Below are 135,682 nucleotides of genomic sequence, written 5' to 3' on the forward strand. Positions count from 1 at the left end.
CCAAGATCGTGCCACTGCACTCCAGCCTGGATGACAGAGTGAGACTGTCTCAAAAAAAAAAAAAAAAAAAAGAATAGGACATTGTGCACATCTCACTGAAGCCTTCCTCGAACTCCTCCCCAGTCTCCTGCCTCCGCCTCCACCCAGGGTGACCACTGTCCTGAATTTGGAATTCCTCACTCCTACACCTGTCTTGATACTTTTTTCTTTTTTTGAGACAGAGTTTCGCTCTTGTTGCCCAGGCTGGAGTGCAATGGCACCATCTCAGCTCAGTGCAACCTCCGCCTCCCGGGTTCAAGCAATTCTCCTGCCTTGGCCTCCTGAGTAGCTGGGATTACAGACATGCACCACCATGCCTGGCTAATTTTGTATTTTTAGTAGAGATGGGGTTTCTCCATGTTGGTCAGGCTGGTCTCGAACTCCCAATCCTAGGTGATCCACCTGCCTCGGCCTCCCAAAGTGCTAGGATTACAGGCGTCAGCCACTGCACCTGGCGCTATCTTGATACTTTTACATAGATGCACATCCCTGAACAATATACAGCATTTGTACATAGGTTTGTTTTTTTTGTTTGGTTTTGTTTTGAGACAGGTCTATGTTGCCCAGGTTGCACTGCAGTGGCGTAATCATATACATGGTTTTGTGTGTATGTGTGTGTGTGTGTGTGTGTGTATATACGTATATACACATATATACGTATATATACACATGCGTGTGTGTATATACACACACATACGTGTGATGTGTGTGTATATACACACATACGTGTGTGTATGTGTATATACACACATACGTGTGATGTGTGTGTATATACACACATACGTGTGATGTGTGTATGTGTATACACACATACGTGTGATGTGTGTGTATATACACACATACGTGTGTGTATGTGTATATACACACATACGTGTGTGTATGTGTATATACACACATACGTGTGATGTGTGTGTATATACACACATACGTGTGATGTGTGTGTATATACACACATACGTGTGTGTATGTATAGATACACATATGTGTGTATAGACACACACGTGTGTGTGTATAGATACACGTGTGTGTATAGATACACACATATGTGTGTGTGTAGATACACACATATGTGTGTGTATATGTATATATACACATATATATGTGTGTATATGTATATATACACATATATATGTGTGTGTATATGTATATATACACATATATATATGTGTGTGTGTATATGTATATATACACATATATATGTGTGTGTGTATATGTATATATACACATATATATACAACCCGCCTCAGCCTCCCAAAGTGCTGGGATTACAGGCATGAGCCACCATGCCCGGCCACACTGCAACTTCTGTGTCTGCTCTTAAGTGGTGGGTGTCCAAGCTGTCTCCAGCTGCAGTCATTACAATGCTGCCCTGCCGGAGACTGCTTGTACCTGCCACTTTGGCCCATGTGCTGGAGTTGGTCAAGGTTTATAACCAGGAATTTTTTTTTTTTTTTTGAGATGGAGTCTCACCCTGTTGCCCAGGCTGGAGTGCAGTGGTGCAAACTTGGCTTACTGCAACCTCTGCCTCCTGGGTTCAACCCTATATACATATATATATATAGGATTTCACTATGTTGCCCAGACTGGTCTTGAACTTCTGGACTCAAATGATCCTCTCACCTTGACCTCTCAAAGTGCTGGGATTACAGGCATGAGCCACCACGCCCTGCCCCATGTACGTGTTTTTAACTTTACATGCATGACTTGCTTTGGGTATTTTGTTTGCTGTGTGTGACATCACCACAATCTGTTGGTGATATCCATCAGTGGTGATGGGCCTGGCTGCAGTTCGTTCATTTTTTTTCTTCTTTTTTTTTTTGAGACAGAGTCTCTATCACCCAGGCTGGAGTGCAGTGGCACAATCTCAGCTCACTGCAACCTTCACCTCCCAGGTTTAAGCGATTCTTCTGCCTCAGTCACCCAAGTAGCTAGGATTACAGGCGTGCACCATCACGTCCAGCTAATTTTTGTAATTTTAGTAGAGACGGGGTTTCGCCATGTTAGCCAGGCTGGTCTCGAACTCCTGACCTCAGGTGATCCGCCCGCCTCGGCCTCCCAAATCGCTGGGATTACAGGCGTGAACCACTGTGCCTGGCCCGCAGTTCTCTCATTTTATCAGCTGCTGAGCAGCTGTCATCTGACTGCACTGCGATTTCTTTTTTCTTCTTTTTTTTTTTTTTTTGAGATGGAGGTTCCCTCTTGACACCAGGCTGGAGTGCAAAGGCACAGTCTTGGCTCACTACAACCTCCGCCTCCCAGGTTCAAGCAATTCTCCTGCCTCAGCCTTCCGAGTACCTGGGACTACAGGCTCTCGCCACCATGCCCAGCTAATTTTTGTATTTTTAGTAGAGACCGGGTTTCACTATGTTGGCCAGGCTGGTCTTGAACTCCTGACCTCAGGTGATCCACCCACCTTGACCTCCCAAAGTGCTAGGATTACAGGCATGAGCCACCATGCCTGGCCACACTGTGACTTCTCTGTCTGCTCTTAAGTGGTGGGTGTCTAAGCTGTCTCCAGCTGCAGTCATTACAATGCTGCCCTGCCGGAGACTGCTTGTACCTACCACTTTGGCCCATGTGCTGGAGTTGGCAAAGGTTTATAACCAGGAATTGTTTTTTTTTTGAGAGAGTCTCACCCTGTCGCCCAGGCTGGAGTGCAGTGGTGCAATCTTGGCTCACTGCAACCTCCGCCTCCTGGGTTCAAGCGATTCTCCTGCCTCAGCCACCCGAGTAGCTGGGATTACAGGCACTTGCCACCAAGCCCAGCTAATTTTTGTATTTTTAGTAGAGTCAGGGTTTCACCATGTTGGCCAAACTCCTGACCTCAGGTGATCTGCCCACTTGGCCTCCCAAAGTGCTGGGATTACAGGCGTGAACCACTGAGCCTGGCCTGGAGTTGGTGAAGGTTTACACCCAGGAGTTTGTTAGGTAAAGGGAGACACACGGCTTCAGCTTCACCAGATGTTGCTAGATTGGTTACACTAATAGCCCTTGTTGGTCAACTGTTCTTCGTCTATCAGCCCAGGCACAAAGGTACCTCTGCTCATGTCTATTTCTTCCAAAGAAAAGGATTTAACTCCACGTGTTGATGGCCAGACTGTCCAATCCCCTTCCCAGACTCTCCCACCATCTTCTCCACCTGTGCCTCTTCTGAGCTTCCCCATTCAGGGCAGTCAGCACTTTATACAATAATCAGAATGAGGACGGGCATGGTGGCTTACGCCTGCAATCTCAACACTTTGAGAGGTCGAGGTGGGCAGATCACTTTAGGTCAGGAGTTTGAGACCAGCCTGGCCAACATGGTGAAGCCCTGTCTCTACTAAAAATACAAAGATTAGCCAGGTGTGGTGGCTACTTGGGAGGCTGAGGCAGGAGAATTACTTGAACCCAGGAGACGGAGGTTGCAGTGAGCCAAGATCGTGCCACTGCACTCCAAACTGGGCGACAAAGCGAGACTCCATCTCAACAACAAAAAAAAGATTGTTTCTGGCCGGGCACGGCGGCTCACACCTGGAATCCCAGCCCTTTTGGAGGCCAAGGCAAGCAGATTGCTTGAGCTCAGGAGTTCGAGACCAGCCTGGGCAACATGGTGAGACTCCGCCTCTACAGAAAATACAATTAGGTGGGCATGGTGGTGCATGCCTGTAGTCCCCACTGCTTGGGCTGAGGTGGAAGGATCACTTGAGCCTGAGAGGCGGAAGTTGCTATGAGCCGAGATTGTGCCACTGCACTTCAGCCTGGGCCACAGAATGAGACTGTGTCTCAAAATAATAATAATAATAATAATAATAATAATAATAATAATAATAATTCCAGGTACTTGGGAGGCTGAGGCAGGAGAATCATTTGAACCCAGGAGACGGAGGTTGCAGTGAGCCGAGATCGCGTCACTGCACTCCAGCCTGGGCGACAAGAGCAAAACTCCGTCTCAAGAAAATCATCATCATCATCATCAGAATGAGGAGGCTGCCAGTCAGAGCAGCAGTGACCCGATGGAACCGACAGCCACAGATCTAATCCCAGGTGTAGCTCTTCAGCTGTGTGCCCTTGGGCAAGTCATTTCACCTCTCTGAGCCTGTGTTTCCTCTCCTGCATAATGGGGACACTAAACTGTAACTGACAACAGAGGGGTTATGACGACTGCATGTAATGAGCATGGCAATGCAATGGGCGCTCCCTGGGGAGTCACTGTCACACACATGCACCACTGCACCTGGCTGACCTGGAACGGAGCCGCTGTTATTACCTTTGGAGTCCACAGAGAACCACCACCAACTTTTCATCACAAAACAACTTTGGCCGTAGTGACAGATACCCCAAGTAAAGCTGGTTGAAGAAAAACTGCCATTTATTGGCCCACGCAACGCTTCAGGTATGTCCAGATCCAGGAGTCTTTTTTTTTTTTAGACAGAGTCTTGCTCTGTCACTCAGGCTGGAGTGCAGTGGCATGATCTTGGCTCACTGCAACCTCCACTTCCCAGGTTCAAGCAATTCTCCTTCCTCAGCCTCCTGAGTAGCTGGGATTACAGGCGCGTGCCACCACACCTGGCTAATTTTTGTAATTTTAGTAAAGACAAGGTTCACCATGTTGTCCAGGCTGGTCTTGAGCTCCTGACCTCAGGTGATCCACCCGCCTCGGCCTCCCAAATGCTGAGATTACGGGCGGGAGCCACCACACCCAGACCAGTTCCAGGAATTCTAATGACACCATTAGAAAGCTGGCTCTGTGCCTCTCTGGGCCACTCTCTCCTCCACGTTGGCTTCATTCCTAGGCAGGCTCTCCAAGTGGTGGCTCCAGGCCTGCATCCGTCCAGCTTAATCACTGCCCTGAACAGATGGAGCTTCTCCTGCCCAGCACTTCCCGCCTGGATCCCAGGGCTGCTCCTCACTGGCCCAGGCCGGGTGACATGCCCATACCTGAGCCAATCGTGATGGGCAGGGAAAGGATGGTGACCTTGGCTCAGGTCTGGGTCATGTGTTCAACAATCTCCAGGCCAGATGAGATCATTCACCTTAAATCCCAGGGAGACACTGAGTGCAGTGGCTCATGCCTGTGATCCTAGCACTTTGGGAGGCCAAGGCAGGAGGATCACTTGAGCTCAGGAGTTCAAGACTAGCCTGGGCAACACAGTGAGACCACCATCTCTACAAAAAATAAAACATTAGCCGGGCATGGTGGCGTGTGTCTGTAGTCTCAGCTACTCAGGAAGCTGAGCTGAGAGGGTCACTTGACCCCAGGAGTTCAAGGCTGCACTGAGGCATGATTGCACTACCGCATTCCAGCCTGGGCGACAGAGTGAGACCTCATTTCCAAAAAAGAAAAAACAGGCTGGGCGCGGTGGCTCACACCTGTAATCCCAACGCTTTGGGAGGTCGAGGCAGGTGGGATCACCTGAGGTCAGGAGTTTGAGACCAGCCCGGCCAACATGGCGAAACCCATCTCTACTAAAAATACAAAAATTAGCCAGGTGTGGTAGTGGGGGCCTGTAATCCCAGCTACTCAGGAGGCTGAGGCAGGAGAATTGTTTGAACTCAGGAGGCAGAGGTTGCAGTGAGCCAAGATCGCGCCACTGCACTCCAGCCTGGGTGACAGAGGGAGATCCCATCTCAAAAAAAAAAAAAAAAAAAAGGAAAAAGAAAAAACAAACACACAATCTCTAAAACTACATGGAATGAGATTGGGAAAGGAGTGAATCGGAGAGGAAAGCCAAGGTGAAATTCCCAAAATGAGGGGAAATGGATCCTGGCCAAGTAAAGGCAATAGATGCTCACCATGCCCTTGCTCCTCAGGATGAGGTTCACAGAACAGCAACGTCAGAATCACACAGGAGCGGCTCAGAAATGCAAAGTCTCAGGCCACGTCCTAGGCGAACTGAGTCAGAATACGCCCCACAGCAAAGTCTGCCGGTGAGTCACCTACCCATCAAAGTCTCAAAAGTGCTGTGCTGCATATTAACTTTTTCAGTTGCTTAGACAATTTTTTAAGTTCTGTTTTATTGAGAACCACAAAAGGTAAGAACTAAGAGAGTCCTCCCAGGTCATCAGGTCCCATCCCTTGGTCTAAGGATAGCGAAACCATTGTCACAGCCAGCAGCTGCCGTGTCCTGGGACTGTCTCATGGGGCGATGTCTCCTGAGCCCCAGCAGTGCCAGCCCAGGTCAGAAGGCTTCATTCAGAAGGGGGGTGTCCCAGCCACTGTCTGCTGTCACTCATAGCACCTGGCTGAGTCCCCATGGAGGATGGAGACCCACAGATACACACACACACAGACATCTCCAAATCTCTGACTCAGACTCGCACACAGGCACACACAGACGCACGCTCAACACAGACACACGCAGGCCTTTATTCTATTACACAGAGTAGAGCTGGGGCCAAGGCAGGTCATTCTCAGGCTGCGTCAGAAGGTGCAGAGCGTTCGGGGGACACAGGCCGAACCCCAAAGTGATAATAAGTTACGGGGGGATTTCTCAGTCTGTTGTCAGGCTGGAGCAAGGGCAGGACGCCATGTGAGGACCCCAGAGCCACATCCAGCTGCCCAGCTCAGCTGTCCCAGGCAAGCCTGGTTCCAGGACAGACTCGGCCTCCACTGAAACACACCAGGGCAGGGAGGGATACGGATCAGGAGGCTGACGGGGGTCAGCAGGTACCCAGAGACAGAGGGACAAGCCAGAGGTAGGGTTGGGCAAGGAGGTCCTGGAGGGAGGGAGTAGAGCCTGTGGGCCCAGGGCAGGGTGGGGACAGGGCAGGCCTCTCACCAGGCCCTCAGTTCAGCTCTTGCAGATTCTCGTAATCTGGAGCCCCCTCTTCCTCTACTTCCTCTGCCTCCTGGGAACTCAGGGCGGCTGTAGGGGAGGGGAGGTTGGTCTCCAGCTTGCCAGCTATCCCCCCAAGCCCAAGGCAGCTACCCCAGCTCCTGCCCCTCCCGCAGTACACACCAGGCTCAGTCTTAGCCGCTCCAGGATGCAGTTCCTGGGACACATTCACATACTCCCGGCTGCCATCTGTGGGGACAGATCAGAAGGAGGGGCAGCCACACAAAGGGGTCAGGAGGGTGAGAGAGAAAGGGGACGCCCAGAAAGAGGGGGCAGAGGATGTGGGCAGCCCCAGGGTGGGATCTGGTCACACTGAGAGCATGGTGGGGCGGCAGGGTGCAGGGGCAGGCGCCAACAAGCACTGGTCACTCACCCAGAGACGCTTCTGCGCTCTCCCCGCTCTCCGGAACGTTCACGTAATCATCAATGGACTCCACTGTGGAAAAGCCAGCCCCACCTCAGCACTGTGACCAGAGACCCTTGGCCACAGGTTCCCAGAGAACCCCCAACCTCAGCCATGCAGCGCTCCCCAACGGTAGACCCCAGAGGCTCCCCACACAGCCACCCCCATTAGCGCCACAGAATGAAGAGAGGGGACTCTAGGCTGGCAAGGATGGTGTTGGTGATGGTGACGGTGGCCTGGACAAGGGCAAGGGCCGTGGAGAGGGAGGGAGGAGGTCCACTTGACCGGGACTGAGGAGAGCTCACAAAGGGTCAGGCCCCAGCACAGCCCCTAGGCTGGGGAGCAGGGACGGAGTGCAGCTCGGAACAGTGGGAGTTTGGTGGCGTGTGTGGAAGGGACATGACACACTCGGCCCAGCAGGCACCTCCTCCTCCCTGACCCCCATCCCCGCCCGCCCCCTGCCAGCCACTGCCTGTGTCTCACTCCCATGTCGGCCCTTCATGGTGCCTGTCACCATCCATGTTATTTGGGGGTTTTTTTTGTTTTGTTTTTGTTTTTGTTTTTTTTTGAGACGGAGTCTTGCTCTGTCACCCAGGCTGGAGTGCAGTGGCCCGATCTCGGCTCACTGCAAGCTCCGCCTCCCGGGTTCACGCCATTCTCCTGCCTCAGCCTCTCCGAGTAGCTGGGACTACAGGCGCCCGCCACCACGCCCGGCTAATTTTTTGTATTTTTAGTAGAGACGGGGTTTCACTGTGGTCTCGATCTCCTGACCTCGTGATCCGCCCGCCTCGGCCTCCCAAAGTGCTGGGATTATAAGCGTGAGCCACCGTGCCCGGCCATTTGGGGTTTTTTTATTTTTGTTTTTCTTGAGACAGGGTCTCGCTCTGTTACCCAGGCTGGAGTGCAGTGGCGCAATCTCAGCTCACCGCAACCTTGACCTCCTGGGCTCAGATGATCTTCCCACCTCAGCTCCTACCAGGCCAGGCTAAATTTTGGAATTTTTGTAGAGATAGGGTCTCCCTATGCTGCCCAGGATGGTCTTGAACTCCTGGGTTCAAGTGACCCACCCGCCTCAGCCTCCCAAAGTGCTGGGATCACAGGCATCAACTATCACGCCTGGTTATTTGGTTCTTTTATTTTATTTATTTACTTTTGAGATGGAGTCTCCCTCTGTCGCCCAGAGGGCTAGAGGGCAGTGGCATGATCTTGGCCCACTGCAACCTCTGCCTCCCAGTTCAACCCTCCTGCCTCAGCCTCCTGAGTAGCTGGGATTACAGGTGCCCGCCACCATGCCCTGCTAAATTTGGTATTTTTAGTAGAGACTGGGTTTCACCATGTTGGTCAGGTCAGTCTCGAACTCCTGACCTCAGGTAATCCACCCACCTCGGCCTCCCAAAGTGCTGGGATTACAGGCGTGAGCCACCGTGCCCAGCCTGTTTGGTTCTCTTATGTGTTTCTTGTTTGTTTTTGAAGACTGGCTGGTTCAATCCCAGCTCCAGCACTAACCAACCACATAACCTCAGCCAAGGGACCTTACCTCTCTGTGCCTCAGTTTTCTCCTCTGTAAAATAGGGCCTGTCACACAGCAGTGCTGTTAAACAGATAAACTCTGTATCACACAAAGGGAACAACTGGAGCACAGGAGGGCGCGGGCAGGCCCAGGAGCCCCAGGGCAGTGAGGTTAGTGAGTGAACTCATGTCAGACTCAGCAAGGCTTGCAGGAGGCCCTCGGTGAATCTTAGCTATTTTATCTTTTTTTTTTTTTTAACACAAGGTCTCACTCTGTCACCCAGGCCGGAGTGCAGTGGCATGATCTCGTCTCACTGCAACTTCCGCCTGCCGGGCTCAGATGATCCGCCCATTTCAGCCTCCTGAGCAGCAGGGACTACAGGCATGCGCCACCAGGCTTGGCCAATTTTTTTTTTTTTTTTTTTTTTTTTTGTAAAGATGAGGTTTCGCCATGTTGCTCAGGCTGGTCTTGAGCTCCTGGGCTCAAGCAATCCTCCCGCCTCGGCCTCCCAAAGTGCTAGGATTACAGGAGTGAGCCTCCATGCCCAGGCAGCTATTTTATCAGGACAGTCTGCCTCCTTAACTGTTACATCCATAGCATTAGCCCAGCAGAGGCACGTAGTAAATGCTGAATGAACGAATGAGTGAATGAATGAATGAATGAAAAGAAGTACTTGGATAGACAGTCTGGAGCTCAGGAAAGAGCAAACTAGGAATTTGGATGGCAAACAAAGCCAGGGTATAGAAGTGATACCCCAGGACAGGTATATACAGAGAGAGCAAAGCAACAGAAAACTAAAGAATCCCAGACATTGAGGAAAAGCCCAGAGGATGTGACCAGGCAGGATGAGACCATAAGGAAGGGAAAAGCAGCTCAAAGGAAACAGGGCAGTGCAGGAAGCAGAAGAAAACTGACAAACACACATGGACACACAAGACAGCCTCTAATTAACATCCTTAGAGATGTACAAGATGGTATTGCCTCCATGAAACAAGAAGAGGAGGCTATAAAAAAAGAACAGTCAGAGAACAAGAAAGAGCTTCTGGATAGGAGAAATAAAATTGCAGTGGAAGGGTTGAAGAATACAGACAAGGAAATCTCCCAGATGATAAAAGGAAAGGATACAGAGATAGGAAAGAAGAGTGAGAAAGTTAAGAAAATCAGAAGAACAGGGCCGGGCATGGTGGCTCATGCCTATAATCCCAGCACTTTGGGAGGCCAAGGTGGGAGGATCACTTGAGCCCAGGAGTTTAAGGCCAACCTGGGCAACATAGCGAGACCATCTCTACAAAAAAAATTTTTTAAAAAGCTAGGTGTGGTGGCATGAGCCTGTGGTCTCAGCTACTTGGGAGGCTGAGGCCGAGTAGCCTAATTGGGAGGATCACTGAAGCCCAGGAGTTCAAGGCTGCAGTGAGCTACAATGGCACCACTGCACTCCAGCCTATCCCTAAAAAAATTAAAAAATAAAAACAAATGCCTGACTCACTGGAGAAGGCACTGTCTCGGATGCCAGGTGTGCTGAGTGCAGGAGCTGATGGGGCAGCAGTGCTAGCGGCCGGGGTGCTGTCGGGAAGCACCACTCTGAAAGGAAGTGAAAAGGGCCGGTGAGCGAGGGGGGACGCATAGCCTCAGCCCTCACCTCCCACTTCCCACATCCCACCTGGCCACTCACAGGTAGCCTGGGTTGTGATAGTCGTCCTCATCCTCATCCTCATCCGCATCCTCACAGGCTGGTTCTGGGGGTAACGACACAGGAGTCAGCCTAGCCCAGGACGGACCCCAGCCTCCCCACCCAGCCTGGGCACCTCAGATCCCAGACGCACCCTCGTTCTCGTAGCTCGCCACACTGTTGGCTTCAAAGAGAGGGTGAGAGGGAAACTGAGTCAGCTCACGCCAGGCCTATCTTCTTCCCAGCCCGGCCGCCTGAACCCTTCCCCACACTTACCACCATCAGAATCCCGCCGGGAAGATGGCGTCCGGTGGGAGCCCCCGAGGGGCTGCGGGGATCTTCTGAGAGTCAAAGGTCAGGGGTCATGCCTGAGGTGGGGCTCAGGGGGCAACAGCAGTTGCAAAAGGGAAAGGGGCCCCCAATCCAAAAAAGTGAAGGGGTGGAGAGTGGAGTTTGGAGGGGCAGGGGCTGAGCAGCTACTCACGGGATGGGGAGCAGGTCTGGCTGGCTCAGGGGTAGGTAGGAAGTGGCAGGCGGGTAGGCAGGTGGCCAGGGGGCAACCGTGTCTGAGGACACAGAACCAAGTTGAAAGAAGGACTCCAGACGTCATCAAAGCCTCAAAGAACAGACTAAGCTCCTGAAAGCCCCACACCCTGGACAGGCCTTGGGGAGCCATCTCTCCTCTCCCAGCTCAGGTCAAGGCCATGTGGGCAGCCCCAGGGTGGCAGGGGAAGGCTGAAGGTTCACGCTCACTCCCACACCAGGGGACCCTCTCCCTGGCACCCAAGGTAGGGGACCCTCCTTGTACTCACGAGGCCGTTTGATCTGGATGCCCCTTGGATACAAACTGGTAAAGGAGACACAGCTTGGGGATGGGGCTAGGAGAAGCCCCAGCCCTGCCCTGCCATGGGGTGTGGAGGGAGACCCAGTGCGGCCGGGGCAGACTCACCTATCTGAGGATGCGCTGTCGTAGGAGCCTGGGAAAGAGAGGGCTGGTGAGGCAGGAACAGGGGGTGCTTAGGGCAGAAGGTGCTGGGATCCAGGGACTCTCAGAGGCACTGGGATCAGGACGGAGGCAGGGACAGAGCCGGGACAGACACAGGGGCTGGGAGTGGATGAGGATCCCGTCGGTGTCCCTGGGCCCTGGGCACCCCCACCAGTTTCCCACTCACCTGGCAGTCTGTGGCAGTGCACACACAGTGCCATCAACATGGCCAGGATGGGCAGCAGCAGGAGCCCCAGCACGCAGGGGACCAGGATGGCCTCCTCCATCTGCAGGGGAGCTCAGAGCAGGCCGGCTGTACCCCCAGGCCCCTCAAGGGCAGAGCCAAGGCCAGACGAAGATGGGGTGAGGACCGGGTGAGGACTGGGCCCGGCAGGGGGCAGGGGGCAGGTAGGCACCAGGTGGCGGGGGAGCCCGGGAGGAGGCAGCTGTGCCCTCCCCGGGGCTCCCGGGATGGGTCCCCTCTTTTACTGGGCTGAGTGGGCGTCCAGCTGGCTGTGGAAAGTCCCTGCTCCCAGGGTGGTCAGACCAGGGCCTGGGCTGAAGTCGGGGGATCCAGTCACCCCTGCGTCCCAGCCCTACCTGCCCCTCCTCAGCGCCCGCCTCTCCCTGTGCCCGCCCTCCCGCCTGCCTGTGGCAGGAAGCTGTGGTGAGCACCAGGCGAGGGCAGGAAATCATCGAGCTCTCAGCCGGCTGCACCCGCCCCCTTCCCACCCCACCCCACCAGTGGGGAGGGGGCAGGAGGAGGCCCGGGAGCCACCCCAGGCACTCACCAAGGGTCTGCTGGCCCCCCCAGATGGGGACAGCCACCTGCCAGCTGGCAGCCGCGGCCTCCGTATCCAGGACCCGGGGAGGCAGCAAGCAGGGAGGCCCTGACAGTGAGAATTCTGGGGTACAAAGGGCAGTGCCCACTCCCACCTCAGCCAGGCCTGTGAGGCAAGGGACAGGCTCCAGGGAAGCAGGGGCATGACTCACAGTCATACTCAGCCAGCTCACTCGGAGGAGAGCAGTCCCCCATCTCAGTCACCTAGCCCAGAAGGGCAGAGACTCACCCAGAGCCCCAAGGAATGACCCACAGTCTTCAGGAGCCCTGGGGTGATGACAGCCCTGGGGTGCAAGATCAGAGGCCACCCAGAGAAAGACAAGAGCAGGCACCTGGGGTCTGGATACAAATTTTATTCCGTTACAAATAGCACCGAGCCCTTGGGGCTGCCCCTGTGGAGAGGGATCCCGCTCCTGGACCCCCACTTCCTCCCCTGAGCTACCCATGTAGTGTCTGGGAGCTGGGACACGGCCCAGGGTCCCTCTGGAAGCTGGGCCAGGCCAAGGAGTTAGGCCCAGGCCCTTCGTGGGGTGGGCCCAGGGCCAGCTGTAGCAGATGTGCAGGCAGGTGAGCAGTGGCCTCTCAGATGAGCACGCTGGCCACGGGCACGCGGGTGGAGCGGCCCCGCTGGGGCACCACAATCCGGTCGTCTGTGGAACCTGCTTCGTGCAGCAGGCCTGCAGGGGGAGGGTCAGAGCCAGCGTGAGCTGGATGGACAGATAGACAAAGCCAGAGAAGGGCAAACAGGCAGCGGGAAATGGATGGGGCAGCCATAGAGCCACCCGAGGGGTGGATGCAGACAGACTGGAGGCCAAACAAAGGGAGGGCTGTGGACTGAGCTGCCAGGTGCACAGGAGTGGGCAGACAGATGGACAGACAGACAGGCAGATCAAGAAGCTGGGCCAGGCACAGCTCCTAACTGACCCTGCACGTGCAGCTGCGCCCGTCGGCGGTCGCCCTCAATGAAGATGGCGGTGCCCAGGAAGGCTGCCCCGCCCAGTGCCCCGACAAATGCGCAGAGCATGAGCGAGAACTGCAGAGCCCGGAACTCGGACAAGAAGGAGGGGGGCCAGTTCCGGCGCAGGCGGTCAGAGATCTGCAGGGAGAGGAGACAGGAAAGCCAGGGGAGTCAGCCTCACGGATGAGCCAGGGAGGGCACGCCCCTGAGCTCCAGGGAGAAAGACAAGTGGAGCCCAGGAAAGAGAAGGAGATTTGAGCTAGATTTGGTGGCTCACGCCTATCATCCCAGCTACTCAGGAGGCTGAGGTGGGAGGATCGCTTGAGCCCAGGAGGTTGAGGCTGCAGTGAGCCATGATCGTGCCACTACACTGCAGCCTGGGCAACAGAGTGAGGTCTTGTTTCAGGAAGAAAAGAAAAAAGAAAAGAAAGGAGGAGTTTGGATCACCAGGGTGAGGTCCCTGGCCTTACTGGTAGAAATATTCAAAGACAAAATCTTTCTCCTCCAGTTGACAATGGAAGGTGAGAAGTGCCCAGCGCACAGGACACAGACACTTCACTAGGGCCAGGCCTTCTGATCCAGCCCAGGCTCAGGACACCAGCCAGGTCTGGAAATGTAAGTTCCCCCACCCCATGCCAGCCAGGAAATAATGCTCACCAGGCCAATGAGGTAGGGGCTCCCAGCGTCGCCCAGCAGGTGGGACAGCACGATCTGGAAGGCCTCAGCGGTGGAGCGTCGGGTAGGGATCACCACGTACTGTGGAGGAGTTGGTGGAGCTCAGTGGGTGCTCTGGGCTCCAGGGGGCAGGAGGCAGGGGGCCAGGAGACCACCGTCCGTCTAGGCCGGGGTCAGAGGTGTGCCTGGGGTTGAGGTCGCAGGGCAGGCCGGGGGTCTGCTACAGATGTTATTTATTGTAGAAGGTAGGTTGAGGCTGGGCTTTGAGGGGTAAAGGCAACACTCCTGACCCCAACTCTGCTCTCATCAGCCTCTGCGCTGACCCTGGAGCTGCCCAGCCACTCACCAGCAGAATGTCGGCCACAACGGCCCAGTTCATGGACAGGAGGGTCTCTCCAATGAAGATGAAAATCTGGGGGAAGAGAGGGTGGGGGGTTCATGACAGTAAGGGCAAACACATGGAAGGTTGACCATGTTCCCAGCTCATCTATTAACTAATTTAATCCTCACCACACACCGGTGAGACAGGTGCTACTAATATTCCCATTTTACACATGATGAAACTAAGCACAGAGAGGTTAAGTTACTTGTCCAATGTCACACAGCTGTAGAGCCAGACCTGTGATTCAAAACCAGGCATTCCATCTCGAGTGGCCATTACGCTGACTGCTCCTCCACCCTGGACCCACACCATCCCCCTTGACACCTGCTGGCTACTCACATAAGTGGCCACGATGCTACCACGGGCGCAGGCAAGGGACAGGAAGAGGAAGGGTGCAGAGCCCAGGAGGCCAGCGGCACAGACCAGGGGATCAGCCCGGGGGTTGGAGTGGCGGAGCCGGCGGCTGATCTCCACGCCCAGGCCCACACCCAGGACTCCAGTCAGGCAGGTGATGAGTCCAAAGATGAGACTAGGGGTGAGGGAAGGGAATGGGGGTTTGTCCCTGTGCCTGCCAAGGCCCCTACGCTGTCCATCCTAGCCACCCTCACAACCAAGGTCCCTACAGACACAGCACCCCATGGTTCACACAGTCCTGAATGGCAGACATCATCCCATCACTTATTTCCTAGACCAGGAAACGGAGATTCCAGGAGAGCAGGCAGCTTGTGAGGTCAGGAGTCAAACTCCTGCCTGGGTCTGAGCCACAGATGCTTTTCACTCCAGCCCTGCCACCCGCAGGCCCCCCGGCATAGCCCCATCTGGGCACCTGTCAGAGGAAGAGCAGGAGTCTCCGGGAAGGCAGGGTGGGGTCTCCCCGAGGACCACGCGGGAACGCAGCAGGAATGCCGGAGCCCACAGAGCCAGGGAGCCCGTGACAAAGGCCACAGCAGTGAAGCCCAGGGAAGACAGGACGAAACTAGGACTGCAGATAGTTGGGAGGGAGAGAGTAAGACCCCACAGAGGTGTCGAGGCAGGAGGGGACCTCTCTTCTCCCTTCCTGGCTTATTTTGGTAAGGTCACAACACCAGGTGCAGAGGTGGTTCTGGCTCCCAGGATCTGGGCCTGTAATTCAAGCAGCTGCCACAAGGGGGCAGTAGCGACCGAATTCCTGGCCTTGGGGTGTGGCCAGGAACAGGAACATCCCCATTTAAACCTCAAACCAGACGCCAGGGGGGCCTCAGATGGTGGTGTAGGGTGGGAATAAACTCACTTTCTTGCCAGAGCCCTCAGATCTGCCCACCATGAGGTGGGGTTCAGGGGTGGCAAATCTGAGTGGCGCTCCACGGCTCCCCTTGGCGGCTCCCGCACTACCAGGAACAGCAGCAGAACGGCCACCACTCCTAGACCTGGTGTCACCTGGGAGACAGAGGGCTTCAGGATAGGCACAGGCAGAAACACACTCAAGCCCTGGGCTGGAGGAGAGTGTGGGGTACAGATAACTCCAGCCTGAGACCTAAAATACCCAGTTAACTGCCTGCTCCAAGAAGCCGAACCTGCAATTTGGGGGAAGGGGGCTGCCACTAGGGTCCACCCTATTTTTGCAAGCCTAGCTTTGCTTCCTCTTTGGTACTTTTCTTTTGGGAAACCAGTACCCCTAGTTCTCTCAATCCACTTGGTTTAAATAGGATCCTAGGCTTGGCCAAAAAGAGGACTGTTAACCACCCCAGCCTCGGTGACGGGTTCCGCAGAGGGCACATGATGCACGTTCATCTAGTCAGACACTATCCTAGAAACATGGCCCCAGGGTCCAAGGTGCCAGTGTTGCTAAATGGAAAGATAATCATCTGGAGTTCTCACGTCCTTAAGAATGATGTTAACACAGAGGAAAGTAAAGCTCAGAAGAGAAGGGCAGTGTGGGAGCCCTGGATCCAGCTTTACCTGACTGAAGCTCACCTGGGACTTTCAGGAAGAAAGCCAAGACAGCCCCTTTAGGGGGCTTACGGTTTTGTTTTGTTTTTTTCGAGACGGAGTCTCGCTCTGTCACCCAGTCTGGAGTGCAGTGGTGCGATCTCGGCTCACTGCAACCTCCACCTACCGGGTTCACGCCATTCTCCTGCCTCAGCCTCCCAAGTAGCTGGGCCTACAGGCGCCTGCCACCACGCCCGGCTAATTTTTTTTGTATTTTTAGTAGAGACGGGGTTTCACCGTGTTAGCCAGGACGGTCTCGATCTCCTGACCTTGTGATCCACCCGCCTTGGCCTCCCAAAGTGCTGGGATTACAGGCGTGAGCCACCGCGCCCGGCCTCTAGGGGGTTTACAGTTTTACAATGGGCTTCTGTCACCTCCGCGCAAGAATTCTGTCTAGCACATGGCTTCCAGGTGAGGGCAGCCAGCCTCCTGCAGTCTCCGCAGAATGAGTGCTGCCCCAAAAAAGGGGTATTTGGAGCCAGGCACATAGCTCACACCCATAAGCCCAGCATTTTAGAAGGCCGAGGCAAGAGGATTGCTTGAGGCCAGGAGTTCAAGACCAACCTGGGCAACATACAAAGACCCTGTCTCTACAAAAAAAAAAATTTTTTTTTTTTTTTTTGTGCAATGGCACGATCTCTGCTCACTGCAACCTCTGCCTCCCGGGTTCAAGCGATTCTCCTGCCTCAGCCTCCCGAGTAGCTGGGATTACAGGCATGCGTCACCATGCCCGGCTAATTATGTATTTTTAGTAGAGACAGGGTTTCACCATGTTGGTCAAGCTGGCCTCAAACTCCTGACCTCAGGTGATCCGCCCACCTCAGCCTCCCAAAGTGCTGGGATTATAGGTGCGAGCCATCATGCCTGGCAAAATTTTTTTTTTTTTTTTTTGAGACAGTGTCTCGCACTGTCGCCCAGGCTAGAGTGCAGTGGCGCAATCTCAGCTTGCTGCAATCTCCGCCTACTGGGTTCAAGTGATTCTCCTGCCTCAGCCCCCTGAGTAGCTGGGATTACAGGCATGCACCACCACGCCCAGCTAATTTTTGTATTTTTAGTAGAGACAGGGTTTCACCATGTTGGCCAGGCTCGTCTTGAATTCCCGACCTCAAGTGATCCACCTGCCTCAGCCTCCCAAAATGCTGGGATACTGGTGTTAGCCACCACACCCAGCCTACAAAAAGAAAAAGTTTTTTTAATTAGCTAGGCATGGTGGCGGGCACCTATAGTCCCAGCTACTTGGGAGGCTGAGGTGGGAGGATCACTTGAGCTCAGGAGTTCGAGGCTACAGTGAGCTATGATTGCGCCACTGCACTGCAGCCTGGGTGACACAACAGTACCCTGTCTCTTGAAAGAAAAATGGGTGGTGGGAAGGGGTCCAGAGGTAGGAAATAGGGATCAGTGAGAATGTCGCTGACCTACCCCCAGGCCAAGACCAGACTCACCCTCAGAGCCCAGTGCCAGTCTCCAGCCATATCCTTCACTTTGGAGCCTGCAATGTAGCCCAGACCACTGTGGGAGGGAGAGAGGGGAAAAAGGGGGGACAGACAGTCAGTCCAGTCCCCCACGCCAGGCCCTTCTGCCTTCCCCCAGGCCTCAGGCCCACTCACCTGCCCACCGGAATGGCAAAGTAGAAGATGCTGAGCATCCGGCTCCGCTGGTCGGCCACAAAGAGGTCGGCAATGAGAGTGGGCGCAATGGTGGAATAACTGGCCTCCCCGACCCCCACCAGGCCCCGGGTCAGGAGGAGCAGCCAGAAATGCTGGGGAGAGAGACCGGGGAGAGGTGGCACCCCAGCCTGCAGCCAGCCTCCGGGCTACCTCACCAGCCCGCTCCCAAGAGGCAGCAGGGATGGCGGGAGATGCCTAGGTTTTAGAATCACACAGACCCGAGCTTGCATCCTGGCTCCACCACTTACTAGCTGCGATTTGGGGAAAATAACTTAACCTCTCTGAGCCTCAGTTTCCTCATCTGCAAAAGGAGGATAACAACAACTTTTCACAGAGCTATTGCAAGGACTAGACAATAAAAGGTCTAAATAAGACAACTCTTGCTTGCCTGGTAGGGGAAAGTTTTTTAATTTTTTTTTTTTTTAATGAATAATGACCTTAGATGGGAGTTTATGTGTCTACCAAAGACACCTGAAGCTAAGGACGGGTACAGTCACCCAAGGAAAGTACGTAGGTCCTGGGGCTGAGGACAGAGTTCTGGGGTGGAGTGAGAACAGATGGAGGAGGCTTCAAAGGAACAAGGAAGCAACAACCAGGGAGGCAGGAGGAAAACCAGAAGAGTGTGGCATCGCAAAGGTAGGAGAGAGTTTCAGGAAGGAAGAGTGGGTCAACAGTGCCAGAGGCTCCTAGCATGAACAGGACCAGGAAGTTGGAGCTGTGTTTAGCAACCAGGAGGCCACTGTTGACTTTGGCAAGAGCAGGGTCCATGGAGTGGTGGGAGCAGAAGTCAGCGGCAGCGCTCGAGGGGTGAGCAGGCATGAGGAAGTGCAGGCAGAGTGACGGCATCTCTCTGGCTGCTCTTTTACCCACACTGGCGCCACGCTCTTGGGGCCCCTCAGGAAGTCTGATCAGGAATGAGAGGAGGGAGAGAGGGCAGGGGAAGAGGGAATGATGGACAGAGAATGCTCTGGAAGAAAAGGGGAGAGGATGGGGTGGGGCAGGTTAACACAGGCAAGGAGGGGTATAAAATGGCATGGACCAGGGAAACTGCAGGAGTCCCTGAGGCCCAGTCTGCCATGGCTCCAAGGAGCAGCAGCAGAGACTGACAGGGAGGGGGTGTGGGCAGAAACGGGAGCCAGCCTGGGGCCTCACCTCTCCGGGGATGAAGGATGACCCCAGTGTCACCAGGGACCAGAAGGCAATGCCCCCGCACATGAGATACTTCCGATTGTACCTGTCACCCAGGTAGCCAAACACAGGTGCCAACACCATGTAACTGGAGATGAACACTAGGGGGAAGCAGAGAGTCACAGCTCAGCCCAGGTACCGTTACCTCCCACTCCCACCCCAGCTGGAACCACTAAAGCACAAGAGATGCCTGCCTTCTCCTCACAGAATTCACAACACCCCCACATCCCAGCCTGAAGCCCATCAGACCTTCCTGCCAGGCGGATGGTCCATCTCCATCTTGAATACCTTTCCAGATTTCCCATTGTATAATGGATGGTCCCACTACTTGTCAATTCCTTCCACCTAGCCAAAACAAGCTCCAAACTCCATACATACCATGGCTCACAATGCCCCTGTCCGATCTAGCCCCTGCCAACCTCTCCACACTCATGGCCAGCCTTTTTCCCTTCCTCTGTCTGCATCCCAATGGCCCAATTGTCAAGGCCAATACCACTAGGGGTTTAGGCACCTGCTGTCTCCTCTATCAAGGACATTCCCTCCTTTCCCCCCTGAAACTTCACAGAGCATAGTTCCTTCAGATACTTGCCCAGGGCCAAGGGTCAAGCATGCTGCCCAGGTGAGCACACATCCAGTCCCTGACTCTCACATTTACTATTTTCTCTTTTTTCTTTTTTTTTTTTTTTTTAGACGAAGTCTCACTCTGTTGCCAGGTTGGAGTGCTGTGGTGCGATCTCAGCTCACTGCAACCTCCGCCTCCCAGGTTCAAGCGATTCTCCTGCCTCAGCCTCCCAAGCAGCTGGGACTACAGGGGCGTGCCACCATGCCCAGCTAATTTTTGTATTTTTAGTAGAGATGGGGTTTCACCATGTTAGCCAGGATGCTCTCAATCTCCTGATCTCGTGATCCACCCGCCTTGGCCTCCCAAAGTGCTGGGATTACAGGTGTGAGCCACAGTGCCTGGACTGTTTTCTGTTACATAACACTTATCCCTATGGGAAAACTGTCCCACTTTAGTTTAGGGTTTTACTGACTGTTGCTCCTTCATGCATAGCATACTATCAGCTCCCAAGGCAAGGTCCTTGCCTGTATTGGCCATGACTGTGTTTCTTTCACTCACTTAACACACAGCCTAGTGCAAAACAGGTGCTCAATAAGCATGTGAAGAGAGTGAATAAATGCAGCTGCCTAGAAAGAGCTGCTGCTCTAACTCAACAACTCTTCAGAGGTTTGAAGACCTTGCCCTACGATCCCATTCTCATTGCTCCAGACTTTGCCTCAAATACCTCCAGTTCCTCATTGGCCTGGAGTAGAGAAAAGAACACTGCAAGACCTGGTTTCAAATTCCCGTTCTGCCTCCAACTGGTGGTGTGACCCTGGGCAAGTCTTAACTCTTCTCCAAGCCTCAGTTTCTTTATAAGCTATAGATATCACTACCTACTTCCTCTATAAAATAGGAACAATAACACCTATTTTTGGCTGATAGAAGGATTAGAAGACAAGGGGCATAAAAGTTCTTAGCAAAGTCCTACAGGTGTAATCATCACTTCCTCCAGGCCTGGCACACAATGAGTACTCAGAAATGGTTGAGAAATGAATGAAGGAGGGAAGGAAGAAAAAGGGCTTCGCTCTAGCTTTGCCTCTCCCACAAGTCCCAAAGTTGTGAACAAGTAAAACACACCTCTCCCCATTCCAGACACCCTCTCCTACCTTTATTTATTTATTTATTTATGAGACGGAGTCTCGCTCTGTCACCCAGTCTGGAGTGCAGTGGTGCGATCTTGGCTCACTGCAACCTCTGCCTCCCGGGTTCAAGTAATTCTCATGCCTCAGCCTCCCAAGTACCTGGGATTATAGGCGCCCGCCAACACGCCTGGCTAATTTTTGTATTTTTAGTACAGATGGGGTTTCGTCATGTTGACCAGGCTGGTCTTGAACTCCTAACTTCAAGTGATCCACTCATCTTGGCCTCCCAAAGTGCTGGGACTACAGGCGTGAGTCACCACACCCAACCCTCCTGCCATTATTTACTGGGTGTCTACCATGTGCCAAACACTGCACTAGGCCCTTCACAGGCAATCTTTTAGTTAATCTTCACATCAGTCCTAAGAGATGATTCGTGTTATTACTTATTCCATCTTATAGACAAGGAAAATGAGGCTTAGAGAGGTTGAGTGCCTTGCCTACCATCACACAATAAGTGGAAGAGCTGAGATTTAAACCCAGGTCTGTCTTCACCTGGATGAAGTTATACTTAGTTATACTAAACTGACTCCCTCCTTAAATGTTGTGTCCCGCTGACCCCCGAGCGACATCAGGGCCATCACCTCCCCTAACTGGCCACAAAACCTCCATTAATGAGCCCCCAGACAGGCCAGCGCGTGGCCCCAGTTGGGACAGAACAGAAAGAGGAGCGGCTGTGTGACCAGGAGGGGTCCCCACTCACCGGTCTGGATGAGCCCAGAGCTACTGTCCCCGATGTTGAAGAACTGCTCGATGTCGGGAAGGACGCCTGAGAAGGAGAAAATTCAGGATGGTCCGGCAAAGCAGCGCCACCCTCGGGACCCTGGCTCCCCTCTCCGAGACTATCTTCCTCCCAAAAGTGAGTCCCTACCAGCCACGGTGAAGCGGTCCATGTAGTTCAGGAGATTGATGTAGCACAGCACCGCCACTATGAGAGCCGAACGGCCGGGAGACAAGCCGGTGATGCGCTGCAGCCCCTCCTGGTCCGGGACCTCAGGCTCCTCGGACTTCGGGTTCCCCGTGGACCCTGGCAACCCCGGGGTGCCAGGCACTGGCCCGTCGTCCGGGTCATCCGCCTGGCTGAGGAAGGGCGCGGTGTCGGACCCGGCCATGGTCCCGGGGGGCCGCGCCCGCCCGCGCTCCGGTCCCACCGACGATCCCACCTACGAGGGGAGGAGGCTGGAGAAAGGAGGATGGACCGAACCTAGGCAAGGGAAGTGCGCCCGGAGACGGGGAGCTTGCCCCGAAGCACAGAGCACGACTGAGAAGGGACCCGGGCCCTGTCACGCCTCCCCGTCTCAGTAGACACACAGCGCGGAGCGGACGTGCGGAATACACGTGATGTCGAGGACAGGAGCGGGCTGAAGAAGGCACGATCCCACGCGGAGGCCACCCCTCACCCGGGGTAGGAGCCCGCTGCACTTGCTGTCTCTCAGCCCGGGCGCTGCACCACAGCAGCCGCCATGTTGCTTAAAGCCGGTCATGTGACGCAGGAGCCAGGGTGGAGGGGGGGGGTCCCCCGCGGGCAAGCCCTCGACACGTGACCTGCCACCTGACTACGGAAGCCTCTTGGGCGTTCCGCCCGGGCTCACACGTCATGTGACGGCCGGCCAGTCGCCGGAGTAACCAGGAACTTTCCCAGACCCTGCGGTCCCTGGAGCGTCAAAAAGGGCGTCCCGGTGACTAGGTGGAGTTGCCTGCCCTTCCGAATCTCAGCTGTCTTATCTGGAACCCCCACGTGGCAGACTCCAGCTTCATCAAACGGGATAATGGGGTCTCAAAAGGTTTTGGAAGTAGTAGATACCTCTAAAAGCCAAGGAGCAGCCCTAGTTCTCGGGAACCATCATCCTCTCTTCCTCCCAGGGTCTGGTTGGCGGCTTTTTACTCTCAGTAAAGGATGGTTGGATGGATGGATGGATGGATAGATGGATGGATGGAGCTTGAGCAGCGCGATGGATGGAGGGATGGAGGGACGGAGGGATGGACGGACCGACGGATGGAGCTTGAGCAACGCCCCGCCCTTTGTTGAGATTCCCCAACCCTGCTAGCCTTGTAAACTCCTGAGCCTTCACCGTGGACACTTAAATACCTATTAAAGGAAGCGTCTCCACCCGCCGCTCCTGGAGCACTTTTTTCCTCACTCCAATCGGGATTGGAGCCCTTGCGCCCTCCGGTGGGCTTTTGTAGGGCAGGCAGGGGCTCCTAGCCTAAGGAGACTCCCATCTGCCGGACTGGGGTCAAAGGGATAACTTGGAGTGGTTTTTAAGTGGCACCCTATAATCTCCAAGCTACATCTAATAAAGCACTCTAAGTAAAATTAGTACAGTTCTGTGCAAATACAGTTTCAAGACCCACCTTTCAACCAGCCCTTGAAGGCCCTCTACTGAAATTCTGGAATCTCGTGGGGAGAGCATCCCCCCACCCCAAAACGCCTTGTTAGAAACTATTTCGAGTCCGAATACCCATAATTGGCTTTGACCCCCCCATATTAGGTGCCTCGTGTTTCAGAACCTTAAGCTTGGTTTCCCCTGGCGAACAGGAACTTCAGGTTGCAGCCATTTAATTCCGTCAACAAAATATTATTGAACATGTATGTGGCTGGCATTTTACCAGGTTTCAGGGAAAGGCAGAATTACTCCCTTCCCTCGTGGAGCTTATCCAGAGAGTGATATGCATTGTAAATTGCACCTGTGAAGTGAAAAGGCAAGCCATAGGTTGAATGAAAATATTTACAAAGCATCTATCTGCCAAAGGACTTGTATCCATGTAAAGAACTCTTTTTTTTTTCTTTTCTTTTCTTTTTTTTTGGAGACAGACGCTTGCTCTGTCACCCAGGCCGGAGCTGGAGTGTAGTGGCGGGATCTCGGCTCACTACAACCTCCACCTCCGGGGTCCAAGCAATTCTTGTGCCTCAGCCTCCCAAGTAGCTGGGATAACAGGCATGTGCCACCACGCCCGGCTAATTTTTTGTATTTTTGGTAGAGATGGGGTTTCAGCAGGTTGGCCAGGCTGGTCTTGAACTCCTGACCTCAAGTGATCTGCCCGCCTCAGCCTCCCACTGTGCTGGGATTACAGGGGTGAGCCTCCATGCCCAGTGTCATTTTAATTTTTATGTTTGTAGAGATGAGTTCTCGCTATGTTGTCCAGGCTAGTCTGGAACTCCTGAACTCAAGCAGTCCTCCCACCTCATCCTCCCAAAATGCTAGGACTACAGGTGTGAGTCACTGCACCCAGCTCTTTTGTCCATTTTAAAAATTGTGTTTTTGGCCAGGCACAGTGGCTCATGCCTGTAATCCTAGCACTTTGGGAAGCTGAGGTGGGAGGATCACTTCAGCCCAGGAGTTCAAGATCAGCCTGGGCAACAAAGCAAGGCTCATCTCTACAAAAAAATTAAATAAATAAACGTTAAATATACACTTCCCACATGACCCAGCAATTCCACTCCTAGGTAACCACCAATGAGAAATGAAAATGTGTCCAAACAAAAACCTGTATATGAATGTTCATAAACGCATTATTCATAATAGCCCAAAAATGAAAAGAATACACATGTCCATCAACAGGGGCATAATCTATTCATACAATGGGGAATAGCTTAGCAATAAAAAGGAATGAACTGTCAGAGACATTCGGACCAGAGTGACTCCATCTTGAGTGAGGGCTAGGAAAATAAGGCTGGGACTTGCTGGACTGAATTACAGAAAGTAAGGCATTCCTAGACTCGACATGTTTATGGTTAAGGAAACAATAACGTTTACTAGGCTGGGCGCGGTGGCTCACGCCTGTAATCCCAACACTTTGGGAGGGCGAGGCGGGTGGATCACGAGGTCAAGAGTTCAAGACCAGCCTGGCCAAGATGGTGAAACCCCATCTCTCCTAAAAACACACACAAAAAATTAGCCAGACGCGGTGGTGGGCGTCTGTAATCCCAGCTACTCGGGAGGTTGAAGCAGAGAATTGCTTGAACCCAGGGGGCAGAGGCTGCAGTGAGCCGAGATCATGCCACTGCACTCCAGCCTGGGCAACCGTGTGAGACACTGTCTCAAAAAAAAAAAAAAAAAAAAATTAGCCGGGCATGGTAGCACACACCTCTAATCCCAACTACTCAGGAGGCTGAGGCAGAAGAATCACTTGAACCTGGGAGGCGGAGGTTGCAGTGAGCCGAGAGAGCACCACTGCACTCCAGCCCGGGCAACAAGAGCAAAACTCCATCTCAAATAATAATAATAATATAATAATGTTTACTAAACAGACCCAGACTTGGGAGTGTCCAGATATCCCAATATATGGAGAACAAAGCATTCCTAATTTTGCTTTAAAGATAACAATATTGATTCTTGCTAAATATAGTAATTAAGAAAATTAGCCGGGTGCAGTGGCTCATGCCTGTAATCCCAGCACTTTGGGAGGTCAAGGCAGGCGGATCACAAGGTCAGGAGTTCAAGGCCAGCCTGGCCAACATGGTGAAACCCCGTCTCTACTAAAAATACAAAAATTAGCTGGGCATGGTGGCGTATTCCTATAATCCCAGCTACTCAGGAGGCTGAAGCAGGAGAATTGCTTGAATCGGAACCCAGGAGGCGGAGGTTGCAGTGAGCCAAGATCGCGCCACAGCACTCCAGCCTGGGCGACAGAGCAAGACTCCATCTCAAAAAAAAAAAAAAATCCTTTATCACAAACCCTTGTAGCAGAGCACATCTCCCCATATATATGAGTCTTGTACATAAGGTGGATGCCTTCCTCCTCTTACTTTCAGGAATGTCCTACTCTGTCTATGGAGTAGCTGTACTTTCACCAGTTTACTTTTTTTTTTTTTTTTTGAGACGGAGTCTCACTCTGTAGCCCAGGCTGGAGTGCAATGGCATGATCTCAGCTCACTGTAACCTCTGCCTCCCGGTTCAAGTGAGTCTCCTCCCTCAGCCTCCCAAGTAGCTGACATTATAGTCCCCCACCATCTCGCCCAGCTAATTTTTGTATTTTTAGTAAAGACAGGGTTTTGCCATGTTGGCCAGGCTGGTCTTGAACTCCTGACCTCAGGTGATCCGCCCACCTCGGCCTCCCAAAGTGCTAGGATTACAGGTGTGAGCCACTGCGCCCGGCCCAGTTTACTTTCTTAATAAACTTGCTTTTACTTCACACTGCAGACTCGCCCTGAATTCTTTCTTGCGCGAGATCCAAGAACCTTCACTTGGGGTCTGGATCGGGACCCCTGTCCTGTAACAGAACTACTGATACAAACTCAGAAACATTGTGTTAAGTGAAAGAAGCCAGACACAAAACACTGCATACTGTGTTATTCCATTTATATGAACATCCAGAGAAGGCAAAAGTAAGGTGACAGAAAGCAGATTAGTGGTTGCCTGGAGTCATGGGCAAGAGAAGGAAACTTTTGCATCTACCAAAACTCACTGAAGGCCAGGCATGGTGGCTCACGCCTGTAATTCCAGTGCTTAGGGAGGCTGAAATGGGAAGATTGTTTGAGGCCAGGAGTTTGAAGCTGCAGTGAGCTATGATTGTGCCACTGCACTCCAGCCTGGGTGACAGAGCAAGACCCTGTCTCTGCATAAATAATTTTTTGAAAAAATTCACTTAACTGTATGCTTAAAATGAGTCAATGTTTAGTCATATTAATTAAACTACAATAGGCCGGGAGTGGTGGTTCACGCCTGTAATCCCAGCACTTTGGCAGGAGGATCACTTGAGTTCAGGAGTTCGAGACCAGCCTGGCGAACATGGGGAAACCCTGTCTCTACTAAAAATACAAAGATTAGCCAGGCGTGGTGGTGAACACCTGTAATCCTAACTACTTGGGAGGCTGAGGCAGGAGAATCGCTTGAATCCCACTGCAGAGGTTGCAGTGAGCCAAGATCGCACCACTGCACTCCAGCCTGGACAACAGACTGAGACCCCGTCTCAAAAAAAAAAAAAGAAAGAAAGAAAATATCATTCTGGCTGCAGCATGGAAGATGGATTTGAGAGGCCAGAGGGGAAACAGCCACCTGTGAAGCGGCTGTGGCACTAGCCTAGGCTGCAGGCAGTGGTGGCTTGGCCTAGGACAGCATGGAGAGGGGCAGAGGCAGCTGATTTGGGAGGGAGCTGGGGATATTAAGTTGAATGGGTGATGCAGTGGGTGTGGGGGATGAAAAGGGATCAAGAGTGAAGCTTTTCTGGCTCATGCAGAGATGGATGGTGCTGGGATTCTTTGAGACAGGAGTTTAATCATTCAAGAAACATTTGTTAGGATACTACTCTGTCAAGGTATCAGACACCAAGCAAGAGACTTTTTTGAGACGGGGTCTTGCTCTGCTGCCCAGGCTGGTGTGCAGTGGCACAATCACAGCTCACTGCAGCCTCGAAATCCTGGTCTCAAGCAATCCTCCCGCCTCAGCCTCCTGAGTAGCTGGGACTACAGGCATGCACCACATGCTTGGGTAATTTTTTTATGTTTGTAGAGATGGGGTCTCGCTAGATTGCCCAGGCTGGTCTGGAACTCCTGGCCTCAAGTGATCCTCCCACCTCAGCCCCCTGAAGTGCTGGGATTACAGGCATGAGCCACTGTGTCCCAGCTAAGAGATTTTTAAGAAGAGTTTCTTTTCGGCCGGGCGCAGTGGCTCACGCTTGTAATCCCAGCACTTTGGGAGGCTGGGGCGGGCAGATCACGAGGTGAGGAGATCGAGACCACGGTGAAACCCCGTCTCTACTAAAAGTACAAAAAAATTAGCCTGGCGTGGTGGCGGGCGCCTGTAGTCCCAGCTACTCCGAGAGGCTGAGGCAGGAGAATGGCGTGAACCCGGGAGGCGGAGCTTGCAGTTAGCTGAGATTGCGCCACTGCACTCCAGCCTGGGTGACAGAGCGAGACTCCGTCTCGAAAAAAAAAAAAAGAAGAGTGTATTTTCAAGGAGCTTAGTGTCCCATAGGGGAGTAAAACCTGGACGCATGGATGGATGTACCAAGCCAGACTCCAAGCAGAGGTGGGACGCACAAAAGACGATGTGACCAGTCCTATGAGGAGCCTTATGGAGGAACTGACCCTGAGTTGGAGGGGGTGACGGGGTAGGGAGGTGGGAGACAGTAAAGGCATAGAGAAAAAAGGCAAAATGGTATGTTGCTACTTCAAGTGTGATCAGCTGCATCGCATCACTTCGGACCTTGCTGGAAATGCAGCATCTCACACCCCACCCAAGCTGCTGATCCAGCATCTGCACACTAACAAGGTCCCCAGACAACCTGTGTGCACACTGACAAGAGAGAGTCTCTGGTCTCCTTGAGAATTTTGAGCCATACATCAGACCCACCTGCATCTACACCGGGCTGTGCAATGGGAGGCCCTGTGGTCTAGAGCAGGTTCATTCATCTTTCTAAGCTTCTGTTTTTCTTTTCTTTTTTTTTTTCCAGACAGCGTCTCACTCTCTCGCCCAGGCTGGAGTGCAGTGGCACGATCTCAGCTCACTGCAACCTCTGCCTCCCGGGTTCAAGCGATTATCCTGCCTCAGCCTCCCAAGTAGCTGGGACTACAGGCATGCGTCACCATACCTGGTTATTTTTTTTTTTTTCTTTTTGTAGATAGGGTCTCACCATTTTGGCCAGGGTGGTCTCAAACTTCTGACCTCAAATGATCCATCCGCTTAGGCCTCCCAAAGTGCTGGGATTTCAGGCGTGAGCCACTGTGCCCAGCCCTAAGTTTCTGTTTTTCTTCTGTAAAATGGGAATAAGAACACCTACCTCACAGGATTGCTCTGAGGATGAATGAGGTTATGAAAAGAGCCAAGGTTGGTATGTGGCACTGAGTAAAGGCGCATTAAAGTTTCAAGGGGTCTGTAATCAGTAGAGTTTGAGGAAGATTATCCAGAGCCAGCTGCAGTGGTTCATGCCTGTAATCCCAGCACTTTGGGAGGCCAAGGCAGGAAAATTGCTTGAGGCCAGGAGTTCCAGACCAGCTTGGGAAACCTAGGGAAGATTCCATCTCTACACAAAAATTTAACAATTAGCAGGTGTGTTGTCATTCACCTGTAGTCCCAGCTACTCAGGAGACTGAGGGGAGGATTGCTTGAGTCCACAAGATCGAGGCTGCAGTGAGCTATGATAGCACCACTACACTCCAGCCTGGGTGACAGAGAAGACCCTATCTCAAGAAAACAAAACAAGGCTGGGAACGATGGCTCACACCTATAATCCCAGCACTCTGGGAGGCAGAGGCAGGCAGACTGCTTGAGCTCAGCAGTTCAAGATCAGCCTGGGCAACATAGTGAGATCCCACCTCTACAAAAGATACAAAAAAATTAGGTGGGCATGCTGGCATGCACTTGTGGTCCCAGCTAATCAGGAGGCTGAGGTGGGAGGATCACTTGAGCCTGGGCGGCAGAGGTTGCAGTGAGCCAAGATCACACCACTGCACTCCAGCCTGGGTGATAGAACAAGACCCTATTAAAAAAAAAAAAAAAGAGAGAAAGAAAAAAAAGATCCCCCTAGATATTCTTTTAGACATGTGAAAGGATGAACAATCTCATCATCTCATCATAAAAGATAAAGAAATGCAGTCTTTCCCATACCCTTCCCAGATTAAGTCAGGGGAAGGTATGAGGAAACTGGAACCTTCCAGCACTTGCTAGGGGACATGTAAAAAGGTACAGGCACTTTGGTTAGCAATCTGACAGTATTCAAGAATTAGTGACCAATGATTCCACTCTCAGATGGAAGCCCCCAAGAAAAATCCCACACAGGTACCCCGAAGGGAACACTACATTGCTTGCAATAGCAACATCCTGGAATTTGAACTGGGTTTGGTTGTAAGTGATAGAAACCCTAAAATAAGTGATTTAAAGAGGGGCAGCAGTCCCTCTTTCATGTGAAAGCCGAGGTCAGCACTGCCAGGCCAATGAGGTGCTACATGGATGCTGTGATCCAGGCACCTTCTCTCACCATCCTGGCCCATGTGGCTTCTGTTCCAGAGGTCACCTCAAGTCAGTAGGGCTGCTCTACTTCCAGTAAGCAGGCAGGAGGCAAGCGAAAGAGGGGACAAGCTGCCCACTATGCACACTTCTGGGAAGTGATACCCCATTCCACTTAAACGCCAGGAGCCTGTATTGGCACTTGGCTACATCTAGCTACAATGGAAGCCAGGAAGTACTGTCTTAATTTTTTTTTTTTTTTTTTGAGACAGGGTCTTGATTGTTGCCCAGGCTGGAGTGGGTTGGCACAACCATAGCTCATTGCAACCTCAACCTCCTGGGTTCAAGCGATCCTCCCGTCAGCCTCCCAGTGTGCTAGGTAGGATTCCAGGTGTGCGCCCCCACGCCTGGCCACTGTTTTTATTCTGAGTGTCTCTGTGCCTCGCTAAAAACCATGGGTTCTAGCACCACAGAAGGAGGAAGAATGGATGTGAAGGAATAACAGTCTCTGTCACAAGGATCTTAGTGGGAGTCACATGAGGGCCACAAAGACAAAAATCCTCCAGTATACACAAGTTGAACATATTGCCATTTATTCTGTTGAGGTTAAACATATAATTTAAACATATTCAAACTTATTAATGGACATTTAAAAAGCTGAAAAAGTGAAGAGCTGTACCATGTCGTGGATTATTTTAATGTCATAAAATTCAAAGGAATGCCACATTTCAATAAAACATTTTAAGAAGTTGACATACTTTTGTTAAAATCATGCGAATATCAGAGAAAGGTTAATGGCTTTTTTTTTTTTTAGTAGACATTACGGAGAAAACTGGCTTATTATATCACAAAAAGTGAAACTTGTATCTCATATACAAAGGTATATTTCACTGAACTTTTTTTTTTTTTTGAGACAGAGTTTCACTCTTGTCGCCCAGGCTGAAGTGCAATGGCGCGATCTTGGCTCACTGCAACCTCTGCCTCCTGGGTTCAAGTGATTCTCCTGCCTCAGCCTCCCGAAGTAACTGGGATTACAGGCGCCTGCCACCACACCTAGCTAATTTTTTTTTTTTTTTTTTTTTTGTATTTTCATTAGAGACAAGGTTTCAGTCTTGAATTCCTGACCTCCGGTGATCCACCTGCCTCAGCCTCCCAAAGTGGGGACTATAGACGTGAGAAACCATGCCCGGCCAATTTCTCTCCTTATTATTATTTTTTTTTAAGAGACAAGGTCTCGCTGTGTTGCCCAGGCTGGTCTCAAACTCCTGGGCTCAAGCAATCCTCCTGCCTTGGCCTCCTGAGTACAAAAGTGCATCTCAAATAGTTTTAAAATGATGTGCAATATTTGGCAACCAGTACAGCCCAGCATCAACCAATCAGAGTGTCTGACTGTTGAGAACAGATGCAGCCAAGGTGCCACCCCTGTGTGTACCAGCTGGACTTCAGCACTGTGTAGTGTTCACAATATGAAAGGAAAAGCTGAACAGCTAACAGGAGATGTAAAATATCTTCACAACTCTATTAAATAAGCAATCAAAAAGCAACCAACTGCAGAACAAGATAATTCATACTGTCTACATTAAAATTAAATTTTTTTTTTTTTTTTTTTGAGACAGAGTCTGTCACTCAGGCTGAAGTACAGTGGTGCTGTCTCGGCTCACTGCAGCCTCCACCTCCCGGGTTCAAGTTATTCTCCTGCCTCTGCCTCCCGAATAACTGGGATTACAAGCATGCGCCACTGCACCCAGCTAATTTTTGTATTTTTAGTAGAGATGGGATTTCACCAAGTTGGTCAGGGTGGTCTTGAACACTTGGCCTCAAGTGATCCACCCACCTCAGCCACCAAAAGTGCTGGGATTACAGATGTGAGCTATCACGCCTAGCCAAAATTAAGAATTTCTGTTCAGTGAAGGATACCCCTAGATACAAAGAAAATTTCAATTTTTTCCCCTTTAAATTTTTTTTTTTTTTTGAGACGGAGCCTTGCTCTGTCGCCAGGCTGGAGTGCAGCGGCAGAACCTTGGCTCACTGCAATCTCCACCTCCTGGGTTTAAGCGATTCCCCTGCCTCAGCCTCCAGAGTAGCTGGGACTACAGGTGTGAGCCACCATGCCCAGCTAATTTTTTGTATTTTAGTAGAGACGGGGTTTCACCATGTTGGCCAGGAGGGTCTCAATCTCCTGCCCTCGTGATCCGCCCGCCTTGGCCTCCCAAAGCCCCCTTTTTAATTTTTTTTGTAGAGACGAGGTCTCGCTATGTTGCCCAGGCTGGTCTCGAACTCCTGGGCTGAAGCGATCCTTCCACCTCGGCCTCCCAAACTGCTGGGATTACCAGTGAACCTCCATACCCAGCCCAGATATGCATTCTTGGAATTATTTGCAATTGCCCAGGAATGTACAAGCAACTCCTGAGAATAAACCAAAAAAGATAAGAAACTCCATAAGAAAATGGGCAATGCACAGGAAGGGAAACCAGAAAGGCTAAGTGAAAAAATTCCCCAAATTAATGCTGATCAGATGAATGTATATTAAAGCACAGCACCACTATCTACCCATCAGACTGGCAAAATTTAGATAGTCTGGCAATACAAGTGCTGGCAAGGATAAGGAGAAAAGGGCGGCCTCAAGTAGGAGGGTCAGTCACCGTTCTGAAGAAAATCTGGAAAACCATAGAGAAACTGACCTCTATGACCTATAAGCCCATCCTGGGTACATATGCCACACAAGCACAGAAGGGAACACACGAAAGGATGTTTATCATGGCCTGTATCCGGTGCCAAGGGGTCAGGGACACCCAGGTGTCCCCCACTTTAGGCAATGTGTGTAAACTGCAATTGACATTGTGGAGTGCCGCATAGCAGGTCAAAGCAATACTGCATTTCTAGAAGAGTCAACAGGGCTAGATCTTAGCACACATTGAGTGAAAACGGCATAAGACCTATTGCACAATAGCACTATGTACAGTAAAAGCACATATTCACACATGAAACGTGGTATTTTACAAATACATTCATATTCAAAGATGTGGGTGCTTATGGGAGAGGATGGTGTAAAGAAAGGGAAAAAAGCCATAAAACCAGAGAATCTTTGCATGGGACTGTATTCCTGAGATCCCAAACCAAAGGGATGAATGTGCTATTATGCCTTAAATGTGTGCACCAGGAAATGTAAACTAGAAAGGGTGGCTCTGAAGGGTCCTCGGGTGAGGAAGACCCCCAGGGCTGAGAATCCACCACCTTCATCCTTCAAAAGAGTACCCCAGTTGTCTGCTTACGCTTCAGCCAGCATGTGTGAGCTTGGTCATTTCCTGCAAGCCAGGCAACCACACCAGTGTATAAGCCTCAAGCAAATGTCACTCCCAAGCCCCAAATGGGACTAAGGCCTCTGCTGGGCTAGGCGTGGTGTAAATCCCAGGCCTGGAAGCTGCTACCCAACCCTCATTTGTTTCAACTCACTTTCAATATGTGCATAGTTTCATAGAGCAGACATTTCCATGAGGGAAAGAGGATGATGGTGAAACGGGAGGGGTGAGGGGACATCTCCATGTCACAGAGGCTGCAAAACTCAGCATGACTTGTGGACGGAGCCACAGGCCACCCAGGGCAACAACACCCACATAACTCACCAAGTGGTTAACGGCTCTAAACCAGGGTCAACAGGAGAAGGGACAAAAGTCACTCCTTGATTTTGCTGCAGCTTAAAGATAAGTTCTACCTCAGCTTATGCTAGCCCTTATGGGGCAAAAAAGGGAAAGTCATTCTCCCCAAGTCCAGGCTGGGCCATCAAACAGGGAGTGGGGTATCAGCCCCAGACCTCAATGAGGTCCCCAGATTCCATGCCCAGGTCAGCTGGCAGCTCCCTGCCTGAAAGCTTTGTCCCATCAAAGAAGAAGGAGAGCTTCCGTCCCGACAGTCCCATGGCCTCCTCATAGTGGGACATGAGGGTCTTTAGAGGGGAATCCTGGATGGAGAGAAATGAAAATGGACGTCAGAACATGAAAGGGGGCGGGGATCCTGTAGGGATAGACAGGGAACTTGGGACAGGGAGGATGGAGGCAGGGGCGGAAACAATAAAGTCAGGGCCCCATGCAGGGAAAGGAGAGAGGACAAAGAAGCCAGCCCAGCCAGGCTCCTCTCTGGGAGCTGGGACGAATCCTGTCATCCCTCTGGGCTCCAAGTTGCTCAGATAGAGGACGGGGGCCACGAGCCCAAGGCTTAGGGGTGTAGGCTCTGAGTCAGGCAAGTCCTCCTAGCCTCGGCCTCCTCCCCTGTGAAACGGAAGTGTGTACCAATGACTAAGAGAGCCCAGATTCTAGAGTGAGGATGAGCCGAGCTAGAGGCCAGGCTCTCCTACCTATTAGATGTGTGACCTCAGAAAAATGTTACAGGTTATGTTCCCCGGAGAAGACACCTTGTGGTCTTAACCCCTGGTAAGTGTGAATGTGATGTGATTTGGAGATGGGGCCTTTGCAGATGCAATTAAGTTGAGGTTGTACTGGATTAGGACAAGTGCTAATGCTGTGGGACTGGTAGACAGCTCACTGCAACCTCTGCCTCCAAGGTTCAAGCAATTCTCCTGCCTCAGCCTCCTGAGTAGCTGCAACTACATGCACACGCCACCACACCCAGCTAAGTTTTTGTATTTTTGGTAGAGAGAGTTTCTCTATGTTGCCCAAGCTGGTCTCAAGCTTCCTGAGTTCAGATAATCCACCCACTTTGGCCTCCCAAAGTGCTGGGATGACAGGAGTGAGCCCCCGCACCCAGCCTGGGACTGGTATGCTTATGAAACAGACATAGAAACAGACATGAGGGGAGAGCACGCGTGATGAGAGGGAGAATGGAGTGCACCTGCAAGCCAAGAATGCCAAGGACTGTGGGCAGCCAGCAGGAGCCAGGAGGAAACAGGGCAGGTTCCATGAAGAGACCCTGAGGGACTGCGTGATGTTGTCAAATATATATTTGGTCTTTGTATGTTTCCTGGTATAAAATTCCTAAAATCCTTGGGAAAGAGTTAAGTATCTTTTTGCATGCTAATGAGTTGGCTGGTGGCTGGCAGCCCCTAGAGAGCTTCAGGAATGGTGCTGGTCACTAGAAAGACCAAGGTAGGATAAAAGGGTTGGGACTTTTTCCCCACCCCTCAACCTCCAAGAAGGAGGGAGAGAGTGAAGGTTGAGTTACCACCAATAGCCCATGGTTTAATCAGTCATGCCTATATAACAAAGCTTCCATAAAAATCCAGAGGACAGGCTTTGGAGAACTTCCCAATAGTTGAACATGTGGTGATTCCTGGAGAATGGTGCCCAGGGAAGGTATGGAAGCTCTGCGCCCTTTTCCAATGCCGTGCCCTACGCATCTCTTCATCTGTATCCTTTGTAACATCCTTTATAATAAACCAGTAAATGCAAGTAAGTGTCTCCCTGAGTTCTGTAAGCTGCTTTAGCAAATTAAACCCAAGGAGGGGGCCAGGTGCAGTGGCTCATGCCTGTAATCCCAACACTCTGGGAGGCCAAGGTGGGAAGATCGGTTGAGCCCAGGAGTTTGAGTCCAGCCTGGGCAACATAGTGAGACCCCGTCTACACAAAAAAATTAAAAAATTAGCCAAGGGTAGTGGCACACACCTGTAGTCCCAGCTACTCAGGAGGCTGAGGTGGAAGGATCGCTTGAGCCCAGGAGTTTGAGGCTGTGGTAAGCCAAGATCACACCAGTGCACCCCAGCCCAGGCAACAGAGCAAGACCCTGTCTCTCTTTTTTTTTTTTTTTGAGACAAAGTCTAGCTCTGTTGCCCAGGCTGGAGTGCAGTGGCTCGATCTTGGCTCACTGCAACCTCCACCTCCCGGGTTCAAGTGATTCTTCTGCCTCAGCCTCCTGAGTAGCTGGGACTATAGGTGCACGCCACCATGCCCGGCTAATTTTTTGTATTTTTAGTAGAGACAGGGTTTCACCATGTTGACCAGACTGGTCTTGAACTCCTGACCTCGTGATCCGCCCGCCTCAGCCTCCCAAAGTGCTGGGATTACAGGTGTGAGCCACCATGTCCGGCCCTGTCTCTTGTTTTTTTTCAAAAAAAAAAAAAAAAAGAAAAAAGAAAATCCTGAGTTTGTTTTTTCCCCCATATCTTCAGAGCCCCTGGCTCTGCTAACACCTTGATTTCAGACTTCTACCCTCCAGAACAATGAGAGAATAAATTTATGTTGTTTTAAGCCACCCAATTTGTGGTACTTTGTTACAACAGCCAAAATACAAAAGTGGGGTGCTGCCGGAATAAATGGTTAAATGTAACAGTGGCTTTGAAATTGGATCAGGGCTAGAAGAATTTTTTTTTTTAGATAGAGTCTTGCTGTCTCCCAGGCTGGAGTGCAGTAGCCCAATCTTGGCTCACTGCAGTCTCAATCTCCTAGGCACAAGCGATCCTCACACCTCACCCTCCTGGGTAGCTGGAACTATAGGCATGCACCAGCATGCTGGGCTAATTTTTGTATTTTTTGTAGAGGCAGGGTTTCACTATGTTGCCCGGGCTGGTCTTGAATTCCTGAGCTCAAGCAATCTGTCCATGTTGGCCTCTCAAAGTGTTAGGATTACAGATGTGAGGCACCGCGCCTGGCCGAAGCTGGAAGAATTTTGAGGTGTATGTTAGAAAAAACCTAGACTGCCTTGAAGAGACTGCTGGTAGAAATATGGACATTAAAGGGAATGTCCCTGCAGGCTCACAAAGAGGAAAGGTGCAGAGAAATCTCCTATCATCTTAAGAGGATGCATATATTGTTATGAACAGAAGGCTGCTAGAAATATGAATAATAAAGGTGTTTCTGGTGAGGTCTCTGGAGGAAATGAAGAATGTGTTATTGGTAACTGGAATAAAAGTTTCCAATAAAGGTGGTGCAATCATGGCTCACTACAACCTTGATCTCCCAGGCTCAAGCAATCCTCCTGCCTCAGCCGCCTGGGGAGCTAGGACTACAGGTGCTGGGATTACAAGTGTGAGCCACTGCACCTGGCCCAATTTCTCCCTTTTGAAATGGGAATGTCTATCCTATGTCTGTCCCATCACTGTATTTTAGAAGCAAATAACTTATTTTCTAGATTTCACGGGTCCACAGAAGAGAGAGAGAGGAATTTTGTCCCAGAATGGACCATACCAAGTCTCATCCAAAACTGATTTAATGATTTAGAAAATAAGATTGGGACTTCTTGAGTTGATTATATTTAAATGAGATTTTGGGCTTAAGAGTTGATGTTGGGATGGGTTAAGACTTGTAGGGATATTGGAATGGGATGTATATATTTTGCAGATGGCAAGGCCAAGAATTTGGTGGGGGCTAGAGAACAGTGTGTTAAGGGTTGAACTGTATTCCCCTGAAAAGGTACTTTGTGGTCCTAACCCCTAGTAAATGTGAATGTAACCTTATTTGAAAGTAGGAACTTTGCAGATATAATCAAGTTGAGATGAGGTTGTGCTTGGTTAGGGTGGGGCTAGCCCAACATGACCTATGTCTTTCCAAGAAGAGAGACGAACACAGACAGAGACACATGGAGAACACCATGTGATCACAGAGGGAGAGACTGGAGTGACACAGCTGCAAGCAAAGGAACTCTGGCCACCAGCAGAAGCTAGAAAGAGGTAAGGAAGGTTTCCACTCAGATTCTCAGACAGAACCAGGCCCTGCCAACACCTTCAATTCAGACTTCTAGCCTCCAGAAGTGTAAGGGAATAGGTTTCTATTGTTTTAAGCCACCCAATTTGTGTATTTCGTTACAGTAGACTTAAGAAATGAATGCAGCAGGCCAGGCATGGTGGCTCACACCTGTAATCCCAACACTTTGGGAGGCCAAGGTGGGTGGCTCACTTGAGGTCAGGAGTTCGAGATCAGCCTGGCCAGCATGGTGAGATCCTGTCTCTACTAAAAATACAAAAATTAGCCCAGCATGTGCACCTGTAATCCCAGCTACATGGGAGGCTGAGAAAGGAGAATCACTTGAAACTTGGAAGGCAGAGGCTGCATTGAGCCAAGATCATGCCAGACTCCAGCCTGGGCGACAGGGCGAGTCTCCATCTCAAAAAAAAAAAAAAAAAAAAAATGACTGCACCAAGTTGCTTATTCCACCTCTCTAGAACTCAGTCTTCTTATTGCCAAATGAGGATAACAACAGTGCTTTGTGGCCCACATCAGATTGTTGTGAAATTATCGCTTCTCGGCCTTTTGGCTAAGATCAAGTGCAGATTGTTGTGAAATTAAATAAGATCCTGAATGAGAGGAAATTATCCTCGGCACGGGGACTGGCACTTAGCCGTGTGGCCTTCATTGTTATTTTGGTGGGTTTTATTGATTACCATCTAAGGGTCCTTTCTGTTTTAATCAGAAGGAGTCAGGAGACCGAGGGGGCACCCAGACTAGGGCAGAGGGTACCAGTAGAAGCGGGGAGGGAAGTTGAACGATGGGTTTTCCCACTACCTAGGATGGCTGGGAACCCAAGAACATGGAGGGCAGTGTCTCCTGCAAGTCAAGATTAGGGGAATCCATCCTCCATTAACTGACAAGAGAGACAAGAGGCAGCAGAGGACAGGGTGAGGGGCGTGAAGAGCCATCTCTCCCACTCACTCGAGACAGTGAGACTTCCAGTGTCTGGTGTTTCTCCTTTCCCTGCACCCGGAGCTGGAGCTGTTGGGACGTCTCTGTGGCCTCTGGAGAACTTGCTAGTACCACACAGTCTGTGGGAGGCAGAATCAGGAAGCCAGGGCTAAGTGGGGGCTTGGAAGCAGGGCCCGTGCTGAACCTCTCCCCATATCCCCTTCCCCTGGCAAATGCCTCAAGGCTCCACCTCCCTGCCTTCCTCTCACCAATGATGTCAGCCACTCCAAGCTTTAGGGTCCTGGGAGTGGCAGTAGGTGATAGCTCTGTCTCTCCAAAAAGCAAAAGGATCCTGCTTGGGGACACCCCAAGGTGGGTGGCCATGTGGTCCACCACACTCTGCAGGGGCTCCGACTAGGGATGGGGACAACAAGCAAAAGAGGTCTTCCTGCCTTGAAATCCATGCCCTCAGCCACACCACCCAAACACAAGCTCTGGCCTTAGCTACTTGTTAAGCTCCTCAGCTGTGAGTTTCATCATATTTACCTGGTAAGGTATAGAATAAAATCGTGTCAGCAAGGGGTACAGGTGAGTAACACAAAGATATAGCAGCCATGGGTTAGAACAAAGAAAGGGGTGGTGGGGATTGCAGCAAACTGGAACTCACATGCCACCTAGACAGGCTAGCTGTTATGCAGCTCCAGTTGATTGGCACTGTGTGGGAACGTGGGCCAGTGTGACATCTTCCTATATTTTTCTTTTTTTTTTTTTTTTTTGAGACGGAGTTTTGCTCTTGTTAATCAGGCTGGAGTATAGTGGCGCAATCTCAGCTCATTGCAACCTCCACCTCCTGGGTTCAAGTGATTCTCCTGCCAGGCTGGTCTCGAACTCTTGAATTCAGGTGATCCACTTGCCTCGGCCTCCCAAAGTACAGGGATTACAGGTGTGAGCCACCGTACCTGGCCACATCTTCCTATTTTTTAAGAGAAGCCAGAAATCTGGACCTTTTTTTTTTTCTTTCTTTGTATTTTTAGTAGAGGCGGGCTTCACCATATTGGCCAGGCTGGTCTTGAACTCCTGATCTCAAGTGAGATCTGAGGCACAGTCTCGCTCTTTCACCCAGGCTGGAGGGCAGTGGCATGATCTTTGCTCACTGCAACCTCCGCCCCCTGGGTTCACGTGATTCTCCTGCCTCAGCCTCCGAGTTGCTGGAATTACAGGCGCCCACCACCATGCCCAGCTAATTTTTATATTTTTAGTAGAGATGGGGTTTCACCATGTTGGCCAGGCTGGTCTCGAACTCCTGACCTCAGGTGATCTGCCTGCCTTGGACTCCCAAGTGCTGGGATTACAGGCGTGAGGCACTGCACCTGGCCAGAAATCTGGACCTTTGTATGAAATCACCCATCACAAAGGTGACAACAAACTCGTATATTTTTAAAGCATTTGGTCAGGCATGGCAGCTCACACCTATAATCCCAGCATTTTGAGAGGCCAAGGCGGGAGGCTTGCTTGAGGTCAGGAGTTTAAGATCAGCCTGAGCAGCAAAGCAAGATCCCATCTCCATTTTTTTTTTTTTTTTAAGAGACAGGGTCTTGCTCTGTCACCCAGGCTGCAGTGCAGTGGCCCAATCACAGCTCACTGCAGCCCCCAACTCCTGGACTCAGAAGATCCTCCTGCATCAGCCTCCCAAGTCACTAGGACTACAAGTGTGCGCCACCATGCCTGGTTAATTTTTTTTATTTTTAGTAGAGACAAGGTCTCACTATTTTGCCCAGGCTGGTCTTGAACTCCTGGCCTCAAGTGATCCTCTCACCTCAGCCTCCCAAAGTGCTGGGATTACATGAGTGAGCCACTATGCCTGGCCCCCATCTCTATGTTTAAAAAATAAAATAGGCCAGGCACAGTGCCTCATGCCTGTAATCCCAACACTTTAGGAAGCGGAGACAGGGGATCACTTGAGATCAGGAGTTCAAGACCAGCCTGGCCAATATGGTGAAGCCCTGCCTCTACTAAAAATACAAAACTTAGTCGGGCATGGTGGCGGGCACCTGTAGTCCAAGCTACTCAGGAGGCTGAGGTGGGAGAATCGCTTGAACCTGGCAGGCGGAGGTTTCAGTGAGCAGAGATCGTGCCACTGCACTCCAGCCTAGGCGACAGAGTGAGACTCCGTCTCAAAAAATAAAAATAATAAAAAATAATAAAATAAAATAAAATAAGTCTATAGGGCAAAGAAAGCAGACACACTGCTGAAAAAGCCATGGGCTGCCAGTTTGCAGCCTCTGCCTTAGTTGCTTGACTGATGCACTGTGCATCAGTAACGGTAATGTCTGTTATCATTCCTGGTGTTGAAACAGGGTCATCCCTACAAAAATATCAGGCTTCGCCCAGAAGCTGGCAGAGCTCAGGGTGACTGAGTGACATCTGTTGTGTCCAGGGCAGTGAGAGCAAGCCCAAGAGGGAAGCCCAGGTTCCTAGGAAGGTAAGAGAGACTACCAAAAAGCTTCTTAGAAGACAGGATGCTTCACACCTGGAATCCCAGCACTTTGGGAGGTCAATGAGGGACGATCACTTGAGCCCAGGAGTTTGGAACCAGCCTGGACACAGTGAGACCACTTTTTGAAGGAAAAAAAAAAAAGACACAGGATGCTTATGAGGAGCCTTAAAGAATGGGTAGAAAGTTTTCCAGAAAGAGAGGGGAGCGTTGGGAAAATGCAGACAGAGGAAACAAAAAGTTTGGAGGCAGGACAGACTGAAAAGAATGATGGGCAGCTCCAGAGAGCACGATGGGAAAAGGATGACAGTCCCTTCTGCCAGGACACCCCTGCTGGGCACCACCATCTCTTCAGAAGCAGCTCCTGGGTCCTTCTCCCATGGGCCTCAGGCACTCACCATTCTGAGGGGCAATCTGACCAGGTCAGCCCGGCAACGGATTTTGAGTGGGAAGAGTCGGGGGGTCTCTGGGAGGGTGGGCCCTTCCACCAAGACCACTTCATCCTCTTGGCCCTGTTGCTCCTGGCCCTGAGGTGGCTTGGGGCTCAGACAGGAACGGAGATCCTGGAGGCGCTTGTTCACCTCACTGCAGTGCAGACAGGACTCTGGGTCAACTGGAGTCAGCCACCCTCCCGGATTGCCCTCTTCCATCCCAGCCAGAGCCCCTGCGCTTGGCACCTTAACTTCTTGAGTGCCCGAGTATGCTTTCTGCTTTTGGTCCTTGGTGAAGGTGGGGACAGAGGAGAGTTGTCCAGATCCCTGTAGAAGCAAGAGACGGCAGGATGGAGGCAATGGAGAGAGCCTGGCCCCACAAATCCTAGAAACCACATCCTTGGACAATCAAGCATAGTCGGACGCAATGGCTCACACCTGTAATCCCAGCACTTTTGGAGGCTGAGCCAGGAGGATCGCTTGAGCCCAGGAGTCCAAGACCAAGCTGGGCCAGATGGGGAGATCCTATTTCTTTTTTTTTTTTTTTTTTTTGAGACGGAGTCTTGCTCTGTCGCCCAGGCTGGAGTGCAGTGGCGCAATCTTGGCTCACTGCAAGCTTCGCCTCCCGGGTTCATGCCATTCTCCTGCCTCAGCCTCTCCGAGTAGCTGGGACTACAGATGCCCGCCACCACGCCCGGCTAATTTTTTGTATTTTTTTAGTAGAGACGGGGTTTCACCGTGGTCTCGATCTCCTGACCTCGTGATCCGCCCGCCTCGGCCTCCCAAAGTGCTGGGATTACAAGCGTGAGCCACCGCGCCCGGCCGCCTATTTCTACATAATTAGCCAGGCATAGTGAAACACAGCTGTAGTCCCAGCTACTCAGGAGGCTGAGGTGGGAGGGTCGCTTGAACCCAGGAATTTGAGGCTGCAGTTAGCTATAATCATGCCACTGCACTCCAGCCTGGGCAACGGAGTGAGGCCCTATCTCCAAAAAATGTAAAAATACATTTAAAAAAAAAAAAAGAGGAAGCAGCTTCCGATAACCCCCGTTTTCCACTGGAAGGCAGGGGTAGGGGAGAGGGAAAGCCTGAGGCATCATTTTTATATTTACATGACCTGAATATTAGGGAAGAAAATGCCTCATTTTTGAGATCGTCACTTCCCAGGAAAATGTCCAATAATATCCGACAGACGGCAAGCACTTATCATATGTCCCATGTTGCCCAGGCTGGTCTTGAACTCTTGGGCTCAAGTGATTCACTCCCCTTGGCCTCCCAAAGTGCTAGGATTACAGGCAAGAGCCATTGTGCCCGGCCAAGTGTTAACTCTTGATTGACTCAGCAATTCACTGACACAAGTGCCACTATTTTTTTTTTTTTTTTTTTTGAGACAGAGTCTCGCTCTGTCGCCCAGGCTGGAGTGCAGTGGCGCAATCTCGGCTCACTGCAAGCTCCGCATCCCGGGTTCACGCCATTCTCCTGCCTCAGCCTCTCCGAGTAGCTGGGACTACAGGCGCCCGCCACCACGCCCGGCTAATTTTTTGTATTTTTAGTAGAGACGGGGTTTCACTGTGGTCTCGATCTCCTGACCTCGTGATCCGCCCGCCTCGGCCTCCCAAAGTGCTGGGATTACAAGCGTGAGCCACCGCGCCCGGCCACAAGTGCCACTATTATCCCCAGGTTTGGGGGGATTTTTTTGTCTGTTTGCTCTTTAGAGACAGGGTCTCACTCTGTCACCCAGGCTGGAGTATAGTGGCACAATCATGGCTCACTGCAGCCTCTAACTCCTGGGATCAAGCGATTTTCCCACCTCAGCCTTCTGAGCAGCTGGGATTACAGGCGTGCGCCACCACGCCAGGCTAATTTTTTTTTATTTTTTGTAGAGACAGGGTCTCTCTACGTTTCCCAGGCTATAAAACGGGGTTTTATAGATGAAGAAAGAGAAGCACAGAGAGGACAGGGAAGCTAGATTGGAGCCATACCTTAAGCTCACATTACTAGTGTCTCAGAATCCACTCCCAAGGGTGATCCTGAAGGGTTCACTGTCACCCCCCGGGGTAAGCCACCTCTTTTCCCAAGCGCTTCATTCCCCACATGAACCTCAACAGTCCTTCTATCCCTTCTTCTTACCTTTTCAGGAGCCACCCAAGAGTCCTGCTTGCCTCCGCTTACCCCTCCAACTCACTTCCTGCTCCCAGGGCCCAAGGACCTTGGCCTGACTCACAGAAACTCTGTCTTTTTCTTCTCTTCTTTATCCTTAGTCCTCAGCTTTGTCTTCCAGGGAGAGCCTGGTGATGGGAAGCCCTCATGGTAGAGACCACTCGAATCTGCCAGCTCCGCCTCTGGGGGCAGAGGAAGAGAAGGTAGAAGGGGGTTATCCAAGGGAGGCCAGCGAAGGCCAAGAAGAAACAAGTCAGAGGCTTCAAGAAGGTCCCAGGAAAGGAGACCACAGAGCCCCTGGCACACACAGGGCCACACGATAATATTGGGAAAGGGGGCAGGGGATGAGACTGCTATTTAGTACAAAGATAGCTCATATTAACTTAAAATTAACTTAAATTTCTCATGAAAGGAAACCAGGTATTATTTTCTATAATATAGAAATTTCTTTCTATTTGCCTGCTGTCAATAAAAGATCATCACAAACCACGAAAATAAATACTGTGAAAATTAAAAAATGATAAGAAACCCTAGATCAGTGGCTCTCAACCAGGGACAATTTTGCCTCCGAGGGGACATATAGCAATGTCTAGAGACAATATTGGTTATCAAAATGTGGAAGGCAAGGGGACTGAGGTATAATACTTCCCAGGGATGGAAGTCAGGATGCCGCTAAACTTTCTACAACGTACAGGGCAGTTTCCAACACCAAAGAATTTTCCAGTCCAAAAAATGCCAGTAACACTGAAGTCATGAAATCCTGTCCTGACTAACTATGGCAGCTGCAAGAGGCCTGTGAGTCTGCATTTCTTTTTTTTTTTTTTTTTTTTTTTGAGACCAGGTCCTGCAGTGTCACCCAGGTTGGAGTGCAGTGGCATGATCATGGCTCACTGCAGCCTCGACTTCCTGGGCTCAGGTGTTTCTCCCACCTCAGCCTCCTGAGTAGCTAGGACTACAAGTACACATCACCATGCCTGGTTAATTTTTTATTTTTCTGTAGAAACAGGGTCTTATCATGTCGCGCAGGCTGGACTCAAACTCTTGGGCTCAAGCAGTCCTCCCATCTCAGCCTCCCAAAGTGCTGGGATTACAGCACTTTGAACCACTGTGCCCAGCTGATCCTGTATTTCTAGCAAGCTTCCAAGGGATGCCATATATGGCTGGGCCCACGTTTTGAGTATCAGGGACAGAGGTACCTTTTACACAGCACTTCTATGTCCTAGGTACTGTCCTAAAGCATATACCTAGCCAAAAGGCAGCTCTCTCTATATTCCCTTTCGTTAATTCTCACCAAAATCTGCACCAAAATGGAATCTACTATTATCCCCACTTTGATAATGAGGAAATTGAAGCACTGAGAAATTAAGAAACTCGCCCAGGCCGGGCGTGGTGGCTCACTCCTGTAATCCCAGCACTTTGGGAGGCCAAGGCAGACAGATCACCTAAGTCCAGGAGTTCGAGATCAGCCTGGCCAACATGATGAAACCCCATCTCTACTAAAAATACAAAAAAGCCAGACATGGTGGCGGGCGCCTGTAATCCCTGCTACTCGGGAGGCTGAGGCAGGAGAATGGCTTGAAACTGGGAGATGGAGGTTGCAGTGAGCTAAGATTGCGCCACTACACTCCAGCCTGGGTGACAGAGTGAGACTCTGTCTCAAAAAAAAAAAAAAAAAAAAAAGAAAGAAAAGAAAAAAGAAACTCGCCTAAGGTCACACAGCTATTAAGAGATAGAGCTGAGGCCAGGCACAGTGGCTCACGCCTATAATCCCAGCACTTTGAGAGGCCAAGATGGGCGGATCACCTGAGGTCAGGAGTTCAAGACCAGCCAGGCCAACATGGTGAAACCCCATTTCTATTAAAAATACAAAAAATTAGCCAGGCGTGGTGGGAATTAGTCAGCTACTGGGAAGGCTGAGGCAAGAGAATCGCTTGAACCCAGGAGGCGGAGGTTGCAGTGAGCCAAGATCGCGCCATTGCACTCCAACTTGGGCAACAAGAGAGAAACTCTGTCTCAAAAAAAAAAAAAAAAAAAAAAGAAAGAGAACTGAGATTCAAACCCAGGCCAGATGGCTCCTGTTTGCTTTTAATCACCCCACCATACTCCCTCATGATACAAGAGTCTCGGTCCAAGGTCTCCATTTGCCCACTGGATTATTTCCTTATTAGACTTGATTCCTATTCCCCGCCCTTGAGTTGTTTGCAAAAAATGCATCAATCGGGGAGGACAAAGACAGGGCATCCCTGATAAGACTCAGAGAACACACCCTGCTGGCTCCAGTGTTCCCAAAGAACTTGCTGCAGATGTAACAAGATGTCACAGATTCTCAACATCTCACCGCCTCCTGACCCGCCCAGGACTACAGAATCAGCATCTCTTCAGGTGGCACCAGAAATGTATACATTAATACATTCTATGCTTGTTAACAATCCAGCTCCTGTGGCTGGGATGCAGGAGTCCCCTCTCCCACGCTCTTCCCTTGAGCCTCAGGAGACAACTGACTGCAGGAATATAACCCCAGGAAGTCTCCTAAGAGAAGCCAGCGCTGCGTGCCTCTCCCTGGAGGCCCTCCCTTACCTTCCTCATCCCCTGGAGGGTAGAGTTTCAGGAGGGATAGGTCATCTGGGATAAGGCGAAGGCTGCTTTTAACCTGCAAAGACAAGAAGGCAGAGGGGTCAGGCCCAAGTCCTCCCCCTACCGAAAGAAAAAATTGGGGGTGATTCTTCCCTGACACCCAGCTCCCAAATCCTCCCTAAGATCGTGAACACCTTGGCCCTCTTCTGGCAACCTGGAAGTCCAGCTTCCCCAGGATTCAGAATGGAAGTACCCTTCACCCTTTCCTCCATCTGCCTAAGGCACTCTGAAGATGTATGTTTCCTTGTCCTTTTTAACTAGGTTACTAGCCGCCCCTCTACCCCTGACTCTTAGGGACTCTCAGTCCCCTAGCTCACACGACCATCGGGGGACTCCAGCCTCCTGGAGCTGCCCAGTCTTCTCTGAACCCGCATGGACCCCAACTCCCAATACCGCAGCTCCCTGGCTTCATTTGCCATGGGCCCCAACCTCAAAATCCAAAGGCGCCAGGTCCTCCCAGTCCCTCTCCAAAACCTCAGGAACCCCAGCTCTTCAGCCTCCCTGTGCCCCCAAGACTCTAGCTCCTAGGAATCCTAAACTTCCAACGCATCCCACCCTCCTTCACCACCCAGGTCTGCAGAAAAGTCCCGGAGCCCTGCCTCTTCCTGCCTCCAACACCCTAGCGCCCCAGGACCAGCCCCAGAACCCCAGCCTCAACACCCCTATACCGCTACCCTCCCCGAACGCCGGCCACTCCCTGGAGGCCAAGCCCTTGGCCCTTCCGCCCGTCCCCTCCCCGGGACCGGGCGCACCTTCCCCGAGTACACCGGAACCAGCGGCGCCTCCCCCGGATCCAGCACCAGCCGCCGCCGCCGCCTGACCGGCTCCCGCGGGGGTCCTGCGGGCCGCCCGTCCTCCCCTTCGCTGTCACTGTCGCTGTTATCCCGGGACGCGACCGGCCCCGGGGGCTCCGGGGTCACAACCTCAACCTCGTCCGCGGCATCGCGAGCGGTGGCGACCTCCAGAATTTCCTCATCGCTGTCGCTGACCAAGTCCACAGACACCACGTCCAGCGTGCCCCGGGATGGAGACCGCTGGGCCCGAGGACGCCGGCTCCGACCGCCCCAGCCGCCCCGACCCCCTCGGCCGGCACCGCTACCTCGGGACGAGCGGCCCCGCTTCCCCACAGGCTCCGCCATGGCACACGTTCCTCCACAACACACGCCCGCCTCCTCTCGCCTCGCCCCGCCCCCTTCAGCGACTTTCGCCTTGCATTGGACAAACAGCCTGCTCGTCATCACCTCTTCGCGCCCCACGAGCGGGATCCGCCTTCCCGCCTTTTCATTGGTCTCTGTAACCGCTCATCATGCACCCATCTCTGAAACCAAGGCGCCGAGATTCCAATCACTTCGGCGCAATCACCCTAGCTTTCGATTCAGTCGGCCTCACCCATTGGCTGGGCCTCCTCTCCACAGACGAGCCTCTTCCGGACCCGCCCATCCAAGACAACCGTCTTCCGGCTTGGTTAGTGGCAGGGCATCCTGGGAAATGTAGTCCTCGAGCGGTAAAGTTTCCGGGAGGAGGAAGGCGGGCCTGGAATTCCTTGTAGAAACCGCGGATTTAACCAGGCGCGGTGCCTCACGCCTGTAATCCTGGCACTTTGAGAGGCTGAGGCGGGCAGATTGGTTGAGCTCAGGAGTTTGAGACCAGCCTGGCCAATGTGGCGAAACCGCGTCTCTACTAAGAATGCAAAAATTACCGGGGCGTGGTGGCACCCCTCTGTGGTCCCAACTACTCAGGAGGCTGAGGTGGGAGTTTCTCTGGAGCCGGGAGGCGGAGATCGCACCACTGCACCCCAGCCTGGGTGACAGGGCCAGACCCTGTCTCAAAAATGCTTTAAAGAAATAATAAGATTGGGCCGGGCGCGGTGGCTCACGCTTGTAATCCCAGCACTTTGGGAGGCCGAGGCGGGCGGATCACGAGGTGAGGAGATCGAGACCACAGTGAAACCCCGTCTCTACTAAAAATACAAAAAAATTAGCCGGGCGTGGTGGCGGGCGCCTGTAGTCCCAGCTACTCGGAGAGGCTGAGGCAGGAGAATGGCGTGAACCCGGGAGGCAGAGCTTGCAGTGAGCCAAGATTACGCCACTGCACTCCAGCCTGGGTGACAGAGCGAGACTCCGTCTCAAAAAAAAAAAAAGAAAGAAAGAAATAATAAGATTGGCCGGGCGCGGTGGCTCATGCCCGGCCGGTAATCTCAGCACTTTGGGAGGCCGAGGCGGCCGGATCACTGAGGTCAGGAGTTCAAGACCAGCCTGGCCAACATGGTGAAACCCCGTCTCTACTAAAAATACAAAAATTAGGCGGGCGTGGTGGCGTGCGCCTGTAATCCCAGCTACTCGGGAGGCTGAGGCAGGAGAATTGCATGAGCCCGGGAGGCAGAGGTTGCAGTGAGCCAGATCCTGCCGCTGCACTCCAGCCTGGCCGACAGACTGAGACTCTCTCTCAAAAAAAAAGAAGAAAGAAAGAAAGAGAAATAATAAGGCTGGGCGCGGTGGCTCACGCCTATAATCCAGCACTTTGGGAGGCCGAGGCGGGCAGATCACCTGAGGTCAGGAGTTCGAGACCAGCCTGACCAACATGATAAACCCCATCTCTACTAAAATACAAAAATTAGATGGGCATGGTGGGGGGGCGCCTGTAATCTCAGCTACTCCAGAGGCTGAGGCAGGAGAATCGCTTGAACCCAGGAGGCAGAGGTTGCACTGAGCCAAGATTGTACCACTGCACTCCAGCCTGGGCAACAGAGTGAGACTCCATCTCAAAAACAAAACTTATGTATTTGTTTATTTTTAAATTTTATTTTATTCATTTATTTAATTTTATTTATTTATTTATTTTGAGATGGAGTTTCACTCTTGTTGCCCAGGCTGGAGTGCAATGGCTCGATCTCGGTTCACTGCAACCTTTGCCTCCCAGATTCAAGCAATTCTCGTGCCTCGGTCTCCCAAGTGGCTGGGATTGATTACAGGCGTGCACCACCATGCCCAGCTAATTTTGTATTTTTAGTGGAGATGGGGTCTCACCATGTTGATCAGGCTGGTCTTGAACTCCTGACCTCAGGTGATCCACCCCCCACCTCCCTTGGCCTCCCAAAGTGCTGGGATTACAGGCGTGAGCCACTGCGCCCGACTATTTATTTTATTTTTTTCTTTTTCTTGAGACAGAGTTTCACTGTGTCGCCCAGGCTGGAGTGCAATGGTGCGATCTCAGCTCATTGCAACCTCCATCTTCAGGGTTCAAATGATTCTCTTGCCTCAGCTTCCCGAGTAGCTGGGATTACTGGTGCCTGCCACCTCGCCCAGCTAATTTTTGTATTTTTAGTAGAGACGGGGTTTCGCCATGTTGCCCAGGCTGGTCTTGAACTCCTAACCTCAAGTGATCCACCTGCCTCGGCCTCCCAAAGTGTGGGGATTACAGGTGTAAGCCATAGCACCCAGCCTGGCATATGTAAATCTTCATGATGGCTACATAAGTCACTTGCCAGTCTCCGAATTCAGGAATTCAAGGACCTGGGAGCCCAGACGAAATGCCGTCATCAAGACAGTTAGCTCTCCTGTCTCCCATTTCCCCTAGGAGGGAAAAGCTTGGCTTTAGTCTTGCTCCAAGATGCAGGCTACCTCCTCTCCTAAAGATACGAAAAGTGTGTGTCTACCCACCCCTACCATACAAGCCAACTTGATAACACAGGTGGTCACCCCACTTACCATCATAAAGTTAGACTGGGGCCAGGCATGGTGGCTCACGCCTGTAATCCCAGCACTTTGGGAGGCCGAGGCGGGTGGATCACTTGAGGTCAGGAGTTCGAGACCAGCCTGGCCAACATGGTGAAACCCCATCTCTACAAAAATACAAAAAAAAAAAATTAACTGGGCATGGTGGTGCGCGCCTGTATTCCCAGCTACTTGGGAGGCTGAGGCAGGAGGATCACTTGAACCCAGGAGGCGGAGGTTGCAGTGACCCGAGATCGAGCCATTGCCCTCCAACCTGGGCGACAGAGCCAGACTCTGTTGCAAAAGAAAAAAAAAAAAAAAAAAGCCAGGCACGGTGGCTCACACCTGTAATCCCAGCACTTTGGGAGGCCAAGGCGGGCAGATCACAAGGTCCAGAGATTGAGACCATCCTGGCTAACACAGTGAAACCCCGTCTCTACTAAAAAATACAAAAAAGTAGCCGGGCATGGTGGTGGGCGCCTGTAGTCCCAGCTACTCAGGAGGCTGAGGCAGGAGAATGGCATGAACCCAGGAGGCGGAGGTTGCAGTGAGCCAAGATCGCGCCACTGCACTCCAGCCTGGGCAACAGAGCAAGACTCCATCTCAAAAAAAAAGGCTGAACTACGTTTGACTAAAGGTGTTGTCAAGTCCTCTTACATGAGGACTAGTCATTGTTTATCTTGAAAACATGATATTGCAACCACCCCTATAAACTTGAGGAGAAGGGAGAGGGAGAAATGAAAAGAAACCAAGTTTGCGGTGCGCTCAGCATTGATCTCAGGGCAGCTGCTCCCTGACCTGCTTCCCCAAAGCCATCTGGTGCCTGTTGCCCCACAGTCACGTAGCCCCTGTCACAAGATTATAGTTCCCCCTAACTGCTCTTGAATCACAGCTTGGACATTACATTAGGCGTTCCCTTTGAGATATTCCCTCAGGTCTTGATGGAACTACTGACTCAGCTGACCTGAAGGACCTCACAAGGAGCTGACTGCCCCCAAAATGCAGCTTCTACACCCTGACGATTTCATCCCCCTTCCCAACCAATTAATGACCCCAATTTTCCAGCCCATTACCCCCCACAAACCCCTTAAAAGCCCCAGACTAGAACTCCTTGGAGAGAGATTTGAGGGTCTCCTCCCATCACCTTGCTCGGCACCCTGCGATCATTAAACTCTCTCTGCTGCGTCCCCACTGTCTCAGAGTCACAGAGCTGTAACTGTACAGTGGGCATATGAACCTGCAGCTCCTGTAACAATATGGAATTTGAAAATTTATCTTGAAAACAGGATAATGGTTTATACCTGCTTGGCTGTAACGAAGGATGAGATATTTCTTTTTGCCTTTGAAATCTTTTAGCAGATTGCCAGTGATGTGCATCACATTCTAACTTAATGCTTATTCAAGCCGGGTGCAGTGGCTCACGCCTGTAATCCCAGTACTTCAGGAGGCTGAGGCGGTTGGATCGCCTGAGGTCAGGAGTTCGAGACCAGCCTGGCCAATAAGGTGGTGTATTTTTCTACTAAAAATACAAAAAATTAGCCAGGCATTGTGGTGGGCACCTGTAATCCCGGCTACTCCGGAGCCTGAGGCAGGAGGATCACTTGAACCCGGGAGGCGGAGGTTCCAGTGAGCTGAGATCGTGCCATTGCACTCCAGCCTGGGCAACAAGAGTGAAACTCCATGTCAAAAAAGAAAGAAACATTATGCTTATTCAATAATAAAACTAGCCCAGGCACGGTGGCTTATGCCTGTAATCCCAGCACTGGGAGCCTGAGGTGGGAGGATCACTTGAGGTCTAGGGTTCAAGGCCAGCCTGGGCAATATAGCAAGACCCTGTCTCTACAAAAAGTAATAATAATTAGTGGGTGTGGTGATGCACACCTGTAGTCCTAGCTACTTGGGAGGCTGATTGAGCCCAGGAGTTCAAGGCTGCAGTGAGCTATGATCTCACCACTGCACTCTAGCCTGGGCAACAGAGCAAGACCCTCTCTCTAAAAATAAATAAATACGTACAATTTAAGGCCAGGCACAGTGGTTCATGTCTGTAATCCCAGCAATTTGGGAGGCCAAGGTGGGAGGATCACTTCAGGCTGAGCGTTAAGATCCGCCTGGGCAATATAGTAAAACCCCCAACTCTATGGAAAATAATAATACATTTTAAAACTTTTTTTTTTTTTTTGAGTTGGAGTTTCACCCTTGTTGCCCAGGCTGGAGTGCAGTGGCGCAATCTTGGATCACTGCAACCTCCACCTCCTGGGTTCAAGCGATTCTCCTGCCTCAGCCTCCTGAGTAGCTGGGATTACAGACATGCAACAACCACGCCTGGCTAACTTTTTGTACTTTTAGTAGAGATGGAGTTTCTCCATGTTGGTCAGGCTGGTCTCGAACTCCCGACCTCAGGTGATCCGCCCGCCTCAGCCTCCCAAAGTGCTGGGATTACAGGCGTGAGCCATCGCGCCCAGCCCACTTTACAACTTTTTAAACAAAAATAAGAATAAAACTGTTTTCCGTCTCTACTACCTTTGTGGAGAAGTTTGTTGGGTTGAGATATTTTGTTTCTTAATTATATTTCCTGAACACACTCGCCAACACCTCCTACCAACAATATTGTGCACCTCAGAGACTACACGCCCTCCACACATCCACAGCGTTGGCAACTCCTGCACAACATATATCCCAACACAACACAAACACGCCCCTTCAACACTTCACTCTTCCCACTTTGCCTCCAACCGTATAACCCCCTGCCTCCTCACACTTACGTCCTACGCCACATGTCGCGCAGGATACTCACACGGCACACACCCTAATACCACATGCTGCTCACACACCCACGGTGCTCACAAAACTCGCGCCTCATACATTCACGCAGAACGGCATGTCGACCTCTGCCCTAGTCCTATCCCATACGCCTCCATCCCAACCGCGGCACCGATGTCCCCTCCAGGCGCCCCCAGCTGGACCAGCATGCATTTCCCTTCCCCGTGCAGACTCGGCCAAGGTCAAGACTGCAGGCGCACAACAGCCAGCAGGTGGAGCTGTTTTCCAGGAAACGGAGGCTCCTGGACTCCACCGACTTCCCAGCCCCAGGAGGCCTTCAGCCTCTCTCTGTAGCCAGGCTGCAGGCCAGCCTTGGGCGCTCCCGGGAAGCCACTGCAAACCACAAGCAGGAGGTGGCCCTGAGAATCTAAAATTTTCAAGTCTCCTTTCCCCAAACCTTGCTCAAGAGCTGAAAGTGCACCTGTAAGTCCCAGCTACTAGGAACGCTGAGATGGGAAGATTGCTTGAGTCCAGGAGCTCAAGGCTAGCCTGGGCAAACATAGCGAGACCTCATCTCTATTTTTTGTTTTTGTTTTTGTTTGAGACGGAGTCTCGCTCTGTTGCCAGGCTGGAGTGCAGTGGCGCGATCTCGGCTCACTGCAACCTCTGCCTCCTGGGTTCAAGCGATTCTCCTGCCTCAGCCTCTCAAGTAGCTGGGACTACAGGCGTGTGCCACCAAGCCCAGCCAATTTTTGTATTTTTAGTAGAAGCGGGGTTTCACCATGTTGGCCAGGATGGTCTCGATCTCTTGACCTCGTGATCCACCTCCTTCAGCCTCCAAAAGTTCTGAGATTACAGGTGTGAGCCACCGTGCCCAGCCGAGACCTCATCTCTTAAAATATATATATATTTTGGCCAGGTGCAGTGGCTCACGACTGTAATCCTAGCCCTTTGGGAGGCCAAGGTGGGAGGATCACTTGAGGCCAGGAGCTCGAGACCAGCCTGGGCAACATGGCAAAACCCCTTCTCTACCAAAAAATACAGAAGTTAGCCAGCCGGGTGTGGTGGTGCATGCCTATAGTCCCAGCTACTAGGGAGGCTGAGGAGGGAGAATTACTTGAATCCAGGAGTTCAAAGTTACGGTGGGCTATGATTGTGCCATTACCCTCTAACTTGGCCTAGCCTAGCCTAGTGAGACTCTGTCTCAAAAAAAAAAAAAAAAAAAAAAGATGTCAAATAATAAGAGCTCATGTCTGAGTCCTTGCTAAGCCACTGTTGTATGTTTTACATGTCATTTAAGACTCATTGATAATGTCCTCATTTTCTGAATTACTATTTCATGGTCTATTTTACACACCAGGAAACTGCAGTTCAGAGAGCTTAAGTCATGTAGCTGGAAAGGGGTGGAGCCAGGATTCACATAAACCCAGCTAGTCTGGGCCAGGCACAGTGGCTCATGCCTGTAAACCCACCACTTTGGGAGGCTGAGGCAGGCAAATCATCTGAGGTCAGGCATTCAAGACGAGCCTGGCCAACATGATGAAACCCCGTCTCTACTAAAAATACAAACAAACAAAAAAAATCTAGCTGGGCATGGTGGTGCGTGCCTGTAGTCCCAGCTACTCAGGAGGCTGAGGCAGGAGAATTGCTTGAACCTGGGAAGTGGAGGTTGCAGTGAGCCAAGATTGCACCACTGCACTCCAACCTGGGTGACAGAGCCAGACTCCATAAAAAAAAAAAACAGCTAGTCTGATTCCAGGGCACTTGGTGGGAGGCAGCACACCTCTGTTCCAACCTCAACTTCCTGGGAGACTCCCCAAAGTGGCAGAGCCCACAAGGGTGTCTCCTTCCTCTGCACCCCGAATGCATAAAGCACCCATCACAGCACTTCCCACAGCCCTTCATTCACTCCTCCTCCTCCTTCCCCACTCATTCCCTGACCCTTCTCATACCCCAGCTGGGGAGCAGGGGCACAGAGATGACTTGGACATGGATCCGATCCCAGCAAGACAGGATGTGTTCTTTTTGTTTTCTATTTTTTGAGACAGAGTCTTGTTCTGTCACCCAAGCTAGAGTGCAATGGCGCGACCTCGGCTCACTGCAACTTCCGCCTCCTGGGTTCGAGCAATTCTCATGCCTCAGCCTCCCAAGTAGCTGGGACTACAGGCACAAGCCACCATGCCTGGCTAATTTTTGTATTTTTAGTAGAGATGGGGTTTCACCATGTTGGCCAGGCTGATCTCGAACTCCTGACCTCATGATCCACCCGCCTCAGCCTCCCAAAGGGCTGGAATCACAGGTGTGAGCTACCAAGCCTGGCCAGCAGGATATTTTCACCAGGAGTCACAGGCTCAGGTGCTTCAGACAGGCAGGACACCAAGATGAATGAAGCAGGCTGAGAGAAAGGTAATAGGGAACGGCAAGGATTACAGCCATGTGAGAGCTTATTTTAGCTGAAGCTTAAGGTAGGGGATTATGGCAATGCGAACAGCTGGTGGGGAGCAGATAAATGCTGCACTAGATGATCTGGATTTTTTTTTGGAATCTCAGAGACTTGTGTTCAAGATGCAAGCATAAAGAAGTACTAGAGGTTTGTATTCCAAATGCATGCATACACTAAGCAAAATATAATGAGGAGTGCAGCTTTTTTCTTTTCTTTTTTTAATAGGTAGCTAAGCTCAAAAGGAAGACAGAATCTTCTTGGTTCCAGAATAAGGAGGAAAATCAAAGCCACAGTGGTGGGGGCAGTGGGGACGGTGAAGTCAAGCAGCCTATGGGAATGCAGGAATCTCCTACAATTGGCATTTTAACACCCACATGGGGGCTGGGCAAGGTGGCTCACGCCTGTCATCCCAGCACTTTGGGAGGCCAAGGCGGGTAGATCAGGAGGTCAGGAGTTCAAGACCAGCCTGGCCAACATAGTGAAACACCTCCCCCGCCAACCGTCTCTACTAAAAATATAAAAAATTAGCTGGGCATGGTGGCAGGCACCTGTAATCCAAGCTACTCGGGAGGCCGAGGCAGGAGAATCGCTTTAACCCAGGAGGCAGAAGTTGCAGTGAGCCAAGATCACACCATTACACTCCAGCCTGGGCTATAATCCCAGCACTTTGGGCTTTGGGAGGCTGAGGCGGGTGGATCACTTGAGGCCAAGAGTTCGAGACCAGCCTGACCAACATGGAGAAACCCCATCTCTACTAAAAATACAAAAATTAGCCGGTATAGTGGCACCTGCCTGTAATCCCAGCTACTCAGGAGGCTGAGGCAGGAGAATCGCTTGAACCCAGGAGGCGGAGATTGCAGTGAGCCGAGATCGCACCACTGCACTACAGCCTGGGCAACAGAGCAAGACTTCGCCTCAAAAAAAAAAAAAAAAAAAATCCATCCCCAGGCCCTGGCACACAATGTAGAAGCGAGCCACCTGAGAGTGGATAGAAAAAGCCATCCAGGCACTCAGAACCCCAAGGCTGACCAAAGTATAGGCTTGGAGTTAGCCCAAACCTCCGGTGCAGAAACCTGTTCTGAGGAACTCATAAATAAAATGGTCAGAATCTTGTGCAGCCTGTAAGACTCTGACAGGAGCCAAAGCAAGCCAGCCCCAGGGGTTGTTAGTGGGGCCCCAGGAACCCATGAGGCTGTCACAGGCAGGAGAAACACAAAGAAGTCAAAGACACCTTCTGTGAAATCAAAGAAACCTTCCATGGGGACTTCCATTCTCATGGCTCATGGGGTCACCACGGAAGGTTTTTGCTGTTGTTTTTGTTTTGAGACGGAGTCTCGCTCTGCCCCCCAGGCTGGAGTGCAGTGGTGCCATCTCGGCTCACTGCAACCTCTGCCTCCCGGATTCAAACAATTCTCCTGCCTCAGCCTTCCGAGGAGCTGTAATTACAGGCGCCCGCCACCACGCCCGGCTCATTTTTGTATTTTTAATAGAGAGGAGGTTTCACCATGTTGGCCAGGCTGGTCTCAAACTCCTGACCTCAGTTGATCCCACCCGCCTTGGCCTCCAAAACGGCTGGGATTACAGACATAAGCCACCATGCCCTGCCTCCATGGAAGGTTTCTTTGACTTCTTTTACATGCCATGTAAAGGTAATAGTAACTACAGCATGCCTCCGCCTTAATGGGATTTTATAGCTGAGGCAATGGAGGGTCAGGTTAAGTTGCCTAAAGTCAGTTAGCAATTGAAGTATTTAATTTATCTGTGCCCCAATCTCCTGAGCTGTAAAATAATAATAATTTTTAGTGTATTTTCCTCGTAGGACAGTGGTAAAGATAAAATAAGTTGCCACCTGGAGAATGGTACAATGCCTGGCACATCGTAGTAATGTTAATACAGATGAAAGAAGTTTTAGGGGCTGGGTGCCTGTAATCCCAGCACCCTGGGAGGCCAAGGCAGGCAGATCACTTGAGACCAGGAGTTGCAGTGAGCTATGATCGAGCCACTGCACTCCAGTCTGGGTGACAGAACAAGACTCGATGTCAAAAAAAAAAAAAAAAAAAAGGCCAGGCGCAGTGGCTCACGCCTGTAATCCCAATACTTTGGGAGGCTGAGGTGGGCGGATCACCTGAGGTCAGGAGTTCGACACCAGCCTGGCCAACATGGTGAAACCCCGTCTCTACTAAATATACAAAAATTAGCCGAGTGTGGTTGCACGTGCCTATAATCCCAGCTACTCAGGAGGCAGAGGCAGGAGAATTGCTTGAACAGGGAAGAGAGAGGTTGCAGTGAGCCGAGACGGTGCCACTGCACTCCAGCCTGGGTGACAGAGCGAGACTCCGTCTCAAAAAAAAAAAAAAAAAAAAAAAGATGAAGTAAGTTTTACATGCTCAGATATAAGGAAGAAATTTCTACAACAAAAACAGGGTGGGAGGCCGAGGTAGAAGGCTGTTAACTGGGGGCCAGGAGATAGAGACCAGCCTGGCCAACATGGAGAAACTCCATCTCTACTAAAAATACAAAAATCAGCCAGGTGTGGTGGCACAGGCCTGTAATCCCAGCTACTTGGGAGGCTGAGGCAGGAGAATCGCTTGAACCCAGGAGGCAGAGGTTGCAGTGAGCCAAGATGGCACCACCCACTCCAGCTTGGGTGACAGAGTGAGACCCTGTCTCAAAAAAAAAAAGAAAGAAAGAAAAGAAATGGTGAAAATAATATTAATAGTATACCTACCTCGTAGGGTCGTAACGATAAAATGAATGAATATACACAAACATACATAACATGTCCATAAAATATACATAAAATATTTGAATACAATCCTGGCACATAATAAGTGTTTACTATCTTTGTGAAGTTATTGTAAGGATAAAATTTGCTCATTGATATTAGTGCTTAGAACATAGTAAGGTCGGGCACTGTGGCTCACGCCTGTAATCCCAGAACTTTGGGAGGCTGAGGCAGGTGGATCACCTGAGGTCAGGAGTTTGAGACCAGCCTGGCCAGCACGGGGAAACCCCGTCTCTACTAAAAATACAAAATTAGCCGGGTGTGGTAGTGGGCGTCTGTAATCTCAGCACTTTGGGAGGCCAAGGTTAGTAGGATCACTGGAGCCCAGGCATTCAAGACCAGCCTGGGCAGCATGGCAAGACCTCATCTCTACAAAAAGTAAAAAATGAGCTGTGGCCGGGTGCGGTGGCTTACGCCTGTAATCCCAGCACTTTGGGAGGCCGAGGCGGGTGGATCATGAGGTCAGGCGTTCAAGACCAGCCTGGCCAACATAGTGAAACCCCATCTCTACTAAAAATACAAAAAATTAGCTGGGCATGGTGGCGGGCACCTGTAATCCCAGCTACTCGGGAGGCTGAGGTGGGAGAAACTCTTGAGCCTGGGAGGTCGAGGCTGCCGTGAGCCATGATTGCACCACTGCACTCCAGCCTGTGCAACAAAGTGAGAGCCTGTCTCAAAAACAAAAAAAAAAGAGTATAGTAGATGCTCAATAAATAAGTACTCAATGACAATGAATAGCGTCTTCTAACTAGACTGCTAATTCCTGGGCTGTTTTTTCTCCACTGGCACCCAGCACGCAACTGCTGAATTAATGATAATTGGGTAGCTGGATGGTGGGAGGGGGCTGATCGTGAGGGATCCGTGGGTACTGGGCAAAAGAGGGCAGTAGGTGAAGGCTAGGCCATGGAAGGGGAAAGGCCCTTTGTTTTATTTTTATCTTTATTTTTTGTTGAGACGGAGTCTTGCTCTGTCGCCCAGGCTGAAGTGTAATGGCACCATCTCCGCTCACTGCAACCTCTGCCTCCCAGGTTCAAGTGATTCTCCAACCTCAACCTCCCGAGTAGCTGGGACTACAGGCTCGCTACCACACCCGGCTAATTTTTGTATTTTTAGTAGAGATGGGGTTTCACCAGGTTGCCCAGGCTGGTCTCGAACTCCTGACCTCAAATGATCCACCTGCTTGGCCTCCTAAAGTGCTGGGATTACAAGTGTGGGCCACCGCATGGGGAAAAGGCCCTTTGTATGCAGAAGGCAGCCCTCCCTCTTCCATTGGATTCAAGACGCCTTTCTTTCCCTTCCCACACAATGGCACTACTTCATAGGATTGGAAGAGCTCATTGAGTTTATTTAAGGAATACAAAAGGGACTGGAAGTATCACTGGCATGTATACAAACACACACACATATACACACATGCACACATCCTAAGCAACATTGCTCCAGAGGTTGGCATCATATGCTCGAGGTCTTCAGATTTCAGAGTCAGGCGTGGATCTTGGGGACTTGAGGAGATCCAGGCTATGCAGAAGAAACGGTGATGGGGAGGGGTCCGGCAGCCCTCCCCCTGCCCACCAGGCCCTAGGAACCCTGTTCCCTCTCCCTCCCTGAGAGCCAGCAGCCACTGCCATCCGTGCCTATCTCCCTCCCTCCCCCCTTTCCCTAGGGGCAGTCCCAGCTCACCTGGGATCACCTGGTGCTCCAGGTGCCTATACGGCCCCCTCCTCCCCAGGCTGGGTCTGGCCCATCGGGATTATCCATGTTCTCATAAGAGTCTGCATCTGGATAGGACCAGGGAGGAGGAGAACACAGGTGGCACTGGAAGTAGGCTGGAAGGCAAAGTCAGCCCAGGGGAAAGCAGGGGACAGCGGCAGAAGCACCCACCTTCCTCATGATTGGGTCCAGGCTGGCCCCGAATGGAGCGGAGCTGGGGGGCTGCATACAGGATTCCTCTCATATCCTCATAGGACTGGGACCCTGCTTGGGCGGGGGATGGAGAATTGGAGGCTAGGGCACAGGAAGTACAGCCTACGGTAAGGAGGAAGACTGAGGGGCAGAGGAAGGTGAGGGGCATCACCCCTGCTGTGCTGGGAAGGGGTGATTCAGTCAGCATTGGGTTTGGGGCCCCAGTTAGCTGTAAGGTCAGGGTTAGATATGGGTTAGCTTATGGCTAGGGAAGAGGTCAAGAACAGAACTGGGCCGGGCGTGGTGGCTCATGCCTGTAATTCCAGCACTTTGGGAGGCCGAGGGGGGCAGATCACTACAGGCCAGGAGTTTGAGACAAGTCTGGCCAACATGGCGAAAACCTGTCTCTACTAAAAATACAAAAATTAGCCAGGTGTGGTGGCAAACATCTATAATCCCAGCTACTCAGGAGGCTGAGGCATAAGAATCGCTTGAACCTAGGAGGCAGAGGCGGCAACTGCACTCCAGCCTGGGCGACAGAGCGAGACTCCGTCTCAAGAAAAAAAAAAAAAGAAAGAAAAAGAAAAAACTGGAGGGAGTGAGAGTCATGAAGAAGCTGCAGAGTAAGCTGGGGTCCAAGTTGAGGTCTCCACTGGGGCTGAGGTGAGGTGGAGGTCAAGTCCAGGCTGATACTGCATTGGGATCGGTGTTGATATTCAGTTAGGGAGGGGGTAAATATTGGGGGTCAGGATGGGGGATGGGGCTCAGTGTTGAGGTGAGAGGAGTCACAGGATTGGGTTCAGGTTTGGGGTCAGGGTCAGGTCAAAGTTGGATCTGGTGTCACAGCTGAGGCCAGGTCACCCAAGCTGGGCAAGGCAGTCTGATCTAAAGCATCTCTCACCCAGGGAGGTTGCTTCCTGGCTGGGGTCCCAGGCTGACCCATGAGGACTCAGGAAGTCTGGAAAGGGAAAAGGGAGGTTACCATTCCTCCTGGCCTCCAGGTGTGCTCCACCTCCCCCCTGGACTGTTGCCAACCTCACACACACCCATTGTCCTGGCAACCGGCTGGGTCAGCTCTTCATCCTCGTTCTCGTAAGACTCAGCTGTGGCAGAAGAGAGAGAACTCCAGGGACCCCTTCTAGGGGTGTCACAGTGCTGCAATTACACCTAAGTCTCTGAGGTCCCACAAAGGCCCCAAGTTACCGCTGGAGAAGGAGTCTTCGTCCTCAGGACCCAGGGGCTCGTCCTCAGGGTTCTCGTAGCCACTGCCATCTGGTGGAGAAGGAGGGGTGTCCATGGGAGTCCACAGGCCACCGCAGAGAGGTGGGGGGCCAGGGGGAGGGCAGCCTTACCCTGGGAGAGCTGTTCCTGCCCACGGTTGGAGTCATTCTCATAGAACTCGGAGCCCTCCTCACTGTCAGGCTCCTCATAGCCCTCCCCTTCCTCTTCTTCTGGGCCTGGGGGTTTGGGGATGGGGATGGGGAACCGAGTCATGCCCCCTCTCCTCCAGGCCCCAGTCCACTATTCGGGCCACAGACCGCTGCAACCCCCTCCATGTGGGGAACGACCCTTCCCTCTCCCAGTCATTCACCGACTCCCGGCGGGCTCCGGGACCCCACGGCTCCATCCGCCTGGAGGTCGCTGCTCGGGTTTCCATAAGACGCGGCGGTGCCCCCCAGGCCTGCGGCCCAACGCTGGGCGCGTCCTGGCGAGAGGGGCGTTGTAAGACGGGGTCAGAAGAGATTGGGGCGGTCAAGGCTAAGGGTCCGCGCGGCGGGGCACGAGAAGAGGATGTTTTGGGCTCTGCGAATGGACTCTGGGTCTAGGAACCCGGCCTTGAACCCTGGGGCGGGATCCAAATCTAGGGCCGAGGCCTTCAGTTCTGGGGCGAGGTTCTGCTCTTGATCACGACTTCAGGCTCTGGGTCCTGGGGGCGTGGCTTTGAGCCTTGGAGGCGGGGCCTGGCTCTAGAGGCGGGGCTCATAGCTGGGCGGGACTCCCCGCCCCGGGGGCGGAGTTCCGAGCTCCAGAAGGCTTGGCGCACAGCGGATTGGAGGGATGAGGACAGTGGGGGTGGAGCCCCGGGTCTGGGGCGGAGCTATGGGCTGGAGGGGCGGTGCCTCTTACCGAGGCCTGAGGTGGGTGTGGGGAGAGATAGCACGTTCCCGTACTGGTTCTGGGGCCCGCTTCCTGGGGGAGGCGTCACTTTGAAGAACCTGGCGGGAGAAGAGGAAGTGCACGGTGAGGGCCGACTTGGAAGGGAATGGCGGACCCACTCAAGATTCTGTCCAGGCCTTCACAGGTTAAACGTGATCACTTGTGCTGGGACAGCCAATAGAGGAGTCTGAGATGGTCATTTCCAAGGAGGTCTTCACAGAGGAGGTAGCTTTGGAGCTGGGCTTTGAGGTTGGGCAGTATTTGAAACAGTAGAGACGGAGCAAAGAACCCCTGGGCAGAGGAAACAGTAAGTGCAAGGCATAAAGTGAAGGTGGAGGGTGTTACCGCGGGGTGCACTGGTTGCATTACCTCCTGGTGGGGTCAGTCATTCGCTTTCTTTTCCTCCTCAGGACCAGGGCTGGTGGGAGTTAAAGGGAGTGATCAGAGGAGGGGCTGCTTGGCAGGGTGAGGATTTGTGGGGCGAGGTGCTGGGGAGGTCACTTGGTTCAACGGAGGAGACAGGAGTTCAAATTGCAAGGCGGACGGGCGCGGTGGCTCGTGCCTGTAATCCCAGCACTTTGGGAGGCCGAGGCGGGCGGATCATTTGAGGTCAAGAGTTCGAGGCCAGCCTGGCCAACATGGTGAAACCTCGTCTCCACTAAAAATATAAAAATTAGCCGGATGTGGTGGTGGGCGCCTGTAATCCTAGCTTATAGGGAGGCTGAGGCAGGAGAATCGCTTGAACCCCGGAGGCGGAGGTTGCAGTGAGCCGAGATCGTGCCATTGCACTCCAACATGGGCAAGAGAACAAAAACTCCATCTCAAAAAAAAAAAAATTTTTTTTTTGAGGGAGCCAGGCACGGTGGCTCACGCCTGTAATCCCAGTACTTTGGGAGGCCAAGGCTGGCAAATTGCCTGAGCTCAGGAGTTCGAGACCAGCGTGGGCAACATGCAAAACTCTGTCTGTACTAAAAATATAAAAAAATTGGCCGGGTGTGGTGGCACACACTTGTAGTCTCAGCTACTCGGGAGGCTGAGGCACAAGGATCACTTGAGCCTGGAAGGCAGAGGTTACAGTGAGCTCAGATTGTGCCACTGCACTCCAGGTGGGGTGACAGAATGAGACCCTGTCTCAAAAAAAAAAAAAAAATTGCAAGAGGCTTGGGAAGTTTGAGGGAGGCTAGAGGAAGACTGGGGAGAACAGGATTCTGGGGTCTTGAAGGGAGGGATGGGAGGAAAGAAAGATGGTTGTCAGACTGGCCAGAGCCAGCTTATCCTGGGGAAGAGGGAGTAGGGTTTGGACAGACCCACTGGGGACATGACTCACCTCTTTGAAGATGAAGAATGCCCACAAGGGAACACAAGCAGAAGATCAGATAAGCCAAAGTCACAGCTGAGACCTTCCAGCCACCAGTCCTCAGCAGCCAGTGCCATAGTACTAGGGGGAAGGGGCTATGAGATGAGGACCCCAGGCTGGCATCTTACGTCCCAATCCCGAGATCTCAAGGAACCGCAAGTCTGGGGCACGGAGGCAAGACACAGACTCGGCCGGGCGTGGTGGTTCACGCCTGTAATCCCAGCACTTTGGGAGGCAAAGGCGGGTGGATCACCTGAGGTCAGGAGTTCGAGACCAGCCTGGCCAACATGGTGAAACCCCATCTCTACTAAAAATTCAAAAAAATTAGCTGGGCATGGTGGTGGGCGCCTGTAATCCCAGCTACTTGGGAGGCTGAGGCAGGAGAATCGCTTGAACCCGGAAGACGGAGGTTGCAGTAAGCCGAGATCACTGCACTCCAGCCTGGGCAACCACAGCAAAACTCTGTCTCAAGAAAAAAAAAAAAGGCCGGGCGCGGTGGCTCACGCTTGTAATCCCAGCACTTTGGGAGGCTGAGGCGGGCGGATCACGAGGTCAGGAGATCGAGATCACGGTGAAACCCCGTCTCTACTAAAAATACAAAAAAATTAGCCGGGCGTGGTGGCGGGCGCCTGTAGTCCCAGCTACTCGGAGAGGCTGAGGCAGGAGAATGGCGTGAACCCAGGAGGCGGAGTTTGCAGTGAGCCGAGATTGTGCCACTGCACTCCAGCCTGGGTGACAGAGCGAGACTCCATCTCAAAAAAAAAGAAAAAAAAAAAGACACAGACTCAAAGTCCCAAGCTGTGAGAAAGGCTCTCCTCTCTCTAAGGAGCCATGTCCCAGGAGGTCAGGGATTGTCACAGAGCCTGGCACAGGACATGGGGCAGTGTCTTTTGAGCAAATCATGGACAAACCATGGCTGTACTCAGAGGCAATGTGTGGATTGAGGGGAGCATAATGATCAGTTTCCTGCTGCAATTAAGGATAGTCACGGTCAAAGTGAAGGGCAGAGTTGAGTTTGCAAGGTTACAGTTGGGATCCAGCACATTGCTTGGATCAAGTTTGGAGTGAAAGTTGGGGTTGGGTTTGTGAATTGCAGTTAGGATAGCATGATAGGATTGCATGAAGGAGAGAGAATTGGCAGAACACTGTGACCAGTTTGTTGGACGGGGTGAGGAAAAGGAAGGATGCCCAGGTTCTTAGCCTGGGCGAAGGAGCAGGTGGTGGTGCCCTCTGCTTACACTGGGCCACCCAGAAGACTAAACTTCGGGAAGACATTGAGTTTGATTTTGTATCTGTTGAGCCTGAGGTGTCCATGGGATATCAAATGGCACAGGAGATGGCTGAGTATGGAGCCTAGAATAGAGTCACCAAGGCATGGTGACCCAAGAAGCCACTGGGAATCAAGGTCAAATGGGAAAGTGTGCAGACAGGGATGAGAAGAGGGCCCAGGGCTCCAAGAGTGAGGATTTGGGGAGGAAGGAAGACTCCACCCAAGCTGGTGGGCAGGCGCAAGCAATGGTAGGTGAAGACCCAGAAAAGTAGTGTCTTGGAAGCGAGGGAAGAAAGACTTGAAGTTTAGGCCAGGTGCGGTGGCTCACGCCTGTAATTCCAGTACTTTGGGAGGCCAAGGCAGGCAGATCACCCGAAGTCAGGAGTTCAAGACCAGCCTGGTCCAACATGGAGAAACCCCATCTCTACTAAAAATACAAAAATTAGGCCTGGCCCGGCCCTGTGGCTCATGCCTGTAATCTCAGCACTTTGGGAGGCCGAGGCGGGTGGATCATGAAGTCAGGAGTTTCAGACCAGCCTGGCCAACATAATGAAACCCCATCTCTACTAAAAATACAAAAAAATTAGCCAGGCGTGGTGGCGGGTGCCTGTAATCCCAGCTACTCAGGAGGCTGAGGCAGGAGAATCACTTGAACCTAGAAGACGGAGGTTGCAGTGAGCTGAGATCTCGCCACTGCACTCCAGCCCAGGTGACAGTGCAAGACTCCGTCTCCAAAAAAAAAAAAAATTAGCCAGGTGTGGTGGTGGGCACCTGTAATCCCAGCTACTCAGGAGGCTGAGGCAGGAGAATCGCTTGAACCTAGGAGGCGGAGGTTGCAGTGAGCCAAGACGAGATGGCACCACTGCACTCCAGCCTAGGCGACAGAGTGAGACTCCGTCAAAAAAAAAGGAAGACTTGGAGTCAATGTTTTGTGTGGAAGTTGGGGTTTGGGGTGAGGCTGGAAGTAGCCCTCAGGTTGGGGGAATCTAAGATTGACTGGCTGCCACTTCTTCCCAGTACCCCCACACAGATGCCTCCCAGTTGAGAGAAACTCTACCTGGCCGAGCAGTGATCTCCAGGTGGAATGACATGGTCAGGTTGCCACGGTGACAATAATACTTTCCAGCGTCTTGAGCTGTGGCCCGGGGCAACAACAGATCCGTCTCCATTACCCACATATCTCTGGCAGGGTGATCATCCTTCAGCTCTAGGCTCAGCAATGAGGACTTAGGCCACTTGGGGTGCACATGGGTCCAAGAGAGGGGGCCCCTGGACACAGAGTCAGGGGGTACCCCACAGGACAGCCAGAGTGTGGAGCCAGGGGCCATGGTGAGGTCTGGGACAGGGAGAGATAAGACGAGGAAAGCCTGATCCTCAGGGTTTCACCTCTTCAGTTTCCCCTCCCCTCCATCTCTGGACCCCCGCTTCCCGGGATCTCCCCAATCATCACCTTACCCTGGCTGAGGCTCTGGTTCAGGCTGTCCCTCGGTGGGCCACACGGAGGCTCTCCCTCCCAGACCTTAGGACGGTCTTTGGCCCACACATACAGCTGGGGGTTCATGAGCTTCCCGGAAGGGGAGCTGGGGCCCTCTGAGGACCTGTTCTTCAGGCCACAGCCCAGGCCACCTAGGTCCGAAACATTCCAGCGGAACAGCTCCCCTGGGAAGAGACCCAGAACCAAATGCAGAGACACCCAGGAGAGGGAGAGAGATAGAGACTCAAAGACAGAGATAAATAGAGACAAAGACCCGCAGAGAGAGAGAAGACAGTGAGAGGTAGAGGGACAGGAAGCAGCTCATGCTGAAGCCACAAAGCCCCAGGGGTCTGCCCACCTAGCTCCGAGTTTTGCCCTCAATCCCTCCAGCCCCTCTCTCCAGCTCCATTGCGGCCGTGGACCTCTTCTGTCCATGGTGGCCTCCCTTCTCTCCTCCTGCCCCTGCCCCAGCCCGGCCCTCACCGCTGCCCTCCACATTGACTGTCCAGCCAGGCTGCCAGGCCTTCTCAGAGGGGGGCCCTGGCTGGCACAGGTAGAAGCCTCCCATCTGGTGAGAGACGTTGAAGATGAAAAGCCAGATGGCCAGGGGCCTCATGTGGATTCCCAGGCCTGGCAGCCCCAGGCTGAGATTTAAGAAGGGTTTAAGCGGGGACTCCCGACACCAGGTCAGCTGCTGAGTGGGGCCATCTGAGGTCCTCTTGAGGCACTGCAGCACAGCATTATCTCCCTCTGTGGAGAGAGAGGGAGAGAGGTGTGGGCATGGGGGTGGGGGGCACCTCCAAGCCCCCCTCACTCTTCACACCGGGTTATAGAGCAGAGGACTCCAAAAGCTGGGAGTGGAGGAGCCGGCAGAGTCCTTCCAACCCCTCCCTGAATTTTACAAATAAGAAAATGGAGGCTCAGAGAGGGTAAGTTACTCAGCCAAGGACACCCAGCCACAACTCAAGTTTCCAGCCTCAATCCCTTCCCTTTCTGCCCTTTGGACATACCTTCCACCTTCACCACTAGAGGTTCCTGGGGCCTGACTTCCATGGGGGTGAGGAAGAGGAGGAAGAAGAGGAGGCAAGGAGATGGCATGGTGGTCAGACTCTCCGGGGCACCCAGCTTCGCGCAGGGGATGCTGGGGCAGGCAGGGGCCTGGAGGGCACTCAACCATGGGTGTCTACGGGGGCGGCAGCCAGTCCCTCCAGAGAGGAAGGAGGTGGTCACGCCTCAGGCCCCATTCTCCAGGAACCCTCCAGACTCACAACACTTGCCTCCTCCCTGCCACGCTGTTTTATTTTCATCCCAGCTCTCACCACCATGGGAAATGATCTTGTGTGTTTATTTGTTCATTTCTGTTTTCTGCACAAGAATGTGAGCCCTTTGGAGTAGAGACCGTGTTGTTCACCACTAATTGCAAGTGCCCTAGAACAGTGCTGAACACATAGACTCCGTCTCAAAAAAAAAAAAAAAAATTAGCCGGGCATGGTGGCGTGCACCTGTAATCCCAGCTACTTGGGAGGCTGAGGCAGGAGAATCACTTGAACCCAGGAGGCGGAGGTTGCAGTGAGCCGAGATCACACCACTGCACTCCAGCCTGGGCAGCAGAGTGAGACTCTGTTTCAAAAAAAAAAAAAAGAAAACAGTCCTATACAAATATTGTTTGTTTGTGAAGATTAAAAATGACAATATGTTCGGCACTATTAGCCCAGTGTCCAGCACATAGTAAGCCCTTAGTTAATGAGATACAGCATTAATTAATGGCTAAGAGCTCAAGTCATACTGCCTCAGTTCAAAACTAGGCAAAAACCAGGCACAGTGGTACACGCCTATGGTCCCAGGTCCTTGGGAGGCTGAGGTAGAAGGATCGCTTGAGCCCAGGAGTTCAAGGCTGCAGTGCACCATGATTATGCCTGGGAATAGCCACTGTGCTCCAGCCCGGGCAACACAACAAGACCCTGTCTCTAAAAGAAAAATTGTTTTAAAAGAACCCAGGAGTTCTAACTCCTAAATCTGTTCTTATTCTGCCCCATGCCTCTCCTCTCTGTCTCTCTCTTTCTCTCTCTCTCTCTCACTCTCTATGTTCCTCTGTGTCTTTTTCACTGCTGCAGGGACTCAGAAAAAGAGTTCAGGGACCCAAGAGACCCACTTTCTCAGTGGCTGATTCCCAGGCCCATCTCACCAGGCTGTGACTTCCTGTTTGCTGTGGGCAAGCCCCAGGGGACCCTCCCTACAGGTGGCAGGGCCCCCACTTCCCTTTGGCCAGTTGAGGGGGCTGGGATGCGGAAGAGTGAGGCACTAGGGAATGAAGGGGGCGAGTAGCAGGACTCAATCTGCCTTTCATTCAACAAAATCTCTCTAATCCCCTCATTAGCTACCCAGCTGCCCAGACTAGCTTTCACTAGACCATGTCATTCCCCTGCTTAAAACATGTCAGTTACAGCCAGGCACAGAGGCTCACGCCTGTAATCCCAACACTTTAGGAGGCTGAGGTGAGAGGATCCTTTGAGGACAGGAATTTGAGACCAGCCTGTGCAACACAGCGAGACCCCATCTCTACAGAAATTTTTTAAAAAACAAAAAAAGTCAGTTGCTTTTTATCTACCTAAGATAAGAACTCCAACCCAAGGCCTAGTAGGCCGAGTGTTGCTGACCTACCTACATTTTCCACCTCGCGCCTCCACCACTCTCCTCCTTGCCAAGTGCTTCCCTGCCTCAGGGCCCTTGCACTTGCAGCCCTTTTTCCTGGATCTTTGCTGGGGGCTCTGGTTCTTTGCTGGATTGGTTCTTTTCATCACTCAGGTCTCAGTTCAAGTGGTACTTCTTCAAAGAGGCCTTCCCTGTGCCCCCGGTGCTTCAAAAATCTATATATTATTATTTAAAAAATATATCTCAGGCCAGGCGAGGTGACTCTCACCTCCCAGCACTTTGTGGGGCCAAGGCAGGCAGATTGCTTGTGCTCAGGAGTTGGAGACCAGCCTGGGCAATATGGCAAAACCCATCTCTACCAAAAATACAAAAAATTAGCTGGGTGTGGTGGCACATGCCTGTGGTCCCAGCTACTTGGGAGGCTGAGGCAGGAGGATCAGGGGGATGGAGGTTGCAGTGAACCGAGATGGCACCATTGCACTCCAGCCTGGGCAACAAGAGCCTGTCTCTCTTTCTTTCTCTCTCTCTCTCTCTCTCTCTCTCTCTATATATATATATGTATTGGCTGGGTGCGGTGGCTCACGCCTATAATCCTAGCACTTTGGGAGGCCCAGGTGGGCAGATCACTTAAGTCTAGGAGTTCAAGACTAGCCTGGGCAAAATGGAGAAATCCGTCTTTACTAAAAATACAAAAAAAAATGTATCTGGGCATGATGGTGCATACCTGTAGTCTCAGCTACTCAGGAGCCTGAGGTGGGAGGATCACTTGAGCCCAGGAGTTCAAGTCTAGCCTGGGCAACATGGTGAAACCCCCTCTCTACGAAAAAATACAAAAAAAGACTGGGCACAGTGGTTCATGCCTGTAATCTCAGCACTTTGGGAGGCTGAGGTGGGTGGATTACTTGAGGTCAGGAGAATGAGACCAGCCTGGCCAACATGGTGAAACCCAGTATCTACTAAAAATACAAAAAAATTAACTCATGCCTATAATCCCAGCTACTCGGGAGGCTGAGGCAGAAGAATTGCTTGAACTCGGGAGGCGGAGGTTGCAGTGAGCCGAGATTGCACCATCGCACTCCAGCCTGTAAGATAGAGTGAGACTCTGTCTCAAAAAAAAAAAAAAAAAAAAAAGAAGAGAAAAGAAAAAAGAAAAAAAAAGAAAACCTCCTCAAATTCTCTTTACTCACATGCTTTTTTGATCGTGTGCCCCTATTTCATTCCCAGCACTTGCCCCAATCTCAAATTATGCATGTGTATTTGCTAGTCTTCTCATCTGCCTCCTGTACTAGAATGTTCTTTCTTTGAGAACAGAAATCTTTACCATCCCTAGATGTGCACAGGCATCTAGTAGACACTCAACAGGTAGTTGCTGGATAAAGAAAAGAAAATAAGTTAGGGGCCAGGCAAGGTAGCTCATGTAATCCCAGCACTTTGAGAGGCTGAGAGGGGCGGATCATTTGAGGTCAGGAGTTCAAGGCCAGCCTGGCCAACATGGTGAAACCCCGTCTCTACTAAAAATACAAAAATTAGCTTGGTGTGGTGGCGCATGCTTGTAATTCCAGCTACTTGGGAGGCTGAAGCAGGAGAATCGCTTGAACTTGAAAGGCGGAGGTTGCAGTGAGCGAAGATCACGCCATTGCACTCCAGCCTGGGAGACAAGAGCAAAACTCCATTTCAAAAAAAAAAAAGGAAAAGAAGTTAGGAAAAAAACTCTCTCCCTTTTTTTGTAGAGGCGAGAAAACTCCTTTTATTCTCCTTTCTCACTATATTGCCCAGGCTAGTCTTGAACTCCTAGGCCCAGGCGATCCTCTTGCCTCAGCCTCCCAAAGTGCTGGGATTACAGGCGTGAGCCACCGCGCCCGGCCATGCCCAGCTAATTTTTCAATTTTTTGTAGAGATGAGGTCTCACTATGTTGTCCAGGCTGGTCTCGAACTCCTGGGCTCAAATGATCCTCCTGCCATCGGCCTCCTAAAGTGCTAGCATTACAGGTGTAAGCCACCACACTCAGCCAGAGGTGGTTATTTTAGTTAGGGTGATCAGGGAAGGCCTCACTGAGGAGGTAACATTTGAGCCGAGACCTCGGCTCCAAGCTTGGTGGAAAACACTTGGTTTTATACTTGGTGAAAAAGTAAGTGCATGTTTAGTTTTGTTCAAAACTGCCATACTCTTTTTGCAGAGTGGCTATACCATTTCACATTCCCATCAACAAAATATGAGAAACCTAGTTTCTCCACATACTCACCAGCATTTGGTGTTAGCATTCTTATTTTAGCCATTCCAAGAAGTGCGCAGTGATGAAAGCGATTGTGGTTTTAATTTGTATTTCCCGAATAAATAGCTAATGATGTTTAACATCTTTTCTTTTTTCTTTTTTTTTTTTGAGACGGAGTCTTGCTCTGTCCCCCAGGCTGGAGTGCAGTGGTGCGATCTCGGCTCACTGCAAGCTCCGCCTCCCGGGTTCACGCCATTCTCCTGCCTCAGCCTCCCGAGTAGCTGGGACTACAGGCGCCCGCCAACACGCCCAGCTAATTTTTTGTATTTTTAGTAGAGACGGGGTTTCACCGTGTTAGCCAGGATGGTCTCGATCTCCTGACCTCGTGATCCACCCACCTCGGCCTCCCAAAGTGCTGGGATTACAGGCTTGAGCCACCGCGCCCGGCTGTTTAACATCTTTTCATGCACATATTGCCACCTGTGACAGCAGTGAAATGTCCGTTCATATCCTTTGTCCATTTTCTTTATTTCAAGTTCTGGGGTACATGTGCAGGATGTGGAGGTTTGTTACACAGGTAAACGTCTGCCGTGGTAGTTTGCCGCACCCATCAACCCATCACCTAGGTATCAAGCCCAGGATGCATTAGCTACTCTTGCTAATGCTCTCCCTCCCGCCTCCCAACCCCCACCCCACAGGCCCCCAAGTGTGTTGGTCCCCTCCCTGTGTCCATGTGTTCTCATCGTTCAGCTCCCACTTATAAGTGAGAACATGCATGTTTAGCTTTCTGTTCCTGCATTAATTTGCTGAGGATTATTATCCTAGCGTCTAGCTTCATCCATGTCCCTGCAAAGGACATGATCTCGTTCCTTTTTATGGCTGTATAGTATTCCATGGTGTATATGTACCACATTGTCTTTATCCAGTCTATCATTGATGGGCATTTGGGTTGAGTCCATGTCTTTGCTATTTTGAATAGTGCATCCATGAACATACTCGTGCATGTATCTTTGTAATAGAATGATTTATATTCCTTTAGATATATACCCAGTAATAGGATTTCTGGGTCAAATGGTATTTCTGGTTCTAGGTCTTTGAGGAATCACCACACTGTCTACACAATGGTTGAACTAATTTACATTCCCACCAACAGTGTAAAAGCCTTCTACCTTTGGCCATTTTCAGACTGCATTATCTGTTTTACAAAAATCACTCCAGCTGCTTTACGGAGAATTAATTAAAGGGCCGAGTCGACACTGGAAGTTCAGGAGAGGTGATGGGAGCTGGGACGGAGAGTTAGCGCTAGAGATGGAGAAAAAGGGGCACATTCTGGAATAGTCAGCACATTGGAAGTAGAGTTTACGGGACTTGCAGGAGCAAACGTAGAATCAAGGACTTCCAGGTTCCTGGCATGTCCTTTACAGAGGGAAAAAAGGTTTGGGGGAAGGGGAACCAAGGCTCTGGACATAAATCTGAATTGCCTTTCACCGTCCGGGTGGAGGTCACAGATAAAGAACCTGATCTAGACACAGGCGGAGAGGAGAGGAGGGATTTGAGGGCGCTGGGAGGGGGAAAGGGAACCAGCAGGAAGCGGTGACTGGCTGAGTAACAAAATGGGGGTGGGGACGTGCAAGTTTCAGACTCCGACTAACTACGCGGGGACTCCGAGGCGCTTCGAAAAATGAAGCCGACCCGGCCCTGCCCCGAGGGACGCTCCAAGAGGGCGGAGGTGTAGGGAGGGCGCCGCCACAATTCGCTGTAACGCAAGCCAGGCTCGGGCGGAAGGGTGGCCGGAGCCGATCAAAGGCTGGCTCCGGGCAGGGGCAGCGAGGGGGAGCGCTCCGCAGGCCGGTGTCCCGGAGGAGGCATAATTGGAGCAGGGCTTCCAAGATCACGGAGAGACGCTGAGCAAGACCTCTTAAGGATCCTCTTCGGGGCTTGAAAGGCAGGCGACCTCCCGAACCGCGCGACCCAGCCAAGAAGAGCCGGGGCGGGGCCGGTGCCGGGCCGGTGCCGGGGGCCGACTCGGGAATCTTCGGCCGAGGCTCGGCAATCCCCCATCCTCCGTCCGGGGCCTCCAGCCCGGGGCCGATCCGGAAACAGCCGAGCGGATCCGGAAACAGCCGAGAGGACCCGGAAGCGGTGAGCTCCGTCACCAGGGAGTGCGGGAATCCGCCGTTTGTGCTGAGGCAATGGCAGCAGCTGCGCCGGTGGCCGCGGACGACGACGAGCGGCGGCGGCGGCCGGGGGCTGGTACGTGAGGGGGCGACCGTGCACGCGGGGGACGGTGAAGCTGGGGGCGGGGCCGAATCAGCCACCTGCGGATGGGGGGTGGAGAGGGGTGATGGAGGAAGGGGCGGGGCCTAGAGCCACCGGCAAGGGGGGCGTGGCCCGGCCATTCAAGGGGTAGGGCCAGTGACAGGTGCGAGGTGGGACCCGGTGAGGAAGGGGCGCGGCCATTGGGAGGGCGGGGCCGGGTGGGACCGAAATGAGGATTGAGTGAAACTGGCCACCGGGAAGAGATGGAGTGTTGGCAGCACCCGGCAGAGCGAGTGGGAAGGGGGCGGGGCAGGGGCGGGGCCAGGTGAGCCGGGCGGGCCCAGGTGAAGGAGGCCCCAGGTGAAGGCAACAGTACTAGGTTGCAGGGCTTGCTAAGCCGGTAGGTGGCCTGGGTTGTTAAGAGATGGGAAGAGAGGCTGATCCCTGTCCCCCACAGCACTGGAGGACCCCCGGCCCCAGGAAGGGGCAAATGGTGAGGCCGAGTCAGGTGAGCTCAGCCGGCTTCGGGCTGAGCTGGCAGGCGCCCTGGCAGAAATGGAAACCATGAAGGCTGTGGCAGAGGTGAGCGAGAGCACGAAGGCCGAGGCTGTGGCTGCGGTGCAGCGGCAGTGCCAAGAGGAGGTGGCCTCGCTGCAGGCCATCCTGAAAGGTGAGACGGGGGACTCACCTAGACTCCCCATCAGCCCCATACTGGGGAGTGCATGACGAGAAAGGGATTGGGGGCACAGATAAGCTATGGGATAGGTTAGCAGGGCTGCCTAGCACAGGGCATTCCTATGGCCCAGAGGAAGGGCCGCCCTTTTAAAATTTGCATAGGGGCCCTGCATGTGATAGCAGCAGCTCTGTCAGTTACAGCTAAGTTTAGCTCCCAGCTTCTATCTGTTGCCTTGTCCCATGTCATTTCTTGTCCCTCACTGATGATTGATCAACCCTGAAGATGGGCGAGAAACTTCTCAGTTCCCCAAACCAACCTCATTTTAGTCTGGACTTCTGGGAAATAGAATCAGCCCTGGCCCAGTCTCTGTGAGTCTAATGCTCTGTTCTCTAGCCTTCCCCAGACACTCCCCCCTCAACCCCACGCCATGCACCAGCTTCCCCACCTCCGCTCCACGTTCTCTGTACTTGCTCCTCTGGCCCCAGACGCCCCAGCTGCTCGTCCTGTTTTCTACTCTCCTTCCTCTAGCAGAAGCCAGAGACTCTGAAACAGATGTCAGAGCTGCCCCCGCTGCTCTGCCCCTGCTGCGGTGGGGCTCTCATCAACTCTCTCCTGGACTTTCGTCCCACCCTTCTCACAGATCTCCCTCTATAGTCTGGCCTTGACATTGGCTTCCAGAGTAAACTTCCTAAAATTCCCTTCCCACCATGGGATTTCCCTTTCTAACAGCCACTGCTGGCTGGAGACTTCTCCGGGGCTGTATTTCCCACATTTCAGGATCCACATGACTGTGCAATGTAGACACATCCCTGTACAACTTACTCTGCTGTTTACTTAATATTTGTTCTTTAAATAGATCCACATTTTAAAAGTTTACATACATTTATTAAGGGAAACTTGTTATCTCTACTATATAAGAAAAGTCAGGTGTGTCCTAAATAATAATAGCTAGCTTTTTTTTTTTTCTTGAGTCAATAAGAGTTTCACTCTGTAGCCCAAGCTGGAGTGTGTCACATCACGCTGGTGTGATCTCAGCTCACTGCAACCTCCACCTCCTGGGCTCAAGCAGATCCTCCTACCTCAGCCTCCCAAGTAGCCAGGACTACTGGTGCATGCCACCATGCCTGGCCAATTTTTTGTATTTTTTTGTAGAAACGGGGTCTCACTATGTTACTCAGACAGGTCTTGAACTCCTGAGTTCAAATGATCTGCCTGCCTTGGCCTCCCAAAGTGCTGGGATTACAGGTGTGAGCCACTGCGCCTGGCCAGGTAGCATGTTTTGAGCACTCACTATGTGCCAGGCACTGAGCTAAATGCTTTATGAGTAACTAATCTTCATAACAAACTCTGTGAGGCAGGAACTATTATCCGTCTCCATTTTACAGAGGAAGCTCTGAGGCCCGGAGAGGTTAAATAACTTGCCCAAGGTCATATAGCTGGAAAACAGCCAAAGATTTGAAACCTAGCAGCCTAACAGCTGAACCTTTTTTTTTTTTTTTTGAGACAGAGTCTTGCTCTGTTACCCAGACTGGAGTGCAGTGGCGCAATCTCAGCTCACTGCAACCTCCACCTCCCGGGTTCAAGCGATTCTCCTTCCTCAGCCTCCCAAGTAGCTGGGACTACAGGTGTGTGCCACCACACCTGGCTAATTTTTTGTTTTTGTTTTTTTTTTTTTGAGACAGAGTCTCTCTCTGTCGCCCAGGCTGGAGTGCAGTGGTGTGATCTTGGCTTACTGCAAGCTCCGCCTCCCAGGTTCACGCCATTCTCCTGCCTCAGCCTCCCAACCAGCTGGGACTACAGGCGCTCGCCACCATGCCTGGCTAATTTTTTTTTTTTTTTTTTTGGTAAAGACGGGGTTTCACCGGGTTAGCCACGATGGTCTCAATCTCCTGATCTCGTGATCTGCCTGCCTCGGCCTCCCAGAGTGCTGGGATTACAGGCGTGAGCCACCACACCTGGCCTCATTTTTTGTATTTTTAGTAGAGATGGGATTTCACCATGTTAGCCAGGATGGTCTTATCTCCTGACCTTGTGATCCACCCTCCTCGGCCTCCCAAAGTGCTGGAATTACAGACTTGAGCCACCACACCCGGCCCAGCTGAACCTTTACTTCTACTGTTAGTGCACAATAATAGGTCAATATCTATACAAACAAAAAATGACCACATTCTACCAAAAATCAAACAAGTCCATGTTACTTAGGTGGGAGGATCAGTTGAGGTCAGGAGTTTGAGACCAGCCTGGGTACCAAAATGAGACCCTTAGCTGGGTATGGTGGCAAGTGCCTGTGGTCCCTGCTACTTGGGAGAGTGAGGTGGGAGGTTCACTTGAGCCCAAGAGTTTAAGGCTGCAGTGAACTATGATTGCACCACTGCACTCCAGCCTGGGTGACAGAGGGAGACCCTGACTCTCTCTTTTTTTTTTTTTTTTTTGAGACAGAGTCCCACTCAGTCACCCAGGCTGAAGTGCAGTGGCACAATCTCCGTTCACTGCAACCTCCGCCTCCTGGGTTCAAACAGTTCTCCTGCCTCAGCCTCCCAAGTAGCTGGGATTACAAGTGCCCACCACCACGCCTGGTTAAATTTTGTGTTTTTAGTAGAGATGGGGTTTCACCATGTTGGCCAGGCTAGTGTCGAACTCCTGACCTCAGGTGATCTGCCCACCTCGGCCTCCCAAAGTGCTGGGATTACAGGTATGAGCCATGGCGCCCGGCCCTGACTCCCTAAAAAAAAAAAAAAAAAAAAAAGTCTATGTTCTATCCATCATCACCTCCATCCCCTGCTGACCTGTAGGATAAGTTCCAAACCTCTTGGCATCACATTCAAGGCCCTGGGAGCCACCCACTGCCTCCTTTCCAGTGTCTCTCCTTGGGCGCCTTTGCTGTTCCAATCCCTCCAACACATCCCACCATGCCACAGCCACGCCAGCTGCTCTTCAGCTGCTCACACTGGTCCTGTTAACTCATGCATCTTTCCCTCCTTCACTGTCTACCACTGTCCTCTCCTGCCTGGCCAGGCAGGCAGAGTGAGGGCTCCTTCCTCTGGGATCTCCAAGCCCAGGAAGGGTCCTCTCCTATACCTTTTCCCATACTGCATCCTAACTATTGCCACAGCCGCCCTCTTCATTGGACTGTGAGCTCCTGGTGGCAGGCTTTGTGTTTGATTAATTTCTGTATTTCCAGAGCCCAGCTCAGAGTCTGATCCAGCATAAATATTTATTACTATGATTAAGGGCCGGGTGTGGTGGCTCATGCCTGTAATCCCAGCACTTTGGGAGGCTGAGATGGGAGGATTGCTTGAGCTCAGGAGTTCAAGACCAGCCTGGGCAACATGGTGAGACCCCGTCTCTACAAAAAATACAAAAATTAGCCAGGCATGCTAGTGTGTGCCTGTAGTCCCAACTACCCAGGACACTGAGGTGGGAGGATTGCTTGAGCCCAAGAGGCTTAGGTTGCAGTGAGTCATGATTGCGACACTGCACTTTAGCCTGGGCAACAGAGTGAGACCCTTTCTCAAAAATTAAAAAAACAGGGGCCTGTGGTGGGGTGGCGGGAGAGGGGAGGGATAGCATTAGGAGATATACCTAATGTAAATGACGAGTTAATGGGTGCAGCACACCAACATGGCACATGTATGCATATGTAACAAACCTGCACGTTGTGCACATGTACCCTAGAACTTAAAGTATAAAAAAAAAAAAAAAAAAAGGGCTGGGAGCAGTGGCTCACGCCTATAATCCCAGCACTTTGGGAGGCCGAGACGGGCGGATCACTTGAGGTCACGAGTTCAAGACCTGCCCGGCCAACATGGCAAAACCCCGTCTCTACTAAAAATAGAAAAATTACCCAGGCGTGGTGGTGGGTGCCTGTAATCCCAGCTACACAGGAGGCTGAGGCACGAGAATCACTTGAACCCAGGAGGCAGAGGTTGCAGTGAGCCAAGATTGCGCCACTGCACTCCAGCCTGGGTGACAGAGTGAGACTCTGTCTCAAAATAATAATAATAACAATAATAACCAAAAAAACCTCTTACTGTTCTTAAATATTGACTGTTCCTGGTATAAATAGGAACAGTGTCACATCTTCTGTGTGCCTGAGAAAGGGCTGGACACCTTGCCTGTGTCATCGCATCTATTTTTTTTTTTTTTTTTTTAGATGGAGTCTTTCTCTGTCCCCCAGGCTGGAGTGCAGTGGCGTGATCTCGGCTCACCGCAACCTCCACCTCCTGGGTTCACGCCATTCTCCTGCCTCAGCCTCCCGAGTAGCTGGGACCACAGGCGCCTGCCAACATGCCCGGATAATTTTTTGTATTTTTTAGTAGAGACGGGGTTTCACCGTGTTAGCCAGGATGGTCTCGATCTCCTGACCTCGTGATCTGCCCACCTCGGCCTCCCAAAGTGCTGGGATTACAGGCTTGAGCCACCGCGCCCGGCCATCATCTCATCTATTTTTATTTTTTATTTTATTTTATTTTTTTGTACACTATTTATCTTAGATATGTCATCTCATTTAATCTGTGGCCACCAGAAAGATGATCAGTAGTTCCCCCATTTTGCACCTAAGGACACTGATGCACAGAGAGGCTGAGTGATTGCCCAGGTCAATTTCTGCAAAGCCTGCCATGGTAACTGCTATGGTAGATTGTCTCACAGAAAGAGTCATCAAGAGTCCCCTGCTCGCCCACAGACAGGGCCGGCTCATTGACTCTCCCTCTCTCCCACCCTCCCTCTCCCCCACCAGACTCCATCGGCAGCTATGAAGCCCAGATCGCTGCCCTGAAGCAGGAGCGACAGCAGCAGCAGCAGGACTGTGAGGAGAAGGAGCGGGAACTGGGCCGCCTGAAGCAGCTGCTGTCCCGGGCCCACCCCCTGGACTCCCTGGAGAAGCAGATGGAAAAGGTTGGGGTTGGGTTGTTTTCCCTGCTGCCCTGGGATTTGGAAGGATGTTGAGGATTGTGGATGTCCCATTCCCCGGTCATGGGGTGCGGGACACCCAGCAGTGATTCTAGGAATAGCACAGAGTTACCAGGTGTTGTTGAGAGCTTGGCTGTGTGCTCCATAGGATCCTGGCTTGCCCCTTATTAGTGGGTGACCAAGTTCACTTAGCTCCAAAATTAAGTTATGTAGAGGAAGGGAACTTACACTTAAGGGTAACAAAAAAAATTCTTACTGTTATTAAATATTGACTGTTCCTGGTATACATTACCTCTTGGTAATATATTGTTACCTCTTGGCTTGGTGCAGTGGCTCACGCCTGTAATCCCAACACTTTGGGAGGCCAAGGCAGGTGGAGTACTTGAGGTCAGGAGTTCAAGACCAGCCTGGCTAACATGGTGAAACCGTGTCTCTACTCAGAACACAAAAATTAGCCTGTGGCGCACACCTGTAATCCCAGCTACTCAGGAGGTTGAGGCAGGAGGATCACTTGAATCCAGGAGGCAGAGGCTGCTGTGAGCTAAGATCGTGCCACTGCACTCCAACCTGGGCAACAGAGCGAGACTTTGTCTTAAAAAAAGGATGCCTCTGATGCTTTGGGCACTGTGCTTAGTGCTTGACAGAGTCAGCCTCCCCAGTCCATTCCCTATAAGGGAGGTCTATTAGATCCATTTATCGGATGAGTACGATAAGGCTCAGGGAAATTCAGTACTTCCCCTGTTTACACACATAAAAGGGAGCGGAGTTGAGATTTTAAAATCTAAGCAGAGGCCTGACTCATGCTTATAATCCCAGCACTTTGGGAAGCCAAGGCAGGAGGATCGCTTGAGGCCAGGAGCTTGAAGCTGCAGTGATCTCACTACTGCATTCTAGCCTGGGCACCATAGCAAGATCCCATCTCTAAAAAAATTTTTTGTTAAATTAGCTGAGCATGGTGGTGCACACCTGTAGTCCCAGCTACTCAAGAGGCTGACATGGGAGGATCACTTGAGCCAGAAATCAAGCCTGCAGCGAGCTATGATCGCATCACTGCACTCCAGCTTGGGTGACAGAGTAAGACTCTGTCTCTTAAAAAAAAAGGTCATTATTATTTTTTTTTTTATTATTATTTTTGAGACAGATCTTGCTCTGTCACCCAGGCTGGAGCACAGCAGTCAATCACCATGTCCTCTGCCTCTTGTTTAATTATTCTCCTGCCTCAGCCTGCACATGCCACCATGCCCAGCTAATTTTTTTGTATTTTTCGTAGCGACGGGGTTTCGCCGTGTTGGCCAGGCTGTCTTGAACTCCTGACCTCCAGTGATTGGCCCGCCTCCACCTCCCAAAATGCTGGGATTGCAGGCGTGAACCACCGCGCCTGGCCCAGGCTGGTTCGAAAGTGTTCTTAATCTCTATGATATGTCACCTCCTTTATTATTGCTGTTATTAACAATTATAGGGGCCTGGCACGGTGGCTCATGCTTGTGAGCACTTTGGGAGGCCGAGGCTGGTGGATCACGAGGTCAGGAGATCGAGACCACGGTGAAACCCCGTCTCTACTAAAAATACAAAAAATTAGCCGCGCGTGGTGGCGGGCGCCTATAGTCCCAGCTGCTCGGAGAGGCTGAGGCAGGAGAATGGCGTGAACCTGGGACGTGGAACTTGCAGTGAGCCGAGATTGCGCCACTGCACTCCAGCCTGGGCGACAGAGCAAGACTCCGTCTCAAAAAAATAAAAAATAAAAAACAATTATAGGAAGCATATATTTATTATCAAACGCTTCATCTTTCAAAGCAAATTTGCATTGTTACTTCATTTGATCCTACAGCAGACCTGTGAGATAGATACTTCAATTAATATTCTTATTTCATGCATAAGGAAACTGAGGCTTAGGGATGGTGTCAATTACCTAGTTAGAAAGACAAAGATGAAGACAGGAGCCCATGAAACAAAGACTTTCAAGCCACATCTTCCCAGCATCCGGGCTGCCCTGTGCATCCGGAGTGTTCCCCAGGGAGCACCTCCGCAGGTTGGTAAAGGAGAGGGCCCCGCTCAATGAAAGCTGCCCAACACAGTGAAGGGAGCATCAGGGCTGGGCGTGGTGGCCCACGCCTGTAATCCTAGCCCTTGGGAGGTTGAGGTGGGCAGATCACTTGAGGTCAGGAGTTTCAGACCAGCCTGGCCAACATGGGGAAACCCCGTCTCTACTAAAAAAGTACAGAAATTAGCCAGGCATGGTGGTGGGCACCTGTAATCCCAGCTACTCGGGAGACTGAGGCAGGAAAATCTCTTGAACCCAGGAGGCGGAGGTTGCAGTGAGCCGAGATCATACCACTGCACTCCAGCCTGGGCAACAGAGCAAGATTCTGTCTCAAAAAAGAAAAAGAGATTTGGAGGATTAAACAGCTTGCTTGAGAAGATTGCAAGTGATTCAAGAAGTGGAAAGGGCATAAACTAGAAGTAGGGAGTGATGTGGACAGGGATGACTGGCAGATTTCTGCCTTGAACAACTTGTGGCCAGCAGGGACGTTTTCACTGACCGAGTGCTTGTGGCAGGAAGAACAGCGTCCCTGAGTGGTTTGTTTTTGGTGTCTACGGTTAGCCTGTGGGACATACAAGTGGAGATATGTAGAGGCTGTTGGCTGCTCAACATCAGCAGGATCCTAAGCTTGAAAAGAGGTCGGAAAATATGGTCAGCTCTGGTGGTGATGGGAGTGTGGGAGAACAAATCGATTAGGATGAGATTTAGCTGCATGTGATTGAAAACCCAAATTAACAGTGGCTTAAATGCGACATAATTTTTTTATTTTTATTTTTTTTTTGAGACAGAGTCTTGCTCTGTCCCCAGGCTGGAGTGCAGTGGCACCATCTGGGCTCATTGCAACCTCCGCACCGGGGTCCTGGTTCAAGCAATTCTCCTGCCTCGGCCTCCCACGTAGCTGGGATTACAGGCGTGCACTACCACATCCAGCTAATTTTTGTATTTTTAGTAGAGATGGAGTTTCACCATGTTGGCCAGGCTGGTCTTGAACTCCTGACCTTGTGATTGGCCCAACTTGGCCTCCCAAAGTGCTGAGATTACAGGCGTGAGCTACCGCACTTGGCCAGAAATTTTTTTTTTTTTTTTTGGAGACAGAGTCTCACTCTGTCGCCCAGGCTGGAGTGCAGTGGTGCAATCTTGGCTCACTGCAACCTCCACCTCCCGGGTTCAAGTGATTCTCGTGCCTCAGCCTCCCTGAGTAGCTGGGATTACAGGTGCCCACTGCCACGTCTGGCTAATTTTTTATTTTTAGTACACACAGGGTTTTGCTGTGTTGGCCAGGCTGATTTCGAACTCCTGACCTCAGGTGATCTGCCCGCCTTGGCCTCCCAAAGTGCTGAGATTACAGGCGTGAGCCACTGCACCCGGCCCAGAAATTTGTTTTTTTCAAGTCCAGAGGTAGACATTTCAGGACTGGTATAGCAGCTCGACAAGTTGTCAAGCAGGCTCCTCCTATATTGCTGTTTTGCCATAGGTAGCACATTGCCTCATGGTCCAAGATGACTGCTTGAGTGCCAGCCATCATGTCCACATTCCAGCCAGCAAAAAGGAGGAGAAGGAGGAATAAAGAAAGGCACACCCTCTTCCTTTGAAGAGTTGTCCTAGGCCAGGCACGGTGGCTCACACCTGTAATCCTAGCACTTTGGGAGGCTGAGGCAAGCAGATCATTTGAGGCCAAGGTGGGTGGTCTCAGGAGTTCGAGACCAGCCTGGCTAACATGGTTAAACCCTCTTCTACTAAAAATACAAAAAAATTAGCTGGGCGTGGTGGCATGCATCTGTAATTCTAGCTACTTGGGAGGCTGAGGCAGGAGAATCACTTGAACCTGGGAGGTGGAGGTAGCAGTGAGCAGAGATAGTGCCATTGCACTCCAGCTTGGGCAACAAGAATGAAACTTCTTATTAAAAGAAAAAAAAGTTGTCCTGGGCCAGGCATGGTGGCTCACACCTGTAATCCCAGCACTTTGGGAGGCCGAGGTGGGTGGTCTCAGGAGTTCGAGACCAGCCTGGCCAAAATGGTGAAACCTTGTCTCTACTAAAAATACAAAAATTAGCCAGGTGTGGTGGCGACTGCTTGTAATCCCAGCTACTCATGAGGCTGAGGCAGGAGAATCGCTTGAACCCGGGAGGCGGAGGTTGCAGTGAGCCGAGATCATGCCACTCCACTCTAGTCTGGGCAACAGAGTGAGACTCCATCTCAAAAAAATGTAATAATAATACAAATAAAATAAAGAGTTGTCCTGGAAGGTCCCCTTGGCTTATCTGTTTCCATCTCAGTAGCTGGAACTTAGCCAGATGATCTGTTTAGTTGCAAGGAAGCTGAGAAATGTGGATGGTATTTTAGGATTTAGGCCACATGCCCATCTAACAATGTGAAGTGCACTGGGCATTGGTGTAATCCCAACCCAGATGCTGGGAATTACACTTGTAATGCCAGCACCTTGGGAGGATGAGGTGGGAGGATCACTTGAGGCCAGGAGTTCAAAACCAGTCTGAGCAACATAGCAAGATCCTGTCTCCACAAAAAATACAAAAATTAGCTCATTGGTGCACATGCCTGTAGTTCCAGCTAATCAGGAGGCTGAGGCAGGAGGGTGGCTCGCATCCTGGAGATGAAGGCTACGGTGAGACGCAATTGCACCACTGCACTCCAGCCTGGGCAACGGAACGAGACCTCATCTCTTAGGGAAAAAAAAAAAAAAAGCCGGGCACGGTGGCTCAAGCCTGTAATCTCAGCACTTTGGGAGGCCGAGGCAGGCAGATCACAAGGTCAGGAGTTCGAGACCAGCCTGGGCAACATGGTGAAACCCCATCTCTACTAGAAATACAAAAATTAGCTGGGCATGGTGCTGCGTGCCTGTAATCCCAGCTACTGGGGAGGCTGAGGCAGGAGAATGGCTTGAACCCAGGAGGCGGAGGTAGCAATGAGCCGAGATCGTGCCACTGCACTCCAGCCTGGGTGATAGAGCAAGACTCCATCTCAAAAAAAAAAAAAACAAAAAAAAAGGTAAAGTTCTATGATGAAAGAAAAAAATGGATGTTGGAGAAGGAAGATACGGTGAGTGACGGGGCCACAGGACGAAGTCGTGACCTTCGTCCTTGCCCTTATGTCCTGGGGCAAGTCGTGGAAGCTTCTAGAGCCTCTGTGTTCTTATCTCTGGAATGAGGGTGGACAGCACCTTCTTGGGAGGATTAGGAGAGCTGATGTGCTTGGAGAGGAAGCTCTGAACAGACCCAGGGCTTCAGCACTCGGGAGGGAGGAACTATTGCTGCCAAACCCCGCTCCCTCCAGGCCCACGAGGACTCGGAGAAGTTGCGGGAGATCGTATTGCCCATGGAGAAGGAGATCGAGGAGCTGAAGGCGAAGCTGCTGAGGGCCGAGGAGCTGATTCAGGAGATCCAGGTGAGGGCGCGGCCGGGGGACGCTGGGGAAGGAGGGGTGCCAGAGGACCCTGGCCCCCCAGCCTCTTCCCTGCCCCCTTCCCTAGAGACGTCCCCGGCATGCCCCTTCCCTGCACGGCTCCACGGAGTTGCTGCCCCTGTCCCGGGACCCATCGCCCCCGCTGGAGCCTCTGGAGGAGCTGAGCGGAGATGGGGGTCCAGCAGCTGAGGCCTTCGCTCACAACTGCGATGACAGCGCCTCCATCTCCTCCTTCTCCCTTGGCGGTGGGGTCGGCAGCAGCTCCTCCCTGCCCCGCAGCCGCCAGGGCCTGAGCCCTGAACAGGAAGAGACGGCCTCGCTGGTGTCTACGGGCACCCTGGTTCCCGAGGGCATCTACCTGCCCCCTCCTGGCTACCAGCTCGTCCCAGACACTCAGTGGGAGCAGCTGCAGACGGAGGTGAGTGTTGTGGGCAGGGTGGCAGGGTGTACCATCCCCCTCTCCGCTGGATGCTTCCCCCGCACCACCTGTGTTCAGACCCAGAGCTAGAGCCGGAGCTTCCACAGGGAGAAGAGAGGCCCCCCTCCTAGTGAAGGCAGGCAGATGTAAACATGCATAGGGGCCAGGTGCGGTGGCTCACACCTGCCATCCCAGCGATTCGGAAGCTGGGTGGGAAGATTGTTTGTGGCTAGGAGTTCAAGGCCAGTCTGGGCAACATAGTGAGACCCTGTCTCTTTACAAAAGTTAAAAAAAAAAAAAAAAAGCCAAGTATACACCTGTAGTCCCAGCTACTTGGGAGGCTGAGGCGGGAGGATCTCTTGAGCCCGGGAGATTGAGGCTGCAGTGAACCGAGATCCGAGATCGTGCCACCCACTCCAGCCTGGGTCACAGTGTGAGAACCTGTCAAACAAACAAACAAACAAACAAAAAAGACCGGGTGCGGTGGCTCATGCGTGTAATCCCAGCACCTTGGGAGGCCGAGGCGGGTGGATCACGTGAGGTCAGGAGTTTGAGACCAGCCTGGACAACATGGTAAAACCCCATCTGTACTAAAAATACAAAAATTAGCTGGGCGTGGTGGCGCATGCCCGTAATCCCAGCTACTTGGGAGGCTGAGGCAGGAGAATCGCTTGAACTGGGGAGGCGGAGGTTGTAGTGAGCCTAGATCGCACCATTGCACTCCATCCTGGGCAACAAGAGTGAAACTCTGTCTTAATAATAATAATAATAATAATAATAATAATGTGATACAAAAAATGAATTGTACATTTCACATGGGTAAATTATATGGTAAAAAAATTATAACTCAATAAAGATGCTTTAAAAAACATGCACATGGATGCATGGGGAAGACATTGTCACCAGGGAGATGCCCAGAGGAAAAAAAAAAACTGAATGGGGTTATGGGATAGACACTGGCAGTGAGGGAGACTGACCCGGGTTCAGGCTGGAACTGAGACCCAGATGGTGGGAGGAGGTGCTCTTAAAGACCGGGGCAGGCCGGGCGCAGTGGCTCACTCCTGTAATCCCAGCACTTTGGGAGGCCGAGGCAGGCAGATCACCTGAGGTTGAGAGTTCAAGACCAGCCTGACCAACATGGAGACAAGCGTGGTGGCGCATGCCTGTAATCCCAGCTACTTGGGAGGCTGAGGCAGGAGAATCGCTTGAACCCAGGAGGCAGAAGTTGTGGTAAGCTGAGATCGCGCCATTGCACTCCAGCCTGGGTAACAAGAGAAGCAGAGAGAAACTCTGTCTCAAAAAAAAAAAAAAAAGAAAAAAAGACTGGGGCACAAGGAACTGTGAGTTCAAAGGCTCTGAGGATGGAGAGACCACAGTGTGACTGAGGAACAGGAAGGCCACCGGGGAGGAGAGAAGAGGAGACCAGAAAGAAAGGCAGGGCCACATGAGTCCGGCCTGGGGGGCCTGTTGTACACTGTGCATCTTAGGAGAAGTGGGAAGCACCTGCAGGGTTAAGCAAGGGAGAAGCCTCCCGGCTCCAGGCTTTCAAAAGCTCACTTGGGGCCAGGTGCAGTGACTCACGCGTGTAATCTCAGCACTTTGGGACACTGAGGCGGGCAGAATGCTGGAGCCCAGGAGTTTGAGACCAGCCTGGGCAACATGATGAAACCCTGTCCTACAAAAAAATACAAAAAAGTAGCTGGGCACAGTGGCACATGCCTATGATCCAGGCTACTTCAGGAGGCTGAGATGAGAGGATTGCTTGAGTCCAGGAGGTCGAGGCTGCTGTGAGCCGAGATCGTGCGCCACTGCACTCCAGCCTGGGTCACAGAGTAAGACCCCATCTCAAAAAAAAAAAAAACCGAAAGAAAGAAAGCTTACTTGGGCCTGTGTTGGGGTAGGGGCCACAGAAGAAGCTGAGAGGCTGGGACTGTGGTGTACAGGAAGGTGGTACCTTGGACCAGGGGATGGCCACAGAGACAGGAAGAAATGGGTGGATGTGGAATCCACTTTTTTTTTTGAGATGGAGTCTTGCCCTGTCATCCAGGCTGGAGTGCAGTGGTGTGATCTCGGCTCACTGCTAACTCTGCCTCCCGGGTTCATGCCATACTCCTGCCTCAGCCTCCTGAGTAGCTGGGACTACAGGTGCCCGCCACCACGCCTGGCTAATTTTTTGTGTTTATAGTAGAGACAGGGTTTCACCGTGTTAGCCAGGATGGTCTCCATCTCCTGACCTCGTGATCCGCCTGCCTCGGCCTCCCAAAGTGCTGGGATTACAGGCGCAAGCCACCATGCCCGGCCCGAATCCACTTTTTTTAAGATGGAGTCCTGTCCTGTCACCCAGGCTGGAGTGCAGTGGCCTGATATTGGCTCACTGCAACCTCTGTCTTTCAGGTTCAAGCGATTCTCCTGCCTCAGCCTCCCCAGTAGCTGGGATTACAGGGGCCCGCCACCACCCCCAACTACTTTTTTTGTATTTTTAGTAGAGACAAGGTTTCACCATATTGGTCAGGCTGGTCTTGAACTCCTGACCTCAGGTGATCCGCCCACCTCAGCCTCCCAAAGTGGTGGGATTATAGGCATGAACCAACATGCCCAGCCCTGTTTGTTTTTTTTTGTTTTTTTTTTGTTTTTGTTTTTGAGACGAAGTCTCACTCTGTCACCTAGGCTGGAGGGCAGTGGCACGACCTCGGCTCACTGCAACCTCTGCTTCCTGGGTTTAAGTGATTATCCTGCCTCAGTTTCCCCAGTAGCTGAGATTACAGGTGTCCCGCCACCACGCCTGGCTAATTTTTTGTATTTTTAGTAGAGATGGGGTTTCACCATGTTGGCCAGGCTGGTTTTGAACTCCTGACCTCAAATGATCCACCCGCCTCAGCCTCCCAAAGTGCTGGGATTACAGGCGTGAGCCACTGCACCCGGTCCTGTGGAATCCACTTTGGAGGTGGACCTGGCAGGGCCTGCTGATGGGTGGGGAGTGAAGGGAAGAGAATGGATGTCTGGGCCTGTAACTCGACGGACTGTGTGGATGAGAGCACCTCCCTGCAGAGGTGGGCCACGAGAAGTGTGGTGAGGGGGGCCCAAGTTCCCGGGAGATGCAGGCTGAAGGCAGGGTCTGTGGCAGAGCCGACAGCTGCAGAAGGACCTGGAGAGCATCAGTCGTGAGCGGGACGAGCTCCAAGAGGGCCTGAGACGGAGCAATGAGGACTGTGCCAAGCAGGTGGGTCCCTGCCGCCACTGCAGCCCCAGCCGGCCTCTGGCTACCTCCCGCCCCCTGACATGCCCTTGCCCTCACTTTCGCTCTCCCTCCAATCCAGATGCAGGTGCTTCTGGCCCAGGTCCAGAACTCAGAGCAGCTGCTGCGGACCCTGCAGGGGACTGTGAGCCAGGCCCAGGAGCGGGTGCAGCTGCAGATGGTGAGTACCTGGGGGCCCCAGGGCAGGAGGGCGAGGAGTCCAGCAGGAATCAGTTGCATGTGGTGGAAGGGGGCACATGGGAAGTCAAGGAACCTGTCCTGTCCCCAGCTGCTCAGGCCGCACCCTGGAACTGGTGCCAGGCAGGTAAGAGGGTTTAGGGCAGCTGGTGCCGTGGCCAGAACAGGGCCCCCACAGCCACACACAGCTGTTTGATCTTGAGCTAATCCCAGACTCCCAGCCTCTGCCTCACCATCTGTAAAACTGACATAATGGGGCCTAGTTTGCAGAGTCATGAGGATTAAAATCAAATCTGACTGGGCGAGGTGACTCATACCTGTAATCCTAGCACTTTGGGAGGCCTAGGCGGTTGGATCACCTGAGGTCAGGAGTTCGAGCCTGGCCAACACAGGGAAACCCCATCTCTACTAAGAATACAAAAATTAGCCGGACATGGTGGTGGGCGCCTATAATCCCAGCTACTTGGCTGGGCAGGATAATCGCTTGAACCTGGGGTACAGAGGTTGTAGTGAGCCGAGATCACACCATTGCACTTCAGCCTGGGTGAAAGAGCTAAACTCAGTCTCAAAGAAAAAAAAAAAAAAAAAACAAATCAGATACTGACCAAGACTGGGGAGGAGACATACATGACTGAACAGGGCTAGGTGTAGGGCAGGAGGGTAGGAGGGCAGTAGGCGGCCTGGAACCAGAGGCCCCTGCAAGGGGCTCCTGCCTCTGGGCTCTGCTGACCATAGCCACCTAGGAACACAGGTTCCCTACTGCCAGATTTTCTGATTTTTCAAGAGAAACCAAAAATATGAATATTTGTGTATTATCTCCTTTTTTTTTTTTTTTTTTGAGACGGAGTCTCGCTCTTTCACCGAGGGTGGAGTGCAGTGGTGCAATCTTGGCTCACTGCAAGCTCCACCTCCCACGTTCACGCCATTCTCCTGCCTCAGCCTCCCGAGTAGCTGAGACTACAGGCGCCTGCCACCATGCCCGGCTAATTTTTTTTATTTTTTTTTATTTTTAGTAGAGACGGGGTTTCACCGTGTTAGCCAGGATGGTCTTGATCTCCTGACCTCGTGATCTACCCATCTCAGCCTCCCAAAGTGCTGGGATTGCAGGCGTGAGCCACTACGCCCGGCCTCCTGTTTTTTTTTTTTTAAGAAATGGTGTGTTGCTCTGTCGCCCAGGCTGGCCAGGCTGGAGTGCAGTGGTGCAATCATAGCTCACTGAAGCCTCAGCTTTCTGGACTCAAGCAATCCTGCAGCCTCAGCCTCCTGAGTAGCTGGGACTACAGGCTCACACCACCATGCCCAGCTAATTTGTAAATTTGTTTGTAGAGTCGGGGTCTCACTATGTTGCCCAGGCTGGTCTCAAACTCCTGGCCTCAAGTGACCCTCCCACCTTGGCCTCCCCCGTAGCCAGGATTATAGGTGTGTGGCACCACGCCTGGCTTGTCTCTTAATTTTTAGAGTTGGCAACTACTTTAAGGTTTTAAAAATATATATGGGCCGGGCACGGTGGCTCACACCTGTAATCCCAGCACTTTGGGAGGCCAAGGCAGGTGGATCATCTGAGGTCAAGAGTTTGAGACCAGCCTGACCAACATGGTGAAACCCCATCTCTACTAAAAGTACAAATATTAGCCAGGCATGATGGTGGGCGCCTGTAATTCCAGCTACTTGGGAGGCTGAGGCAGGAGAATCGCTTGAACCCGGGAGGCGGAGGTTGCAGTGAGCCAAGATCACGCCATTGCACTCCAGCCTGGGTGACAGAGGGAGACTCTGTCTCAAAAAAATATATTTTTTAAAATTTAAATTTATATATATTTAAATAAATTTATATATATATATATTTAAATATTTGTGTGTGTATGTGTGTGTATATGTATATATATAGACCAAATAAAATACCTGGCTTGGGCCCTGGCAGCAGCCTGTAACCTGCATGTTAGCAGGGACAGGGGTGTCTGAAGAGCTTGGTGGCAAAAAGTGCTCCTTCCTTGCTTAGGAGCAGAGAAGGCATGGGCTCTCTTGCTGTTAGTCTGGGAGGAGGGTTCAAGGAGGTTTGGCCTCCTAGGGACTGGAGACGCCCTGTCCTCTTCATTGCCTTGTACTAACTGTCCGTCCACAGGCGGAGCTGGTCACCACCCACAAGTGCCTGCACCACGAGGTAAAGCGGTTGAATGAGGAAAACCAAGGGCTCCGGGCCGAGCAGCTGCCATCCTCAGCCCCCCAGGGCCCGCAGCAGGAGCAGGGCGAGGAGGAATCACTGCCCAGCTCTGTGCCAGTAAGCCGAGTGTGGGCACTGAGAGCCTGGAGCCACCGTGAGGGCCCCTCCTCCCCAGGCAGGGCAGAGCATTGGTCAGGACCAGCCAGGGTGCTGTGTATTTGCTTGGCCAACTCATTTGCCTTCTCTAAGGCTCAGTTTCCTCATCTGAGAAATGGAATCATACACGCTTTCCAGCATTGGCATCAAAAGAAAATGAGTTAACAGAATGCTTGGCAGGAAGGAAGCAGTCATTTGGTTGGTTTGCTATTTTTAAGTGACACGCGAGCCACAAGATTGAATTTATCATAATCTTTGGTTTGTAGCAACCTGCCATCATGGATCTATGCCTGGCCTTTGTCAACTTAATTTCTTAATAATATGGCTTATTAGCCAGGCGTGATGGCTCACACCTGTAATCCTAGCACTTTGAGAAGCTGAGGCAGGCAGATCACTTGAGGTCAGGAATTTGAGACCAGCCTGGCCAACATGACAAAACCCCGTCTCTACTAAAAATACAAAAAAATTAGTCGGGGCCGGGTGCGGTGGCTCACGCCTGTAATCCCAGCACTTTGGGAGGCCAAGGTCAGTGGGTCACCTGAGGTCAGGAGTTCGAGACCAGCCTGCCCAACATGGCAAAACCCCATCTCTACTAAAAATACAAAAATTAGCCTCGTGTGGTGGCGGGCACCTGTAATCCCAGCTACTCGGGAGGCTGAGGCTGGAGAATCGATTGAACCCAGGAGTCGGAGGTTGCAGTGAGCCGAGATCACGCCATTGCACTCCAGACTGGGCAACAAGAGCGAAACTCTGTCTCAAAAAAAAAAAAAACATTAGTTGGGCATGGTGGCTCGTGCCTGTAATCCCAGCTATTCGGGAGGCTAAGGCAGAAGAATCACTTGGCCTGGGAGCCGGAAGTTGCAGTGAGCCAAGATCGCGCCACTGCACTCTAGCCTGGGCGAGAGAGCAAGGCTCCATCTCAAAATAATAATAATAATATGGCTTATTAATAAATTGATTAGAAATAGATCACTTGGTGGCTGGGCACAGTGACTCACGCCTGTAATCACAGCAGTTTGGGAGGCTGAGGCAGGAGGATCATCTGAGCCCAGGAGTTCAAGACCAGCCTGGACAACAAAGCAAGACCCTGTCTCTACAAAAAATAAAAATAAAAATATTAGCTGGGCTTGGTGGCTTGCGCCTATAGTGCCAGCTACTTAGGAGCCTGAGGTAGGAGGATCACTGAAGTCTAGGAGTTCAAGATCAGCCTGGGCAACATAGTTGAGACCCTGTCTCTACAAAAAATACAAAAATTAGCCGGGTGTGGTGGCCTCCACCTGCAGTCCCAGCAACTCAAGTGTCTGAGGCGGGATGCTTGAACCTGGGAGGTTGAGGCTACACTGAGCTGTGATTGTGCCACTACACTCCATCCTGGGCCACAGAGTGAGACCCTGTCTCAAAAAAAACCAAAAGACAAAAAACAAAAAAGAACCGTGGGGCACCTCCTTCCCCACCCTGAGATCCGTCCACTTCCGGGCACCTCCTCCCCATTCCTTGGCTCTGCTTTGCCCTTGCAGCCTTTGGTGGTGTTTTCATTACATGTACAGTGCGGTACTTAACTTTCATTGTTCTTGAGCTTTACAAAAGGGTTTATTTTATTTTATTTTTATTTCTTGAGACAGAGTTTTGCTCTGTCGCCCCAGCTGGAGTACAGTGGCACCATCTCGACTCACTGTAACCTCCACCTCCTTGGTTCAAGCAATTCTCCTGCCTCAGCCTCCTGAGTAGCTGGGATTACAGGCGCGGGCCGCCAGCTGGCTAATTTGTTGTTGTTGTTGTTGTTGTTTGTTTTTGTTTTTGTTTCTGTTTGAGACGGAGTCTTGTTCTGTTGCCTAGGCTGGAGTGCAGTGGCGCAATCTCGGCCCACTGCAATCTCCGCGTCCTGGGTTCAAGCGATTCTTCTGCCTCAGCCTCCGGAATAGCTGGGACTACAGGCGCCCACCACCACGCCCGGCTATTTTCTGTATTTTTAGTAGAAACGGAGTTTCACCATATTGGCCAGGCTGGTCTCTAACTCCTGACCTCAGGTGATCCGCCCACCTCAGCCTCCCAAAGTACTGAGATTACAGGCGTGAGCCACCGCGCCCGGCAAGGGTCTCTTGCTGTAGGTAATCTGCTCAACTTTATGGTTGGGACTCTTCCTGAGCGCCCTCCACGGTGTGGGGCGTGGTCGTGTGTCCTGAGCTTCCTCCGCTGGGCCGGAGCGCGCCTATCCTCCTCCCAGACGATGGGCATTTTGGGCTCTTCCCCGCTTTAGCCGTTTGCTTCCATCCTCCCTTCCTTCCCCGTTCCTCCCCACAATCCCTGTCTGGCTGGTGGCCCCTGCCCTCCTGCCCCGGCCCAGCAGGTGACTCCTCGCGTCCCTTCCAGGAGCTGCAGCAGCTGCTGCGCCGCACGCGGCAGGAGGCGAGGGCCCGGCTGCAGGCCCAGGAGCATGGGGCCGAGCGCCTGCGGATCGAGATCGTGACGCTGCGGGAGGCTCTGGAGGAGGAGACAGCGGCCAGGGCCAGCCTGGAGGGGCAGCTGAGGGTGCAGCGGGAGGAGACAGGTGAGGGGAGGGGCATGAGCTCCCAGCCCCGGGCCCAGGGCCCCTGTCGGCCCTGCAGGGAGCCACTGGGGCCCAGGCGTGAGCAGCAGCGGGGAGGGGAGAGAGGCTGGCCTTGACCTCTCTCTCTTTCCTTCCCACAGAGGTGCTGGAGGGTGAGTGTGTGCTGGAGGTGATCTTGGGGATCGCCCACCCTGGCTGGGCTAGGTGGGGAAAGGGAGAGGGCGTGGCCCTGACCTCGCCCTGCCCTGACTTCCCAGCCTCCCTGTGCAGCCTGAGGACGGAGATGGAGCGGTTGCAGCAGGAACAGAGGAAGGTGAGGGGGAGGGCAGGGGGACTGGGAGGAGAGGGACCCAGCTGCGGAAAAGACCCTCCCCCACCCCTCCTGCCCTCTGTGTCTCCCTCAGGCCAGGTGGGAGGAAGCCCTGGGGCAACGGCTGGCCATGCACCCTCCCATCTGGCCCAGGCCTAGCCAGGCCCAGCTCAGTGTGGTGTCTGTCCCCGCAGGCCCAGCTCCCAGACCTCCTCTCAGAACAGAGGGCCAAGGTGCTGCGGCTGCAGGCAGAGCTGGAGACCAGTGAGCAGGTGCAGAGGGATTTCGTGCGACTGTCCCAGGCCCTGCAGGTACGGCCTGTCCCAGTCCCGCCAGGCTGGCTGGCTCCACTCTGGGTGACCTTTCCTGGGTCTTGCAAGGACAGTTCCCTGGTTAGGGGAGTCCTTTCTTCCTCCTGGGGCTGGCATGGTCCTGTCCTGAGCTATTACTCAAAAAACCCTGAAACTTTTGTGTGAGCCTTGGTCAGTCACCTGAAGCCCTCAGTACAGGGCATGGTGGACGCTCAGGGCATTTGTGGCGTCAGCCCCACAAAGGTGGCCCCTGGCTCCACTGGTCCCAGGCCCTGCCCTTGGGGGCTGGCAGGTGGGGTAGGGGCTGCGTTTCCCCACCAAGTGCACTCTGCTCCCCTCGTCCGACCCGGCAGGTGCGCCTGGAGCAGATCCGCCAGGCTGAGACCCTGGAGCAAGTGCGCAGCATCATGGATGAGGCACCACTCACAGACGTCAAGGACATCAAGGACACCTGAGGGGTCAGGATGTCCCCCACCCCCACCCTGGGAAAGATGCCTTTCCCCACTCCAGAACCATGAAGCCTGGCTCTGGGGTCTTGGATGGCTTCTCCACTGTCCCTGAGCCTGGGGTTGAGGGGACTGACAGGGGCCACCACTGCCCCGCCCTCCAGCGCCTCCTCCCAGGGTGGCTGGCCCTCCTGTTCTCAGGGATCACACCTGGGTGAGGGGCCCAAGCCCCTCCCGGAACCAAAGGTGCAGGCTCAGGCCTGCGGCTTTCTGGCTGCTGTGCTGCCTCCTGGGCTCCAGCCCTCCCCTGCCCCCAGCCCGTCCCCTGCCCAGGGCACAGCCGAGCCATGGGGGCTGGGAGTCCCCATCATCAGAGGCAGTGAGGTGGGCCCCGGCCCTGGGACAGGCAGCTGCCTTCTGGTCTGCATGACACTAAGACGCTTGTTCACAGCGGCGACCCAGACCTCCAAGCTTGCACAGAGGCAAGGCCAGACTTTTCCGTCATTTATTTTCAATAAATAAGCAGCTCAGCGCAGTCGGTCGCCTTGTCCCTGCAAGCCCCTTGGGGTTGGGAAGGGGAATTTACAAGGTTGAGAGGAAGGCGGGTGGCCGAGGGGGAAGGAAAGGGAAGCGGACGTGTTTATAAACAGACACATGATGGGTGTGGGGGACGGGACGGGGGTCTGTGCCACAGCTCTGCCTGAAGATGCATCACTATTGGGGTGGGGAGGACAGAGCAAAAGGACGTTCACTTCCTTCTTTCATCTTCTGGATCTGGAAGGGGAAAGAGAAGGGATGAGGCAGGCGGCCAGAGGGCAGCGAGGTCCCTCCCAGGTGCATCTCCCAGGCACACACTTACCCGGAGGCTCAGAAGCTTACCATCCTGCCAGTTCCTCCCCTACTCACCTGTGTCCCCAGACACCCCGCCCCCCCCACTGCAGCCCCACAGCAAAGACAGCCCAGCACACAGCCAGCGCAACGCAGCGCAGCAGACGGGCCCAGAGGCTGCCACTGCCCAGGGCCTGGGAGCCGAACTGACGCCCAGTGGGAGGCCAGCGGCCCAGCCTGACTGGAAGCGCAGCAGCAGCAGTGGCAATGGCTCCAGGTGGAGCTGCGAGCGCCAAGTGACCTTGGATGCGATGCGCAAGGGGCTGAGGGGGCGTGGGTGGCAGGGGCACAGCAGCTGGGCTGAGGGCAAGAAGGGGGTGATACCTGTGACACGGGCTCAAAGAGATGGAGGAGGGGGAACAGTTATCCTATGGCCAGAGAGGACAAGAGGCACCGTTATCAAGGTGGGGAGGTGACATGGGGGCTGTAGGGGCTGTGGGGGCTGAGGAGGCAGTGGGGCTGCCCTGGAGATGTGGCCCCTGCAGGCGCAGGGGGAACGGGGCGGACAGGGGTCCTGCCAGGGCTGAGAAACTTACCACCTGCAAAGTAGGGGGCGGACCGGGGGCGTCGTCATGGGGAAGGGGCTGTGGTGGGGCCAGGGCTTGGGGACAGAGAGGGCACTCCTTACCCTCTAGGTAGTTCCGAGCAATGAACTTGAGGATTTCGTCGAGCCCAATGACTGGCAGTGAGATCTTGAGGACCATGAGCCACTGGGTGAGGTCCAGGGCCCGGAGCTTGAAGATCATCTGGGGCAGGGGACAAGCACCCTCTCAGGAGGGGGTGGGGAGGGAGCCAGAGACCAGCACTGCCCAGCCCACTCCCATCAGTCTCCCGCATCAGCGCCCCTGGTGGGAGTGGTCATGGGCCCACCGTGGGCTCCCCAGTGCTGGAGTGGGTGGCCCTGGGTGGAAGAAACCTCACCGGCAGGGGGTCAACATAGAGGATGAGGAAGTGCAGGGACATGGAGAGGCAGATGGAGCCCAGCAGCCAGATGTTCACCCAGGGTGGCATCCGCAGCAGGGACTGGTTCTCGGACAGGCTGCAGAGGGGAAGGGGAGGGAGAAGGCACAGTGAGGAGGGAGGAGGCGGGCGGCGCAGTGGAGGACATGGGCAGTGGCCTTGGGAGGGTGGTGGGTGTAGCTGGGGAGCCCCTACCTGTTGAGTGCATTGCACATCTCGATGGTCACCAGCACAGACAGGGCCATGGTCATGGGCTCGGGGGCCTCGAAGACCTCACAGTCTATGCCCTCGAAGTGGGTGTTGTCCTCGGTGCACTGCATGAAGTGAGTCTGCAGGGAAGGTACAGGAGACTGAGGTCCAGGGCCACCTCCATGCCACCCTCCTGGTCCCCTCCTGCATCCCTGCACCCTCCTGGGCCCCTCCTCTGTGGCCTCCCCCTACCAGCTGGCTGTAGTTGACATGAGGCCCATCCTCAGCGTACAGGAACCACCAGGCAGCCGCTCCCACGGTGGCTGCACCCACATAGCCTGTGGTGGAGAGAGGGGAGTCGGGGGTCAGGGCTGGGGAGATAGGGCGCATCGAGGGTTGAAGGCCTCAAGTGGCCATGGACAGGCTGGCCAAGGAAGAAGACCCTCTCAGCACCTGTGTGGGGGAGCTGGTGTCCCAGAGAGGGGGTTAGTCCCAAGGGCTGGGGAGAATCGAGGAACCCCTCCAGCTCACCCCCAATTGCCATGTAGCGGAAGAAGAGCCAGCCACTGATGAGGGGCTCCTTGGGGCTCCGGGGGGGGCGGTCCATGATGTCCAGGTCTGGTGGGTTGAAGCCCAGGGCTGTGGCTGGGAGCCCGTCAGTCACCAAGTTCACCCACAGCAGCTGCACCGGGATCAGGGCCTCGGGCAGCCCCAGGGCAGCGGTCAGGAAGATGCTGCAGGAAGGAGGTGGTCACATCTCTGTCCTGCCTCCCAGACCTGCAGCCACCCCACCCTGACCCCGGCTTCCTCCTGGACGCCCACCCAGCTGCTCACCAGACCACCTCGCCCACGTTGGAGGAAATGAGGTAGCGGATGAACTGCTTCATGTTGTTGTAGATGGCGCGGCCCTCCTCCACAGCAGCTACGATGGTGGAGAAGTTGTCGTCGGCCAGCACCATCTCGGAGGCAGTCTTGGCCACGGCGGTGCCAGATCCCATGGCAATGCCAATCTCGGCCTTCTTCAGGGCAGGGGCGTCATTGACGCCATCACCTGTCTGAGGGAGGAGGAGGAGGTGGGCTTAGGGCACCTTCACACATCCCTCCTTTTTTTAAAAAGTTTTTATTTTGCCGGGCGCGGTGGCTCACGCTTGTAATCCCAGCACTTTGGGAGGCCGAGGCGGGCGGATCACGAGGTCAGGAGATCGAGACCACGGTGAAACCCCGTCTCTACTAAAAATACCAAAAAATTAGCCGGGCGTGGTGGCGGGCGCCTGTAGTCCCAGCTACTCGGAGAGGCTGAGGCAGGAGAATGGCATGAACCCGGGAGGCGGAGCTTGCAGTGAGCCGAGATCGCGCCACTGCACTCCAGCCTGGGTGATAGAGCAAGACTCCGTCTCAAAAAAAAAAAAAAAAAGTTTTTATTTTAGGGATGAGGTCTCACTGTGTTGCCCAGGCTGGTCTTAAACTCCTGGGCTCAAGCAATCCTCCTGCCTCGACCTCCCAAAGTGTTGGGATTACAGGCGTGAGCCACCACACTTGGCCAAAAGCTCAGTTTAGAACAAAGATCGGCACACTTTTTTTTTTGAGACGGAGTCTCACTCTGTCGCCCAGGCTGGAATGCAGTGGCGCAATCTCGGCTCACTGTAACCTCCGCCTCCCAGGTTCAAGCAGTTCTTTTGTCTCAGCCTCCTGAGTAACTGGGACTACAGGCATGTGCCACCACACACGGCCAATTTTTGTATTTTTTGGTAGAGATGGGGTCTTGCCATGTTGTCCAGGCTGGTCTCAAACTCTTGACCTCAGGTGATCTGCCTGCCTCAGTCTCCTTAAGTTCTGGGATTACAGGCGTGAGCCACTGCACCCAGCTTTTTTTTTTTTTTTGAGACAGGGTTTCACTCTGTTGCCCAGGCTGAAGTGCAGTGGTACAGTCATAACTCACTGCACCCTCAAACTGTGCTCAAGTGATCCTCCCACCTCAGGCTCCCAAGTAGCTAGGACCACAAACATGTGCCACTGTGAGGCTAAATTTATTTTTAAAGTTTTGTTTTAGTAGAGATGAGGTCTTGCTATGTTGCCCAGGCTGGTCTCGAACTCCTGCTCAAGTGATTCGCCCACCTCAGCCTCCTGAAGTGCTAGGCCCAGCCCACATATCCTCCTTTAGACTCTTCCTTCGGGGTCTGAATCCCCACCCTTCTTGCATCTTACCAGGGCCCTCCTGCCCTGGGCCCCACTCTCCCCAGCACAGTCATCTGGTCATCTCCGTGGGCACTAAGGCTGCGGCCGCCTGGGGCCTCTCACCATGGCTGTGATCTCATCGTAGGACTGCAGGTACTCCACAATCTTGGACTTGTGCGAGGGCTCCACGCGGGCGAAGCAGCAGGCACGTCTGCAGGCTTCCCGCTGTTCAGCCAGGGGCAGGTCGTCAAACTCTCGGCCCGTGTAGGCGCGATCGGCCACCTCCTCATTCTCCCCAAAGATGCCAATTCGCCGGCAGATGGCAATGGCTGTGCCCTTGTTGTCCCCAGTGATCATGATCACCCGGATCCCGGCGTCACGGCACAGCTGGATGGAGCCCGTGACCTCCTTGCGCGGAGGGTCCAGCATGCCCACTACACCCACGAATGTCAGGTCCGTCTGGGGAGATACAGCACAGAGCCACAGGTCAGGTGGGGATCTGGAAAACTCCCCTGGAGGAAGCTGGTGGGGGGTAGGGAAGGGGTGAAAGGTCAGGAAGTGGTGGAGGGTGGCGGGAAGCCTGAACCCTGGGCTTGCAGCCTCAGGGCCTGGTGTCAGACCTCAGTGGGGCCTTGGAAGCTCAGAGGCAGGAAACGTCTCATTCATCTAAGCACCTGCAGGTGCTGATGGTGCCAGGCCCATCGTGGGTTCAGATCGTATCTTTTTTTTTTGAGACAGGGTATTGCTGTGTCACCCAGGCTGGAGTGCAGTGGTGCAACGGTGTGATCATAGCTCACTGCAGCCTCAATCTACCAGGCTCAAGCGATCCTCCTACCTCACCGTCCCAAGTAGCTGGGACTACAGGCATGCACCAACATGTCAGCTAATTTTTTTTTTTTTAATTTTTAGTAGAGAAAGGATCTCGCTATGTTGCCCAGGCTGGTCTCAAACTCCTGGGCTCAATAGATCCTCCGGCCTCGGCCTCCCAATGTGCTGGGATTACAGGCGTAAGCTACCACACCCAGCCCAAATCGTGTCTTTCCTTTTTTTTTGTTTGTTTGTTTTTTGAGATAGACTCTTGCTCTGTCACCTACGCTGGAGTGCAGTGGCAATGGCATGATCTCAGCTCACTGCAACCTCCGCCTCCCGAGTCGAAGCGATTCTCTGCCTCAGCCTCTTGAGTAGCTGGGATTACAAGGGCGCACGACCACGCCTGGCTAATTTTTTTATTTTAGTAGAGACTTGGTTTTACCATGTTGGCCAGGTTGGTCTCAAACTCCTGACCTCAAGTGATCTGCCAGCCTTGGCCTCCCAAAGTGCTGGCATTATAGGTGTGAGCCCTGACACGTGGCCCCAAATTGTGTCTTTTTTGGTGGGGGGCGGGGGGATGGAGTCTCGCTCTGTTGCCCAGGCTGGAGTGCAGTGGTGCGATCTCTGCTCACTGCAACCTCCATCTCCCAGGTTCAAGTGATTCTCCTGCCTGAGCCTCCAGACTAGCTGGGATTACAGGTGCCCACCACCACGCCCGGCTAATTTTTGTATTTTTAGTAGAGATGGAGTTTCACCATATTGGCCAGGCTGGTCTCAAACTCCTGATCTTGTGATCTGCCTGCCTTGGCCTCCCAAAATGCTGGGATTACAGATGGGAGCCACCATGCCCAGCCAAAATGTGTCTTTCATAGAAAGAACGTGAACTGGAAGTGAGGTACTGCTTTCTGCTTTTGGCAGTGCCACTACATGACCCATAACTTAGAAGAAATCCCCTGTATAAAATGAAAGGAGGGACTGTGGTGCCGTTCCGGTGCTGGTCCAATACAAGTAAGGAGTCTTTGCCAGAACACAGATCAACTGTCTCGAGACAGTCTCGCTACAGAAAACACAACAGCTGAACCCCCCATGTGCTAAGTGGCATTGGCTCCTGTTCTGGTCCAAGTGGCTCACCTTGTCACCGACCACAGACCACATTTGCTAGATGATTCCCAAGGTTTATTCTTTCTCTCTTTTTTGTGTGTGTGTTTTTTTGTTTTTAGAGACAAGGCCTTGCTTGTCATGCAGGCTGGAGTGCAGTGGTGTGATCATGGCTCACTGCAGCCTCCAACTCCTGGGCTCGAGTGATCCTCCCACCTCAGGCTCCCCAGTAGCTGGGACTACAGGTGTGTGTCACCATGTCCAGTTCATCTCTTTTCTTTTAACATTTTTAAAAATGTATTTTACTTTTTACCCAGACCCCCATGAATTTAACAAGCTAATTAAAAAAAATTTTTTTTTATAGAGATGGGGTCTCACTTCATTGCCCAGGCTGGTCTTGAACTCCTGGGCTCAAGCACTCTTCCCACCTCAGCTTCCCAAAGTGCTGAGATTACAGGCGTGAGTCATTGCACCCAGCCTCCCAAGGTTCTTTGAAACTAGTGTCCTGTGATTCCATGGCCTGTATTAAGGAGCCATCGACTTGACTGACGAGGTAGGAAATGATCCGGGTGGTGGAGCTGTGAGTGGATGGCTGGGACCCGGCCCTTCACCAGCTCCACTTCAGTGGGAGGCTCCCAACTGCTTACCTCATACTCCAGGAACCTGGCAGAGTCATCCAGGACCATTTCCTCTCGCTTCGGGGGGGTGTCCCGGGTGGCCAGGGCCAAGCAGCGCAGGGTGTCCCGGCCAGTGCCCCACTCCTTGATCACCGCCATGATCTTCTCCTTCACCGGCCCCGTCAGTGGCACCCGGGTGGTGCCAACTCGCACATAGTTACAGCGGTCGATGACACCCTCGGGGGCACCCTAGGAGACCAGAACAGCATTCAGAGACCACCACTTTCCTTCCAGGGCACAGTGATGGGGCCAGGAGTAGGAAGAAGAGGGGGCTGAGGCACACTCCAATTTCTGACCTTGACAAACATCTTGTTGCCCACAGCAGCCCGGGAAGATTTGGCTGGGGAGCAATAGACAGACATGGACTTTCTGTCTCGGGAGAACTCCAGGGTGAACTCCTTCTTCATTAGCTGGCGGATCACCTGGAGAGGAGACAGGGAGGGGAGACCAGTCCTCTTAAAATGGTCAAAAAGAATCTGGAGGTCAGAGCAGACCCCAAGTTAAGGCTGAGACGAATGCTAAGTCTGGTCCCTACAGCACAAAAGGAGAAAATCCCAAGGCTAGTGTTGCCATGGTGCTTCAGGGTCCTAGGTTAAAGCACAGAAGAAACAGGATGGCCTATTGTGGCACTGTCCCATAGAACTTTCTTTATTGGTCAGGCGCGGTGGCTCATGCCTGTAATCCCAGCACTTTGGGAGGCTGAGGCGGGTGAATCACTTGAAGTTAGGAGTTCGAGACCAGCCTGGCCAACATGGTGAAACCCTGTCTCTACTAAAACTACAAAAATTAGCTGGGCAGAGATTGCAGTGAGCCAAGATCGTGCCATTGCACTCCAGCCTAGGCGACGAAGCGAGACTCTGTCTCAGAAAAAAGAAAAAAAACTTTCATTGTTTGTTTGTTTATTTTTATTTACTTATTTTTTTCTTTAGAGACAGAGTCTTGTGCTGTCTCCTAGGCTGAAGTACAGTGACGTGATCATAGCCCACTGTAGCCTTGGCTCTGGCAATCCTCCTGCCTCAGCCTCCCAGCCAGCTGAGTAGCTGGGACCACAGATGTATGCCACCACTCCAGGCTAATATTAAAAAAATGTTTTAGAGATAGAGTCTCCCTATGTTGTCCAGCCTGGTCTCACTCGTGGCCTCAAGCAATCCTCTTGCCTTGGCCTCCTAAAGCATTGGGATTACAGGCATGAACCACCACACCTGGCCCTATAACTTTTAGTAATGATAGAAATGTTATGTGATCTGCACTGTACAATTGGTGCAACTGAGCAATTGCTGTGGAGCATTGGAGGTACTCTGTATATTATTTAATTTGAATTAATTTTTATTTATTTATATTGAGATGGAGTCTTGCTCTGTTGCTCAGGCTGGAGTGCAGTGGCGCAATCTTGGCTCACTACAACCTCTGCCTCCCAGGTTCAAGCCATTCTCCTGCCTCAGCCCCCCGAGTAGCTGGAATTACAGGCACACGCCACCATGTCCAGCTAATTTTTGTATTTTTTAGTAGTAGACCAGCCTGACTAACATGGAGAAACTCTGTCTCTACTAAAAATACAAAATTAGCCGGGCATGGTGGTGCATGCCTGTAATTCCAGCTACTCGGAAGGCTGAGGCAGGAGAATCACTTGAACCCGGGATTACACCATTGCACTCCAGCCTAGGCAACAACAGCGAAACTCTGTCTCAAAAAAAAAAAAAAATGAAGGCCAGGCGCAGTGGCTCACGCCTGTAATCCCAGCACTTTGGAGGCCGAGGCAGGCAGATCACCTGAGGTTAAGAGTTCAAGACCAGCCTGACCAACATTGGGAAACCCCGTCTCTACTAAAAATATAAAAATTAGTTGGGCGTTGTGGCACATGCCTGTAATCCCAGCTATTCAGGAGGCTGAGGCAAGAGAATTGCTTGAGCCCAGGAGGCCGAGGTTGCAGTGAGCCGAGATGGCCCTACTGCACTTCAGCCTGGGCAAAGGAGAGAGACTCCATCTCAAAAAAAAAAAAAACTCGTCTCTACTAAAAATACAAAAAGTTAGCTGGGCGTTGTGGCTTGCATCTGTAATCCCAGCTACTAGGGAGGCTGAGGCAGGAGAATTGCTTGAACCTGGGAGGCAGAGGTTGTGGTGAACTGAGATCGTGCCACTGTACACCAGAATGGGTGACAGAGCAAGACTCTCAAAACAGACAAACAAACAAACAAAAAGAATGAAAGCCTTTTTCACCAAATGTATCATGGATACTTCTCCAAAAAAAAATAAAAAAATAAAAAAATAAAAAGAACAAAAAATCAATAGCCAGGAAAAGTGGTGCATGCCTGTAGCTTCATCTACTTGAAAGGCTGAGGCAGGAGGATCGCTTGAGCCCAGGAGTTCAAGGCTGCAGTGCGCTGTGATCATACCTATGAATAACCATTGCACTCCAGCCTGGGTGACAGGCCAAGACCCCATCTCAAAAATAAATAAAAATTTATGTTTGCATTATCATTTATAAATTTTAAAAATTAATCCTCTATTGACAGGTATTTAAGTTGCTTTCAGTTTGTTTGTTTATTTTGGAGACAGGGTCTCCCTCTGTTGCTCAGGCTGGAGTGCAGTGGTGCAATCACTGCTCACTGCAGCCTTGACCTCCTGGGCTCAAGCAGTCCTCACACCTTAGCCTTCCTAGTAGCTAGAGTACAGTGCACCACCACACCCAACTAATTTTTTTCTTTCTTTTTTTTCTTTCTTTGTTTTTTTGTTTTTGTTTTTGTTTTTTTTGTAGAGATGGGGGTCTCACTATGTTGCCCAGGCTGGTCTTAAACTCCTGGGCTCAAGCAATCCTCCCACCTCAGCCTCCCAGAATGCTGGGACTACAGGCATGAGTCTCTGTGTCTGGCCCGCTTTTTTTGTTATATTAAATAAAGTAGCAATGAGCATTTTGCATATACAAAACAAGAGAGAAAGAGAGAAATGTGGGGAATATAATTACCCAGAGAGAGGTGCTTAATGGAGACATTCAGCAAGTATCAATAGCAATAACTGAGAGTGACAGTCCTAGAAGTGGCCGGGTTCATCTGGGCAAGGAAAGGCTTTCCCTATAGGTGCAGTAGCCACATTTCCCAAATCCTAAGTCAGGACTTATGGTCTGCTGAAAATAAGTGCTTCTAGAAACAAAGGAATAACAGATGAAGTTGGGACTGCTCCTGGCTGGGTCCCTTGTGGTTTCCGTGTCCAGCTTTGTCCACTTCAACTCAGGACACAGCAGGCAAAAGTGATCATAGATCCATCAAGGGCATAGCCGCCAGGCAGCCCCAGGGACAATGGGTCCCACCCACATCAGCCTGTGGAGAAGCTGCGGGGGCTGTCTGCTGCCTGGGTGAGGTCCCAGCACAGGCACTGGGCTCTGCCCAACTGGGGCTTCTGCCTTCCTCTAGTCTATGCAGCATAGTGTGGAGACAGCCCTGTGGCAGGGGCTCCGCAGGCTCACCGAGTTGCAGGCGTTGGCTCTCTCCACCTTCGAGAGGCTTCTCACATCCGTGTTGAACACGTTCATCTTCTCCACCAGGGTGGTGAGTGCTGTCTCAGTGGCCTCGCCAACCTTCTCATAGACACCTTTGGCCTGAGATGGGCAGAGGAGGAAGAGGAAGTCGGTGCCCCAGGCTCCTACCTGTCACGCCCTCCTTCCACCTAGCGTAAGAAGGAAGCAAACCACTGCCTCCCTTGCACCCTGGCAGAGGGCTGGGTGTACTGGGTCCCCTTCCTCCAACCCTTTCCTCCTGGCCTTCGGAGGAGGCCCAGACTCTGAGCCAACTGGAAGGGGAAGGAGAGGTTACCTCATTGAAGTCCAAGGAGGAGTCATTGCAGAGGGCACAGATGGTGGCCAGCTCCACCAGCCCGTCATACTGCCCTGGCCGGACTGGCTTATCATTCTTCAAGCTGGCAGCAGGGTCAGGGGAGGAAGGGACAGAGACAGTGGAGAAGAACAGGGAATGAGATGCAGAGAGGGCACAGGAAGAGCAGGCAGCAGAGGGTCAGGAAGGACAGTGGGGAGAGCCAACTTGGATATCAGGAGAGAGAACAAGGTCGGGGAGGAAGAGGAGAGTGAAAGGAAAGCAAAACCACATGGAGGGCCCCAGGGAGAAAGGGGGTGTGGGAAGGGGCGTGAGGAGCTGGGGAGAAGATGCCTGGGTGACTTACACCTCTCCCTCTGGAGCGTAAGTGGAGCCAGTGATGGAGAACTCATTCAGGAGGCAGATGTCCCCATCCACCTTGTCAATAATAAACATCTGCGGGGGAGAAGGGCAGGCACACAGATGTCCACCTCTCCCCATCCCGAGGCGGGCACCTGCATCAAGGGAGGCCCGCACTGCCAACACCTACCCTCCCACCATTTCCCTCCTACTCACCCCTCCTTGTCCCCCCCGTATACCCTACCCACTTCCCACCAAGCTGTTGCAATCATTCTCTATCAACAACCTTAAAACAATAGTTACTGAGGCTGGGCGAGGTGGCTCACACCTGTAATCCCAGCGCTTTAGGAGGCTGAGGTGGGTGGATCACCTGTCAGGAGTTCAAGACCATCCTGGCCAACATGGTGAAACACTGTCTCTACTAAAAATACAAAAATTAGCCAGGTGTGGTGGTGCGCGCCTGTAATCCCAGCTACTCCGGAGGCTGAGGCAGGAGAATCACTTGAACCTGGGAGGCAGAGGTTGCAGTGAGCCTGGATCGTGCCATTACACTCCAGCCTGGGCGACAAGAGCCAAACTCTCAAAAAAAATACACACACACACAAACAAGAGTGACTGCAGGCTGTGCTGGAGCTTCTGTAGACCAGTTAATAAAATAAGATGGAACACAGTAAGGTATGGTGGGGACTGTGTCAAACAGCCCACCTATTGGCACCTGGACCATCTATAGCTCCAGCTGCATGTGGCCAGATCTTCCAGTTTTGCAGGAAGAGCTAGAAATTCAGGTTATCTTCCTATGAAATCTCTTGACTTTTTATTTTTCTTTTTAAGATAGGTTCTTGCTCTGTTGCCCAGGCTGGAGTACAGTGGTGTGATCATAGCTCATTGCAGCCTTGACCTCCCAGGCTCAAGTGATCCTCCCACCTCAGCCTACCCAAGTAGTTGGGGCCACAGGCACATGCCACCATGCCTGTCTCTCTCGCTCGCTCTCTTTTTTTTTTTTTTTTGGTAGAAATTGGGTCTCACTATGTTGCCCAGGCTGGTTTTGAACTCCTGGGCTCAAGTGATCTTCCTGCCTTGGCCTCCCAAAGCGCTGGGAGTACAGGCACCCACCATGATGCTGGGAGTACAGGCAACTACCATGCCCAGCCTCTTGACTTTCTTTTTTTTTTTTTTTTTTTTTTTTTTTTGAGACGGAGTCTCGCTCTTTCACCCAGGCTGGAGTGCAGTGGCGCGATCTCGGCTCACTGCAAGCTCTCCACCTCCCGGGTTCACGCCATTCTCCTGCCTCAGCCTCTCTGAGTCGCTGGGACTACAGGCGCCCGCCACCACGCCCGGCTAATTTTTTTTTTTTTGTATTTTTAGTAGAGACGGGGTTTCACCGTGGTCTCGATCTCCTGACCTTGTGATCCGCCCGCCTCGGCCTCCCAAAGTGCTGGGATTACAAGCGTGAGCCACTGCGCCCGGCCTTTGACTTTCGAATATATGGGCAATTCTTTTTTTTTTTTTTGAGATGTAGTTTCACTCTTGTTGCCCAGGCTGGTGCAATCTCGGCTAACTGCAACCTCCGCCTCCCGGGTTCAAGTGATTCTTCTGCCTCAGCCTCCAGAGTAGCTGGGAGTACAGGCATGCGCCACCACACCCAGCTAATTTTGTATTTTTAGTAGAGACGGAATTTCGCCGTGTTGGCCAGGCTGGTCCCGAACTCCTGACCTCAGGTGATCCAGTCACCTTGGCCTCCCAAAGTGCTGGGATTACAGGCATGAGAATTAATTAATTTTTATGAAACACGACAGGAGCCAAGTCACACGAGCCTGTGGTCTGGCTTTGTGGCCTGTGCGTTAGAGGGATGTGGAGAACGCAGTGCCCAGGAGGAGTGGCCTACTCTGAACCCTGGGCAAATGCAACAGAGACTGGGCTTTTCATTCCCGAGAAGAGAGATGGTTAAGATGGGTTCCAAGACAAAAAAGTTCTGTGGTCAGAAAAAAAAACTTGGGAACCTCTGGGTTAAAGCAGAATCCGTCTTCTTTACACAGTCAGCCCCCTCTAAGGCTTTCAAATACCAGCAGGCATTGTGGGTCTCGCCCAGGAGCCAAGGTTACAGCCTTTCTCGCCCTGATCTGACCACACAGCCCTCGCTTCTCAGAACAGCAATTTCTAGTTCATGGGTGTAGTCTTCCACAAAACTCTGTGAAGGGCAGGGGTTCTTGGCCTGAGGTCAGTGGAAGACCCCGCAAGGAGCCCAAAAACTGAGACAGCCAAGAAAAAAACGACAGCTTTTCTTGTTCTCAAGCTGACATCTGACATTTCCTTCCAGTTATGCATGTTGTCAACAGACCACATTAGTATTAGCAAAACCTGTGACTGTCACCAATTTAATCACAGATACTTTCCTCCTATCACATTACCACTGTTGCAGATCTCTCAAAATAGCATAATTTATGCTCACCACTGCTTCAACATTATGATAGTGCTTAGACCCACTTTGAGAACTCGCTAATTAATGCCTTAATAAAGAAGCATGTATGTTGCCAAATTGCAAAGTTGTTTTTAAAATATTTTGATAGGACTGTATTTCACAATCATTAGTTTCCTCTGTAACCCTATGTATCTTTCCTATGTATTTTTTTTTTTACTTTTTTTTTTTAAATTTATTTTTTTTTTTTTTTTTGAGACAAAGTCTCACTCTGTTGCCCAGGCTGGAGTGCAGTGGTGCAATCTTGGCTCACCGCAACCTCCGCCTCCTGGGTTCAAGCGATTCTCCTGCCTCAGCCTCCCAAGTAGCTGGGATTACAGGTGCCCACCACCACGCCTGGTTAATGTTTTGTATTTTTAGTAGAGACTGGTTTTCACCATGTTGGCCAAGCTGACCTCAGGTAATCAGCCTTGGCCTCCCAAAGTGCTAGGATTACAGGTGTGAGCCACCGCATCTGGCTACCTTTTTTTTTTTTTTTTTACAGGGTTTCTCCATGTTGGTCAGGCTGGTCTCGAACTCCTGACCTCAGGTGATCCACCCGCCTCGGCCTCCCAAAGTGCTGGGATTACAGTCGTGGGCCACTGTACCGGGTCTTTTATATTTTTTTTGAGATGGAGTTTTGCTTTTGTCGCCCAGGCTGGGGTGCAATGGCGCGATCTCGGCTCACTGCAACCTCCACCTCCTGGGTTCAAGTGATTCTCCTGCCTCAGCCTCCTTAGTAGCTAGGATTACAGGCATCTGCCAACATGCGCAGCTAATTTTTGTATTTTTAATAGAGACAGGGTTTCTCCATGTTGGACACGCTATTCTTGAAATCCTGACCTCAGGTGATCCACCCACCTTGGTCTCCCAAAGTGCTGGGATTACAGGTGTGAGCCACCGTGCCCAGCTTCCTATGTATTTTTAAAACAGAATCCTGGCCGGGCGCAGTGGCTCACTCCTGTAATCCCAGCACTTTGGGAGGCCGAGGCGGGCAGATCACTTGAGGTCAAGAGTTAAGAGACCAGCCTGGTCAACATGGCGAAACCCCATCTGTACTAAAAATACAAAAATTAGCTGGGCGTGATGGTGCATGCCTGTAGTCCCAGCTACTCGGGAGGCTGAGGCAGGAGAATCACTTGAACCTGGGAGGGGGAGGTTGTAGTGAGCCGAGATTGGGCCACTGCACTCCAGCCTGGGTAACAGAGTGAGACTCCATCTCAAAAAAAAAAAATAAAAAATAAAAAACAGAATCCTGTTTTGTTTATTTATTTTTTAACTTTCTATTTTATCTTTTAAAAGATGGGGTCTCACTGTGTTGCCCAGGCTAGTCTAAACTCCTGGGCTCAAGTGATCCTTCCGCCTCAGCCTCCCAAAGTGCTAGGATTACAGGCGTGAGCTACCATACCTGGCCCTATTTTATTTTATTTTTGTGTGTGTGAGACAGGGTCTTGCTGTGTTGTGCAGGCTGGAGTGCAGTGGTGTGATCACAGCTCACTGTAGCTTTGACTTCCTGGCTCAAGCCATCCTCTGGGTTCAAGTGATTCTCCTGCCTCAGCCACTTGAGTAGCTGGGACTACAAGTGTGCACCACCACATCAGGCTAATTTTTTTTTTTTTTTGGTAGAGATGGACTCTCACTATGTTGCTTAGGCTGGTCTCAAACTCCTGGGCTCAATTGATCCTCCCACCTTGGCCTCCCGAAGAGATTACAGACGTGAGCCACCACCCCTGGCTTATTTTATTTTATTTCATTTCATTTCATTTTAAGACAGAGTCTTACTCGTTGCCCAGGCTAGAGTGCAATGGCGCAATCTCAGCTCACTGCAACTTCTGCCTCCAAGGTTGAAGCGATTTTCCTGCCTCAGCCTCCCCAGTAGCTGGGATTACCGGCACGCACCACCATGCCCGGCTAATTTTTGTATTTTTGGTAGAGATGGGGTTTCACCATGTTGGCCAGGCTCATCTTGAACTCCTGACCTCGTGATCTGCCTACCTTGGCCTCCCAAAGTGTTGGGATTACAGGCGTGAGCCATTGCACCTGGCCTGTTTTATTTTATTAATATACATTTGAAATATTATCCTGAGAAGAGCTCAACTGCAAAGGGGTGTGAGGCACAGAAAAGATTAAGAGCCCTGCTTCAGGAAATGCTGTTCACGGTCGGTGTTGGCAGTCTGGCGGGGCCCTGTCATGAGTGACCATTCTGGAGAGCCATCTACTTCACAGGCAGAAACTCTGGGGCCACACAGACTTGGGTTTGAAGCTCAACTCTGTTATTTATTAACTGTGCATCTTGGGGGAAGTCATTTGATCTCTCAGAGCCTTTTTCCTCCTCTAAAAAAGGAAGTTAGGCTGGGTGCTGTGGCTCACACCTATAATCCTAGCACTTTGGGAAGCGAACAGGGGCACATCACTTGAGGCCAGGAGTTCAAGACCAGCCTGGCCAACATGGCGAACCCTGTCTGTATTAAAAATGCAAAAAAAATAGCCAGGCGTGGTGGCAGGCACCTGTAGTCCCAGCTACTAGGGAGGCTGAGGCAGATGAATCGCTTGAACCCGGGAGGCAGAGGTTGCAGTGAGCCAAGACCACACCACTGCACTCCAGCCTGGGTGACAGAGTGAGACTCTGTCTCAAAATAATAATAATAATAATTTTTTTAATTTAAAAAAATGAAGATAATGAGACCATCCTCTGAATGGGCTATTGTGAGGGATGAGAGACGATGTGTGGCAGTGCCTGGTGCATGGATGGTGGTCAGAGTGAGCTGTCTGGCTGGGGCACAAGGGTCTTCTCTGATCCCGTTCATGGCAGACGGGATGGCGTTCTACTGCCCTTTGAGCATTTTGCAGGCCCAGATGAGAAGCCAGCAGTGATGAAGGGAGACCTCTATCTTTGGAGGGCCCATTTAACCCCCACAGGCAGCCTTCTGACTGAGCGCGCTGCCCACACTGCTCCTGACCTTGCAGACAGACATCTGGTTGGTGGTGAGGGTGCCTGTCTTGTCGGAGCAGATGACAGAGGTGCAGCCCAGGGTCTCTACAGAGGGCAAGCTCCTTACAATGGCGTTCTTCTTTGCCATCCGACGGGTACCCAGGGCCAGGCAGGTGGTGATGACTGCAGGAAGACCTGTGGGGAGGGAGGGAGGGCGTGAGGGAATCTGCAAGGGGATGGAGGGTGTGGTCTGTAGTCTGCTAAATAGTGGCCCCCAGCTGGGCACGTTGGTGCACACCTGTAACCCTAGCACTTTGGGAGGCTGAGGCGGGAGGATCACTTGAGGCCAGGAGTTTGAGACCAGCCTGGGCAACACAGTAAGACTCCTCTGAAAATATTTAAAAATTAGCTGGGCATGGTGGTGATTGCCTGTGGTACCAGTTACCCGGAAGGCTGGGACAAGAGGATTGTTTGAATCCAGGAGTTCGAGATTACAGTGAGTTATGATTGTGCTACCATACTCCAGCCTGGGCAACAAGAGTGAGACCTTGTCTCTATTAAACAAACAAACAAACAATGATGGTCCCTAAAGATACCAGATCCTAATCCCTGGAGCCTGTAAATGTTACCTTACTTGGAAAAGGGGTCTTTGGGCCAGGCGTGCTGGCTCATGCCTGTAACCCCAGCACTTTGGGAGGCTGAGGCGGGTGGATTGCTTGAGCTCAGGAGTTCGAGACCAGCCTGGCCAACATGGTGAAACCCTGTCTCTACTGAAAACACAAAAATTAGCCAGGCATGGTGGCGTGCACCTGTAATCCCAGCTACTTGGGAGGCAGAGGCAGGAGAATCACTTGAACCCAGGAGGCAGAGGTTGCATTGAGCAAGGCCGGGTGCAGTGGCTCACACCTGTAATCCCAGCACTTTGGGAGGCCGAGGCAGGCAGATCACGAGGTCAGGAGATTGAGACCATCCTGGCTAACACGGCGAAACCCCATATCTACTAAAAATACAAAAAAATTAGCCAGGTGTGGCGGCATGCACCTGTAGTCCCAGCTGCTAGGGAGGCTGAGGCAGGAGAATGGCGTGAACCCGGGAGGCAGACTTTGCAGTGAGCCAAGATCACGCCACTGCACTCCAGCCTGGGTGACAGAGCAAGACTCCATCTCAAAAAAAAAAAAGAAAAGAAAAGGGGTCTTTGCAGATGGGATTAGCAAATGGGAGGAGAAAAGAAAGGCTTTTGTACCTTCGGGGATGGCAGCCACAGCCAAGGCCACGGCAATCTTAAAGTAGTAGATGGCCCCGCGGAACCAGGAGCCCCCATGGACAGGGTCGTTGAAGTGGCCAATGTTGATAAGCCAGACAGCCACACAGATGAGGGAGATGACCTTGGAGAGCTGCTCCCCAAACTCATCCAGCTTCTGCTGCAACGGGGTCTTGTCCTGTTCTGTGGCAGCCATTTGGTCTCGGATCTTCCCAATCTCGGTGCTCACGCCGGTGGTGGCCACGATGCCCAAGGCCTTGCCAGCTGCAATGTTGGTGCCCTGGGAAGGGAAAGAGAAGGCAGGGAATCAGGCAAGAGGTGACCCTCATGCCGCATCTCCCCACACCATCTCTTCTCACACGCCATGTTTCTCTCCAACCCGGGCACCTGGCTTGACTGAGTGTGTGACAGCTGGTCCCGGATTGCTCACCGAGAAAAGCATGTTCTTCTTGTCCTGGTTGACAGCTCGGGGGTCAGGAACGGGCTCTGTGTGCTTGATGACAGATACAGACTCGCCTGTGGAGAAGGGGCCAAGGGGTTTTCGGATGATATCATGTCCTTCTCCCAGGCTTCCCGCACCTCTCTCCCTGCTCAGCAGGACAGCTCCTGGTAAGGACCAAGTAGCCATCCCTGGGGGATGTCTGGACTCTGGAAGAAGCCACTGAAGGCAGCTAGGAAGTCCACTGCTCCTTTTTTTTTTTTTTTTTTTTTTTTTTTGAGACAGAGTTGCGGTCTTGTCACCCAGGCTAGAGTGCAGTGTCAAGATCTCAGCTTGCTGCAACCTCCCGGGTTCAGGCAATACTCCTGCCTCAGCCTCCCAAGTAGCTGGGATTACAGGTACATGCTGTCACACCTGCCTAATTTTTTTTTTTTTTTTTTGTATTTTTAGTAGAGACGGGGTCTCACCACATTGGCCAGGCTGGTCTTGAACTCCTGACCTCAAGTGATCCGCCCACAGCCTCCCAAAGTGCTGGGATTATAGGCCACCGTGCCCGGCCAGAAGTCCACTGCTCTTAAAAAGACCTTGACCCAAGCCCCAGCTTGACCACTAACAAGCTGTGTTTGATCACCTAACTTCCATGTGCTCGCTCCTCTGTAAAATGGGGACAAGGACATGTACACTGCAAAACAATGTCTTGGGTGAAAATCAAATAAGTGGACATATTTGGAGCCACACTTTTAACTGTCAAGCATGTTTCTGGGAGGAAGGGGGACCTACCCTTACGACCATGCCTCCCTCACCCTAAGAGCAGGGGCTCAGGAGCAAGCCTGGGCCAGCCTAGCCCTTGCCCCCTGGGACCATGGGGAATGTTTTCTGCCTCTTCTTCACTTCTCCCTGCCAGTGCAGAAACAGAAGCAGCTATGGTGGATCTATAGAGACAGGGTCTTGCTCTGTTGCCCAGGCTGGAATGCAGTGGTGTGATCATAGCTCACTGTAGCCTCAAACTCTTGGGTTCAAGTGATCCTCCCACCTCAGCCTCCCAAACAACTGGGACTACAGGTGTGCAGTACAATGCCCGGCTAATTTTTTAAAAAATTTTATAGAGATGGGGTCTTGCTCTGTTGTCCATGCTGGACTGCCATGGTAATCATAGCTCACTGTGGCCTCAAGCTTCTGGGCTTTGGCAATCCTCCCACCTCAGCCTCCCAAGTAGCTGGGACTACAGGTGCACACCACCACACCCAGCTAATTAAAAAAAAATTTTTTTTATAGAGATGGGGTCTCACTGTGTTGCCGAGGCTGGTCTGAAACTCCTGACCTCAAGTAATTCTCCTGTCTCAGCCTCCCAAAGCACTGGGATTACAGGTATAAGCCACCACGCCCAGCCTAGCAGCCATGGTTTTCAGTGTATCTGAACCCCCTATCTTGTCCTAGAATCTCATGGCTCCTCCCTGGAGGATTTTTGAGGAGGCTGAAGGAGACAGGACAGTTCTTGAGGTGTGTGTGGCCCTATGTCCATGTGGAAGGGGTGGGCTGGCGGCTATCTAGCGAGTAGGCAACAGCATCCAGCCTTCTCCCACTACCTGGCCCGTTTCAGGCTTGGGACAGAATGGAAACGTCAAGCAGGTTGGGTGCAATGGGTGGCTCACACCTGTAATCCCAGCACTTTGGGAGGCTGAGGCGGGTGGATCATGAGGTCAGGAGTTCAAGACCAGCCTGGCCAAGATGGTAAAACCCTGTCTCTACTAAAAATACAAAAATTAGCCGGGTGTGATGGCGGACGCCTGTAATTCCAGCTACTCTGGAGGCTGAGACAGGGAATTGCTTGAAGCCGGGAGGCAGAGGTTGCAGTGAGCCGAAATCGTGCCACTACATTCCAGCCTGGGTGACAGAGCAAGACTCCATCTCAAAAAAAAAGAAAATGTCAAGCAGTGCTGCCACTGCCACAGCCACTACTAGCGAGCCAGGGGGAGGCCCCAGTGCTGGGTTTTGTTTTGTCTTTTTTTTTTTTTTTTTTCTGACATGGGGTCTTGCTCTTGTTGCCCATGCTGGAGTGCAATGACATGATCTTGGCTCACTGCAGCCTCAGCCTCCTGGGTTCATGCAATTCTACTGCATCAGCCTCCTGAGTAGCTGGGACTACAGGTGCCTGACACCACGCCTGTCTAATTTTTGTATTTTTTGTATTTTTTGGTAGAGACGGGGTTTCACCATGTTGGCCAGGCTGGTCTCTAACTCCTGACCTCAGGTGATCCACCCACCTCGGCCTCCCAAAGTGCTGGGATTACAGGCATGAGCCACCTCGCACAGCCTTTTGTTTTTTATTTTGATAGAGACAGGGTGGCCCAGGATGGAGTGCAGTGGTGTGATCACAGCTCACTGCAGCCTTGACCTCCTATACCCAGGTGATCCTCCTGCCTCAGCATCCTGAGTAGTCACAACTACAGGCACTCAACAACATGCTCAGCTAGTTTTTACAATTTTTTTGTAGAGACAGGGTCTCTCTATGTTGCTCAGACAGTGAGGGTTCTCTGTCTTTCCACTCACCTCCCCCTTGTTGCCTCTTCCTCCCCACATCCCACCCCCATGCATCTTCCCACCCAGGCCAGCAGACCTGTCAGGATGGACTGGTCAACCCGCAGCGTGGTGGATTTGATGGCGAGGATTCGGATATCTGCAGGGACTTTGTCCCCCACTGTGGAGAGAGTAGGGAAGAGGGAGGTAACTTGGGAATAAAATTTTCTTCCTTCCTAAGAAAAACCCAATCTGTGTCTGACTCGTTCTCCTCATCCATCCTTCAGGTCTTGGGGAGGCTCCCAGGGCTTGCATCAGGCCCTCGGGATGAGCTCCTGAAGCTGGCAACCCCTCATCGTGACACCCATCCCTTCTGTCCCTGTGTCCATGGCAAGATGGAGTCTCGCTCTGTTGCTCAGGTTGGTCTTGAACTCCCACATCTCTTCCCGCTGGCTGTGAGCCCTGAGAAGGGATGGGCAGGTGTACTGCTCAGCACATAGTACGTGCTCAATAAATGCCCACTGAATGACTGGAGGGGAAATTAGGGACAGTCCAGCTGTAGGACAAGAAGCTATAATTGAGATTGGGAGACAGGAGTGAGAAAGGCAAGGAGGAAAGGCAAGGAAAGAACTCAGGGAAAACGGTGCGTTAGAGAGAAGGGGTGTCGGGGTGAGAGAATGAAGTGGACAGCCAGGGAAGGCAGGGAGAAATGGGAAAATATGGAAATGGAGAAAATCGAGGGCAACCAAGAGGAACAGTGGAGGGCAAGGCAGGAGAGGAGTGAGTGGAAGGTATGAGTGGGCAGGACTCAGGGCAGCGGGGGGCGCAGGGTGGTCATGGAGAGGACCACATATCAGGAACCTGACAGCCCAGTCTGAGCATTTCAGGGAGGCAGGGAGGCGGGGAGCCAGGGAGAGTGAGCTGGGGACATGGACAAGACAGGACGGGATGGGACTGGAGAGAAGCGGGGGGTGGGCAGGAAACAGGTGTGGAAGAGTGGGGCGGGCAGCACAGGCTGGAGAGTGAATAGGTGGAGGTGAGGCCAGGGAGATGCACAGGTGGGCTGGCAGGCCATGGAAACCACCTTGTGGGGCGGCTGGAGAGATGGATGCCTAGCCAGACTCAGAGACCTTAGGAGGAGGCTAAGAACCTCCCAGGGCCACTGCCTAATTCCACACTGGTCCCACGGATGGTACTGGGGACAGGGTCCAATCGCTTTCCTTTCCCTCTGTTTCTAAGGCCCCCTCCTGTGCCAGAGGAAATGGACCGAGGAGGGAGGAGGGAGGTCGGGATAGAGTCAGGTGGGACACCCTGTCACCCAAGCCCGCGTGATATTTATAGACATTCGTGGAGCTGACTTCATGCTGTCACGGTGGCAAGGCTGCCCTGTGATGGGGCGCCGGGGTCTTCAGCCTGCCCTCACTCCCTCTCCCCAGGCTCCCTGGGGTGGTGACTCGGGTGTCTGCTACAGGGAAGGAAGCCTCAGAAGAGCCATTCCCCCTGGCAGGGGCCTGGAGCTTCAGGAAGGCCTGCTCAGGGCAAATATAAAAACCGCTGAAGGGGGCAGAATCCCAGTAATCTTAGCCACCCGGCCCCCACCCCTCCCTGGCCAGGCATTAAGTGTCCCTTGCCGCGGGCGGGGCCCTCCTTGAGCTCCCTCCTCCCCGGTCCCGTGCTCCGTGCCGGGCCTGAGTTTCCCTTACATGGTCGGGGGCTCGAGCCTTCGGCCTCCCTCCTCCCTTCTGCCGTCGCTCCTTCCCCTTTGAGAGGCCTCAAGGGCACAGAGAGGTCAAGACTGAAAGCTGACCAAGCTTGGGGTGGGTGGAAGGAGGGGGAAGCCAGGCCCCGGGAGGGGGTGGAGACGGGGCCATTGGCAGGGACTGGGTTCCACCTGTTGCCTGCGAGTGCGAGTGCAGGGTGAGAGGATGGGGAGCAGGGGGTCTGCCTGCAGCCTCAGGGACAGGACTGGCTGTTCCTGCTGAGACTCCACTGGGGAGGGGGGGGCTGTGGCCAGAGTGGCCTGAGATGACCTTCTGAGGAGTCGGAAGGAGAAGCAGACTCCGCCATCCTCCTGGACACCCGGATCTGAGCCTGACCAGCCCCCGGCGTCTCCTAGTCCTCGGCCCCAAGACCTCCCATCCTGGACCAGCCGTCCCTGTCACTCACCAGCCACCTCCACGATGTCCCCGGGAACGATGTCCCGAGCCTTGATCCTTTGCACTGACTTGCGGTCAGCCCGGTAGACCTTCCCCATCTCTGGCTCATACTCCTTCAGGGCCTCGATGGCATTCTCTGCGTTCCGCTCCTGAGGAGACGGTGGAGGAGGCAGGGTTATACAAAGGAGGCAGAGTTATGGAGTTGCGGCTCCTGGCACAGGGGAGGCAACAAAACCCCACACGGGCAGGGCTGTGTGTATGTTGAGGAAACTGTCACCTACAGCTGAAAACAGGTGAGAGGGTTTTGGGGAGAGAATAAAAAAGAATCAAAGAAAATTAGGCCAGGCATGGTGACTCACGCCTGTAATCCCAGCACTCTGGGAGGCTGAGGCAGGCCTCAGGTCAGGAGTTCGAGATCAGCTTGGACAACATGGTGAAACCCCGTCTCTATGAAAAGTACAAAAAAAAGAAGCCAGGCGTAGTGGCACGCACCTGTAATCCCAGCTACTTGGGAGGCTGAGGCACGAGAATCACCAGAACCTGGGAGGCAGAGATTGCAGTGAGATGAGACTACGCCACTGCACTCCAGCCTGGGCAACAGAACGAGACCCTGTCTCAAAAAGAAAAATCTAAATAAAAAATCAAAGAAAATCAGAGGCTGCCCTGCAGATGCTGTCCTGGACCTGTGAGCACCACAGACACAGTGGCTCTGCTGTGCCTGTAACATTGGGGCAAAGAGAAAGTGCTATTTCTCTTTTTTTTTTTTTTTTGAGACCAGGTCTCACTCTGTTGCCCATGCTGGAGTGCAATGGCGCAATCTTGGCTCACTGCAACCTCCGCCCCCCCATTCAAGTGATTCTCCTGCCTCAGCCTCCTGAGTAGCTGGGATTACAGGCACCCACCACCATGCCCAGCTAATTTTTTTGTATTTTTAGTAAAGATGGGGTTTTACCATGTTGGCCAGGCTACTCTTGAACTCCTGACCTCAACTGATCTGCCCGCCTCGGCCTCCCAAAGTACGAAAGTGGCTATTTCTATCCTCAGTGTTCAAAAACCAGTGAGCACCAAAAAATGGCTTATAGCCTGACATTTCTTAAAACCAAAGCAAGGTAGCATTTGGGTTTTCACTTTGGAAACGACCTAAAAAACAAAACAAAACAAAAAAACCAGGAAGCAGAGGACAGGACATGTAGGGGGTGGTCAGGTCAGAGGAAGAAGGAAATCAAGCTAGCGTCTATTGAATTCCTACTGTGTGCCAGGCACATGCATCATCTTAGTCAATTTCACACTGGATTGCTAGCCCCATTTTATGGATGAAGAAACTGAGGCTCAGAGGGATAAAGGAAGCTGCTCAGGGTCACATAGCCAGGAAGTGATAGTGGGTCACAGTCTCCCACCTCTTCCCCACACTCCATCCCATTCCAGACCAGGGGATAGGACAAGAGGAAGAGGCAAGTATGGGGGAGGTGATGGAGGAGGAGGAGACTGGAGGGAGGGTTGACCTCTCCTTCAGTGTTGGGACATAAAGGGGTAAGGAAGGGTCAAAGCTAACCTGCCAAACCCCCACGATGGCATTGGCAATGAGGATCAAGAGGATGACAAAAGGTTCAACAAAGGCCGTGATGGTCTCTTCACCTTCCTCAAACCAGGCCAGCACCTGGGGAGCAGGGGAAAGGAGAATGACAGGTAATGAGGCCCCAAAAGGGATGGAGAAAGGAAGTGGACCACTGCAGAGGGGAGAACTGTGCAGGAGCCAGCAGGAGGGCCAGGCACCGTGGGGGCGCTGTGGCCCCACATCCGTCTAAGGGTCGGTCCACTCACTGCAGGCCCTGCCACCGCCTTACTCAGCGGGATGGGCGCGCACAGACTTGCACCACTTGGGGGATTAGCTGGGAATGCTTTCAGGTTTCCCTCACCAAGCTGCTGGCTTAGAAGCGAAGCTCAGGCCAACTCCCCGCATAGCCACATCCATCCCACGGGAGCCAAAACCCGAGAGGAAAAACCCTGTGGTCTTCGCAGGCGGTCTGGCCCCCGCAGCCCTCCCCCTCGCCCAAGGCAGGGAAGCTCCGGTTTCACGAGGGAGCCGGAGCGGGGATAGGGTTACGGGGCCTCCTGCGCGCGCCCCGCCCCAGCTGTTGCCACCGCCAGGCAGCAGGCAAATGTCAAGGAGCAAATCTGAGAAGGGAGAAGAGAGGCCCTGCCAGCTTGTGCTTAACGCGACGGGGCCTGCGTTCGGAGACCAAGGCACAGGGAGGCTTTCGTTGCCTCCAGAGTCCCCAGCAAGACTCACATGCTGCGGAAGAACCTGCGACACGCAGATGGACTGCGGAGTGGGAGGTAGCCCCCAGGGCGGGAGAGGAGGCAGAGCCCTGGAGATGCTCTGCGGCGGTGGGGGTGCCTAGGGAGCGCGGGGAAGAGCTAAGGCCAGGCTGGGCGGGTGAGGCGAGGGATGCCAGTGACCTCCCTGACCGGGCGCGGGGCTCCTTTGAGTCATCCTCACACCGCCGCGCTTTCCCGCCACTAGGAGCGAGTCCTCCCCTCGACCAATCAGCGTCAGGCGGCCGGGGAGGGCGGGGCAGGGGCGCCGACGGGCGTGGGGATTGGTGGGGCGGCCGCCCGCCCGGGGCATGCCGGGAGTGGCAGTGGCCCCCGGAGCTGCAGCCTGCATCGCGGCGGGACCCGGAGCCCGGAGTTCGAGGGGGTAACCCGAGCCCTCCAAGCTCTTGAAGCCGCGAGGGTGGCTTAGCTTCGGTGTTTTGGCTGAGAACACCCTTAAAGCTTAAAATAAAACCTGCCTGTGGGGTGCGGGGGAGTAAAGAGGAGGACGCGAATCACACCCGTTGCTGCCCCCCAGCCCTCCCCGTCTGTACAATGGGATGCTTGGGACTCGGACGGGAGGATCCAGTGACTGCGAGCCCTGGATTCGCCTGATCCCAGCCTCACACCCCCAGCCAGCCCCCAGAGACCCTCCCACACTTACGAAGGAAATGCATGCGGCCAGGAGGAGGATCCGCACCAGGAGGTCTTCAAACTGCTCTATCACCAGCTCCCACAGGGTCTTCCCTGGGGGAGGAGGCAAGGGGAGGGCCCCGGGTTAAGGTCTAGGGGGTGAAGGTCTGGGATGGAGCGCCCTGGACTCCGGCCTGCAGTGGGGAGGCTCTAGGGTGGTGGGCAGACAGCTTGGTGCCCAGAGAAGGGCTAAGAAGCTCGCCTGGAGTCCAGAAACAGACTCGGCAAAGTGGGGGGCAGTTCAAGGGTTGGATGCTTCAAGGAGAAAGTGCCTGGGAGACTTCTGTCCCGGACAGGACTCTAACCTTTAGGGAGGGAGATTTGCCTTTTGGGAAGGGGTATTTGCTCAAGGAATCTAAAGAGGCAGGGAGGAGGGAGTGGGACAGGGCGGGGTGGGGGGTGGTCATTTATGAGAGTTCAGGGATTTCAGTAACTTACCTTCCTCAGCAGGGAGCTCTACCAAGGAAAAAGAAGAAAAGGACAGATTCATTTGGGGTTCAGCCTCATGCCCCCTACACCCCAGACTTTGTGGCTAAGGTAAGAGAATCAGGCCACCTTGAGGTTCATCAAGGTCATCCCATTAAAACCTCCCAAATCTCTGGATCTCGGGACTCTGTTTTCTCAGTATCCTCTTCCCCCTGCGAGCACTGGACAACGGCCCAGCTCTTCCTTAAGAAACCCTGAAGGGAGAAACGCGTGCATGCGTGTGCGTGTGTTTTGGGGGTGCAGGAGGGCATTAATTACCAGCCTTTCTTCCAAGGGACACTTACCATTGGGGCCGTATTTCTCTAGATTCCGCTTAACTTGGTCCGGGGTGAGGCCCGTGGTCTCACTCACCCCAAAATAGGCCAAACATTCCTCCGTGGTTTTAGCATGAGCGGCCTCCATTGCGCTCCCTTCCTGGGGGCCGGGGCCGGTGTGTTCCTTCTAGGGGTTTCCCACTCGTGGGGGGTCTTCCTCAGTGTGTCCAACTGCCTGTCTGCCTGGGTTTCTTCTTCTTACTCTCCTGCCCCCTCCAGGTTTTTCTTCCCTCCACAAAGCTCTGACCCCCGTCCCACTTGAGCAGCCGGCCACCCCCCGGTCCCCAGCTGGTCCTTATGAGGGAGCAGGGGGAGGCCGGGCTCCCCCCTCCTCCAGATCACGGATTGGCTGGCTGAGACTCCAGCAGGAGGGGTCAGAAAAGATAGATATTTCTGCTGACAGAGGGGGAACAGTGGAGCTGCAGCCTGAGATGTCACTCATGAGGGACGCAAAGGTAGCCCCAGCCCCAGGGAAGTGGGGTAGGGAGAGACTTCACTTTCTGTCATCTGCTACTGACCCCACCCCCCCATTGCCTCGACTTCCCCAGTTGCATTGAATTTCCCATTCCAAACTCATCCCGCCAGTTCTTCCCTGAGCCCTCTTCCATCCCCGGCCTCACCTGTCCCTTTCCTCACACCCTCCTTCCTGCCTCATCTGCCTGGAGCCTCTTTCCATTGCCGCAGTCTCCTTCCTCCTCACCCAGTTTGCTGAAGCAGTGGCAGAGATACCCCAAGCCTTTGGGGGACTGATGAAGGGAGAACATCTTTTGGGGGTTAGAGGAAGTGGCTCCTAGAGGGACAAGGGGAAGTGAGGAGGGGAGAGAGTCAAGGGGACAGGGCCGAAGATGGTAACCCTACCCTAGGGAGGGGTTGCCACAGCCATCAACAAGGGATTTAGTGTCCAGGCCCTGGTGAGCAAAGCCAGCACTGCCTGTCTCTCCCCAAAACTGCCCCCCCTTCCTCATCGCTCTAACTCAGCCTCTGGGAACAGAACCCTCAGGGCCCCCCCATCCTGGATAGGGAATCCCCACCCCCCCCCAAGAAAATGGGACACCAAGGCAGCCAAGTAACCCAAGAGGCTGCAGAATGTGCTGATGGCAGAGGGGGAGGGGTAACTGTCTCAGGATGGGGGCAGGGGTCACCCCAAGTCGTGCACTGAGGGCCACCTCATCCCACACTGTGCTCTAACCAACGGGGTTTCCGTGGCCAGCCCCAGAGGCCTGTGGTCTGCACTGTACTCTGCCCTGCTGCATCTGTCCACGAGGGGAACAGGATCAGGCCCATGCTGTGTGTGCCCAGGAGCTGGGCAGGCCCCACAGAAAGGTGTCGGGGCCTGGGGAAGCTGGACCAAGCAGGGGCTCCAGACCAAAGGAATGGGGAAGGGTGGACTTCTGGGGACAGGTCTGGGGGAAATGAGGACAGATGTCTAGACCTAGGGGGAAACGGAGCAGAGACACAGAGCCACCAGGGTCAGAGGGAAGTCCGAGAGGAGCAGTGGGGAAGAGGGACAGCAGGGAGCCAGGTGGGCGACGACCCTGGCGCTGGGTGCAAAGCCACAAGTTGTTGCTGAACGCTGGCCTTGGTGTCAGCTTCCTCAGAGAAGCAGCTGCTCTGAGCTGCCCCTCCCCACCCCTGCTCCAGGATGGGGGCATCTCTTGGTTACCACCAGGGCAGCTGCTGGAGGAGCCGAGGGAGGGTACCAGGGGTGCAGGAGGGGGAGGACAGGCAGGCAGAGAGGCTGGATGACAGTCAGGGTGAAAGGTCAGTGAGGGGAAGGGGCCTGGTGCCCTGGGCTCAAGTCTGTCCTCCGTCTAGGCCTGTTTCCTGAAATGAGCAGAGGCGTGTGGACTTCCTAAGTGTGGCTTTGTAAGGCTGCGTTCCATTCTGGGGCTCAAACTCCGAAGCAGAGGACAGAATAGGAAACAGCAGAGCAAAGAAAAGGGAGGCCCCCACTTTTGGGGAGGGGGATGGCAGCAGGAGTGGATGGAACTTGAGAGTTCAGCCTCCCAGATGCATCCCTTCTGCTTGGACTTGGGTGAGGCGAAGCCTCCTGGGTGAGTTGAGGACAAGGTGCTCCTTCCCGCCTCCTTTTCACAGTTCCAACAAACCCATCCCCTGAAGCAGAGTCCTGCTGTGACCTGAGGGGAGTGGGGGACAGTGGGCTGAATGGGGGGTGCAGGAGAGCATTAATTAGCAGCCTCTCTTCCAAGAGACACAGCCCCCGGCACCTCCACCTAGCCCAGCACCCACCGTCTCCGCTGGACTCAGGCTCACACCCGCCAAGGCTTTTGGCGCTGGCCGGCGTCTCCCCACTGGCACCTGGAGGAGTGACAGGGGCTACTGTCTTACAGCAGTGGGAATGCCCAAACATGGAGAGGGGCAGACGGAGAGATGGGCAGCTTCGAGGGAGTCGAGAGCCTGAGACAGAGGGCAGGGGGCAGGCTTGGCAACACATTCCTGCCAACAGGCCTTTAAAGTTATTCATTTCTACCTCCCCCGGCTTCCCAGAGGGGGAAACAAGCCAGGGAGGGAAAGCCACCGGCCAGGGCCAGGAGCTGCGGAAGGGCCGCTCTCGGGGAGGCTGTGGGTGTGAACTGCCATGGAGGGAGGCTGAGCCAGAGGCGCCCTCGGGGATCCCTTCCCACAGGGGTCTCCATGCCCAGAGATGGAAAGTGATCCTCCTGTCACACCTGAGGGCTGGAGCTACAAGCATGGGACACGAAGACAGCCTGGCCAGTCCCTGATGAGTGCAGAACTTCAGTTTAACCATCTGTAAAGAAAGGCTTAGAGGGAAAGTCTCTCAGGCCCCAACAGCCAAGACATGCCGGTCTGAGGAGTGGGTGGGTGTCCTGGTCCCCCTCCCCTGCCCATCTTTGGAAGGCAGGTCTCTGAAGGCTGGCAGTGCTGGGGGAGGGGGAGCCTCAGAGCACCAGTTGCTGCTGGAAGATTAGGAGGGGATCAGGCCCTGCTTACCCCGGGGCGCCACAGCCTTCACTGGCCATCTCACTAAGAACACAGCACCCAGCTCTCCAAAGCTTACCCCCCCTTTCAAGGCCGGTCCTATCCCCAGTCTCCTGAGGCCAAGGTTTGGGGAGCCCCAGGAATTAGAGCAAGCAGGAGAGCCAGCAGGCTTCCCTCAGCTAGCCCCCCGCCTGAGTGGCCTGGAAGCCCAGCTGTCTCCTGTCCATCTCCCAACAGGACACAAGGCCCAGAATAGCAAGGTCATGAGCGTGGGTAGGGCCTCCTGGAGGTGGGGGCTGAGGCTGAGGAGCATGAGGGTGTGGGCTCCTTGCTGCCTGGGCAGGGAGTGAGGCAGGATGCTGAAAGGCAGAGCTGGACAGCGGGGAAGGGAGAGGGCCGAGCTCAGCGGGTGGGATTCTTCAGCCCCAGGCCCCTCCTTGTTGGCACCCACTGCCCCCAGAGCTGGGAAGCCCAGGGGTGCCCTCTGTTGGAGGGCACAGCCGCGGATCAGGAAGACTAATTCCAAGAGCAGAGCCTGTGTTTAACGGGGTGGAGGGGTGTGCCACAATGGGGGTGGTGTTATAAACTCAAATGCCCACAGGGCCAGGCCCTCCCAGGGAGCAAAGTGAGCTGGTGGGGATGGGGCAGATGTGGAAATGGACCCACAGCTGGAAATGGACCCACAGCTGGATCTTCTAATTTTTAAGAGAAGCCAGTGATTTTTTTTTTTTTTTAGACAGAGTCTTGCTCTGTTGCCCAGGTTGGAGTGCAATGGTGCAATCTCGGCTCACAGCAACCTCTGCCTCCTGGGCTCAAGCAATTCTCCTACCTCAGCCTCCTGAGTAGCTGGTATTATAGGCGCGCACCAACACGCCCGGCTAATTTTTTGTATTTTTAGTAGAGACGGGGTTTCTCCACGTCGGTCAGGCTGGTCTCGAACTCCTGACCTCAGGTGATCCACCCACGTCGGCCTCCCAAAGTGCTGGGATTACAGGTGTGAGCCACCGCACCCAGCCTGCGATCTGAATTTTTAATGTGAAACTCAAATGGACACCATGTCCAGGCCAAGCAAACCATGTCAGCAGCTCTGACTCAAGATGAAACTTCACATGTCACAGATGAGGATGCTCAGGCCCGGTGTGGCTACACCTTGCCCAGGCCAGTGAGTGGCAAGGCCAGGACAGAAGCTAGTGCTCTCTGCCGTCCACCCTCCAGCCTGGCTCTTAGAAGGGGGGGCATTGGGCCCCTCTGTGGCTACTCTGTGACTGCCACATTCAATCTCTTCCAGCACAGCCACCATGCCCCCCATCTCTTGCTGCCAGCTCTCTCTAGGGTAGGAAGCCATAACTCAGGAAGGGCCGCTGGAGATCACCATGCCTGCCATTCACAGCACCGTCCCATGACAAAAACTTGCAGGAGACCCCAAGAGCATCATTTAGTGCTCCACAAACAAGGCTGTCAGAGACAGGGATGGCCCTGAAAGCACAGCACTGCAGAGCGATGGGGACTCAGCCTGGGCCAGCCCTCTGGCCTGTGGGCACTGAGTGGGCTGCCTTCCCAACCCAACTGTCCCCAGTCCCCACAGCAAACACTGGCCATAGCCATCACGATAGAACCGAGATAAACCTTTTTATTTATTTATGCTTCTCCATTTTGTTTAAAACAACAACAACAACCACCTTAATGTAACTGACAGCCCTTCCCCCTCGCCCTGCCTCGGGCTGGGGGTGGTTAATGGGGAAATGGCCCCCAGGGTGGGGCTGACCAGAAGAGCCCCTCAAGGAGCTCATGGAGCCCAAATCCCCTGCCCTGGGGAAGGGACCTGTAGTGTGTGACGGGAGCCTCTCCCGAGCCTCTGCTTGTACCATCAAAGATGCCCTTGGCTGACAAGGGTCAGGAAGCATGGGGGAGGGATTTTGGCCTCCTCTGTCCCTACCCAGCCCAATCTAACAAGCAGGGCTGGGGGGCTTAAAAAGGGTGGAGCGGGTGGGGTCGGCTCACACAAAGGAGTACTGGTTGTTAATGGCCCTGAGGTGGCCCCCTTCCTCTCCATCACCCCCTAGTGGTGACTGCTGCAGCTGCACCATTGGGGGCACCCCCACATCCCCACCAGACCCAGCGCCCTGGGCCTCTGAGCCTGGGGCTATGGCCTCTTCCAATTCAACCACGGGGACCAGCTCAACCACGGGGACCAGCTCTTCCGGGACCCCTCCACCGCCCGCTTTCTCTTTCTCTTGCCTCTCTTTGGCTGCTGCGGCTGCTGCTGCCGCCACTTCTGGCGCCCTCGACGCCTCTTCTGCCCCAGGCTGTGGGGGATCTGTCCATGAAGGGGGTTCAGGGGGCTGGGGTGGGTCATGGGAGGTGTTCGGTTCTGGATAGGAATGGTAAGAAAACAGACTGATTGTGGAGGCAGGTGAGCTCCTGCCGCGGCCTCCCCTTCACTCAGCCCCCCAGGAGCATGGCTGTCTCCCCACATCCCATCTCCTGAGCAACCCCCCCATCCATGGAAGATGGATCATGGGCGGTGGTGAGAGGAGGACCACACTTACACACAGTCACTCGCTCCGAAGGGCATGAGGGTGCAGGAGGCATCGGGGTGGCATCCATCTCCCTCGCACACCCCCGCATGGCTCCCAGCCTGCTCCCGGCCTGGGGGGAGGGGCAACGTGGGGACAGATGGGACGGTGGGGCAGGGGAAAGGGAGAGATCAGACAGGGACATGAGACATTGAGGGAGGAGGGAGGGGGATCAGACCGAGCGTCTCCGGGAAGGGCAGGCCCAAGGCCAGGCTGCGACAGAGGGCAAAGACAAGGCCAGGATGGGTCCAGGAGACAGACAGACAATGGAACAGAGGATCCGATGGAATGGGGATGCGCCCGCCCACCTCTCAGCTGCCGCCCCGGCTCAGGCCAGGAGCCTTCTACCTTCCTGTGTCCTATCAACGCGTTTCTTTCCCTTCCAAACCCCGAGGCACAGCAGCCTCCTCTACCCTGCTCTCCCAAGCAAAGCTTCTCCTTGTCATAGCCCCCCCCGCCCCATCTTTCTGGCACACACACCTCACTTCTTGGGTGCACGGGCACCTCCTCCCCTGCAGACCTGCTCTGCTCACCCTGCTGTCGCTGGGAGGATGGGACATAGCTGACAAGGACAACATCACTGGAGCCTCCCGACTCCAGAGGGATGGGGTGCACCCGGAAGTGCTCGAGCATATCGAAAATGGACTGGAACCACAGGTGCTGGACCCGGCACTGACCCTCCTCGTTCAGCGACAAACGCAGGTGCTGAGGGAGGGATGGGGGAGGTGAGGTAGGAGCCAAAGGCCCTGCCAGGTACAAACCACCTCCCCTGGCAGCGCTCTCCCACCCCACTGCCAACTATGCACAGAACAGAGCCTTTCCCACAGGGTGGCTCACCTTGGCCTTGCCCTGGAAGTTGAAGGTGAGGACATATTCACCCCGCCTTGTCTCACTCTGGCGCACCAGGAAGACACCATGGGAGCCAGTGCCGCCAGTCAGCACCAACTGTGCAGCCTTGAGCCGAGAGAGCATCCCGTGGAACCAAGGATACCCTGAGAGGGGCTGGTCCCCCTCACCGCTCTCTGGCTCCCCCTGGAACAGGAAGGACCCTTCAGGAAGGAGAGAGGGAGGGAAACCAGGGTGTCAGGGCAGCCTCCCCATCCTGGGAGAAAAAAGCCTTGCTTTCCCCTGAAGGCGCCTGCTCCCCGCATGCATCCCCAACTCCCCTGGGCCAGCTCCCTCGGGATCCCAGGAGAGGTGGTCAGGAAGGTAGGCACCCAGGCCTGGAGACGTGCACACTCACACCTCCGGTACCTGTGGCTGTTTCTGGAGTGTCCAAGGGAGGGTAGGGGGCTGAGAGGGGATGAACTGTCCCTGCTGGGGGTCCCTCTTCAATGGGGATGCGGGGGGGCAACTCTGGGGGAAGCAGTTCCATCGAGTCAAAATGGGAGGCGGCAATGGAGGCAGAGCTGGGGGAGATGGATGCCGAGGGGCGGTCTGAGAGGCCCCCATATGCCCCTGGAAAAAAAAAAGGGCAAAGCTGAGAACCCAAGAAATTCCTCTTCTAAAGGACTGTCCTGGGCCCATTTCCTCACCAGTAGTCTCCCCCGTGTGCAGTCACTAGCCAAGATGCCAAACAGCTCTGTGGGTAGTGACCCCTGATGCTTTTACCAATGGCTCCTAACTGATGCTTCCTGCGCTGCTGAGGGACTGCAGAATTACTGCAAGGAGGTCCTAAAGTCCCAATATGTCTCCATCTTTTTTCTGAATCAACAGCTAAACGACTATTGCAGAAACGGAGGGTAGAATGCCTTAAATATATATATGCATGTTTTTGTAGAGAAGGGGTCTCGCTATGTAATAGCCCAGGTTGGCCCTGAGTTCCTGGACTCAAGTGATCTGCCCACCTCAGCTCTGGGATTACAGGCGTGAGCCACCGTGCCCAGCTGCCTCAAATATTTTGACATTCAAAAGGAGTCCTGGGCCGGGCGTGGTGGTTCACACCTGTAATCCCAGCACTTCGGGAGGTTGAGGCAGGAGGATCACTTAAGGTTAGGAGTTCAAGAGCAGCCTGGGCAACATGGTGAAACACCATCTCTACTAAGAATACAAAAATTAGCTGGACCTAGTGGTGCACACCTGTAATCCCAGCTACCTGGGAGGCTGAGGCAGAAGAATTGCTTGAACCCGGGAGGCAGAGGTTGCAGTGAGCTGAGATTGTTTCGCCGCACTGCAGCCTGGGCGACAGAGCAAGCCTCTGTCTCAAAACAGACACACACACACACACACACACACACAAACACACACACAGAATTCTGGGTGACAGAGCAAGCCTCTGTCTCAAAACAGACACACACACACACACACACACACACACACACACACACACAAATTCTGGGCGACAGAGCAAGCCTCTGTCTCAAAACAGACACACAAACACACACGATTCTAGCTGGACACAGTGGCTCACGCCTGTAATCCCAGCCCTTTGGGAGGCCGAGATGTGAGAATGACTTGAGCTCAGGAGTTCAAGACCAGCTTGGGCAACATTGTGAGACCTCATCTCTTACAAAAAAATAAAAAATTAGCTAAGTGTGGTGGTGGCACACGCCTGTGGTCCCAGCAACTTGAGCAGCTGAGGCAGGAAGATGGCTTGAGCCAGGGAGGTCAAGGCTGCAGGAAGCTGTGATTGCACCACTGCACTCCAGCCTGGGAGACATAGCGAGACCCTATCTCAAAAACAAAAACACAAACAATAATTTTTTAAAAATAAAAAAATTTAAAACACACACACACAAAAAAGGTGTCCTTTGTTGAACTATAGGACAAAGCCCCTAACTCTAAGAGGCATCAAAGATGCTCCTTCTATTACTCCCCCAACCCACACCAACCTGAGCTTTACCTTACCTTGTATTCATGTCTCTTCCACTTTAACCCAATTATCCCATCCAATTTGTCCCCATATCCTGGGCCCTCCCCACAGGTCTCTGCTCTTGCACTTCGTGTCCCCAGGCGTGTCCTCTCCTCTCCTCGGCGTCGCAGTCCCTGTCTCTCCCACCTTCCCCTGCTCTCTTCCTCCCGAGCTCCCAACGTGCTTCCTGCTTGTGCTGCTCAGGGGACACTAAGCTTTCTACAGGGAGTGATGTCAACCCAGCTGAAAGCCTCTAGAGGACAAGGAGCTCATCTCAGGCATCCTAGCTACCCCATCCTGGCCCAGGACACACAGCAGGGCCAGGTATGCACTAGGGCCATCCTCCAAGTCTGTCCAACAGCAGGCCACTGCCTACACAAATGTCATAGGCAGGCAGTGCTCAGAAGACAGGCGTGTGGTGCACAGACGGCATGGCTTGGGAAATAGGGTGGCACAGCCCCTGTCTTCCTCAGTGGCCCTCAGATGTCCTCTCCCTGGTCTTAGCTACTGAGATCTGATGAGATGCAAGGTCCACTCTAGATCTAAGATTCCATGATTCACGTGTTCATTCACTGAATACAGCCTGTGTGCTAGGCACTGTGCAGCTGGAACTCAGAACGGAGGGTCAGGAGAAAAGGCTATAGTGGAGGCCAAACCTGGAAATACGAGTTGGGACCGGGTGACACATCTTTGCGTGTTTATGTGTGTGGGTTGGGTATGTGTGTTTGGTCAGAACAAAAAGTACGGAGGCAAGAGAAAATGTGATTGCTCCTGACAGACACAGAGATGCAGAGTAAGAGCAAAACAAAGATTTCTACAAAGTGTTCCAGAAGCTTGGAGAAAACAACCATTATTTCCAGCCAGAGTGGTGGCTGGCAGGACACTGACTGAAAAAGTGACAAGGCTGGGCACAGAAGGCTGGCTAAGGTTTGCTTGGGGACTGCGTGGGGTCACGATTATTCTAAACAGCAAACTGTGGCTGTGTTCAGGGACAAAAGACCAACATTTGGTGGGGTTGGGGTGGGGCATCTGGAAAACAGGGATGGGGGCACAGTGGAGTCTGGAGAGGGCATGGCGCCTGACAGCAGGGGCCCCGCATGGCAGATTCCGAGGCTCCGAGCTCTCTATGGCTCCACCCTTACCCTGCGACAGGCGGTCATTGCTCTCGCTGGGTCCAAGCAGCAGGTCCTGGCTGGGTAGACTCTCCGAGTGATTCAGGCAGGACAGCTCCAGGCTGTCTGTGTTCTCCCTTGTAAGGAATGAGGTCCCAGGGGCCAGAGGGAGGGTCATGGGGCGGGGACTGGTAGCAGGGCAGGGTCTGCAGAGACAGGGAAGATGGTGCTGGGAGGAAAGCCACCAGGTGAGAGGCGCAAGGCTGTTCCCCAACCCCAGCTTATGTCCGTTAGCGACAGAAGTCAGGCTCCTCACCCTGGGCTCAGGCATTCTTGGATGTCAGACACCCAGGCCTTCACATGCTGGGCATCCACTGTCTCCAGGATATACTCGGAGGGACCTTCCACCTACAGAGAAGAGACGACGCCTCAGCTGGGGCAGGGGCAGAGAGGAGGCTTAATCGACGCCTAATGAGAACAATGTATGTAGGCTGTCTAAAAACAAGATGCATTTGAATTTTCTCTGGAGGCCGGGTACAGCGGCTCACAGCTGTAATCCCAGCACCTCTGGAGGATCACTTGAGCCCAGGAGTTCGACCAGTCTGGGCAACATAGTGAGAACCTGTCGCTAAAAAAATTGAAAAATAAAATTAGGCGGGGCCAGGTACGGTGGCTCACACCTGTAATCCCAGCACTTTGTGAGGCCAAGGAGGTTGGATCACAAGGTCAAGAGTTCATGACCAGCCTGACCAATGTGGTGAAACCGTCTCTACTAAAAATACAAAAATTAGCCAGGCGTGGTGGCAGGCGCCTGTAGTCCCAGCTATTCGGGAGGCTGAGACAGGAGAATCACTTGAACCCGGGAGGTGGAGGTTGCAGTGAGCCGAGATCATGCCACTTCAACTCCAGCCTGGGAGACAGAGTGAAACGCCGTCTCAAAAACATACAAAATAAAAATAAAATAAAATAAAATAGGCCGGGCGCAGTAGCTCACGCCTATAATCCCAGCACTTTGGGAGGCTGAGGTGGGCGAATCACAAGGTCAGGAGATCGAGACCATCCTGGCTAACCTGGTGAAACCCTGTCTCTACTAAAAATACAAAAAAATTATCCAGGCATGGTAGCGGGCACCAGTAGTCCTAGCTACTCGGGAGGCTGAGGCAGGAAAATGGCATGAACACGGGAGGCGGAGCTTGCAGTGAGTCGAGATTGTGCCACTGCACTCCAGCCTAGGCGACAGAGCGAGACTGTCTCAAAAAAGTAAATAAATAATAAAATAAAATAAGGCCAGGCACAGTGGCTCACGCCTGTGATCCCAACACTTTGGGAGGCCAAGGGGCGTGGATCACTTGAGGCCAGTTTGAGACCAGCCTGCCGAACATGGCAAAACCCCATCTCTGCTAAACATACAAAAAAATTAGCTGGGCATAGTGGTGCACACCACCAGTAATCCCAGCTACTCAGGAGGCTGAGGCACGAAAATTGCTTGAACCCGGGAGGCAGAGGTTGCAGTGAGCCAAGATCGCGCCGCTGCACTCCAGCCTGGGCGGCAGGGCGAGGCTCTATCTCAAACGTAAATAAATAACAAAATTAGCTAGGCATGGTGTCACATGCCTGTAGTCCCAGCTCCTTAGGGGGCTGAGGCAGGAACATCACTTGAGCCCAGGAGTTCGAGGCTACACGAGGCTACAGTGAGCTATGATCAGGTTGCTGCACTCCAGCCTAGGCGAAAGAGGGAGACCCTGTCTCTCTAAAACAACCACAACAACAAAAACCCCACAGTTCTCTTTGAAGTGGAGGCATTGTTTTTGAGAGTAAGAACATTTCCCTGTCTTCCCCTATCCCAGAAAAGCTGCAGCCCCAGGGACTGGACACATATATATACCTCCTTTCGGCGACGACACTTACTTAAACGCGCTGAGGGCTTTCTCCTTAACACAAGCACTGCAGGCAGGTGGGAAGCTGAATTCCTACCTTAACCACAAACGTGTTCTCCCTGTCAGGCATCTCCAGGGCTGTGGTTGTCCGGACGTCTGTGATAGAAGAGCAGGGGATGCTGAGTCGGGGCCGAGAGGCCTAGGTCAGGAGAAAGAAACAGATCCGGGTGTTTGGTTTGCAAAGACCACTCTTCCCTTCCCTCCAGACATTCATCTTTCCTTCTACATCCTCAGGAAGTTAGACAAAAGGCAGTCACACTGCTTTCTCAGTCCTGCCCGCAGCTGCTAACACAGAGCCAGGAGCCAGCTTTACCAACAAAAAGTGAGCGACACCAAGGCTGTGGGCTGGTAAACCCCAGAGCTTATCTGCAGGGCTGTGACCACTCTGAGCACTCTCTCACTTGCTCTCAGTCACCTACCCTCCAAGGGGCCTCACCTTGGGTGGTACAAAGAACTCCAGGCGACTTCCTCCTCCTCCTTCTCCTTCACTTCGAAGCAGCAGGCGACACTTCTGCCACTGAGGCTGCCCTCCTCCCCCTGAAGGAGGCCCAGCCACCCCTCCTCCCCGGCCCACTCCGGCTGGGTCAGGGGCTGCCTCCTCAGCCCCCATGAAACTCAGCAGCTCTTCCCTCTGCACCATCCCTGCTCCATCCTTCAAGGTGCCCCCTCCCCGACTGAGTCTCAGCCTCTCAAAACGGTGAGTCCATCTTTCCCCAGGGGACGTTCCATCACTGACCAGTCCCCTACCAACGGTCCCAGCCCCACCAGAGGAGTTGGAGTTGCTGTTTCCACCTAAGACTGGGGGGCCTGACGAGGTCTCCAGGGGCCCAGCCGAGGAGGCAGGGTCAACGGTCCCCCGCCACTGCAGGATGCCACGGACTGAGCCTCGGACGGAGCGACCCACTGAGCGCAGGGAGAAGCGCTTCTTGAGCTTCGGCTTGGAGGAGGTTGTAGAGGAGGAAGAGACTGAGGAAGGGAGGGGGCCGGCCAGGTCCTCAGATGATCGAGAAGGGCCCAGCACAGCCAGGGGCCCACCCACCCTGCAGCTCTCAAGGGACAGGTCATGTGGCGAAATCTCCGCACCAGGGCTCAGGGGAGCCAGGATGGGTGGCGACAGGGAGCCAGAGGCCCGGGCCACCTCGGCCTCAAAGTGCTGCAGGAAGAGCTCGGCAAAACGGCGGGAGAAGGCAGCCTCGGCCCCGGGCCCCGCATATTGGGGGTGGGAGGCCAGGTAGAGGCGAAAACGGCGGGCAAAGTCCAGAGCTGCAGCCCGGGCGTGGGACTCACAGAACTCCCGCCAACTAGGGGGCGGGGGTGGGGGCAGCGGGGGAGACGAGGGGGTGGCCCCGTCCTCTGGGGAAGGGGCACCATTCATGATGGGCCCCAGGAGGTGGAGAGGGGGAGCCTGCGGGGCACAAAGAGGGAGGCGGCCAGAAGACGAGGGGTGGGCGGCAGCAGCTGCGGAAGGAAGAGAGAGGCACACACGAGGGTCACTGCTGAGGGTGCACTGGAGGCTGCATCCCACCCCCAGCCAGAGACATCCGACCCTACTTCAGACTCCGCAGAGAGCAATGGGAAAGGGAGCCCAACACCTCCCTTCCCTCTCCCAGATCCTGGCACCCTGCAGGCCCCAGCCAACTGGCTCCCCAGCGTCTAACCTGCCCTGAGCCTGCCACATTTGCCCCCACTTTCCTTAGCTTTGGATCCAGCGGTAGAGGGCTTTGGAGCACCTTCCCCCTAAAAAAGAGAACTTTTCCAGACCCTCCTTCTCTATGTCGGATCCTCCAATATTCATGTCACACTTCCCATGACCATTCTAGAGGCTCCCACTTGGTTATCTTACCTTTCCCTGAGAGGTTTCAAAGACCTCTCGAACAGATGAGGAAACCGAAGCTCAGAAAAGTTTCAGAACTCCAAGTCTACTATTTTCCCCACTTCATAGTCCCTGTCCCCAGGGACCGGCTGGGCCAGCCTCAGCCATAGCGCCTCACGGCCCCAGCTCACAGGCAACTAGAGGGGAGCTGGGACACTAGACCTTAGAGAGCCTGCCTCACACATCTTAGGGTCCAGCTCTTCGGAGGGGGCCGATTCATTAATGAGGATGGATGCATGATGGACCAAAACAGTAATTGTCTTGAAAGCTGACCCCAGAGTCCAGCACCCACGCACTGCGTGAAGGAGATTTGAAACAGCTGCAGCCCACTTCTTTGGTATCCCTTCAGTCTGGGGCCAGAGGCCGCAGGGGCCCCAGAGGAGAAACTGGGTTGGGTCAGGTCAAGTCTTTGCTGGCCTCACGTGAACAAAACATCACATGGAGAGCTGGGGCCCTATGATTTTTCACCTTCCTCTTCTCCCACTGGGGAGTATGCCCTAAAGGCAGGTTAGCCTTCTGGTTAAGGCCATGGACTTGAATCAGACCAGGGCTCAAACCACCTTATGAGCACCCAGTCCAGCCACCTTATGAGCGATGTTATCTTGAACAAATTCCACGTCCTCTCTGGGCCTCCGTTTTTGTATCTGTTAAACAGAGCTAATGATCCCTCCACCCTCGAAATGTTGAGAGAATTACATGGAATGGGATATGTCAGCGCTGAACGCAAAGTAAGCATCCGCTAAACGACTGCCATTGTTACTATCTTCATGTGGGAGAAGAATATTATAGTTCCAATTTTCTAAAAGAGAAATTAGAGAAAGGAGCCCTCTCAAGGTCTTACAACTAGAAAGTGGCAGAGCTGGGTGTGGAATTTACAACCCTTGGCTCTTTTGTTAGCGCTCCTCCCCCTAGGCAATACTGGAAGGTGACAGCCCCAAGACTGGGGCCAAGGCAGCTCAGGAAAGTCTCCCCAAACCCTCAGCGACCTCAGGCTCCTGTTCAAACCTACAGCCAGGCTGTAAGTCGGCGAACCCTCCCCTTTCTCCTGGGCCTCGACCCTACAAGCTCAGATGGCTCCAACCGCAGGGACAAGTCCAAACCAACGAGAAACAGGAGATGCAGGAGTCATGGAGCACGGGGGAACCCAGCCAAGAAGTGCAGACCAATCTCCAGCCAGCGGCCACCTCGGCTCACACAGGCCCACCCAACCCTCTGCACCGCAGACAGACCCAGCCCCCTTCAGGCCCGCTGACCCTGCGACTCCTAAGCTGGTGACTCAGTTTCTCTTCTGCCAAGCAGGACTCAGACACATTTTCCCGGTGCACCTGCCTCCTGGCTCAGTTCTGATATTTCCCGAAGGGCGAGTGGTGGAGGGTGCAGGCTCCGCTCTCGGCTCGGACCCTCCGGGCCCGGTGGTCCATACACTCCGACCCGACCCTACTCCCTGGACACCCCCCAGCCGCCCATTCTCCGGGGCCGCATCCGCCTCGGGGCCAGCCCTGTCTGCTGCACTCTCCGGGGCTGAGTGCCCCTCCAGCCCCCGGCCCTCCACGCCCACCCCCACCCAGGGATCCTCTCGGGCGCCAGGGCCGGGTCGCGGAGAGGGAAGAGGCACTTGAAGAGGGGGGTTCCGGTTCCGGTCCCACCTGCATCTCGGTCCCCGCGGTTAACTCCGGCGGCGGCGGCGGCGGCTCCCGCTCCCTTCGCCCCCACCCACTACGCGACAAGCGCCCAGCCCGGTTCCGCGCAGGCGCCAGGACCCCCTTTCCCGTCGCTGAAGGAAGCGACCATAGAGAACGGCGGCGGGAGGGAAGGGCACCTTCATACTTACTTCCGCCATCCTCCCACTCGGCGCCGACCCCGGGAGGCCGAAGACGGTGTGAATCTCGTAGGGCTTCAGTGCCTTCTCCAGTTGCACCTAAAAGCGACCACAGACGCAGCGGGGGAAGGGCTTGGATCCCACCAGAGCGTCCTCCCGGAGTGAATTCGGGACAAAGGGGCGATGTCGACCATAGA

General features: G+C 53.0%; 7 protein-coding genes across 25 annotated transcripts; 1 reads left to right on the forward strand and 6 right to left on the reverse strand.

Moving 5' to 3' along the window:
* Positions 1-6,013: 6,013 nt before the first annotated feature.
* Positions 6,014-12,323, reverse strand: LAT (linker for activation of T cells). Of its 3 annotated transcripts, XM_032155835.2 has the most exons (13): positions 11,609-12,323; positions 11,386-11,413; positions 11,249-11,283; positions 10,921-11,002; positions 10,713-10,777; positions 10,591-10,620; positions 10,440-10,503; positions 10,254-10,348; positions 8,795-8,848; positions 7,228-7,290; positions 6,978-7,043; positions 6,798-6,884; positions 6,038-6,628 (listed from the first exon to the last, which is right to left on the reverse strand). In XM_032155835.2, the coding sequence occupies exons 1-12, from the start codon at positions 11,706-11,708 to the stop codon at positions 6,805-6,807; spliced, it is 762 nt and encodes a 253-aa protein (XP_032011726.1). In that variant the 5' UTR covers positions 11,709-12,323; the 3' UTR covers positions 6,038-6,628; positions 6,798-6,804. The 3 variants fall into 3 exon arrangements, with proteins under 3 accessions (XP_032011730.1, XP_032011729.1, XP_032011726.1); XM_032155839.2 differs by lacking the exon at positions 8,795-8,848 and having other exon boundaries at positions 6,014-6,628; positions 10,713-10,774; XM_032155838.2 differs by lacking the exon at positions 8,795-8,848 and having other exon boundaries at positions 6,014-6,628.
* A 148-nt stretch (positions 12,324-12,471) lies between these two features.
* SPNS1 (SPNS lysolipid transporter 1, lysophospholipid) lies at positions 12,472-22,329 on the reverse strand. 3 transcript variants are annotated; one of them, XM_058440851.1, is made up of 13 exons: positions 22,244-22,329; positions 21,715-22,006; positions 21,547-21,612; positions 19,065-19,201; positions 17,853-18,004; positions 17,688-17,754; positions 15,548-15,693; positions 15,104-15,259; positions 14,617-14,806; positions 14,242-14,307; positions 13,878-13,976; positions 13,187-13,358; positions 12,472-12,939 (listed from the first exon to the last, which is right to left on the reverse strand). In XM_058440851.1, the coding sequence occupies exons 1-13, from the start codon at positions 22,325-22,327 to the stop codon at positions 12,845-12,847; spliced, it is 1,722 nt and encodes a 573-aa protein (XP_058296834.1). In that variant the 5' UTR covers positions 22,328-22,329; the 3' UTR covers positions 12,472-12,844. The 3 variants fall into 3 exon arrangements, with proteins under 3 accessions (XP_058296834.1, XP_032011639.1, XP_032011638.1); XM_032155748.2 differs by having other exon boundaries at positions 12,516-12,939; positions 21,715-21,923; positions 22,048-22,308; XM_032155747.2 differs by lacking the exon at positions 22,244-22,329 and adding an exon at positions 22,048-22,068 and having other exon boundaries at positions 12,516-12,939; positions 21,715-21,919.
* Positions 22,330-30,307: 7,978 nt separating this feature from the next.
* Positions 30,308-47,228, reverse strand: NFATC2IP (nuclear factor of activated T cells 2 interacting protein). Its single transcript, XM_032155775.2, has 8 exons — positions 46,767-47,228; positions 45,958-46,030; positions 43,445-43,562; positions 41,467-41,547; positions 41,188-41,374; positions 38,565-38,709; positions 38,326-38,435; positions 30,308-33,689 (listed from the first exon to the last, which is right to left on the reverse strand). Exons 1-8 carry the CDS (start codon positions 47,151-47,153, stop codon positions 33,531-33,533), a joined length of 1,260 nt encoding a protein of 419 aa, XP_032011666.1. The 5' UTR covers positions 47,154-47,228; the 3' UTR covers positions 30,308-33,530.
* Positions 47,229-59,039: 11,811 nt separating this feature from the next.
* On the reverse strand, positions 59,040-67,012 carry CD19 (CD19 molecule). Of its 4 annotated transcripts, none has more exons than XM_058440853.1 (15): positions 66,886-67,012; positions 66,359-66,625; positions 65,857-66,060; positions 65,459-65,536; positions 63,102-63,212; positions 62,144-62,192; positions 61,745-61,833; positions 61,209-61,322; positions 60,970-61,074; positions 60,821-60,889; positions 60,664-60,720; positions 60,519-60,575; positions 59,597-59,689; positions 59,396-59,493; positions 59,040-59,233 (listed from the first exon to the last, which is right to left on the reverse strand). In XM_058440853.1, exons 1-14 carry the CDS (start codon positions 66,971-66,973, stop codon positions 59,402-59,404), a joined length of 1,473 nt encoding a protein of 490 aa, XP_058296836.1. In that variant the 5' UTR covers positions 66,974-67,012; the 3' UTR covers positions 59,040-59,233; positions 59,396-59,401. The 4 variants fall into 4 exon arrangements, with proteins under 4 accessions (XP_058296836.1, XP_032011630.1, XP_058296835.1 ...); XM_032155739.2 differs by having other exon boundaries at positions 65,459-65,737; XM_058440852.1 differs by lacking the exon at positions 63,102-63,212 and having other exon boundaries at positions 65,459-65,737.
* A 5,394-nt stretch (positions 67,013-72,406) lies between these two features.
* Positions 72,407-94,362, forward strand: RABEP2 (rabaptin, RAB GTPase binding effector protein 2). Of its 4 annotated transcripts, XM_032155736.2 has the most exons (13): positions 72,407-72,993; positions 73,457-73,669; positions 78,414-78,571; positions 83,919-84,029; positions 84,115-84,465; positions 87,590-87,685; positions 87,783-87,881; positions 90,018-90,173; positions 92,583-92,760; positions 92,901-92,912; positions 93,018-93,073; positions 93,265-93,381; positions 93,735-94,362. In XM_032155736.2, the coding sequence occupies exons 1-13, from the start codon at positions 72,933-72,935 to the stop codon at positions 93,834-93,836; spliced, it is 1,710 nt and encodes a 569-aa protein (XP_032011627.1). In that variant the 5' UTR covers positions 72,407-72,932; the 3' UTR covers positions 93,837-94,362. The 4 variants fall into 4 exon arrangements, with proteins under 4 accessions (XP_032011627.1, XP_032011628.1, XP_032011629.1 ...); XM_032155737.2 differs by lacking the exon at positions 92,901-92,912; XM_032155738.2 differs by lacking the exon at positions 90,018-90,173.
* On the reverse strand, positions 94,317-120,459 carry ATP2A1 (ATPase sarcoplasmic/endoplasmic reticulum Ca2+ transporting 1). Of its 2 annotated transcripts, XM_032155708.2 has the most exons (22): positions 120,327-120,459; positions 119,995-120,012; positions 119,528-119,610; positions 118,100-118,204; positions 116,558-116,696; positions 114,492-114,572; positions 111,866-111,951; positions 111,418-111,715; positions 110,203-110,369; positions 104,795-104,883; positions 104,431-104,533; positions 104,085-104,216; positions 100,921-101,046; positions 100,595-100,813; positions 98,163-98,498; positions 96,699-96,919; positions 96,396-96,598; positions 96,117-96,202; positions 95,871-96,004; positions 95,637-95,754; positions 95,344-95,461; positions 94,334-94,601 (listed from the first exon to the last, which is right to left on the reverse strand). In XM_032155708.2, exons 1-22 carry the CDS (start codon positions 120,442-120,444, stop codon positions 94,576-94,578), a joined length of 3,006 nt encoding a protein of 1,001 aa, XP_032011599.1. In that variant the 5' UTR covers positions 120,445-120,459; the 3' UTR covers positions 94,334-94,575. The 2 variants fall into 2 exon arrangements, with proteins under 2 accessions (XP_058296837.1, XP_032011599.1); XM_058440854.1 differs by lacking the exons at positions 119,528-119,610; positions 119,995-120,012; positions 120,327-120,459 and adding an exon at positions 118,838-118,955 and having other exon boundaries at positions 94,317-94,601.
* A 4,473-nt stretch (positions 120,460-124,932) lies between these two features.
* Positions 124,933-135,651, reverse strand: SH2B1 (SH2B adaptor protein 1). 8 transcript variants are annotated; one of them, XM_032155729.2, is made up of 10 exons: positions 135,313-135,432; positions 132,230-133,251; positions 131,831-131,932; positions 130,173-130,264; positions 129,887-130,062; positions 127,148-127,351; positions 126,731-126,942; positions 126,374-126,598; positions 125,867-125,966; positions 124,933-125,688 (listed from the first exon to the last, which is right to left on the reverse strand). In XM_032155729.2, coding segments are annotated over exons 2-10 (2,052 nt in total). In that variant the 5' UTR covers positions 133,169-133,251; positions 135,313-135,432; the 3' UTR covers positions 124,933-125,686. The 8 variants fall into 8 exon arrangements, with proteins under 8 accessions (XP_032011620.1, XP_032011621.1, XP_032011617.1 ...); XM_032155730.2 differs by having other exon boundaries at positions 126,427-126,598; positions 135,313-135,431; XM_032155726.2 differs by lacking the exons at positions 125,867-125,966; positions 135,313-135,432 and adding an exon at positions 135,498-135,651 and having other exon boundaries at positions 126,427-126,598.
* Between the last annotated feature and the right edge of the window lie 31 nt (positions 135,652-135,682).

Source organism: Hylobates moloch, unplaced genomic scaffold (genome assembly GCF_009828535.3).
Source record: "Hylobates moloch isolate HMO894 unplaced genomic scaffold, HMol_V3 SCAFFOLD_6, whole genome shotgun sequence".
NCBI classification, from domain to species: Eukaryota; Metazoa; Chordata; class Mammalia; order Primates; family Hylobatidae; genus Hylobates; species Hylobates moloch.

What these genes read in the sequence shown, in the direction of transcription:
- RABEP2 (XM_032155736.2), top strand. Translation starts at nt 72,933, where the DNA reads ATGGCAGCAGCTGCGCCGGTGGCCGCGGACGACGACGAGCGGCGGCGG. An exon ending in GCTGCAGGCCATCCTGAAAG is followed by an intron (nt 73,670 to 78,413) that starts GTGAGACGGGGG and finishes CTCCCCCACCAG; the next exon opens with ACTCCATCGGCAGCTATGAA. An exon ending in GACTGTCCCAGGCCCTGCAG is followed by an intron (nt 93,382 to 93,734) that starts GTACGGCCTGTC and finishes CCGACCCGGCAG; the next exon opens with GTGCGCCTGGAGCAGATCCG.
- LAT (XM_032155835.2), bottom strand. Translation starts at nt 11,708, where the DNA reads ATGGAGGAGGCCATCCTGGTCCCCTGCGTGCTGGGGCTCCTGCTGCTG. An exon ending in GCACTGCCACAGACTGCCAG is followed by an intron (nt 11,414 to 11,608) that starts GTGAGTGGGAAA and finishes TCTCTTTCCCAG; the next exon opens with GCTCCTACGACAGCGCATCC. An exon ending in CATCCAGATCAAACGGCCTC is followed by an intron (nt 11,003 to 11,248) that starts GTGAGTACAAGG and finishes CTGTGTCCTCAG; the next exon opens with ACACGGTTGCCCCCTGGCCA.
- ATP2A1 (XM_032155708.2), bottom strand. Translation starts at nt 120,444, where the DNA reads ATGGAGGCCGCTCATGCTAAAACCACGGAGGAATGTTTGGCCTATTTT. An exon ending in CCGCTACATGGCAATTGGGG is followed by an intron (nt 96,203 to 96,395) that starts GTGAGCTGGAGG and finishes TCTCCACCACAG; the next exon opens with GCTATGTGGGTGCAGCCACC. An exon ending in TCTATGTTGACCCCCTGCCG is followed by an intron (nt 95,462 to 95,636) that starts GTGAGGTTTCTT and finishes CCCCTGCCCCAG; the next exon opens with ATGATCTTCAAGCTCCGGGC.
- SPNS1 (XM_058440851.1), bottom strand. Translation starts at nt 22,327, where the DNA reads ATGACCGGCTTTAAGCAACATGGCGGCTGCTGTGGTGCAGCGCCCGGG. An exon ending in GTAGCATCGTGGCCACTTAT is followed by an intron (nt 14,308 to 14,616) that starts GTGAGTAGCCAG and finishes CTCTTCCCCCAG; the next exon opens with ATTTTCATCTTCATTGGAGA. An exon ending in GCCCCTACCTCATTGGCCTG is followed by an intron (nt 13,359 to 13,877) that starts GTGAGCATTATT and finishes CTCTCCCTGCAG; the next exon opens with ATCTCTGACCGCCTGCGCCG.
- NFATC2IP (XM_032155775.2), bottom strand. Translation starts at nt 47,153, where the DNA reads ATGGCGGAGCCTGTGGGGAAGCGGGGCCGCTCGTCCCGAGGTAGCGGT. An exon ending in TGGAGTGGCTGACATCATTG is followed by an intron (nt 38,436 to 38,564) that starts GTGAGAGGAAGG and finishes TGCCTCCCACAG; the next exon opens with ACTGTGTGGTACTAGCAAGT. An exon ending in TGGAAGTCTCACTGTCTCGA is followed by an intron (nt 33,690 to 38,325) that starts GTGAGTGGGAGA and finishes CTCTCCATCCAG; the next exon opens with GATTCCCCTCTAAAGACCCT.
- CD19 (XM_032155739.2), bottom strand. Translation starts at nt 66,973, where the DNA reads ATGCCATCTCCTTGCCTCCTCTTCTTCCTCCTCTTCCTCACCCCCATG. An exon ending in GCAGGAACAGCTCTCCCAGG is followed by an intron (nt 60,890 to 60,969) that starts GTAAGGCTGCCC and finishes CTTCTCCACCAG; the next exon opens with ATGGCAGTGGCTACGAGAAC. An exon ending in TGGACCCAATCATGAGGAAG is followed by an intron (nt 59,494 to 59,596) that starts GTGGGTGCTTCT and finishes GGTCCTATCCAG; the next exon opens with ATGCAGACTCTTATGAGAAC.
- SH2B1 (XM_032155726.2), bottom strand. Translation starts at nt 133,168, where the DNA reads ATGAATGGTGCCCCTTCCCCAGAGGACGGGGCCACCCCCTCGTCTCCC. An exon ending in CAAGAATGCCTGAGCCCAGG is followed by an intron (nt 130,063 to 130,172) that starts GTGAGGAGCCTG and finishes CTGTCTCTGCAG; the next exon opens with ACCCTGCCCTGCTACCAGTC. An exon ending in ATCCTCCCAGCGACAGCAGG is followed by an intron (nt 125,689 to 126,426) that starts GTGAGCAGAGCA and finishes ATTCCTATCCAG; the next exon opens with AACCGAACACCTCCCATGAC.